A 144,179-nucleotide genomic window follows, 5' to 3' on the forward strand; every position below is an offset into this window, starting at 1 on the left:
TAGAACAGTAGGCCTACAGCACATTTTAAGCCACCACATCAACATCTCTAATCAGGGGGTTGGGGAAAATGCAAAAATTGTCCTCAGTCAAAACACCTGTGTCACTTGATAATTACAAGCTATAAGGTTGATGAGAGTGAATATGCTTCAGTCTGTCAGCCATGATTAATACACCCATTTGTATTGCATTTACTAGCCTGTACAACTCTGCCAAAACCCTGTGGATCGAGCCCAGACACATATAGCCTAATATCTCAGGTTTAGAAGTACACTGTAAAAAATGATATGTTCAATAAGTTATGACAACATATGTTTTTACATTGTTTTAACTCATCAAAATAAGTTAAGAAATGTTAAACTTTTTTTAAATTAGTTATACAAGATGTAACTTTAGGTAATAATAATCCATGACTAAATTTATTGCAAAGATTTATCACTAAATTTAGTGATTAAAACTAATGTAGTGAAAAAAATGACCATAATTCTGAAATGGTAACTAGGGATATTTTTCTATTTCAGTGGTCAAAATATCACTAAAATCTCATTTGTTGTTTGTATTTTAGTTAAAAAACGGGGACAATAATTTTATTGTTTTTGTTGTTGTGGAGTCCCAGTATTATTATTAACATTAATAATCATTATGATTTAGTTTGATTATTAGGATTTTTGGTCTGGATTTAAAACAATACAAAAAAAACCACATAAAAAACAAACAAACAATGAAAACCGTTAAGCTGTTAACCATTGTAAATAAGCAGTTTAAAACAATATTGTAACATGACTTAACAAAAACACATAAAATAAAACAAACATGATAAATAAAACTATTCAAAAATATTGTAATGTTGTATAATTTTATTTAAAGGGGATTGAAACACTCAGTTTCAGTCAGTGTCATGTCAATCTTGAGTACCTATAGAGTAGCATTGCATCCTGCATATCTCCGAAAAGTCTTTATTTTTTTAATAATTATATAAGAAAGATGCGCTGTTCCGAGTCTTTCCGAAAAAAGCAGAGTGGGTGGGGGCGTATCGTGTGAGCGGAGCTAAATAATGACGTGTGCGCGCCGCTGTTATTGTGTTGAGTCGAGTGCGTCGTAAAGCTGTGTAATCCCTAACAGCGGGAAAAACTTTATTCAAAATAAAAATATGGCTTTTAATCAGATACAGCCATACATCTATGATCCGGAATCAGACCCAGAGGCTGCAGTTGAACAGGAGCAGCAGCAAAAAACGACTAGAGCAGGACGTCTGTATGTGGTACAAGTTATACACTAACTATATAATATGCTTAGCGACTTGTGTTATTTACATATTTATACTTGAATTACATCGTTGTATTTTTGTCTTTGAAGGTGTACATGTGAGAAGTGCAGTTGTGCACGTGTGTGTGTGTGTGTTTACGCGTGGTTTGTGTAGACAATTGTAACGTTATTAAGCGGACTGGTTTTGCACGGCAGGCTAAGTTAGTGTTTTATTGAGCACTTATTGAGTTCAACATATTTCCCCCCTCTTTGTGTATTGTTGTTTGGAGTGCTTTTACAATACACAAACATAAAGTTACACATATAGTGGCCAGCTAAACAAATGTACACGCACTACACATCGCATGCTCCATTGATCAATTTCTATATATAGTAATATATATAGTAACTATACGTGATCATGTTTGGGCTACTTGATGAGCATAGGCAAAAACACAGACATTTGAAGCAGTCTAACTCACCGCCCGCGGTTCTAACGTTGGGACCTTTATCGTTGGGACTGCTCCATCATTCAGCATTAGGCGATTGGAAAATCCGGCGTCAAGCTGGGCCTTGTTTATGAAACAGTCGGCACCGAAATGCAGCGAACAGATATAAACATTCGCGCAACTCAGTTGCTGATCCGGAAAAGCGAATTCCATCCACTGTTGCCTTACCGCGGGGTTTTTGGGGAATCTGTGCAGGACTGTCTTGGTCTGGCAACCAAAAACGCACTTTTTGGTGACATTGTAATTGTGCACATCACCTGTGCAGCAGCCTACGAGCCAGCGCTTTGATGGGGGTAGCCTGTTGCTTTCGCTCTCTCCCTCTCTCTCTCTCACGCGCTTCCGGTAGAATTGTCCGTAAGGCCCATACAAGGAAATTCCGCCCCCATTAACGTCAAAGGGGACGCATGATCGCAAAAAACTTGCCAAAACTTATGACTAACCGGAAGTAGTATTTTTGACAAAGAAATACTCCCATCAAACGTCCACCTTAACTTTTGAAACTTTGTCCATGTTTAGTATGGGATTCCAAGTCTTTAACAGTGTAAAAAGATCAGTATGCATGAAACAGCATTTCACCCCCCCTTTAAGTTTAGGCTATACTATATAAATTACTGTTTTTACTTCAAAAGTTTTATGTTTATGCTTGAAAATAATTCTTAGTATCCTTAATTGGTCGCTATTTTGCATTTTAGGCTTATTTTAGGTAGAAAGTATATGTACTCTGCACATGTACTGTATTTATATTTCAGAGGTATGGTAATCACTGCGTTGTGACTAAGGAACTTTTCGGGCAAATCAATCCGTACCTTTTTGAGGCTCTGTTATAAAATACATACAAACAATATTACTTTACATTAAAAGCCAATAGTAAGTATGTTACTACCTTCAAAGCGATAACGAGGTTTCTTTTGATATTTGACGATAATGCTGTTCTGTCTGCTCTCGACGTTCTTCATGAAGTAGTCGCAGCTCGCGCGACCAAGTAGAGTCAGCGTAGCTCACAGCGCCATCTGCTGGTGAAAATAATCACTAAACTCTTGCTCCTAAAACCAGCGGCTGCTGTATGATGTTGGTTGCATGTTTTTTCCCAATATATCTGCGGGTTGTTTGGAATGAGCTGTAAAACGGGTACATTTCCGGGGACAGCTCCATTCGGGGACAAAACAATAAAAACTAGGGCTGTCCCCGGTAAACGGGATGTCTGGTCACACAATCGTTGATCCAAGTGATTGACATGTGATGCCAAGCGGAAAATGACAGGTTGGGTCAAACCATCCTGGTATGGGGGAGAGTCTAGGTTTTTAGGATAATGAAATTGAATAGCCTACTGAATATAAAATTAATTTTATGAACTTATACTTATATTTCACAGACATATTTATGAAATAATTATTTTTAAAGGATTTTTGCATGGATGCTACTTTTTAAATATATGTAGGCTATATTTTAAAATCTCACGTACCCCCTGGAGTGCCTTCACGTACCCCCAGGGGTACGCGTACCCCATTTGAGAACCACTGCTTTAAGTTGAAATAACTTAAACATCCAAGTCGATTGTACTGCAAAAGTTAAAAATGTGCCTTTTTTACAGTGTATACATACATGAAATCTACATCTATAGTGTAGATAATGCCAATTTTACACTTTTATCTGCATTGAATCTAGTCTTGGCCCTCATTAACAGTGACTATTAACTTTCAAATGCTAAAAATAATTGGGAACACTTTATAATAAGTAATAAAATATAGTTTATAAACTGTAGTTAAAGGTGCACCATGTAGTATTTTTGCAGTAAAATATCCAAAAGACACCAGGCCAGTGTTATATATTTTGTTCAGTTGAGTACTTACAATATCCCAAATGTTTCCAACTATTTGTAAATTGTGAGAAAATTGCTATTGTAACCAATGACCTGGGACGTTTCAGCATAGCGTTTGAGGGAGTCGCCTGTCAATTGTGTCATATGGACTGCATTTATTTATTTATATAGCGCTTTTAACAGACCTTTTAACAGCGCTTTACATCTTGCCTCACATTCACCCATTCACTCTCTCATTCATACACACATGTGTTACCCCTGGTTTCCGGTTATATTTGGCAGAAGCGCTTTACTCTTAGCAGTGTGAACAAGTGTCACCGGAGCCACTGAGCGATCACACAGAGTAACGTCATAACATAATTGTAAACACACACTTAAATGTATCTAATATGATAAAAAAAAAAAAAGAGCTGCGTCACCTCATACCAATGGCCGGAAAAGCGGATATACTGCGGGCGCCCGGCGACTGTGTCCCGTCCCGTCATAATAAAAGTCCCGGTGCTCGCGAGCCGTGTGTTGCTCCAGCGCCCGTGCTCAGCTCCACAACACTCAGCCCTGGTCTGCTCATACTAACGTAACGTTAATAACCGCATTCATGAACGTGATTTCTGTCCGAGTCCTATTTTCCACCGCTGTGAGGTGAAGACCACATGTCCCAAGATGCTGCGTTCAAACTTGGCGTCATCAAACAACGCCTTTGTTTTGAATAGGCGACCTCTTGCGGACGGAAAGTTGCATAGTGCACCTTTAATATATTAATATAATTAATATATTAATTAACAAATTATTGTTGTTTAATTAGCTCATAATATGAATAGTTTGATAATGATTTGTTAACAATTTATTAACCATAAATTGTTCTCATTTAAGATTCGATTGTGGAATATCAGAAAATGTCATTAATTGTGTCACATGGAGGTTTCTTGCCACTGGGGAGTGATGATTGTCTTTCTTACAATGTTACATTTTGCCTATGTGAAAAGGTTGACCATCAATTGGCAGAATTGGAATGGATCAATGAGAGGAATGCTTCACTATACATAGAAAAACCATAAAAATGCTCTAAAAATAAATACAAATAAAAATGCTAAAACTTGACCTAAAATAATTTTATAATGTCAATGTGTATCTATAGCCATGGACTATGATGTTTGCGGATGACAATGTGATCTGTAGTGAAAGCAGGGAGCAGGTGGAGGAAAGTGTACAGAGGTGGAGGTTTGCTCTGGAGAGAAGAGGAATGAAATTTAGTCGCAGAAAGACAGAATGAGAGTGAACCAAGTGGGACAGTGAGGTTAGAGGGAGAAGAGGTAAAGAAGGTGCAGGATTTTAAGTACTTAGAGTCAACAGTCCAGAGCAATGGGGAGTGTGGAAAAGAGGTGAAGAAGCGTGTGCAGGCAGGTTGGAATGGGTGGACAAAAGTGTCAGGTCTGTTGTGTGATAAAAGAGTACCAGAAAGAAGGAAAGGAAAGGTGTACAGGACAGTAGTAAGACCAGCGATGTTGTATGGTTTGGAGACAGTTGCACTGAGGAAAAGACAGAGGAAGAGCTAGAGGTAGCATAGCTGAAGATGTTGAGGTTCTCTTTCGGAGTGACGAGGATGGATAGGATCAGGAATGAGTACATCAGAGGGAATGAGGGACAGCACATGTGAGATGTTTTGGAGACAGTTAGAGAGGCCAGACTGAGATGGTTTGGACATGTTCAGAGGAGGGAGAGTGAATATATCGGTAAAAGGACGCTAAGGTTAGAGCTGCCAGGCAGGAGGTCGAGAGGAAGACCAAAGAGGAGGGTTATGGCTGTAGTGAAGGAGGACATGAAGGTAGTCGGTCTGAGAGAAGAGAGTGCAGGGGATAGGACTAGATGGAGGAGGGTGCAGGAGATAGGGCGCAATGAAGGCAGATGATTCGCTGTGGCGACCCCTGAAGGGAACAGCCAAAAGGAAAAGAAGACTGTCTATCTAAATGCATACTTAAGAGATAAACTCAAGAACTGACATTAGGACCCAGCGGAACAGCTCATTTGCTCCATATAGAGCTATAGGGCCTTCTAGTGGCAAGAGTCATGAAATATCATGTTATATTATTTGTTTTCCACAAAAGATCAGCAAAGATACTATATTTTGAGCTGAATTTAAAGGGTCATGCATTAAATTGTGAGCTATTTTGATTTTAAGTTTAGCTTAAATTATTTATAATAATTATTAATACAATCTAGTAAATAAAATAAAAAATAGCACAAAAAAAAAATCTCTCAACATTTTTTATTCTAAATATTATCAAAATGTAATAAGCTTTCTAGACAAAAAAAAAAAAAGTATAATTTTAGGGCTTTGGGTCATTTTGACCTAGGGTGATCAGATGTCCCGAAAAATTCAGGACAGTCCAGAAATCTAAACTGTTGTCCCGAATCCCAAATCTGGCCCAAATTGTCCCGAAAATTATACTAAAGCAGAATCTTGAGTAGGTTATTGTCTGATAAACATAAAAAACTGTCTGCGGAGGTTGGGTCGTCCTGCAACCGGCCCCCGCTTTTAAAAGTTCTAAAAAAATAAGGTAGGTGAATTTAGATATGCATTGATGAGCTCATTTTCATTTATTTCGTTGGCATGGCTGGTGTATCGGGACCCCAACACACTGCTAAAAAGCAAAAACGCCTCTGCAGGTAATGTAATTAATCTATGCACAAAGACAATACAACCTTTTTGTCCCCTTTTTGTTTTAAGCCTTGATGAAGAGAGCGCAAGCAGCCGTGAGGACAGTGCACGTGTAAAGGAGAGATTGATTGTTCGCAGCACTGTGTACAAAAAATGTTTATATATACTTCACTACACAATTATTTCGTTATTTTCGTTTAAGCTTATTAGTTTTAGGCTATATTGTTTTTTGTTTTTTTGTTTTTTCACAATGACATTTGAGCTCATGATTTGAATGTTTTTTTTTTTGTTGCAGACTAAAGACTAATGACAGACTGTTGATCTTTGAATAAAAATATGAAATTCATTGAAATTGAAATATTGAAATTCATTATCTTTTTATTATAGGCTATGCAGTCTCATAGAAGCCCCCCATCACCCTATTTTGACCCATGAGGGCAGGTTTTGTTACAAAGTGCGAGGGAAGGATGAGGGTTAAGATACCTAGAGGAACTTATTTGCATGCTGCGTTTGGCAGAAAAACAACATGCAACTTGTATTAAGGCCAATAGAAACAATCCATTATTTAAACATCCCCTGGAACCACATGTGTACCTTGATTCATCAGCGATGACTGTTCAGCGTCTATATAATGTCAGGAATGATATAACACAACAGGTGCCGTCTTGTTTGGAATGATAAGGTCTTCACTCAAAAAGGGAATTTTTATTTAATTTTGATTATTGACTATTTTACAAATAAATACAATGTTTTATTATTTTACGTTCAAGTCCGGACAAGAAAAAAAAAAGAAACACTTTTGAAAGTATTCTTTGGTATGCTAACATGCAAGCCTTCAGAAACTTTTAGTGCCAGCTGGTGAAGACAGAAAAGACTACACTTAACACGGACCATTCAACTGAGATCCATAGTTACATGCAACATACTCAGAAAGAAAGCAAAGATTTTTGCATATACTGGAAGTGTCCCATTAGTGCATGCATACAACTGCTTACATCTATATGGTTGTTTTAAGCTATGGTTACCAATGTAAAATCATGTGATGATGTTTGCAGTTCTTGGCAGACCGAGGTGTTGACAGCAGTGTGATATTGGCACCATATCCCACGCTGCATGTTTGTTTTATGATGCTCAGAGATGGAATGAACCAATAAACATCACTTGCTCTGGCACTGACTATGATCAGTGCTACTAAATAATACACCAATTTTTTTGTATTTTTCTTTTACATAATTAAATTTTACTTACTGCTTATTTATTTATCAAAGATGTGCATACCCTTAACATGTTTTACATACAACTGTATATTGTCTGTATATTTTATAGTTTCTTCTATTTACTTAATTTATGCCTTTCTTATCATTTTTTATTTCTGGTGGGCTAAACAGCTATTTTGTAAATATTAATATGCAATATTCCGTTGTGTTTTTTGTTGTTATTGTTTTTTAAGATTTGAAGAAAGATACAAGTGTCAAGAAAAGCTCAAGTATCAGGTCACATTTAGAAATGGCCTCGCGCTGACCCTAACAAGTGAGATGTGTGATGAGTTTTATGTTCATGTCTGATTTCATCCAGTTTCAGTGAAATTGTAGGCCTCTGGTCAGGGTTGGTGCTTTGCCTTAACTTGACTGTTTCTGTGAATTTTTCTACCCTGTGGCTAAGGGAAATTTTACTTGTCATTCCTTTACAGTAAATCAAGTACTGTACAGCAAGTTGGTAAAAAATAATGGGCAAGTGGCCGTTAAGCACTAAGAAGGGGAGGGGGGGCACTGCTGCTTTCACAATGCTGTCAGAAGAATTTTTGATTGAAGCTTCCAATAAAGTTTGCTTACTTAGACCTCTAGACTTTTTATGTCTAAGACATGTTCAAACACAGTGTTTATCCAGCACTTGCATGAAAAACAGCCATAAATTCAAAAACGTTTCATGAATTTGAATACATTCTTGTAATATTACACATGTATAATATATATTTATAAAATTTGTATTTCTGTTCATAGGTGACTGGACGAAACAATTAAATGCAGGGTCAATGGCTAAACTCTAAAAACACTGGGCTAAAAACAACCCAATTTGTTTGTTTTTTTAACACAAGGGCTGGGTAAATACAGAACAGAACACATGCTGTAATGTTTTGTCTTAAGTTCCTTGATTTCATTTAATGCTCTCAGCTGTGTTGAATCACACCTAATGAGAAACCTTAGAGAAGCCCTCACACCCTTTTGTTCTTGTTCAGTCCTGATGTTAGCCTCACCATTGTCATGCCTAATACTTTTTTTGTTTTTTCTGCTTTCTGGTTTGTTTTTGGATGCTGAAGTAAAGAGGCAAAGATTAAGACTCCGACTTTTTACTGTCTTTAATACCTCTGCACTTGGGGTCAACCTCCTTCTGTGGTTAAGTGGTTAGCGTCACAGACACACACACTGGAGACCCCGGTTTGATCCCCAGTTGGATCGTAACACATGCAGGGTTCATTTTCCCCATGCAGCGGGATTTATTGATTCATTTTCACTATAATACTAGCTTTTTTTGTGGATTTTTTTTAACTTTATATATATAAATTAATGTTTACAGATTAACTTAAATACTCTAAACTTCTTTTAAATACTAGACACAACCACTGGCTTGCATGATAATTCGGTATTTTCATATTTTTATCATTACCATATTTTACAGTATAGCATATATTATAATATATATATATATATATATAAATGAAATATTGTCAATTGGATCAACACAAAATGGAACAATGCATAATATGCTTTTACTTAAAGGCACAATATGTAATTTGAATGTGTAATTTTAATTTGCCTTGATTTTGTGGAATCGTGAATTGTTGTCTTCAGCTCTACAGCTGGTGCAAAAGAGTCAGACGGGAATCATATTCATGGATGAGCTGCGTTAAAGAAGTTACTGTAGTATGAAGCAGGGTGGGCCGAAAGCCTCTGGAGTGGTTGCTAATGAGAGACAAGCGGGAGACACAGCTCGAGAGCAGAGTTCCTTTTATTATGCCTCAGACGATGCTTTCTTCCGCTCATAGCATATTAAGTACATTTGTGTGTGTTGAAAGTTGTTATAATGCTACTCTGTGCGTTCCCTCGGTGGCTACTATGAAACACTTATTGCACACTGCAGTGATCTAGATAGATATTAGGCATGGTAAAACATGGTAAAACTCACAGTAAATCAAGAAAAAGAGATGTAAACAATAAGACTAACTGTATTGAGCTGTATAACAATGATTATAGTTTTCTGTCGAGGCATGTATTCAAACAGTTGCTCATCTGACTCATAAAATACACAATATATTAAAGTGTCTTTGGTGTTTCCATGGTTTCTACAAAAAAAAGAAAGAAATCGATTGTAACGCAGGTATAATGTCATTGATAGGCCACGCATGCATGGGCTGTGTCCTGGTTAAAATTGCTTGTTTCTCTGGATTTAAACATTCTTGGAAACATTTGGGATAATGTAAGTACACAAATCAATTGTTCTAGTGGTTTTATTACAAGAATCGTACAATTGTACCTTTAATTTACTAATTAAATCTATTTGAGTATTTAATCTGTAAATCAATAGCCATCTGTCACAAAGCATGTCAAGTATGTAATAATAATAATGCATTCGATTTATATAGCGCTTTTCAAGGCACTCAAAGAAATGTATCAAGAGGTAGATGCTGTAATGATAGATATGAGCGACTGATAAAATGACTCCATGGTGAATCACTGAGGTGTGTCGATTCATTCCTTCACACCTGTTCAAAAGAGAGCTAGAGACCCAAAAGGATGATCAAGATGATCTCAGTGTGTCACACTGGATGGCAGGTGTGTGTGATCCGAGATTCAATATAAAATAATACTAATAAAAATCCTCCTTCCTCCATTAATGAGTGTATACATTTGTCTCATCAGGGACAAGAAGAATACATCTGATGCGGAACAATCTTTCAAGCATCAACATCCAACTGACACCATATAATATCCAGTCAAAAATCATTTTTGCCACATCAATTTCCTATGGTTTGGTATTTCTATTCTAGTTTGCAATGACTTTTTACATTCCAGCTGCAGTACAAATGGTCATCATTACTGCCCAGCGGTTGGATGCTCAGTGAGGAATTTGAAGGGACTTCATGATTTTTCTAAGAGATAATTCCTATGACCCCTGCCAATATTGCATCTCATATTCAGTGAACTACTTATAGCTAAGGAATGAAAGCATTACTTATATAGAACATGCTCAAGCCATAACTTTACCATCAAAATTCCACTTAAAGAACTTTCTCCCAGGCGATTTACCTGGGCCATAATGAGTTTTATTACCCGTTTTCGCAAATAAAAGTGCCTCAGGGTTCTCATGATGTGACAGCCCCCCTCGGCTTGTCAAAACTTGCCTGTAAGTGACTGTAGGTCAGAAAAACTGATACAGTGTTTGTTAAGGGGTAAAAAGCATGCACGCCGGGTCCTGGATTACTCATCACATCTGAACGTGCCTGCTCTAAATATAATCTCTTTTTGGAGCACATCTTTACACAGAAGAACGGACACGACAAGAACATTACACTCATTTCTCCTAAACGAGAGTCAAGGTGAGTTTTAGCATGGTATTTTAAATGAAACGTTGTTGTTATGAAATACTGAGGGACTTCAGATCTGCATTGTATAGTTTTATAACTGAACCTGACCTCTTTTGTTCAAGTTCAAGTTTATGTGTTCACGGATGGGGAAAGTCTGTCAGGTCGGTGTTCTGGGTTCTTCAGCTGTTATAGGAACAGCCTAGCTGCTCATTCATTAATGAAAACCAGCGGCAATGAAAGGGTGACATTTTTTGGTACATTATCAGGTTTAAACCTGAAATATTCAAAGAAGAAAAATAAAAACTATTATATAGCCCAATCCATTATATATAAGAATCTATTTCTAAAATTGTATCTGTTTGTTTTGATATAAGATTGACTTTTTTCCAGCTCGATTGCTTCCTTGTTCCATGAATCAATCTGTAACATCCATGAAATCTTTCCATTCCACAAAAGGTTCTTTATATAAATTGTTCTTAAGATTATTAAAAAAGCCCTTTACACAAAAAAAGGTTATTTAAAAAAGAAAATTCACTGAAAGGTTCTTTCAGGAACCCAAAATCATTCTTCTATGGCACTGTTATACCTTTTAAGAGTGTAGATGACAGCATTTGGCACTTAAAGTGTCTTGTTATCTATGTTAAGAAAGATCTCTTGTAATTATTCATTTGTGGTCATGAGCCACCACAAATGCATTATAGAACACACACACACACACACACTTATACATAAACACAAATTTACATGACTTTATGTATGCAGCGGGGGTTTATTAGCTGTAATTTAGTTGTGTAACAGATTCATGACCGCACTCCCATTCATAAATGACTCATTATCCAAAGTAATTTCAGGATGTAGAGCAAATCATTATCGTTTTGCAGCTGTAATGATGACTATTACATAACAATGGTGGTGATAAACATTGCTTTATAAAGGCGCCATTAGCAGAAGTGCTAAAGGTCTAGACTGGTGAAAGATGAATGTGTGGATAGATGGATGAACATATCAATGGACAGAATGGAATATGCTGACGTCTGGAAAAATATAATTAATTTGTATTCTATTCAATAGTTTTCATTTTAATATGTATATATGTATAATTACAATATTGTACAAAATTTATTTATTTATACATACATACGTAATAAATCTTATTAGAATGTCTATCTTATTCTTATCTTATTTCATTCTTAAGTCTTATTTAACATGACCATGTTGTATACATTTATGTATGGGTGATAAAATTAAACAACAAAAGATGGGAAACTGCTTTATAAGAATAAAATGTGTAAACATGTTCATTTTTTAAACTTATTTAATATACATTGTGTGTGTGTGTGCGTGTGTGTGTGCGTGTGTGTGTGCGTGTGTGTGTGCGTGTGTGTGTGCGTGTGTGTGCGTGTGTGTGTGTGTGTGTGTGTGTGTGTGTGTGTGTGTGTGTGTGTGTTTGTGTGTGTGTGTGTGTGTTTGTGTGTGTGTGGCCTTGTTTATATTACATTGTGGGGACCAAATGTCCCCATAAGCATAGTAAAACATGAGATTACCTACATTGTGGGACCCAGCCAGGGGTCCCCACTTTTCAAAAGGCTTATAAATCACACAGGATGAGTTTTTTGAGAAAGTAAAAATGCAGAATGTTTCCTGTGATGGGTAGGTTTAGGGGCAGGGGCAGTGTAATGGGATAGAAAATACGGTTTGTACAGTATAAAAACCATTAGGTCTATGGAGAGTCCCAACAAAGATAGTGAACCAGACATGTGTTGTGTGTGTGTGTGTGTGTGTGTGTGTGTGTGTGTGTGTGTGTGTGTGTGTGTGTGTGTGTGTGTGTGTGTGTGTGTGTGTGTGTGTGTGTGTGTGTGTGTGTGTGTGTGTGTGTGTGTGTGTGTGTGTGTGTGTGAGCCTGTTTATGTGGTTTATGAGGACACAAATTTGTATAACTACATGGGTATTACACTGGTATTACTCTATAAATGTGGTTTATGAGGACATATCAAATGTCCTCATAATTCAAATGGCCTTAAAAACATACTAAATGATGTTTTTTTGAGAAAGTAAAAATGCAGAATGTTTCCTGTGATGGGTAGGTTTAGGGGCAGGGGCAGTGTAAGGGGATAGAAAATACGGTTTGTACAGTATAAAAACCATTAGGTCTATGGAGAGTCCCTGTAAACCACATAGACCAACAACACGTGTGTGTGTGTGTGTGTGTGTGTGTGTGTGTGTGTGTGTGTGTGTGTGTGTGTGTGTGTGTGTGTGTGTGTGTGTGTGTGTGTGTGTGTGTGTGTGTGTGTGTGTGTGTGTGTGTGTGTGTGTGTGTGTGTGTGTGTGTGTGTGTGTGTGTGTGTGTGTGTGTGTGTGTGTGTGTGTGTGTGTGTGTGTGTGTGTGTGTGCGCGTGCATGCGCTAAAATATGTTTAATATATATTTTTTGTTAATTCATTTATTAATTAATTCATTGAAACAATGAGTTTTGTGGCTTTTTATTTAATTTGGGTCCTTTACATTTTTTGCTGAGTTTATTTCAATTTGGTTCTCTAAACCTGTTGTCAACGAATGTTCTGAAATATATTTTAAAATAAAAAAATGTAAATTTAAACTCACTTTACTAACAAAAATTAATTGAAACTAACTTAAAAGTTGTTGGGATGCTCCGAAAGCTCTACGATAGAACCTAAAGACACTGATTTTGTAAAAAGTAGTTAAAATCAAGACTTCTAATGTATTTAAGAAATGAAAGCCCTGACATTGGCTGTGACCCTTTACAGTAAATGCAGAAATAATTGAATTCAAATCCTATACAGTGTGCTGTTATGTGTCAGGTGTGGACAGTATAGCTACTGCCTTCAGGAAAACTTCAGGTTTAAACTTGCTGGTTTCAGATGTGTTAAGAAGACTTGAAATCCAAGCTGAAAAATCTTTTTATGAGGGGTGCTGTGATTGAACTTGAACTGAAAAACATCAGTGTGTTGATACAGGATACACTATTTGACATGAGACGGTAAATTATAACTAGTGGTAAGTGTCAATTTGGTCTGAGCAAAAATAAGATAAAATCTGAAGTTTTCTGAAAATAATTTTGTTTTTGGGGAGGGGGTTCACAGATGTGCTTTTTGTACTATAAGTTATTTCAATACCAATTTGTGTATTTGTAGAGCACTTTTGGTTCAGCAAAATTATATATATATATTTTGGCTGTATAGGGTTGAGTTGAGTTGTTGTTTAGTTTTTATCTGGATACATTATAGGTTGCTAAGTCTGTAAGGTTTATAGCCGTCTAGGTTCTTTTTCCTTTATTACGCTTTGTGGTTCTGATTGTAATCTTTATTTTAAGCGAAGTGAAAGTGTTGCATATTGTAAAAAGCCGGAACAGAAGTTGAAAGGTTTAAAGAAAGATAAGATGTTAACTGGTAGCTAAAATGATACTTTACTGGGTTGTAAATCAGTTTCTCAAACACTAAAGACATGCTGAAATCTTGATGAGTTGCATTTGGAAAAAAACAGTCCTTCGTTGTTGATTTTCTCTTTTGCTTCTATTCTTTGAAAAGCATTTTGTGCTAATGATGTTTATCTATAGTACCAACATGCTTACATTTTTTTAAGGAAATTATAAAATAATAATAATAATAATAATAATAATAATAATAATAATATTGGATGTTTTTTTATTGATAAGAGTCACTTTGCTTTACAGTAGTTAACATGGAATGGACAAGCTAACCACAACCAAGATTGTAAAAGTAGAGGGGGGATCTGGAGGATCTGCAAAAGGTGAGTGTGGAAAACACTTTTATCCCTCATCGAATTAAAAGAGTTATATGTAGAATTTAGAAACTCTCCACTAAGTGAACTGTAGACAGCAACTTATTGCTTGTGATTGCACTCGTGCGCATGTACAAGAGACTGAACGTGATTTAAAGCCATGATATAATCAGGGCAAAGTTCTTTTTTGTTCTATACTTAAAATTAAATTAAATTAAATTAAAATTAAATTAAGGAAGTTAGAAATACGCGATCACAACGCAGCCCATGCTGCTTAGAGCCACGTTACCATGAATATGTAAATATGTAAATAATAAAATAAACTATACAAATGACAGCAGTAAGAAAGCACAGGGTAAGAAAGCATCTGATCGGATCATAGCGATGTGGATACGTTTGCACAAGCTCTGCAATTCACCGGCATCATGTGGACAGATGAGGCCATTCAAATGACACTGTTTTGATAGTTTGAAAGTATATTTGAAATGATGGATTATATACATGTAAGACTATAGTTTGAATGAATTGCTTTTCTTTACATGTCCCATTGATATTACAGAACGGCTCTTTCAGCATTATCCCGAACATTATATAAGCATTTGTTTCATGTGTCATTGAACAGAAGAGAGGCTCTTGTAGATGTCTCAAACTTTTCCCTGCAAAAACGTCCTTCATATAAAAAAGTCTACAGGCATTCATAGACAACTTAGGAAGGCAGTGAAGGTCTCGTTTTAAGTTTCGTACGCAGTTAACAAAATGTTTACTTATAGCATTCTTATATATAAGTAACTTGGCACAACCATCATAAAGATGGGTATATATATACTGTCTATAATTTAAATTCAATTGTACCTTGAATTATGTCAAAAACTACAGAAATCCAGAAACATACCGAAACTGTAACGACCACGAGACTGACATCATTACCCCCAAGTATGTTTAAACTGCAATTTAAAATTATATCATTTAAAAAATCATTGATAGCGTTGTTCTCCGTTTCCTGCCCTGCTGAATGTTATTTGGTGTCTCCCCACTAGAGGGAAACAGCAGCTCCGGGAGCAGCCAACAGGCACTGACCTCTGGAGGAGCTTTAGGAGGAGCTGTTCTGCTGGAGAAGAAGATCATCACCCAGAGCAGTGCTGAGGGGGGCGCTTCCAGAAGTTATGTCATATCCTGTGAGTCCAGAAATTATCCAGCTTCGACCATCTATGCATGAAATGTACAGGAAATTGATTAAATGAACACTTATTTTAAGAAATATTTACTTAAAATTTATGAAAGAAACTTTAAAGAATTAGATCACTTTAAAATGAAAATGACCCCATGATTTCATCATCGGAGTTATTAATAAATATCCTGACGCTTCCACCCTTTAAAATGGCAGTGACGGGTTCCTATGAGTTTGAAGCTCAAAAGAGTGCATTCATAAATCATAAAGTCCATACATCTCCAGGGGTTAATAAAGGACTTCTGAAGCGAATGGGTTTTTGCTAAGTAAAATACGAAGAAAGTGTAACTTCTCTCCCAGTACAAAACGCTTACACTTTGTCCATTGTCATTCGTCTTGCCAGTAACATTTTTTCTGTCACTTGAATACAGAAGGCGGTCCATGGGAGCTAGATATTTTACTTTATAAAAGTTTTAATATGGATATTTTTCTTAAACAAAAATAAAAAAAGAATAAAAATTTGCTGCAGAAGGCCTTTATCAACCTCCTGGAGCCGTGTGGAGTATGTTTATAATGGATGGATGAAGTTTTTTGAGCTTTAAACTTGATGGACCCCATATATTAATATTATTAATATAACTCTGAATGTGTACACACCTAGGTGGGCTTGGGGGTGAGTAAATCTTGAGGAACATTTTCATTTTAAAGTGAACTAATCGTTTAAAACAATATTTTTTTCTATATATAATATCTATCATCTGGATTTATTACCCACTGATTTATATATATTGTTCCTCTCTCCAGCCTCTTCATCTGGAAGTTCAGCGATTAGTAGTTCAGGAGCTGGATCTGTGATTGGTGGATTTGACGGATTATCTCGTGAAATCAGTGTAACCGGTCCGATTAGTAGCTCGACAGTTAAAAGCTCTAGTTCTGTCATTAAAAGCTCTAGCGGCGTCTCTACCTCCATCACAACAGTTGGCAGTTCCTCAGCAACAGGTGGAGCTCTGTCTTCTGGATTCGGGTCCATCTCATCCTCTGAGTTTGTGTCTGGTTCTTCAGGCGGCTCTGTTAGTGTTTCTGGAGGTAGTATGAACATATCCAGAGGTGGTGCTGGCTCCTCTGCAGTCATGTCTGCCGGAGGAGCTTCCAGCTCCATGACTGTCACCAAGTTCAGCTCCTCGTCCCCAAGTGGAACAAGAAAAGGTTTGAGTTACAGCACAGTTCCTACTGAGAGGAAGACCAGTCTGAAACTTCACACTGGAGGATATGAGGGTAAGCGAGAGATCATGACCTCTGACCTTTGCGGGATATATTGATTTAAAATGAAAAGAATCTCATTCACACAGTATTTCTAGTTGATATTAGTTTAACCACTTCAGCTCTGCAACCCACATCTCTGTCCAATTTTGCATACGTCACAATTATTCGAAATTTGCTGCAGAGCTCTAGTGGTTAAATATACATTATAGTCACCAGAACTAAAATACAGTACTGTATGTTATTTATGTTTACCCAGGGAGCTCCAGTGGAAATTCCTCCCCTGAATACACAAAGAAAGAGTACGGTATGTCCATTTAGTTTTTTGTTTTGGGGCTGGTGTGAATTTCTGATTAAAAACGAACAAAAAAAACATCATTTGTAACTTAACTATATGAAAGAAATTATTAATCAGCACAGTTAACAAAACAAAGCTATCAAAAAGACCCATGAATTCTTCTTACGAGTGCAGTTTTCTTACCTGAGTATAGACGTAGGCCTACTTTTCTAAAAAAAACTTTACGTTTGGGTGAGACATGACGAAGGGTTCTGTCGCAAATGGGCTTTAGTTACGTCACACCCATGAACCATGCTAACGCTTGAATTTTATATTAGGTGGGAGGGGCACGCTCATTACTGGGACCATTTTTTTGGACAGAAATGTGTCGTGCAAGATCAGTCATCAAATATGCAATTCTACAGTAAAGCAACGTGATTACAGGATTTTTGTTTTGTAAATACATTTTTGAATTAGAATTTAGAATTTTTTTTTCCAAATGTTTATCAAATGTTGATATTGTTAAATGTAATTTAAAGACCACGCTACATATTCGTTCTCTCTCTCTCTCTCTCTCTCTCTCTCTCTCTCTCTCTCTCTCTCTCTCTCTCTCTCTCTCTCTCTCTCTCTCTCTCTCTCTCTCTCTCTCATTGTGCAGTTTCGACAAGCGTTTCCTCCAGAGGGCGCACTCAGACACGAGGTATTTATGAAACAAAACGTAGTTTCACAAACTTTCCAACATTTCTTAAACTTGGACTTTTTTTTTTACAAGTGTAACAATATCGTATCTCTCCATTTAAGTCTCATATTTGAATCTCAATGTTATCGTTGTCTTTTCCAGAGAGCGAGATCAGGGCCCGATTGCAGAGTGCTTCCCCCTCCACTAGATGTCAGTCTTGATTTTTCAGTCAAAAGTGTTGTTTTTACTAATCTGCTTCATTATGCAAATTATTTGAAATTGAATAACAGTTTTTAGTTGCACCACATATGTAATTTTCATAATTTAAATTATAAATTGATTATAGGCTATATCAAGATATTAATTAATGACCAATAAGTTTGTGTTGCCTTTAGTTTGAGAAAATTATTTATAGTTTCATGTATTTAGGGACCGAGCTGGATGATGTTAAGAGATTATTGAAGGGAAGTCGTTCAGGGAGCATCAGTCCACCTCGCTCTCCCACCAACACTCTGCCTATCCCGAAAAAAGCCAGCGTTGACACGCGCCACGAGAGCCAGTCAGGTATAACACACACACACACACACACACACACACACACACACACACACACACACACACACACACACACACACACACACACACACACACACACACACACACACACACACACACACACACACACACACACGTTTGTTTTTGTGACATATGGGACATTCCATAGAAGTAATGGTTTTTATAAACCATTACTTCTGTACAAACCGTATTTTCTATCCCCTTACACAAGTGAGGACATCACCTTCCCCTTGTAATACCTATGTCATACCCTTGTCATTATACACATTTGTGTCCTCATATGTCACAAAAACATGCCCACACACACACACACACACACACACACACACACACACACACACACACACACACACACACACACACACAATCTCTCTCTCTCTCTCTCTCTCTCTCTCTCTCTCTCTTTCTCTCTCTCACACACACACTCATGCGCACAGATATGCCTATGATACACACAGCAAACACAGCCAGTACTTCGACACTAATACATGTCTTTCAGGTTATGACGGCTCGGTCCTGGATGCTGGATTCAGTGGATATTACACCAACCCAAACAATCTCAGTTACTCCACACTGCAACAGCCACCATCACCCACAGGTTAAACACAGAGAAACAATAGTGTCTGTGTGCATGTATTTCTGTGTCTTAAAGTTAAAAGGATCAGTTAAACTAAAGATAAATGAAAAAAATAATAGGAAGAAGAAAGAGAGAGATTGTTACTTATCAGGTGTTGTTTGTTTCAGGTGGCATGCAGAATAATCTGACCCTCAGCTCATCTGCCCTTGGTAGTGCAGGTCATTACATTCAGCAGTTCATACCACACTTTCATTAACAAACTCCAATTTTGAGCTCAAAATTGAGCTCAAAATGTCCAAAAGCCTCACGAAACTGAAAAAGTAACTGATGCCTCTGTGTTTCTCTGTGTGTTTCTTGGTCTCAGTGTATGGGATGCAGAATAACCTGTCAACATCTGGTGGTGCTCTCATGGCTAATGGAATGAGTGTTGGCCACGGTAACCCGAACCTTGTCTCTTATACACTGACGTAATGCATGCAACATGGCCACAATAAGAGATTTATTACACCTGTTTGTACTTTCAGTGTATGGGGCACTGAAGAATGTTGGAAGCGCTGGATTGGCCACCAATATTACTGGTAATATTTTAATTTCAATTTAAAATGTTCAAGAGTAAAACAATACAATATTACCAAATATAAATTCTTCTTTTTTATATCACATTTACAGCTGTTCCAAGCAGCCCTATCACCTCTGATGATGTGTTTGTGAAAGATGGCAAGTTTATTGCGATTGGGAAAGAAAATGTAGCAGCTAAGAAAGAGACTGAGAGACTGATCATGTCCAAAAATACTGGCAAACAGTTTGTGACTTCCACCACCAGTGCTGGAACAGGTAGACAGCTCAGACTTTAACTATTTTTGTAGTTATTAATTATATTAAATCAGTAATTTAATTAGTATAAAGTGTAACTGTAACAGTTGGATTGGGTACAACTGTTAAATAAACACTGCCTTTCAAACAGCAAAGAAATGAATACTTTTATTCAGCAAGGACACATTAAATTGATCAAAAGGTTATAAATGTATAGTTTTAAAATATAATATTTAAAATATTTAAAGACATATATAATGTTACAACATATTCTTTATTTATTTCAGATAAATTCTGTTCTTTTGACATTTCTATTCATCAATGACTGCTTAAAAATGTAACTGTTTCCACAAAAATATTAAGCAGCACAGCTGTTTTCATCATTTATAAGGATCAGAAATTTAATGCAATAATCAGAAAAGAATCAGCTCTGGAGTAATGATGCTGGAAATTCAGCTTCGATCACAGGAATGAATTACATTTTAAAATACAATCAAATTGATAAGTCATTTTTTAATTTGTAATATTATTTCACAATATTACTGTATTTTGATCAAATAAATGCAGCCTTGTTGAGCAGAAGATACTTCTTTTAAAAACCTTTACGTCTTACAGACCCCAAACTTTTTAATTGTAGTGTATATTTTTTTTAAATAAACATAAAATAAATACATAATCATAGAGATTTTTTTTTTCCTAGTAGTAGTACAATTTTATTTTGTGACATTAAATATTTTTCTTTTATTACAGATACATTTTCTGAAGATTCACTCAAGAGGGAGAAAAGGATGATCTCGAGCACAATGGAGACCACCACTGGTACATTACAGTTACTTACTCGATATTATTTTATTAATAAATGAATCCTCACTTAAATTACATCCAATTAAAACCACATTTATGTGCTTTCAGCTTCCAAAGCTTCAACAAAAGACAAGGCAACATATGCAGGTATACGTCTTATATAAATTTGAATTATTACAGAAAATCTATACTGTCACAAACATCAGTTCCTTCAGCAATGATGAAGCAGACATGGTTCTGGTTTTGCTCATAGTCTCATATTCTGATGTCACAACAGAGATCCGTAAAGATGAGTCTGACAGCACAGGACTAGGGTTTTGCTCCTGCTGCTCGTGGTGGAAATGGCTTCTGGCATTGATTATTGGTCTTCTCCTTCTGCTGGGACTCCTCTGTGGTCTCATCGCACTGGGTACATTATGTCGCAATGCTAGTCTAGGCCAACTGATTTTGCATGTACAATTTCCTCCATCATGAATGTTTCTCTCTGTGTAGGGGAGGAGGTCAGGAAGCTGAAGGCTCGTGTGGATGCTCTTGATGGTGGAGAAAGCGCAGCCTCTGCTCGAACCAGTCGTTTGTTCTCCTCCTCGGCTGTCAACATTGTGGATCCACTTGAATCTTCATACACAGAGCGCATCTCTGGGGTCCGTGCCGATAACACTATAAACCTGGGGTCAGCACCTGCTGAACCAGACCCTGTGGTCCTGCAGAAGACCATCCAACAGATCCTCAGATCTGAACTGCAGTCGGACACCGTTAGAGGTGTTTACCAGAGACATACATTCAAGCAGTTTACATTTATTAAAGGGTTAGTTCACCCAAAAATGAAATTGATGTCATTAATAACTCACCCTAATGTCGTTCCTCACCCGTAAGACCTCCGTTCATCTTCAGAACACAGTTTAAGATATTTTATATTTAGTCCGAGAGCGTATTCAAGTGTATGCACACTATACTGTCCATGTGCAGAAAGGGAATAAAAACATCATCAGAGTAGTCCATATGAGACAGTGGGTTAATTAGAATCTCTTGAAGCGTCGAAAATACATTTTAGTCCAAAAATAATAAAAACTACGACTTTATTCAGCATTGTCTTCTCTTCCACGTTTGTTTTCAATCCTCAAATAAAGATTCAAACGGTTGTGAATCAGCTTATTGATTCATGATTCGGATCGCCAATGTCATGTGATTTCAGCAGTTTGACACGCAATCCGAATCATGAATCAATACGCTGATTCACAACCGTTTGAATCTTTATTTGAGGATTGAAAACAAACTTGGAAGAGAAGACAATGCTGAATAAAGTCGTAGTTTTTGTTATTTTCATAACCGCTTTTATTCCCTTTCTGGACATGGACAGTATAGTGTGCATACACTTAGATACGCTGTCAGACTAAATATAAAATATCTTAAACTGTGTTCTGAAGATGAACGGAGGTCTTACGGGTGTGGAACGACATTAGTGTGAGTCATTAACGACATGAATTTAATCTTTGGGTGAACTAACCCTTTAATAATTTATTAGTTTGCTATTCATTTTTTAATGATTCCATTATAGCTTCACTGGCAACTTCACTTAGGGGTGAGAGAGGAGAACCTGGGCCTAAAGGTAATATTTACAGATTAGCACATAGATAATATATAGTGAAAAGTGTGATTTCAGATTTACTAATAGGTAAATTTAATGTACATTTAATTCTAGGAGACCAAGGACTTCCTGGAGTTAAAGGTATTCAAAAGATTATACCAAACTATTGTTGTGACATCCTGCAGTACAATTTCACAATTGGACATACACACTATCACAAATATATCACTATAATATCAGAAATGTATCACAGTTATATCACAGATGTATACTATCACAATAATGCCACACATGGTCATAACAGTATAAAGCAACATCACAAATATATTACAATGTTATCACGTAAAATCACAAATATATCATATCAAAACAATCTAAATATTTACAATAATGTCACACTTTATCACAATAGTTTCACATTACATCACAAATGTATCACAATTATATCACATTTCACGAATACATCACAAATATAGCAATGTCACCAAACAATATCACAAAAAAATTACAGATGTATCACATTTATATATCACGTATCACAACAGTGATATTTCACAAATATATCAATATTATCAAAAAAGTAATGTCACAATAATGTCATACAACATTGCAACCGTTTCACATAACATCACAAATGTGTATTAAAAAGTATTAAAACAAACAATATCACACATGTATCACAATTATATCACAATGTCAGTCATCAAAGTCTTACATAATATCACAAATAGATCCCAATATTATCACAACATGATCACAATAATGTCACACACTATCACAACAGTGTCACATAATATCACAAATGTATCACAATTATATCAAATATAAATTAGTGATATCACTTAATATTATGAATATTAATATTATTATCACAATAATATTAAATCATTTTACAGGTGAAGCAGGATTTCCTGGAATTCCAGGTAATATTTTTTATTTTATTTTGTATAAAATCTACAACTATGATATTAGATACATTTTAGGAAACATTTTATTTTTATTTTTTATAAATAAAATAAAATAAAAGCTAAGAAACTGACTGGCTGATTGTGGATGAGTCTCTCACATTTTACACATATTAAATAAATTAATAATGAAATATTGATTTGATATGTAAAAACAAAATAAAAAAACCTGAAAACCTGAAATAAATCAATGGTGTCTTTTCAGGTCCTCCTGGTGTCATTGGTCACCCTGGACAGGAAGGTCCTCGAGGACCCAAAGGAAGTTCAGGTGTGATGCAGAGCCAGACACAATGATAACGTCTACCAGTCAACTTAAGACTGATTTTGTGATGCTTACATGTGACAAATTTGATTCAGACCTAAAGCATGTCTTTATCCTGCTATTAGGTGAATCAGGAACTGATGGTTTACCTGGGCCAAGGGGGCGAGAGGGGCCAGCGGGTCCCAGAGGAGAACCGGGACCTCCAGGAGTTGGAGAGAAAGGAGAAAAAGGTGATAACACTGACTTTATTGCTACTGTTATATTGTAAACATTTACACACATTTTTCACAACAAGCTAGACAAAAAAAAAACAGACCCGCTAATTATTTAGCATTGTCCCCTCAGGCTCATCTGGCAATGTTGGTGGACCTGGGCTAGCAGGACCAATAGGTCCCATGGGACCCAAAGGTGAGAGATTTGTTTACAGACAGAGTGAGAAACAAGCCGAGAAATTTCAGTACATATGATGCCTTTGCTAGTAAATATGGACCTACATTTTTTTATTTTTAAACTTGTTTTGTCACTGCAGGTGATGCAGGTGCTCGAGGCATTCCAGGTCTTACAGGAGCGCCTGGACCCCAAGGCTTCCGTGGAGATTCTGGTGATCCTGGACCCAAGGGTAAATATAACTTCAACATTTAAGAACTTCTGTTTGAACAATTTGTTTTCATCATCCTTTATATTTTAGGTGATAAAGGACCTGCTGGGCCACCTGGGGTCAAAGGTTGGTAGAAGCCAGAGATGCATATTGCCATTTTAAATATAGTATTTAATATAGTTTTTATGCTGATAATTGTGTTTGAATTATTTGTATTAATAAATTAGGTGATCAAGGAGAGAGAGGCCCACGGGGTACCACTGGTGAGTTACAGTATCTTACATACAACTATATATATGTTCGAAGCTGTACAAAGTCTCTGCGCCGTTTGGCATTTAGTATCTGAAAACATGATCCTATTTTTGTCAGGTGAGCCAGGTCTGGTCGGACCAGCAGGGCCTCCTGGTGAGAAAGGTCTTAAAGGATCAGCAGGTGGGTTTTATCACTAAACGAGAAACAGATTCATTCTATTCTATAAGAAATATACACTACTGGTCAAAAGTTTGGGGTCAGTATTTATTTATTTTTTAAGTAAGGAAATACTCATATTCAAGGCCGCATTACATTTATCTAAAGCGACAGTATCAACATTTATAATGTGCAAAAGAATAAAAAAAATCTTCTTAGTTCTTTTGAACTTTCTATTCATTGAAGAATCCTGAAAATCCCATGGTTTACACAAAAATATTAAGCAACAATACTGTTTTTAACACTGATTATAATCAGAAATGTTTCAAGTCAGCATTTGCAGGATCGGCAGGATCATGTGATTCTAAAGAATGGAGTAATGATGCTAAAAATTCAGTTTTGATCACAGAAAGAAATTACATTTTACAATATATTAAGACAGATATCAGTTATTTTAAATGTTCACAATATTACTGTATTTTACTGTATTTTTTGATCAAATAAATGCAGTCTTTGTGAGCATGAGAGACTTCTTTCAAAAACATGAAAAATCTTACTGACCCAAACTTTTGAATGGTACTTTAACACATCTGCCTTGAAAATGATTGTATGTTATGTATATATTATATCATATATCTTATTTCATTTTCCACAGGTGCTCCTGGGCCAGATGGGGTTAAAGGAATTCGAGGTAAATTTGAAACCAAGCCTTGAGAAAACATTAGTCTGTGTCTCTCTCATCAAGCATTTCAATTCATTTTAAATTCAAGGGGATCAAGGTCCGATTGGATTGCCTGGAGCTCGGGGACCAACAGGGCCTCCTGGAGACGCAGGAATACCAGGTATAAAAGAAAAATCACACCACGGCTGACTAAAAAGATAATTCTTCTCATACCTTTTCAACACTTGTCAATAATGCAAACCATGTAAAGGAGGCGTTTTTCTGTTTTTCTTCACAGGTACACCAGGACTCCAAGGACCACCAGGTTTGATTTGACTCATTCTGAGCTGAATGTTAAACACAACATATCTAATAGTATTTCTAGAAAAAACTGTCAACAGTAATATGCTTACAGACCCATAACACACAACTATTTCTTAATGATTATTATTTTTTTTTATCTTATTTAACTAAAGGTTTGCCAGGTATCTCAGGCCAGCCAGGGCCCAAAGGTAATGTTTCTTGTTTTTCCATTCTAAAGGCCTATTTACACCAAGGACGATAACTATAATGATAAAGATATAGTTCTAAATTTGTTTTAAATCAGAGTCCACACCACAACTATAACAGAAAATAGAAATTATATAGTTAGAATCACTTTTAGAATTTTTTTTTTTTTCAGCTAATGAATGATAAAAACATATACAGCCGTTCAGAATCCATCTTGCTTTAAAGCGCTCAAACATTTAAAGTGGCAGGGTGTGCAAATACTGGAGGCTAATATAGTTAACGTTATAGTACATCTTTATAATATATACAGTATCTTTATAGTGATCGCTCTTGGTGTGAACGGGCCTTAATACCATAAAATTATTCACATTGTGACTTTTATATTTACATGATCATTCTAATCTCATTCATCTTTCTAATCATACATGCTATTCTCTATTTAGGTGAGCCCGGTGAACCCGGAAGAGTCATTTCTGCAGGTGAGGGAACACAAATGAAAATTAGTTAGCTAGCTTCTGTTCTGTTCATTTGGGACATCATCATCATCATCATCATCATCTGGTCACTCCTCACAGGCGCCAATACTAACACTCTGGGTGTACCTGGACCACCTGGACCTCCTGGAACCCCAGGTCCTGCTGGACCACCTGGACTATCAGGTACCATGAAGATCATTACAAATGATCTCAGATACATGTAATATGATATTAAAAGAGATTAACTGTGGTATGCTAATTTAAAGTTTTTTATTTATTTACCTAAGGTCCTATTGGTCCTGCTGGTCTTCCTGGTTCACCTGGTAAGATTACTTTTTTTCTATAAAACAAAAAAGATTAAAATCAGAACCTTTTAGTTCACTGTCGTTTTAATCTCCACAGGTTCAAAGGGAGATAGAGGAGAGAAAGGAGAGGATGGGAGGCCTGGAGTCTCTGAGAGTGCAGGGAGTAAGTGTGCTCACTTTGAAAATGTACATTGTAAGTGCTTTTATATCATTCATTTGCTCTTTATCTTAATTAAACAGAGAAATATGCTGCTGAACCTGGTCCTCCTGGCCCACCTGGTCCACCTGGACAACCTGGTAATGATGGGAAACCAGGTACATAGCCCCAAAATCATTTTTGTTACATTTCTAGTGTTACTATATTAATGGTTAATTTTGTTTTTTTACAGGTGTTGGTCAACCTGGTCTGCCTGGTCCTCCTGGAGAAAAAGGTGAACCAGGAAGTTTTGTACCCACTTCAGGTATGCTTTAGAGTTTATTTACACTTTGGGTCTCATTCAATAACCGTGCATACACGCAAATGTGTGATTTCAAAACTGCACACAAACATTTTTACGAACAAAATAGGATTCATCGATAACTTCCATACTAAATTGTATTATTTATGGAACAACTGATGTCATGCATACAAAAATCACATATTCTGGAGGGAGAGATTTCTCTTGTGCATATAAATACAAATAATTCACACAATTATTAGGATTATTAGTGAATGGACCCTATTAAATTATGTGTTTTTTAAATGATCTGATTGTGGTTTTTGTGGTCAATCAGAAACCTTCTTTGCTGGACCGCCTGGGCCTCCTGGACCAAAGGGATCACAAGGTAGATCCAATATACAACAGATCCAATATACAACATTGTTTTTTCCTTGGGACTATGCATTTTTATGTTTGTCTTCTGTTCAGGGGATATTGGCCCTCAAGGATTCCCTGGTAAGGTTGACACATTCCATCACACATACACTGTATAATTATGACATTATGATGTTACATGCGTTCTTTTGTGTCATCTTTTTCTTTTAAAGGCCAGCCAGGATTACCTGGAGAACCTGGAATAGGTTAGTGATTCAGATTTCTACTATACAGAACACACACGTTTCTGCATTCTACATTAGCTGCACAGTTCACATTATTTTACCCCGAATCCAGGTTTTCCAGGACAGCCAGGTTCACCAGGATCACGTGGAGAACAAGGTCCTGAGGGTCTGCAAGGACCACAGGGACCTCAGGGACCAATGGGTCCCATTGGGCCAGAAGGTCCAAAAGGTACAATGGAACACACAATATATAATTGTTAGGGCTTTTTAAAACAGTTTTTATGTAAATCTGTATAAAAAGATGTAAAAAGCTTCCAGTTACAGTAAAACAATTACAGTGGAAAGAAATATGGTTAGTTTTTCTATATCTGTGCACTGACATTTTTATTAAATATAGGTGACGCTGGAGTCCCAGGGGCCCCTGGCATTCCAGGTTATTCCTACGGTAGGTAAATAGGTGTATTGCTCTAATATCTGCTTTGAGATAAACCTTTTCAATCTAGATAATATTTCATTAGTGAAAGAAAGTGTTTCATGTGATTGTTTTTATAAGGCGGAGGATCCAGAAGCGCTCCAGGACCACCTGGTCCACCTGGACCCCCAGGGCCTCCTGGAGCACCTGGTTCCCCTAGTGACGGCTCACCAGATGTTTCTCATCAGATTTCGGACTACCTCAGAAGTATGTTTTAAAAAGATATGAAAAACCCGGAACAGCTAAAAGTGAAAGAAAGTCACACATGAGAGTTCATGTTGTTCCAAACCTGTATGACTTACTTTCTTCTGCAGAAAAAAGAAAATCTTTTAAAGAATGACCAATATTTTTCTTTCATTGCATTTTATGTCCATACAATAGATCTTAGTCGGTTTGACGCCATATTGTATTTAATGCAGATGATAATGAGGCTGTGAGGGATAAACTTACAGTCTTTACAATGCTCTGTGTAACTGTCCTAGATTACATCATTTTCAACTCACAACATTCAAACAGTTTTGCAAAGATGTTTTCTACTGAGTCGTTTCATCAGCTGAGCAATCGGTATGTTGTTGAACAACAGTTCAATCCGTTGAACACATTGTACTTCTATCACTTCTATCACTTTTCATTCTTGTCAAAAAATTAAATATGCAGCTACCCTGACTAATGTCTATGGAAGTCAATGGGAACCAAACGGTTTGGTTAACAACATTCTTTAAAATATCGCCTTTTGTGTTACACAGAAGTACAAAAGTGATAAAAGTTTGGAATTAAATGAGGGTGAATAAATGAACTACTGCAGGTACAAACATGCTAGCATTGTGGCAGCAACTTTTGGGTGGAAAAGCATCTTTAGGATTCCCAGTTCTCAACAAATTCCACCTTTACCTAGTCAAGATAAGTGGGCAAATAAGCTCCATGACAGTAATATTTCATGTGATTTTGTAGGCGAACCCATCAGAGAATACCTGGCTGGACCTCCAGGCCCACCTGGACCTCCAGGACCTTCCGGATCAGCCTCTGATGATATGCTGGCTAACCGTGTCATTGATTACCTTCAAAGTGAGTGTGAAATATTCAGTGACTCTATTTATTTTTTGTTGGTATCACTTTATTTTGATGATTCACTTTAATCATTTTACAAACTCTAAGTAACTTTGCAACTTCATGTCAACTAATTCTCATTAGAATATTAGTAGACTGTCATCTTAATATCTGCTAAAACTTTATTTTGATGCTGTCTAACATATTATATTGACTAGAAGTAACTTTGCAACTACATATTAAATTATTTTACTTACCCGAAACCTAACACCTAACTCTAACCTAACAGTCTACTAATTACTCAAATTACTTGTTGTGGACATGAAGTTTCAAAGTTACTTATAGGTAGTAGAATGTCTAATAATAAAAAAATAATGTGTAACCTTTTTGTTTTCTATGCGTTTTGCTTTCCATAAACATTTAACTCAAAACTAACATGCTTTTTGACACATTTTGATGGATTCACACATTCTTTGGTGTATAAATAGGAGATGAGGTGAGACGGTACCTGATTGGTCCTCCAGGGCCTCCAGGACCCCCAGGTGTGCCAGGTGGATATGGCTTTAACACCCAGGAAGTTGCTGGACGAGTGATGAGACTGATGAATGGTAGGAATGCTATGCTGGACATCCTGGATTATCAGCACCTGTGTGGGCCAAAAAGGGCCTAGCTCTAGAGTTACCTCAATTATCAAAAATCAATAATATTACAATTTAAGTGTTCAACTCTCCTTTAAAGTTATCATTTATTCCTGCGATGGCAAAGCTGAACTTTCAGAATCATTACTCCAGTCTTCAGTGTCACATGATCCTTCAGAGACCAGTCCAATATGATGATTTGTTGCTCAAGAAACATGTATTATTATAATGTTACGTGATGCTGGTGGCTGTAATAATTGCATGGCACAGGAAATAGAATAACAAAAGTCTTTACTTGGAAAATATGCGGGAGAATAGAGGTAATCAAACACATTGAACACAGCCACTTTCAACTTAAATGAGACTGAACAATGAACAGAGGAAACTAAGGGCTTAAATGCACAGGCTGCGTCCAAAATCGCATCCTTTCTTGAGTAGGTACTTATTTTGAATCGGTAAAAATTTACGATCTGTAAAGTATAAGTGTTAACTGGACGTACTGCATCCACCAAGTTGTCATTATCATGTGACCTACTGTGTCAGTTGAGTCACTTCACTGCCATTCACAAATCCTCTCCCATGGGATAGTAAAGTGTCCATCATTTGCACACTTTAGAATCACCCCAGAAGCAGTAGGTCATTCGGGTAATTTTGCCTACTCTTTTATGCAGAGTGAACAAGGTAACTAAATAAAAAAACAGGTGAATGTAATCCAATCAGAAACCATAGAAACTAACTAGCAAACAGTACTCTATTGATGACTTTATTTCCTTCTTTTAAAAAAAAAAATTGCACTGACCCCAAACTTTTGAACATAAGTGTATGAAATAGTTCAGATTTAAACTTTGGATTGTCAAAGTTCTCTTTCAGGATGTGGTGTACTAAATGTAATAGTTTAAGGACTGGCCATTGAAATTATTCCAGCTACTATTCACAGATCCATTTCCCAAAAGCATTGCTAGCCAAATATGGTCGCAAGTTCCATTGAACTCTATTGGTAACAACTAAACTTGTGACCATAGCAAGCTTTGAGAAACACACCCCTGAAGAATTGGTGACAACTGCTGCACACTTGAAATATTATCAAGGTTCATTTTATATAGGAGCTGCTAGCATTAAAATGATTTTCACATTTGTTTTAGACGCTGGTCTCAGTGGACTGCCAGGACCCCCGGGCCCCCCAGGACCTCAAGGACCACCAGGAAACTCTGGAGGAATCGTGTCTTACGCAGTGAATGAAAACCAACAGCAAATCCGTGCAGAGCGTCAGGAGTACATCAAGAGTAAGAACAGTGTTTTATTAACTGTATTTAACTTTATTAAAGTTTTTTCTTTAGCACTTTAATGGCAGTGTGTTTACTTCTGCAGGTCACCCAAGCTCTAACGAAAATTTGGATTACCCGGCCATCGCTAAACATGTTGCAGATTACATGAGGTGTAAGTTGCGCAACATTGGACGACCTAGAATGCACTTCCAAACATACGCATACCAAAAATCCTTATTCTCTGCATTTCTTCTCTTCTCTAGCTTGCTTCCTGATAGTATTTTAATAATTCTTGCATTGTATATTATGAATATTGTTGGCTCTTATTCACCTATAAGATTAAAGTCAGGCCACTCAATAGTAAAATGATCAAACCAAATTTATTTCTGAAAATCGAAATTCAGGGAGCTACAAAGTGAGCTCCAAGCAAACCAGATCATTTATTTAGTCAAATCATACATATTTCTTTTTTTAAGGAAACAAAGATATTCAAAGTTGATTGGGTAGATCAATTAGATCATTCTGGTTCATTAATATCCCATAATATTGAACGACATCCCATTAAATTCATCATCATCTCATAATATCTGACGTGTGTAAATATTTTTAATTGGAAGCATCTTATCTGACTCTCTAAACTTTCCTCAGGCCTACTGACCTTGACTGCAGAAAGTGTCGGGTTCTGTCACTTCGGTCTGGCTTACTCTTGGTTTTGTTTGTGAGGTGTGGTATTCGAAAACCAAACTAGACCAAAGTGTTGGGATCCGGTTTTGTGTTGGGATTCGGACAATCATGCTCCGCGTGTTCGTCTTCTGTCGTGAAACGCACAGAATGAGCATTCGTGTGAGCGTGCACTCCTCTGTCCGTGTGTTGCATTCTGTGTAGCACGCGGTTCGTGTTTTCATCGGCCATGTGCTTCCATGTTTTGTCTTGTGTTGTGTAGCACGCGGCTGGTGTTTTGCGAGTTCTCATTGGCTGCGTGTTCATGTCGTTTTGTTTGGGCACATGGCTGGTAATTTTTGTATTTGGGAGCACATGGCTGTCATGTGTTTCTTTGTGCCACGTGCTCTCATGTCTATTGTCTAACCCCGCCCACCTTGTTTCTTGATTGTTCCTTGTGTTTGCAGTCCTGTGCTGGATCGTAGTTGAACGTGCCTCTTGTTTGCCTGCTCATTGTGCCAAGTCAAGTCTTGTTTTTCGCCCTCGGGTAGTTTTTGTTTGTCTTGTTTTATTTTATTATTATTAAAACCCATATATCTGCATCTCTGAGTCCTCTCCCCTGACAGAAAGAGTCATTCTTCCCAAATTGCTTTGAAACTTCAGAAACATAAAGCATAAAATACAATTTATCCGAGTTTTCAGTACATCAAATGGTTGCACACATATCTATATGTCAAAAACAACTTTAGTAACTCATGTAAGATTAACAAAATTGATCATGTAAAAGAAGTAGCATTGATTGAAACCTTTTATAGATTTAGGAATTGTTGAGTCTAATGTGTTTGCATTTTTCTACAGCTAATGGCCTGTTACGGGACCTAGGTGTGGTAGGTCCACCAGGTCCACAAGGAAGTCGAGGAATAGCTGGTTTTCCAGGATCTCCAGGACCTTCTGGACCTCCAGGAATCAGCCTACATCTCACCAACATGAATGAGATCTTGGACTATATCAGAGGCAAGAAGGAACTTGTTTAAAAGAAAAATATGTATGCATTTAACATGGATGATTTTTATTACAACTATAAATAAAAATGCGCCATTTCTACAGAACACCATACGATTGGACCACCAGGGCAGAAAGGGGAGATGGGACTTCAAGGACAAAAAGGTACAAGTTCTGCTCATCACATACCTATATGAAATTGGCCAGCAAATCAAGTGAACCTAGTTATCTTCATTTGGTATCTGAGTGAAGATACTAAGAAGTAAATGAATCCTGTTCACACAAAAAAAAAAGCTATAAAAAAATAACAGCAATGCATAAAAAGGATGTTGAAAAGTTCCTCAATAAGATGATTTAGACTTACTTAATAACAAACTTTTGTTTTATCAAAAGTGTGAGCTGCACTTTTCTGCACCTGGTTGGTTTGAAATAGATTAAATTATTTTTTAAAAATGAAACCGTATTAAATTTTTAATTGAGAGCATTACAGCTGCCGTTAACAGACTATAAATTGTATTATCGTATATTATACGGACAATTTCTAAGGCATCTAAAATGATCAAAACTTAGAACAACCTACAGAACAACCTACAATGTGTCTTCTGTCGTCTGTTAGTTCATACTTTACAATTAAAAGCTCTTTTTGTACAATAATAAAAATGTCCACCTTCAGGTCGAGGTTCACATGTCTTTAAGCTGTGAAATCTTTAATGATTTTTATAAAGTAAACAAAAGAATAACTTTTATAGTGTTAGTAGTATTTCAAGATGAACACTTACTGGACAGAAGCAACTTTGCTTCATTATTATTTGCATTTACATTCATTTGCTTGATTATCCTTTTTAGAAAATGTGAGTATCAAATATGATATCATTGTATTCCATTACATTGTATGTTTTGCCCCCACAATAAAAAACACAGAGCTTTGATCATGTAAATATAATTTTAATAAGTCATATTAATGAAAGATATAAAGTGACTACTGATATACTGATATACTGCTATATATCATTGATAAACATTACAAGAATCAGAATCTCATCTTTTTTTAGGCCATATAAATATTAATAAATGCACCAAATCTCAACATTTTGCCAAGTTTGAAAAATCAGGTGTTTTTGTGATATATGATACTATGTGATACTATATGAGCCATAAAGGCTGATGTACAGTATCAAATATGATGTTCAACAAAACACAAATGCATTTTTCGATTTTGTTTGTTTGTTTGATTGTCAAAAAGGTTAATTTAACAGATATATACACTTATTTTTAATTTATTTATATTTGACTATTATTTAATTCAGTATTTCAGGCTTTACCGTGTTAATCCAGAGTATTCCTTTAAATTGCCTGTTTGAAAGTGTTCAAATATCACCATCTACACTACAGTATCTTGTTTTATGTTTCACTTGTAATTTTAATGTTGTACACAGGTGACAGAGGTTTTCCTGGTATAACTGGTCAACCTGGCTTTCCAGGCAACCCAGGCCGCCCAGGAATGCCTGGAGAAAAAGGAGAGAAGGGTATGAGCCAGATTAAAAAATATATAATTGCTCATAACAAATATTTCTTCATGATAATGTCATGACAAACCTTTTTGTCCCCACAGGTGATGCTTCATACGTCACTCGTCGGAGGAAGAGGAGGAGCACAGGGATTTAGACAGACAGCAGGGTTTGCTTTTAGCAGCTAATGCTTTAAAAATGACATGTACATATTTCAATTGAATCTTTTCTATTTTTTTGACAATGATTTGTTACCCAAGTATAAATATATTCACACTGAATAAACAAGCATTACAGACCAAATTCGGCAACACTTTAGTATGGGGAACACATTCACACTGTTAACTATGACTTTAGCCTCAAACTCAATAAAATATTCTGCTTATTAAGAGTTAGTTAGCTTAATTTTGTAGCGTTTCAATTTAGGTATTGGTAGGATGTAGAATAAGATCACGCAGAATAAGGAATTAATATGTGCCTTATAAGTACTAATAAACAGCCAATATCCTAGTTATATGCATGCTAATAAGCAACTAGTTAATAGTGAGAACTGAACCCTAAAATAAAGTGTTACCCCAAATTCAAATGTATTACTTCAGTTTTTAAAGACAAAACATTGTATTTTCTTCCTCATCATAAAAATGTGATTGCATGCCTGCAAAATGGGATTTAACATAATCTGGGGATGTGGTTGTTTAAATTGAGCTTTTGCTTTCATTTTTAGACTTTCCATAACATCAAAAGTGGTTTGACTTTTAAACTGAGAAATAAAGACTGATTTTTTTTTTTTTTTAGCTGTGACTTCTGAAGACTTCATAACAGAGTCCCTTTAAGGCAAGCAAATCATTTCACTCGGTGGCCATCTTTGAGACATGGCAAATATGAGCCAGATGCTGAATGTACTGGGAAATGAGCTCTGGCAAGGACAGTGAGGATGATGGTATAACACATCTGCTCAAACTGAACCCTTCTAAGCTCCAAAAAGGGAATTTATTCCTCTGTAATAGTTCATCTAATATCAGTTTTTTCTAATATGAGAATTTTGCATTATCACGGCAGGTAGAGATCCATCTGCTTAAGACCTGAATATGTAATAATGATTTGCAAACATGCATTTAAAGGTGCGGTGTACAATATTTAGTAGGATCTATAACAGAAATTCAATATAATATACAAACTATTTTTATTGGTGTATAAAGTAGTCCTGTCAATTGATTGAACATTAATCAATACAATTAATGGAGTAAAAACACTAAGTATATTTCATCACCTTTTTATGAATGAATTGCAGTGTCATTGATACTAAACCTGCTACTGATGTCTCTACGAAACTAATGATAGACATTCAACATTGCAGTATAATTGAAAGCTTTTTAACATTAATTAGGCTTCAACAAATATAACAACTTTTCATTTAAGTGAACTTAAAACAATGCTGCGCGTTGCACTTTCTCCCATTCATAGTAATTTGAGTGCACATATCTAAAGTCTTTGCCTCATATTCATAAACAGAGAGACCCACACAACTGAACTGTTCACCACCAATGTTTTAATTACAGTAGCTTCCTATAATCACAATGATTTGATCTTTGACACAAACACAATACATCTTACAATGGTTATGCTGTTAATTTTACCTAATGAGAAAACACAGTCATACAAAAGAAAAAGAAAATCAAGAAAAGTACTGATTAATTCCTGTATCAGAAGGCGCACAGCACTCTCTTTACAGTAAAACATGACCAATGCTCTCAGGGTTCATCAGTCTTTCCCACAGATTTCAGTCATTTTGTGCCGTTTTTATGGACACGCCACAAATGTAAATGCAGCTAACGCATTTAGAACTGCCTGTTGAAAGTGAACTTAAATGAAGAAAGAAATATTTTACTAAAAAAATGCTAAAATATTCAAGAATATATAAGAACATCTGATTCAATCGGTTTACAGGAAACATCCTCTATACAGTCTTACCAGAGAGTACACACATAGTGTAGAGATGTCTAGGTGAATCTGGGTATGAATGTAATCGTAAAAAAAATTATAATAATATTGGTGTTTTTGGGAGAATAAGCAGTATGCACAATATAAAAAGATTGAGCTCTTATGCTTTAAAGTTTATAGATAAATTGTAACGTAGAGATGATTTATGCGGCTACATGTTCACATTGCATAGCAGAGCAAGTGCAAAAACACTTCCTACCACAGTGATGTCAGAATATTTCAAATATTTCAGTGTGGCTGATATGCTTCAAAGAAATGAATACGGCTGCTACTTAAATATAAACCTTTTTATCATAATAAACAAAGCTCACAAAAGTGATGTGAGATAACAGAAATTCTAATATATTTATATCCTGTAATCCATACAGGAAATAACCAAGAAATCATGAATTAACATGAAACATTATGTCCTGAAAATGTATTTTTCTCTAAATAATGTGCCACTAACTTCATAAGAATTGTAAAAAAAATGTTTAGCTAGGCAGATTAAATTCTGACTGATTTTGATATTTAAATAATTAGCTTGGTTCTCATAACTAAATACATCAAGTATTGAATCTTTATCAAGCTTGATGTTGAACAGTCATTCCATGTTTGCAAATATAGTCCTAAAAATACCACAGTAAACCACATGATTAATACATTGAGACCAAAAAAGGGAAAATTATGACTTTAAAAAAAGAAGAAGGAAAAAAAAAAAGATTATTTTAGTGCAATATAGAATTAAATCACATTATCGTTCATAAACCGTCACTGAAATGTTTGGGGGAAACCACACTAAAATCCACATGTAAAGCTTAAATAATAAGAATAAAAAAGAATAAAATCAAAGCAACAGCTGTAGCTTACTGGAGAAATTCAGCCCTCCTTTGGTTCTGACTGACACCAGCGATCAGACTCAGAGGGAAGAAGGCAGCAGAGGTTCAGTCACAGCAGTTCAGAGCACCTGCGTGCAGTAGATTAAAACCCAGTGGAGTGGACGCTCGGGACGGGGTAGAACTTTGAGATTCGGCTCTGGGTGGAGGGGTTAAGGCATGCAGATTCCCCGGTCATTTTGAAGAACACTTCCTGCTCCTGAAGCTTACGGGCGAAATCTTCCTCAAGGGCCTGTAGAGAGATTTCACGTCCTTAGTAAACGCACTAATCAAATGTGATGGAAGTGTTCAATGTTAAAGGGCCACTCAGTAATGGTTTGCTGGACTTATACTGACACCTAGTGGTGTGGAGGAAGCATCTCACAAAAGCCTTTCATAGCCATGATCAATTCATTCTGTGAGAGAATACGGTGTTTACCAAAAATGTAAATTTAGCTAGCTGTGTGTTCTCAACAAAGCATCTTTAATAATAATAATAATGAGTGCAGCTTTAAAAGATCAGATTTATAATAATTCAGATTTCTTTCGTTTAATTAACATTACAATATATTGGTGTAATGAAGATTGAATATAACCTATGAAAGAAAAAAAAGGTGAATATTTAATACACTACTGTTCAAAGTTTTGAGTCAGTAAGATTTTTTTAAAGGAATACATAAATATTTTATTCAGCAAGGATGCATCAAATTGATCAAAAGTGACAGAAGACATTTATAATGTTGCAAAAGATTTCTATTTTTACACATAGCTGTGCTTTTGAACTTTCTTTTCATCAAAGATCTGCACAACTGTCAATGTTGATAATAATCAGAATTGTTTGTTGAGCATCAAATCATCATATTAGAATGATTTCTGGAGGATCATGTGACACTGAAGACTGGAGTAATGCAGAATTGGATTGCAGAAACAACATTTTAAAATATAATAAAATATATAACTGCTATAATTAAGTTTTTACTGTATTTTTGATTGATTGAATAAATGCAGCTTTAGTGAACATAAGAGACTTCTTTCAAAATAAAAAAAAATATTACCAACCCAAACTTCAGGTTTCTTATAGAAATGTGCATTTCGGGTTTCATGTGCACGTGAGTCCCTCCTTTAGAACTGTGTTTGAGTGTGGTACCTTCTTGCGGGGTCTGAGTTTCTCTCTCCAGTCCTTGAGCTCTGCGCTGTGCTCCTCGTCCAGCTCCTTTAGCTTCTCAGTCTCGTGCTCGATCAACAGATGACACTTCTCATTCTACAACACACACAAGGCACGTTAACGCTTTGCTTCTATGACGCGGTAATCTTTTTATGGGAGAATAAAACATGCTGTATTGTTCCTGTGGCAGTGAATGCTTCAGTGTACCTGCAGCTGCTGGAGTTCTCTGGCGTTGGCGTCGCACTGCGTCTGCAGGTCTCTCATCTGATTCTCATGTTTCTGGAGTTGATGGAGACGCTCGTTCTTTTGTCTCTTCTCCTCCTGTGCTGCAAACTGTGCATAGGACACGCAAACATACAAGGATTACTACACAAACTACAAAAAATGATCTGTGCATTAAGTTTAAAGGGGTGGTTCCGTGTTTTTTTTCTAGGCTTGGTTGTGCTTATGGGGCGCAGTTTAACAGTCATGTCTTAATACTTTCTTTTTTTTTTATGCCGTATTTTTCTTATATTTGACCTTTATTCCACACCGCTGTCTCCACTGTCCTTTGAGCGGCTTGTTCGCTTCCTGCTTCTATGAAGCCCATCCCTCCGAAAAACGCAATGGTCTTAGATTTGGTTAGATGGCCAAATGTAGTTTCATGTATTTCACCCTCGTGCGCACAAGCTGCCGCCCTCAACTTCCTCTTTATTCTCTTCTGCAGCTTGTACATGGAGGATTCACAAAATTCACGCATCATAAACACATTAACATAGCATGACATATTTCTTAATATTAATACTCTCTGTCTCTGCCTGTTATTGGACAGAAGCTTCCTCTTTTACAGTTTCTATGAACTACTCTATTCTTATTATATAGTTTCGGCGAAATCAAGTAGAACTATATAATTTCTGAAACTTATTTTAGTAATGCGTCAAACCAAGCAGAACCTAATGTTCTCTAAAGCTTTACTTGATAAGACATTGGCTACTGAAAAATAATGTCAATGCAGGCATTACAATTTCCATGACAATATACACAGTAGTAGTGAGTGACATTGGCTGATCTTTCAATGTTGGCTTATAGTACGTGTGCAATACAGATACCAATTAATTAAAATACCTAATATCAGCCAATAAACAATATGGCATGGATACATTGTGCATGTATGAGATTTTCATTATTTGGAATCCATCGATATTAGATCTAATATTTGGGTTTTTAATTGAGCATGTTAATTTCCCCAATTTTTTATATAGATTATATATAATTTAATGACACTGTTAAATTTTAACAAATCTCACATTTTAAATATATCTTTATACATACATTATATTGCCAAAAGTTTTGGGACGTATTTTTTACATGCACATGAACTTTAATAACATCCCATTCTTAATCCGTAGAGTTTAATATGGAGTTGGCCCACCCTTTGCAGTTATAACAGCTTCAACTCTTCTGGGAAGGCTTTCCACAAGGTTTAGGAGTGTGTTTATGGGATTTTTTGACCAATCTTCTAGAAGCGCATTTGTGAGATCAGACACTGATGTTGGACGAGAAGGCCTGGCTCGCAGGCTCCGCTCTAATTCATCCCAAAGGTGTTCTGTCGGGTTGAAATCCGGACTCTGTGCAGGCCAGTCAAGTTCCTCCACACAAAACAAACTTATTCCATGTCTTAATGGGCCGACGCTTTGTGCACTGGTGTGCAGTAATGTTGGAACAGGAAGGGGCCATCCCTAAACTGTTCCCAAAAACGTTGGGAGCATGAAATTGTCCAAAATGTCTTGGTATGCTGAAGCATTAAGAGTTCCTTTTACAAAACCCAACCCCTGAAAAACAACCATAACCCCCCTCCACCAAACTTTACACTTGGCACAATGCAGTCAAACCCAGACTCGTCTATCAGATTGCCAGACAGAGAAGTGTGATTGGTCACTCCAGAGAACACATCTCCACTGCTTTACGCCGCATTCACACAGGGCGTAGGCGTTAACGGTTGACGGAGGGCGTGGCTGAAGCTGGGGGTTGACGCAATCGTCATAGTGACAACAGCCAATCACATTAACTTGCTGCTTGGACCAAAACACAAAACAAAAAAGCGCCTTTTTATGACAGCTAGACTGTAAGACGAAATGGATGCCGATTTGGTTGTATGTGCGAGTGCGATTGCCCGTGTAGTTGTTGTCAGCGCACAGGTGCACGAAGCTGTTAAGTACATTAAATCCTGAAAAAGCGCCGACAGCGGGAAGAATATCACGTAGTGGTCCAGGAGCTGCATCTGGATTTTTAACGGTCTATGGTCTGGATGGTTCACGGAGCAGTTATGAACGCAATTGGCTAGTGTCTGCTGTAGAATATTTGCATACGGCGATCTGATTGGATGACGCCTGCGCTGACGCTTGAAAAGTTGAGAATTCTTCAACTTCTGCTGCTTGCAACGCGAGTGAAGCGCCGCGACGGAACCCACAATTCAGTTCGGCAACGGATGATGTCACCCATTCAAAGTAAATGGGAAGCGTTAACGCCTATGTGAATGCGGCGTTAGAGTCCAGTCGAGACGCGCTTTACTCCACTGCATCCCACGCTTTGCATTGCACTTGGTGATGTAGGATTTTGATGAGTTGCTCGGTGCTGTGCTGCTCCGCATGTGCTGACCCCGCTGATTTTACGTGGCCTACCACTTCGTGGCTGAGTTGCTGTTGTTCCTAATTGCTACCACTTTGTTATAATACCACTAACAGTTGGCCGTGGAATATTTAGTAGTGAGGACATTTCACAAATGGACTTATTGCAAAGGTCGCAACCTATCACGGTACTACACTTGAGTTCACTGAGCTCCTGAGAGCGACCCATTCTTCACAAACGTTTGTAGAAGTGTCTGTTTACCTAGGTGCTTGATTTGATTTTATACACCTGTGGCCATGGAAGTAATTGGAAAAACTAAATTCTATGGTGAAGAGTGTCCCGATACTTTTGGCAATATAGTGTACACACACACACACACACACACACATATACACACAGACGCACATTATATAATAAATCAATATATATATATATATATATAAAACATAATAAATAAAACATTAATAAGTTCAGTTTTTTTGTGTGTTTTAGACAAAACGTTCGGTCCAAACCACTTTCAACAGCCTTACTTAGAAATCGTTTCCTGCTAATTTAAGTCTGAAACTGAAATGACCTCTGACCTGTTTGACCCTTTCACGTTCCAGTTCCGGCGTGACCCCTGTGGTTGTGATGCGCAGACTCTTTTTGAACATGGCCATGCGGGTCTTGGCATCACTGCGCTGGATCTTAGGCAGTCTGGTTCTCTCTTGCGTCTGTTTGCTCTTCATCTCCTCCATCAGACGCTGGTTATACCTGTGCATCTGCTCCATTTCCTGTAGAAAAACACACTCGTAGTGAAAAATCACAACAACAGCAACCAGAAGAGCACTTTAGACTGAAGTGGGAACTGAAGTAACCTTCTCGTGTCTTTTGAGCAGCTGGTGTCTTTGCATGAAGTACTGGTCTTTCAGCTGCTGCTTGTGCAGTTGGTGCTTTTCCTGTAGGTGGCGCTCTTCCAGCTCCCACATCGCGGCTTCTCGGGCTGTGAGGATCATGGAAGAACCAAGTTACATCAAATTTGTTTTCTAATTTCAAACGGCACCCAGTGTGACAAAAGGTAGCACAGTACCAGAGCACATGGTAAGGTAACTATAGCTATGTTTCTATCCAAAGAAGTGGAATATCGCATAAAACATTTGCGTTTCATTCGTGGGAAATTGCTGCAAAATATCTGCAAGAAAAAAAAAGGAAGTCGTTGCTATAGGGAGAGAACCTGTGGCTCTTTTTTGCCCCATGATTGATTTGGATCTCTTTGGATGAAACGCAATAAACATCATGTTATCTTGTGTTTAGATGCTGGTGTTTGGGAATGCACACATTATAACAAAATCCTTCTGATGACAGACTTTGGCTCAGGCATTTAAGAATGACCAAAACAACATCTAAGATGCTGTGTGATGAAATTGGTCCGCTGGTTTGCCCAGTTATCCAATCACATCCTCTGTTAAGGAAGAGTCATGTGAGTTTTTTGTTGCACATCAAGGAATTGATTTGGTGTATGTAGTTTATGCTTATGTATTCTTATCAAATAAAAACATATACATCTCCCTCAACTGGACGGAAATATACATCTCCTTCAATAAGTGGATGGAAATATAGCTTTAGCCGAGTTGGCATGTGTCAATAATAAAACTGTTAAATATTGTATATGTTAAGGCTGCTACTAGTTTCATGTAAAAAGTTTTCTAGTTTTCATATTAAAATTCTCGGACTCTCTAAACAAGTTAAAAATGTAAAAACTACAGCATTTTTTTAAATGCTACAAGTGCATCACAACATTGGAATTAAGAGATTTATTAAAGATTATTTAGGTTTATAAGGTTATTAGTTGTGTGATATGTAGTGATATGATAACAAAAGTAAAAAAAATTCACCATTAAATACGCACAATATCGGATGATACCTATAAATTACAAGATAAATCTCTAATACTGTCTGATAACCAATATTGTGATTTACACTAACATTCAAAAGATTGGGGAACTTGAAAGAAGCTTCTTTCGCTCTCTTTGTCAGCATCATTACTCCAGTCTTCAGAGTCACATGACTCATCAGAAATCATTCCGATATGATGATTTGCTGCTCAAGAAACATTTCTGATTATTATAAATGTTGAAAACAGTTGTGCTTCTGAACATTCTTGTTGAAACGTAATAATTTTTTTTCTGAATATGTCGCTGAACGGAAACTTTAAAAGAACAGCATTTACTAGAAATAGTAACATCATAAATATCTTTACTGTTACTTTTAAACAAATTAATTCCTTGCTGAATAAGTGTTAATTTCTTTTAAAATGAATTAAAAAGAAAACACTGACCCTAAAACCTTTGAACGGTTGTTTGCAGTGCACTATATCTCTAATAATGTGGGATGTTGTTGTCGCTGACCACACAAACAGCTGACTAGAGCCTGTCTGAACTGCTAACACTGCAAAAGCTGTGAACGCTCTATTGGGGAGGACGAGGATGACCCTTTTAAAGCGAATAGTGAGCGGGAATGTCTGGTCTGACCTCTCAGGAGCTGCTGCTTGTTGTTGAGACAGTCTCTCTCAATCGTGGCCAGCTCATGTTTGTGCTGCTGAATGATCTTCTTCAGAGCGCTGTCCAGATCCTGCTGCTGTTTCTGAAGAAACTCCTGCTCCTTTAAAACACACACAAACACAACATTAACAACTAGAATTAAAAACAGTATACATTCATTTTGAAAAAAAGGAGAGGGCAGTTTTCACAGTGTGTCCTAAACAGAAAACCTCAAGACTCAAGTTCATTTGGATGAATAAAAGGCTCTTAAACTCTGCTAATCCCTACTCTTTCCTCTAAACACGCCTACATTTAAAGGGGTGATGAATTGAGAAATCAACTTTCCCTTGAGCCTTTGAAATATAAAAGGTCATGGTAATATAAGGATTTCACTGGAGAATAGAGCCTCAAAACCAGTGTAGAAAATAGCCGATTACTTATTAGTTATGATGTTTTTGCATGTAAAAACCATGCGAACGTCATTAGTTGACCTCAGACAACAGTATAAAAAATTAGCCAGTTCATAACCCCTTTAAAGTCAACATGAATAGAGCTCAGTCGGTCATTACATCAATTTATGGACCATCCCTGAGGGCTAATTCTGCATAGGAATTTTTAATGGGTTTTTAGAATGGCGTATTATTATTATTTATTAGGGGAAAAACGTGTGGTAAACATTACATAAAAAATCATCATGGAATCTAAATTGATCATTCTTGTCTTTATGGAGTATTGCAGTATTTTTATAAATAAATTATCCATCCACATTTTTTTTAAATTCATGTGCCCTTATAATCTTTCATCAAAATAACTTCCCCTCCCTCTTGCAGCTCTTCTCTTCTATGATTCTCTGGGCGGGGCAACCTCTCACTCACATGAGATCCACCAATAGCAAACCACAACCACCAAGGACAACATCAAGTCTCGCCCTACACTTTTTTCTTGTTCGAGAAGACGTTTCACTTTAATAAACGTCAAAATAGGGAAGAAAAGACTATCGTAACTTCCATTCCGAAATGACAGTACTGTATGGTTTAATACTGGCCAAACTCCTACAGTTGAGACCGAACACTGACAGTAAAAAAGAAAAAAGGAAAGGATAGCAGACTTCATGTTTTACAGCGGCATGTCTGTTGACTGTGCTTACGGCCTTGCAGGGCTGCTGAGATTGTCATCCTGTGAGGTACAGTCAATTAAATCACAAGTAAACTGACTTATATTTAAACCGTAAGAATACTTAAAGGGTTACTTCAGCGATTAGCATATGGCTTTGTATCAGTAGAAACCCTGGAGTATATTCAAATAAATGTGCTTTCCCCCCTCATATCCCCCTGAGACGAGATTTATACATTTTATTTCTGGAAAAATTCCTCCTATGACGCAAATTGACTATATTTGCATCATAGGAGTAATGTTTGGCCAGAGGCTAAAGACTACAGCCACCAGAGGAAGCCATTTCGGCATGTTTTGAACCCGCGCATGGGGGATGGAGATCACACTCAGAGCTCAGCTCGCAGCTGCAGGCACTCATTTAAGCGGAGCTATGGTGAGCAATGTAAGACTTTTAACTTCTCAAATTAATTTCTATGAAAGTTAAGCTTGCAAAGGCATGAACTGAAACGTGCCAGACTGAATTCGTGTTGTGAATGTATGCCGCGAGTGTAGTCGCGATTACCTCAGCTCTCATCATGAGAGCTCATCAGCTCATTTATCTGACTCCTGCAGTTAGTGCTCAGTGCTGTGATACTCACGCGGTGACTCACTCATTATATTGAACACACACGTTCAGTTTTTAATTGTAGTGTCTTCTCCAACTCAGTCACAGTAATCCAGTAGGTGGATTTGGGAGTGGCCTCACAGGGCAGCAAAGCATTCTAGGAATTGTAGTCTTTCATCCCCAAGAGACAAAAATACATTTTCTGTCTTTTCTCAGTCTAGAAGGCACCAAATTCAAAAATAATTTCACATTTCTACTACATTAATGACCCAGTCTAAATACAGATTCATCTTCCCAGTGCTGAAGTACCCCTTTAAGTAAGTGTGGGGGGGGACCCAGATGCCAAAATCTCCAGAAATCAAGTCACATAATCTTTTCTAGACAGACAGACAGATAGATAGACAGATATATAGACAGATAGACAGACAGACAGACAGACACAGATATAGACAGAAAGACAGACACAGATATAGACCGACAGACCGACCGACCGACCGACCGACCGACCGACCGACCGACCGACCGACCGACCGACCGACCGACCAGACAGACAGACAGACAGACAGACAGACAGACAGACAGACAGACAGACAGACAGATAGATAGATAGATAGATAGATAGATAGATAGATAGATAGATAGATAGATATAGATACTGCCCAACCAAAAATAGTCGCTGATTCTATCATTATTGCATTGATTACTATATGTACTAAAAAAGTATGCACCTATTGAATTAAATAAATGTTGTGATGTTTTTCCATCAAGAGGTGCATAATTTTTTGGTCAAGATCTTGTATTAACAATGCAGGAGTCCAGCACTCTGTAAAGTCTCCTCCAGCACACCCCAAAGCTCTGGACCATTCTTTCACAGTTTGAGTTGATTAATCTTGACATTGTCATCCTGAAATATGGTCATGATGTTTCTTCCTACATGGCTGTTTAAGAAATGAAAAGCTACACACTCCATCAATGAGGGTTGCCAAACATATAACATGCTAGAGACATTAAAATCACTGCAATAATAATCCAATCATAGACTTAAGATTTGCCTATTTAAATCCAAACCTTTTTTGGCATCCTAATCTCGCCCATACCTCTTTCTTGCGGTTCTTGAGAATGTTCTGAAACTTGGAGAGTTCTTTGTCCTGCTCAGCTTTAATGCGTTTGGCTTCGTCTCGGAGACGATCGGTGTGTTCCTGCTCCAGGCGCTCGATGGTCTGTTTCTGCTGCCGTTCCATATTCTCCACCTCCGTATCATACTGACGCTTCTTACTCTAGTGAGACAAGAAAACATGGACATCATGAAGGAGATCTACAAGAATCACCATTCAAAATACTGAGATATATAAAAATAGACATGCATCACAAAATATACTCCAAAATGTTGCACCAGAAATGAAAAGCATTTGAGCACAAGAGAATCTGGAGATCTTTGCCTGATGACAAACAAAGTTTAGTAAAAAGTGTACTTAGTTTTAATAGCTAGAATAAAAATAACGAAGAGGAAAAAATGAACGCTGACCAGGTTAACTGGCACAATCTCAGGTGGCTTAAAATACTGACCTCCCCTTAATAGGCAGACACAGATTACACACTCCAAAAATAATGAAGCTGTTAAGCATGTGATGTAATTCAGTGATTCCTGCCAATGTTTCTGGGACTGGTATCACCACTTGACTCAGGAGAGCAATCAACTAACTAAGGATATTAATGTAAAAACAAAACCCTTAAAAACAATAAATCACATCAGAAGAGGATCTTGGCAGGCTTTGGTTGACATAGTTTCAAGGTGCCGTTTTAAAGTGAAGAGTTGTCTTGGATTTATTTTGTCCTGGATATCAGGAACTATTTCAGTATGGAAGCAGGCACTTTTCTTCTGTATCCTTGATCTGCTTGATATTGTCTTTGTTCTGGCTCACCGTGACTTCCTGTTCGAAGCGTCTGTAGATCTGCTCTCTCTGCTGCTGGAGTTTGTTGCTGAGCTGAGTTTGCGCTCTCTGCTCCTCTTTCTGCAGAAATCTCAGTTCCCTCAGCTCCTGACGCCTGAAACACACACATTTAACAACCATTTCACACTGATCCAACAAAAGACCCACCCTATGGTGTTTAACCTAACTGTTTAACCCCTTTTGAACCCAGATCTGAAATTCGGTCTATATTTGCTTACTCTTAAGTTATGCTTATTCCATAAGTTGAATATCGAAGGTGTTCTGGCGGGAGATACTTTATAACATGTTAAATATGGATTTTTTTTAAATACAAAAAAACATCAATTTGCTTCAGAATGCCTTTATTAACCCTCAGGAGGCGTTTGGAGTACATTTATAATGGATGGATGCACTTTTTTGGGCTTTAAATTTTGGGCTGCCAGTCAGTACCTTTATAAAACTTGGATTAGCCAGGACATAAGGCCAATTGAATACACCTGAAAGAAGTAAGTTGTATACACATCGAATGGCTCTATGGTGAGTAAATAATGGGGTTATTTTCTTTTTTGGGTGAACTATCCCTTTAAGTAGGTAAATAGGATTGTTTTTTTATAAATTGACTTTAAAGACTATGACTGTATTCTTAATGTTTTCTTAGTCCCATACTTTTTTAGAATGAAAAACAATTTACAGATTACTATTTGGTTGAAAGCTGCTGAGCTTTTCTAGAATTGGCACTATCCAGTCCAACAGGAAACTCTCATAGGCAGCAACAGGACGTATCACTCAGCATGTTTTATGTAAAACATACTAATAAACACTGCACAGGAAAAAAAAAAAATGTCACTTTGCGGTATGCAAACAGCCCAACACCTCTTTTATAATCCCCCAGCCGTGAAAGACGACAGGAAACTTAAACCCACTACCAGACTGAGCGCATTTACCAACACAGGCGATGCTGATAGAAGAATGAGAAGAGCTTTACTAGAAACATTTCGGTCACAACAAGCAGAACTTAAGTTTCACCAATGAATGCAAATATGATGCAAACATCAGTGAAACATGCAAAGTGTCTCCGAGCAGTTAAACAGCTGATGGCTCACCGGAGGAATCTCATCTCCTCGCTTTTGGTGTCATTGTCTGTGATGATCTTTGATGTCGTCACGCTGACTTCCACACCGTCCACGATGAATTTGCGAGTCTTTTTTAGAGTTTTTTTCTGCCTCTTGTTGTCCTAGAACAACAAAAATACAGCTTAATATCGTTTAAAAATAAAATACTGAATTAAAAAAAAAAACTTTTCCTGATGTTTTACATTTTGAATATATATGATACTTTGTGGATTAAATGGCCTGTATTTGTTCTTCAGTAAAAATAAATCAACATATCATTTAGACCAAACAGCCTTGTAGCCTAAAGATTCAAAATGTTTAAATGTTAAAACTTAATCCCAGTAAATTAAGTAAAAAAAATAAATGGCATGTCATTTTTAACACACTTTTGCTAAAAAAAGAATTCACATCTTTATCATTTGAAGTTATTTTAATTTTAGCCTATATATTTACAATGTTTCCAATGTTAAAGCTCAAACTCAGTATAAATTAATTAATTAATAAACCCAAAATAATGAAGACTTGCCATTTTCACCAAATTTCCACTAATAAATAAACAAATATATATATATATACATATCTAACATTATTTTGGAATAAGCAACTGAGCCATGGAGGAGAGGTGTGAGAAATTAGTCCTACATGAGTGTTTTAGGGCGTGTTCACAATTGTTGAACAATTTTTTAGTTCTGGTCCACTTAGCGCTCAGCCATTCGCATTGGCATTTTAACACCAAACCTAATGGCATAGGGATATATGTTTACAACCTCATTGGTCGGTGTTTTATTGCATATATTTCTCGATGGAACTTGAATGTGAACATCCAAAATAACGATGTGTTCTGGGATAGATGCGCTCGTTGTATGTGTGTAGCTACATATTATCTGTGCACAGCTACACAGATCTGGTACACATGTGGAAAAAACTGACAAATGTCTTGAAAAACAACATGTCCTGAGGAGTGGAAATCGCAAAATAAATGACTCCGAGTCACTGAATTATTTGAAAAATGACACTTCACGTCGGGGCCGCATTACCACCTTGGTTATGCATTATTATTCTAATAATTCATTGGCATGTTGTTGATTATTTCTTACTTTAACAACTGACATTTAAATCATAGAGTATACTGACTCTACACATTCTGTGATTCATCATTGTCTGGTGAATAGCAAGTATTCAGAAGGTGTTTCTTACCTGCTGAGAGATGGATCCTGGCTCCTTGGACTTGCTAATAAAGCTGGAGATGGATAAGTTCAGGTCTATGCTGCTGTTGTCAGCTGTCGAGCTTATTCCCGAGTCAGAGTCTTGCTTCTTCACATACCTAGGCTTCACTGGGCTTTGATTCTCCACCAATGTAGGGTCCTCCTTTTCCTCAACCTTCTCCTCTTCTTTCACTGGAGATGTTGAGCTGGGCTCATCAGGCTGAGCTTGTTTAATGAGCTCTGTTGGAGTCTCTAGTGGAGCAATGTCTGAAGCAGGCACGTCCTTCATGAGCTCACCGTTGCCCACCAGCTCCTTTTTCTCTTCCAGTTTCTCCCCATCAGGTTTGGCTGGTTGCTCCACGGTTTGGACTACTGTGTCAGGCTCTGGAAGAACAACCTCTGCTTCTACAGCCTTTTCTTTAGCTTTAGGTTCTCCAGACATTTCCACAGCTTGTTCTTTGGATCCAGGTAGTGTTACATCCTGGATGTGGTTCTCATCCACCTTCAGAGGTTCTTCTTCCTTCTTTACTCCGGCTATAAGATTATCAACTGGTAGCTTGGGTGTAGCGACTTCCTCGATCTTCTCAGGAACAGACTCCAAGGTGGACGGTGACTGCGGAAGCTTCTCGTCTTCAGAGCTTCCGATGCTAGCGTCAGATGGTGCACGCTTGTGTCCGCGAAGCTGAGGGAAAGATCGGGATGAGTGGATGAGCAGAAAAGATGTACAACGAAGGCAAGCATCACTACTATTGTTGCTCATATGTATTGTTAGGAATCGAAACAAAGCCCAAACATTAAACTTTATCATGCAACTCTCATGCTTGCAATCAGGCTTAAAGTTTTAGTTGGAGTGAAATGTTCAAATGTGCAATATTGAAGGAAAGAAATTAAACGACAGCAATCATGCAAGGAATTCCAACTCTACCTCAGGATATTCAACTGGCCAACATTCATCCAGACTTTGTTTAATCTTTCTATGAAGTGTTCTAAATTTGTTGGCAGTCCTTCTAATCTCTTACCAGGTTTCCTTCATGATCTTCCTCCTCCTCTTCCTCCTTCATCTCCTCTAACTCCTCTGTGACCTCCGCCTTGGCCTCAGCGATGAGCTCGCGCAGGGGTCGGTTGTCAGTTACACTAGTCACAAACGGGTGCTGCACAGATGAAGCGCACTACTATTACTACAATATACATATTCAAATTACACATGCAAAAAATTATAAGATACTATTCATTTTAACATTCACAAAAAGTAGTCAGATTACTCTGTTACAGACACATTCTTGAAAATTATGGATTTTTATTTTTATTTTTCTGATGTTATTTGCAATTTTAGGAAAATAATAAATGTATTAGATAATTATAATTAGAAAAATATATATAAAATAAGTGTCTGCTTTATGTTAATGTCCATCTCCCTAATATATTTTGAATTAGGAATATTAAAATGATGTCTAATACCAATAAAGCGATAATAATTGTTATGTCATGGCCAATAATCCACATATGTCTGCTATTAAAATGGTACAAAAATGTATTGACTAAATATAAATTTTAAATAAAACAAATTATATCAACCTGTAAATGCCCCAAGTAAAATAACATTATATTGTGGAGTATGAAAAATTAATATAAGCAAATCTCAAATTTATAAGATAAAATATAACACTATTATTCGTTTTTTAAAGATCTTGAGAAACAAATTTAGTCAAGTGTGTAAAATAAGATACAATAATGAGAAATGCATATTTTTTGGAAGGAATTAAGAAAACGTTAATATAATAAAATATAATATGATATAACACCATATTTACACAGATTTATTTGACATAAATCATAACATTCTGAAGACTGCTAGAAAACAGATGGGTAAGCAAAATAAAATAAATACAAATAAATAACAGTGCTATTAAGTTATTAGTTTTCAATAATTAACTTTAAAGCGTAGGTAAAATCGAAATGTAAAAACAAGTGGAAATGTGCCTCCACAATTAGATAAAATAATTATAATAATAAAAAATTAAAACTCATATATTGACTGATAATCTGACATATTGTGCATCACTATTTGGCTTAGAGAAAATGAAGCCTAATGTAGTGCCTTTAAGATTTATTGCATTGTAAACAAGAATCGCTGCAACCCAACTATCCGACAGACAAGAGGAAACGTCCCATGAGGATCCGGGTCTCCAGTTCTTACCTTTCTTGGCTTTGACACCTCCTGCAGACAGTCAATAGCTGGTCTGAGAATGTGCAGCTTCTTTGATATTATCAACTTAATTGGAGGAAAACTTGAGTTCTGTATTTTCAAGCCCATGTTGCCTCTTCAGAGAGCAGAATCTCTGCTGAAGTGTTGAGCACTTGTGAACGAGCGTGCATGTGTGCGCAGTCGGTGCTAGGCTGACCTACTTAAAGCCTCGGAAACAAAATCTCCTTTGCTGACGTCAACTCTTAAGGATGACGGCTGGTGCAGAAAGTGCCTGACACAGACAAATAAATGACCAGCTGCTGATTCATGTGGCAAGAAAGGCACCTGGACCAGCAGGTGGCCGAGCAGCCGGGTGACTGCGAACGAGGGGCTGCTGCAATGCTGGCTCAGGTTAGGGCAAGCTTGAGTGGGTACGGCCTTCGATTATAAGTGCTGAAATTAAGGTGGGAAAAGTCAATTCACCTGAAGAAGTTGTGCTGTGTTCCACCTGTTGTCCACGTTCTTATCCAGCGCGTGTTTCAGGAAGTCACTGAACTCAGGAGACCTGCAGATGGATGAAGAGAAGGTCATTAAAGAGGTCATAAAATCATAAATTTGCTCCATATGCCTCCGGGGGTTAAAAATGCCTTCTGAAGTGAAGTGATGCGTTTGTGTAAGAAAAATATCCATATTTTAAACTTTATGAAGTAAAATATCTAGCTTCCGGCAGATCGGAAAAAGCGTTACTGGTGTGCAATGTCGTCAGATGTAGCGTAAAAATTAAAAATTAAAAATTAAAATGAATTATTATTAATTAATTAAGTTTGAACCATATCAGTAAAAAATACAATTAATTTAAAAAAAAAAAAAAAAAAATATATATATATATATATATATATATATATATATATATATATATATATATATTTTTTTTTTTATTAATTGTATATTTAATTGTGAATGCTTCGCCTATTTTTACATTTAGATTATTTTTGCCACAATTTAAAGCTCCCTTAAATTTACTCTTTGAAAAAACTAATAATTTAATATAAAATATTAATATCATTTCAAATGAGATTTTCTTTCCAATTGGTTATGGTTCAATATTAGGGGTTTATTAGATTAGTTAATAATAAATAAATAAATTAGATTTATTGTATACTTAATTGTGGAGGCTCATATCCCCTATATTTACATACAGATTATATTTGATCTTTTGCTGCTCAAGAAACATGCTTTATTATTATTATTACTATCAATGTTGAAATAAAAATAAATGTTCTATTCATAAAAGAATCTTTAAAAAAAAACAATTGTACACAACAGTTTTCAACATTAATAATAAATGTTTGTTGAGCATCAAATCATCATATCATAGAATGATTTCTGAAGGATCATGTGACACTGAAGACTGGAGTAATGACGCTGAAAATTCAGCTTTAAAAAAATCATCAAAGTAATAAATGACATTTTAAAATATAATACAATTAATAATATGAATAGTTTAAAATCAGTTATTTTTAATTATAAATATTTCACAATATTACTGTTTTTACTGTATTTGTAATCAAATAAATGCAGCCAAATAAATCCTACTGATCTAAACCTTTTGGATGGTAGTGTATATACACACACACACACACACACACACACACACACACACACACACACACAGACACACAGACACACAGACACAAATCACATTGTTTTGTACCATTTTGAAGGCTGCTGGAGAGTAGGAGGGTCAGCTTTGGCGATCTTGAGCAGAACTCTCATTGGGTTCATCTCGTGGTTGGGCGGTTCCACCTGGGCCAGCTCGATCAGAGTGACTCCTAGAGACCAAATGTCGGCCTTATAGTCATACGGCCTGTCCTTAGACGTCTCGCACATCACAACCTCTGGAGCCATCCTGAATGAAAGGGAGTGATATCAAAGCGTCAGCAATCCCAATGTGCGCAAGAATGAGTGGTTTCATTTGATGAAACTCTAACTTGCCAGTAAGGGGTTCCAATGAAAGAGTCTCGTCGCTGGATCGTCTTTGTGTTCTTGGCCGACACGCCAAAGTCCGCTGAAAGATACAGAAAATATTATTTTTGGGAAACGTTCTGCATAAAAAGATTGCTTGTGCCATCTTTCTTCATAATAAATGCTGCTTGCTTTGACATTTTGTGATCTAATGCCATGACATTCAGTGATTTAAAGCAGCACTTGGCTACTTTTGCTCTCGGGGTCCCCCTACAGTTTGGAAAAAATAATGTCCTCAACTACTGTCGTAAGCTCTGTCATCCTACAACAGGGGATGCCATCGCGTGTGCATTTGTTGACATGACAACCCTGATAGCCCTGAACTAGTGATGCGTGGGTCGTCTCATAACCCGCGGACCCCGTATGTCTATTTAATGGTCGCGGGTGCGGGGCGGGTTGTAAAAATATATACAGTGGTGCGGGGTGGGCCAAATAACTTCATAAAAGCGTCCCGCGGGTCGGTGCAGCACTAGCAGTTACCCTGAACACTGAGGAGTTCACATGCAGGTGTTCTTCTGGCGGCGCGTGTGAAATGTCTTCATCCCAGGTAACGTTACAGTCAGTGGCATATGTTTCAGCATGTCATATGAATATAATTTCATGGGTTTTATTTTTTTCAAACGGCAAATAATCATGATGCTCACGCTTACAATCCAGCGTCATTATAGTAGTCTATTGGTTGCCGTTTTACAGAATCTATATGATACTTCAGTTCAATGTTTGAGTGGTAGCTCACCGTAACAAGCATGACAGCATCGGTCGGGCACGCCTCCTTCAGCTCACGCCAACGAGCAAACGCTGGTCACATGTTGATCCTCGTCCTGCCTTTAATCCCATCACTTTTTTGTTTCCTCTTATTGCTTTCCTCCAACAAAACCTTTTCTTTCTTATTTGTCTCTGCTGCTTCGGACATGACTATATTATCCGACGAACAAAGTTGGGCTCGCACGTCCGAATTTAAGGAAGTGTGGGTGTTGGTGGAAGTGACGTATATGCCGTAAAGCAGTCGAATTTTGTAGTTCTTTTTGTTCTCGGGTTACTACCCGAAACCCGAAGTTTAAAAGTACGATTAAAAACGATACAGACCCCATCAGGCTATGGCAGACGTGTCATTCAACCTATTGTAAGTCGATTTATCATACACATTCACTTAAAAAATATATTATGAAGGTTGAAAAGTTACCTAGTGCTGATTTAAGTGTCCATTTAGGTTTATACACTAACACATCACAGAATAATTTACATCTGGGCAATGACGTAATGTTTATACAAGCTGCAGTGTAGCCTGACATGTAAATGACCCTCCTCAGCTCCTCTCTGTATCTTTTTGTGTCTCTTTACCATGTTATTTACCTAACTGTGAAGCTGCTCATCAGCACAGGGCGTCTGAAATCTCCTGCTACACTGGATTATATGCAGCTGCAACAAAAGCTAAAAACACTCCACCATTACTCTGATAAAGTTCAAGATCACACCTAACCTGTATATAGCACGGTCCCCACGGGTCCATTTAAGGCCATAAAAAGTCTTGTTATAGGAAATGTGTTAAACGTGTCGCTGTTGCGTGTTCTACAGGCTCGCAGTTTTAAAGCATTTCGCACTCAGTGAATGCCACACATTTATACCAAGCAATTACTTATGATCTACTGTCAATGAATTTATGACAATGTTTACCTTCTGGTGTGCACATAATGTCCTCATAATCCATCCACTTAGTATACAGGTGCTACTAGGTAACCGCTATATTTATGCTGTTCCATAAGCACCATACAGTGTCAGGGTGTTTTTATAAGTCTTCTTTAAAAGAAATTAACTGATTCATTTAAGTGAACCAAGTGAAAAAGGACCCAGTTCTCTTTACGTTCACACTGTCCCTGAAAAAAGGATTCAGATCCTTTTTTTGGTCAACTTAAGTAGGAATGTGGTCTCTTTGTGTTGCTTTTTGGATCTAGTCCAGTTCAGTGTTTGATAGCTGACCCCTATGGCCTTCGGAATTTGATCCCATTCACTTACATTGTAGGTGGCTCACTAACCAAGATACGTATATTTGAAAATATGATTATTATTTTGTAAAATGACATAGCTACAAATGCTGTTGAATGAACTAAACTGCTGTTGAATGAACTCACACAAATATACAAAAAAAATATTCCTGCACTACAGAGCTTTACATTTTCAACATTTTGTTATGTTTCAGCCTTATTCCAAATAAATTAAATTAATTACTTAAATTTTAAGGAAAATCCTCAAAACTTTTAACATTGTAATTATGGGGTATTGTTTGTAGGGTTAGGGTTTAGAAAAAAAATAATTTAATACATTTTGAAATAAGGCTGTAACAACAAAATGTGGAAAAAGTGAAAAGCTGTGAATACTTTTCGGATGCACTGTATAATATCACATCCACCTTTGTGAATAACATTTATTTAATTTACTTATTTGTAGTTTTCATGAATCATGTTTCATTTTGAATCATCATGAATAATTTTTTTTATTGCAGAAGGCAATGATTACGATATAGAAAAAAACAATAGGGCAAATATGATAAAAGAAAGATGCAAATTAAATACAATTTCCAAGTACAGTGGGTATACATAAAATCAGCATTCAAGTAAGAAATGGAATAATCAAATGCAAAAATAAAACTGCATGTTCTTCACTGTATGAATAAAATGTATACTGATTCTTATATTAGCACTGAGTTTTGTTTCATATAAAGTAAATTATTATTATTATATCAGGCTGCTGTCACTTTAAGAAATACAGTAATGAACGGATCCAATATATTGATACACATACATGATTTCTTCCAGATGTTTTCATTTACTTAAGACAAAAATAAAACTGTTTATGTGAACCTTGTATGTTTTTGACATTTTTACCACACAAGACACTACAAAGACTTTAGCTTAAAACACATGTGACAGCTGTTTCTGTGCATGTGCTTTAGATAAGTGCGCTAAACATTTTTAAACTAGCAAGGTGCGCAGCACACACACCATGCATACATGTTTAATATTTACAACATTTTAAATTAATGTTTATTTCATGTATAAATTTGACTCAGCGTTTTTCTTAAAAATTGTTTAAATACTAAATGAGAGGTTATTCATTTAAAAAAATATTATTTAAACTCCAAAGTTGTTTAAAATCATTGTTTTTACAGTCATTCTTCAATTTAGGATGTTACCATAAACATTGCTCTAGGCACGCTTTACTCGGGGAAACACAACTTAACCATGTTTTTGGTAATTACGAGCAAATACGCCTGCAAACTTAGTCTACCCTCTCCATATGGTATTCATTTTATTTGAGGAGGTCTTAAAAAAGGTCATAAAAAGCCCTCTAAACCCTCTAGCACACCTACTCACCCAGTTTGACGTCTCCGTCTAGTGTGAGCAGGATGTTTCCAGCCTTCAGGTCTCTGTGGATGACCTTGTTGTCATGCAGATACAGCAGAGCATCCAGAGTCTGTTTACAAACCACCCTGATCTGCGGCTCCGTCAGAGGCCTTTCCAACTCTACACACATATGAACATACACACACACACACACACACTCATATCATTTATAGATAACCAGCTAATATTACCCATTACAATAATATATCTCCTGTTTTCTAACATCTTATTTTTGAGTTGTGTAAATGAACTGAATGAATTCACTTCATCAGTGAGGGTGGTTTGTGAATCAACATATGACTGTTACTGAACTCAATTACTGAACTACAAGTTCATTTCAAGCTAATTTTCTGTGCTGGAGGTTCGTGAAAGTTGAATTAGTGCCATTATTGACTGGTTGTGTGATCCTCCGCTATCACATGTTCCTACCTGCACTAAACATGGCGCAAGAAGCAATGACAGTGAGTGAACTGCCGCAGGAATTACTATGCAATATCTGGATTAAACATACATTTACTGTATATTGAGTAATTTTATAAAATGACCAACAAGGTTTTTTGTTTACTTTCCTGAAATGCAACTAAAATGAGAAAAGCTTAATTATTTTGTACTGAAAATATCTGCTGGGGAGGAAATATAATCGAACCTGCATTATATTTTTTGTAGTTAAATTGTGTTTCAATAAAATGTTCATACTGTGATATACTGTACAAGCATTATCAACAAACATTATATGAATATTGATGTCAATTTCAGATTACATTACCTTACAAAACAATACTATTATTATTTTTGGCTTCCATTAAATTACATTAAAAAAAAAATTTAAACTTTTTTCATTGAAATATATTTTAAAATATTATTTATTTCTTGTGATCAAAGCTGTATTTTCAGCATCATTAATTCAGTCTCCATTTTAATGTGATGATTTGAAATATTTCGTATTGTTGAAGTTGAAAACAGTTGTGCAGCTTAATATTTTTTAAATATTAAACTGATTTCCCCCATACCCCCAACCCACCAAGGATTCTTCGATGAATATACAGTTCAAAACAAAATTCATTTCACATTATATGTATGTGAGTGTGTGTGTATTTATATATATACATATATATACATTATTAATGTTTTATATATATATATATATATATAAAACATTAATAATAATAAATATAAATAATACATATATAAACACGTCTTCCTGTGTATATTTTGCTGCATATTATGTCTCATTTATTTGTTTTGTATAACTGTTTTGTCATTCACACTTCTGTGTAGCCGACCAGTCTACCTTATTTCTTATTTTATAATAAATATAAGATGAGAAAATAACTATAAAAATTTGATTGCTGACCCTAAACTTTTGAACACGTCCACTGTGTTTAAGAGATATTGAATACATCTGTATATTGCTGCCCATGTTGTGAACAGAATTGATTGCCTGTGAGAATAATCAAAGCACAGTTAAAGTTCATCTTCGCCTTTAAGAATGAAATGTGTCGTTGATTAATGGAAAGCAACTGGCCGTCGTAAGCGACCTTTTCCTAATGCGGCCTTGCATGTCAAATGCTTTGTGTGAACTCACCGAGCATGACCGCATCGACGGCCCCACCGGCGCAGAACTCGATCAGGATCTGCACACAGAAACATGGTGAACGTGAAACCAGAAACTTTACAAAAACACAAATCACAGCGTTTTACAAAAGCAACCACATTACGTTTTATCCGACAAACAGAGATTGGCATTCTGTCTTTATTTCTCAATGTTCAGCCGGGCACAATGGCAGCATTGTGCCTTTTTGTAGACGAATCTGTTTATCCTATTGTCGTGAACACACCTACAGGAACCTGCAGGCACTAGTTTAAAAAACAGACAAAGTGCACTCGTTCATAAAGCCATTGTTCATTCAACTCATTGGAAAATCTAGAACACATTCAGTTTTAGTACAGAACTCCACAAACAGCAGAATCTGTTGCAGAATCCAACATCCAACAACAGGACAGTGCCCACATTATTAGCTTTACAAAACAATTGACGCAGGGCCGTGATTAGTCAACAGTGGTGCATTGCAGGGCCATGATCGGTCAAATAAGCTGCTGAGTCTTGAAGGCTTTTCTTGCTCCTCCTCAATATGGTGAATGACATAAGAGGATCGAGCGAGAGAGGCCTGTATGAGCACGAGGAAGGATGAAGGCTTTCTACACATTAGCACAGTGCAGGAATTGAGTGCTTTCTGTCCTAATAGGATTAGAGTTTCTGTGAACACCAGGCGGATGGAGGGGTCACGGCTGGGGCTGGTCATCTGGAGAGGGAGGACAGGTATTGGAAGAGACTGTTTACATGGTCAATACTGAGCGACAACTGTGTTTCCTGTATCGCATGTCAGGAGTGGCCCCACTTATACTATATTATATTTTAGGTGAGAGAACTTGAGAGACAAAAGAGGTGCTGAAATACACTGCCTGGCCAAAAAAAAAGTTGCTGTTTGGATTTAAATAGGCAAAGCATTGGAGTCCATGATTGGATCACTATTGCAGTGATTATTATGTTTATATACTTGGCATCAGTTCTCACCCTCATTGATGGAGTGTGTAGCTTTTTATTTCTTAAACATCCATGCAGGAAGATACATCATGACCACATTCCAGCTCCATCATCAAGCTACGCCTGTGTTTTGAATAAGCAACCTCTAGCAGCGAAAAATTACATAATGTGGCTTTAAATCCCCAAGCTCTTAAAGGCAGTATCAATTCTGGGGGAAAAAATAATTCTGAAAGTGATTCCAATAATATAGCTTTAGCTGTGGTGTGGACTCTGCTATTCTTTTATACCAGAATGATTTTGTGAACTTTATCATTATCGTCCTTGGTGTGAATAGTCCTCTGCTTCTGTGTGCATACAGATGCAGCGCTGAGAACAGCCACTGTTATTCACGCCGTTCTACTGTGGGTGAGATGTTGGTTTTGACCGGTGGCTACAATAACACAATAGCCCACACAGTGCTGTCATTCAGTCCGAGAACTACAATGGCCATACTCAACACACAAGATGAGGCTTCCTTTCCAACTCTAAAGCGTAGGATTCGTTTTATTTCCATTGATCCCACTGTCTGGATATCAGGATGCACTAATAATCATCTTACAGATATACCTCCCACATATAGAAGTCGCAATTAGCATTTTGGACAAACTTTAAAAATGTCTGAATAAAATATTGCAAAATATTAAACTGGCATCTGAAACTGATGTTATATTTTCTACTAATGCATATGAATAGGACACTACTTCACAGACTAGTGAATGATGTCACTGATACCAATGTGTTATTTATCCTGTACGAGCTGCAAATGGCTGATGAATAATCCAGTTCAAACATTCCCTGAATCACAGCCAAAACAAAGCCCTCCTACATCTACATAAGGAAATGGGTGAGGCCGACATCAGACCTTTTCCTGGTGTATGGCAGGATCAGAGTAAAATATGCACATCTCTTCCAGCACACAACGTTTAGTACCCATTGAGGCAGAAGAAAATAACAGGAGAGGTAAAATAACACTGACATTATTCTGACAAGTGGTGCTTCAACAGAACCTACCTCCAACTCAACCCTCCAGCTCACCTCACCAACTCAACCCTCCAGCTCACCTCACCAACTCAACCCTCCAGCTCACCTCACCAACTCAACCCTCCAGCTCACCTCACCAACTCAACCCTCCAGCTCACCTCACCAACTCAACCCTCCAGCTCACCTCACCTCACCAACTCAACCCTCCAACTCACCTCACCAACTCAACCCTCCAACTCACCTCACCAACTCAACCCTCCAGCTCACCTCACCAGCTCAACCCTCCAGCTCAACCCTCCAGCTCAACCCTCCAGCTCAACCCTCCAGCTCAACCCTCCAGCTCAACCCTCCAACTCACCTCACCAACTCACCTCACCAACTCAACCCTCCAACTCACCTCACCAACTCACCTCACCAACTCAACCCTCCAACTCACCTCACCAACTCAACCCTCCAACTCACCTCACCAACTCAACCCTCCAACTCACCTCACCAACTCAACCCTCCAACTCACCTCACCAACTCACCTCACCAACTCAACCCTCCAACTCAACCCTCCAACTCACCTCACCAACTCACCTCACCAGCTCAACCCTCCAGCTCAACCCTCCAGCTCAACCCTCCAGCTCAACCCTCCAGCTCAACCCTCCAGCTCAACCCTCCAGCTCAACCCTCCAGCTCAACCCTCCAGCTCAACCCTCCAGCTCAACCCTCCAGCTCACCTCACCAACTCAACCCTCCAACTCACCTCACCAACTCAACCCTCCAACTCACCTCACCAACTCAACCATCCAACTCACCTCACCAACTCAACCATCCAACTCACCTCACCAACTCAACCCTCCAACTCACCTCACCAACTCAACCCTCCAACTCACCTCACCAACTCACCTCACCAACTCAACCCTCCAACTCAACCCTCCAACTCAACCCTCCAACTCACCTCACCAACTCACCTCACCAGCTCAACCCTCCAGCTCAACCCTCCAGCTCAACCCTCCAGCTCAACCCTCCAGCTCAACCCTCCAGCTCAACCCTCCAACTCAACCCTCCAACTCAACCCTCCAACTCAACCCTCCAACTCAACCCTCCAACTCAACCCTCCAACTCAACCCTCCAACTCAACCCTCCAACTCAACCCTCCAGCTCAACCCTCCAGCTCAACCCTCCAGCTCAACCCTCCAACTCACCTCACCAACTCAACCCTCCAACTCAACCCTCCAACTCAACCCTCCAACTCACCTCACCAACTCACCCCTCCAACTCAACCCTCCAACTCAACCCTCCAACTCAACCCTCCAACTCAACCCTCCAACTCACCTCACCAACTCACCTCACCAACTCAACCCTCCAGCTCACCCCTCCAGCTCACCCCTCCAGCTCACCCCTCCAGCTCACCCCTCCAGCTCACCCCTCCAGCTCACCCCTCCAGCTCACCCCTCCAGCTCACCCCTCCAGCTCACCCCTCCAGCTCCACCCTCCAACTCCACCCTCCAACTCCACCCTTCAACTCACCCCTCCAGCTCACCCCTCCAACTCAACATTCCAATTCAACATTCCAACTCAACCCTCCAACTCAACCCTCCAACTCAACCCTTCAACTCAACCCTTCAACTCAACCCTTCAACTCAACCCTTCAACTCAACCCTCCAACTCAACCCTCCAACTCAACCCTTCAACTCAACCCTCCAACTCAACCCACCAACTCAACCCACCAACTCAACCCTCCAACTCAACCCTCCAACTCAACCCTCCAACTCAACCCTCCAAATCAAATTTCTAAAGCACTTTCAGCACCACAATGTTGAACCAAAGTGAGTTACAGGAAGAATAAATAAAACAGTGGAGTGGAGTGGTCTTTTAAAAAATGTTACCAACCCCAAACTTTTGAATGGAAGTGTATACATACTGTAGATTAAGGAAGCATTTTTGCTTAAATTTGAAATAAAATCATTGTATTATAGCATTTATAATAATATACTACAAATACAGCAATGATAACCAACACTTTTTTTAAATCATCAATATTTTTCATTCCAATTTCATGTGAAATATAAAAGAGCACATGTACTGTTTAAATTTCATAAAGCCTCTTGGATTTGAACCTCTCGTAGGTTTTTAATGTCCATACTGAAGTGAAGCTGGACTAAAGTGACCTGGAAGCCGAGTCCACCTCAACTTCCACAGCACAGGAAGGAAATGGAGTCAACGCAGTGAAAAATACATTGTGGAGTAAAGAGGACACTGACAAAGCGCCGACAGACAGGGCAAAGCAGGTTACTTTTGGAATCAAACAAAGTCTCAGCTTTCAAATGTTGTAATTTTTTTTATTTTTTATAAATCAAACAATAAATAGCATTTTGTGATTCTGATAGTGACAGATCGCTGTAGTGCATCAGTTAAAGCAGCACGTGAACCGATCATCCCTTCCTATTAGTTATAGCATGAAATAAACAAGAATGAACATCAGAAAGTATTTTTCAATGGAAAGACGTCAGTAGGCCCTACACACCATTTAACAATTGCACCACTGCAAATCTACTAACTCTCCTGTCTGGATTGTTGTCGGACAAAATGGATTAGTCAGATCGCCTGTAAATCAAACTCCTGGCGAAGGGTGAATTATGAGGCATAATAACATAACTAAACAAGATGGATCAAATCTTTTTTTTAAGTCAGATTCCAAACGTGTGCTGTGGAAAACAGAATGGAAATAAATAAAACAAATAAAAGCATGTAAAATAAACTAAATCCACTCACCCACAGTTTGCCCTCATAGTAAAATGCGTCAAGCAGCTTGACGATATTGTGATGATCACATGATGCCAAGATGTCGATCTCCACCATGTAGTCCTCCAGCTCATCTTCAGTTTTGGTGTCAATCACTTTTGCAGCAGCACAAATGCCAGTCTGCTTGTTTTGAGCCTGAATAAATAGGAAATTAATGTTAAAAAATGGCATTTACACATAATAAAATCAGTCTAAGTAAAGCAAGATTGGTTGGCAGACACTTTGGCTAATAAGTGACCAAAATAATGAAGTGATATAAATATTCTGATGTTAAACTACTTGTACAAATCAGACTATGTGCATATTTGCAGACTACGCATGATTCAACACAATATCTAACAACCAGTGTAAAGGTAAAAAGAGGTAAAAAGCTTTAATTAGACTTAAGTAGCCAGCGTGATCCAGTCCGGCATTCAACAGAAATCACATTCAGTGTCATTCATACTGAGTCTTTCCGCAGTGCAGAGCATTGAAGGTCACAGAACAAGTCCACCAACATGCAGCTTTTGTAAACGGGTGTAATTACGGCATTTAGACTCCAGCGTGTTTCAGCAGTGAAAAATTAACCAGGTCAAAGACTGCTGGTTTATTGCAGGACGATATGAAAAGATAAAATCTGCAGTGGTTTTATTGTGTTTGGTCTCTAAGTATGTTGCAGTTCCAGCTTTATTTAATATGTTAGAATTCAAACTTTCGGCAACACATCCGAAGGTTTGAATCCCCCCCCCCCCCCCCCCCCCCCCCCCGTAACTCAGGCCCTGTGTGCTCTAGGACCCTGCAGACACTTTGGGCTGCTTCCAGCATGTATAATTAATTTAATGACACTGGAATATTGCATTTATATCACTGTATATGGTGGTGGGAGGGGGTGGTGGAATGGGGTAGCAGGGTCGGGGGAGGGGCAAAAAGGGGTAAAAAAGGGGTAAAAAAAAGGGGGGTCTTCCCCTCAGACCCATTTGAGTAAATCTGGCATACAACATGACACAGACATTCTTTTCTGTAATTTAGTGGAAACAGCCCAAACTGTCTGCAGGTTCCTAGAGCACAAAGGGCCCGAGTTACAAACTTTCAAATCAAAAAGCGCCTACTTTTTGGGGGGGTTATTACAGCTTCGACAACATATACTTACATGTTTATCACTTTTAGCAGTGTTTTATGTAACTTCAAAGGGTTTCCTGTAAAATGACACCAACATTTTGAACCTAGACCACTGTATGTGTGAATGGGAAGCTTTTCAATTTGGGTAGGCCAAATCCAGGCGGAAATCCCAAAAAATGGCCCTGAGTGTAAGAGGCTAAATTCCTATAAAATCAAAGCCATGTGTCTAAAGTAGTGTTCCAAATTTGAAGTTGATTTCACAAAAATTTAAAAAAAACAAATAGACACTGTACTAAAAATAGCCATTTCACTTAAAATGTTTTGATGCGTTCTTCTGTAACAAATCTATACATTTCGATCCAAATTTCGCTTCTATCACAAAACAGTTACATATGGAAACTTGAGACTCACAGACCTTTCTGAAGATGTTTTTTTGACAAGATTAGAACAAGTAGTTAAAACAGATTTCGTAATATGAAAGATACAGATCATTTGGCCCTTTATGACACCTGTGAGGCTGAATTATTTTATAACTCATCTGTTTAAATTATATTAAGCCTTAAAGTTCTGCATAATTAAGGGCGTGGCCACTTTGAGTGACAGGTGGATAACCACTATGGTCGAGGTAAGCGGGCATGGTTTACTTTAGGCAACCAGGCACCTCAGCTCCACCCTCATCCTGCCTCTTTGCCCATTGTCAGTTATCTATGAGTGACGCGCTAATTTATGATGATTACTAAAATATGTGATATGAAAAAAAGACAATAACTAAAGAGAGCACCAAGTGTCCCGCTAGCGATTAATTACCTGTTTCTCCAAATTAATTAACTGTTAATTAGACAGTTAATGAGAAAATAAAATGAACCCAAATAAAACATTTTAATACAATTTTAATACAATTTTAATTAATACAGCAACACATAATAGCATAAAAAAAGTTTCTCTAATATTATGATGAAAAATAAATAATTTAAAAAAAGAGTCAGACAGCCTAGTTTTTTTTAGTTTTTACTAACAGTACTAAAAGGATTACAGCCACAGGGAATTACAGGGAAACATGCTTGAAAACAGTAAATATTTTTTGCAAATTTCTTAAATCTAATATCCAACTCACCCCATCCCACTAGCAAACTAAGCAACAACAAGCAGACTGGACACTACAGACTGAGGTCATGTGAATGACAGGGGTGCGTGCTTGATGTCATTCACATGCCACAGTGATGTCATAAATATCAAATCATTTTGACAGACAGACACAACGGATACAGACAGACAGACATGCACAGACAGATAGACAGACACAGACAGACAGACGAATAGACAGGTACAGACAGACAGACGGATAGAGAGACACAGACATAGACAGACAGACGAATAGACAGACAGAGACAGACAGACAGCTAGACAGACACAAATAGATAGACACAGACAGACGAACAGACAGATACAGACAGACAGATGGAGAGACAGACACAGATAAACGGATAGACAGACAGACACAGACAGACAGACAGACAGACGGATATACAGACGGATAGACAGATGGAGAGACAGACACAGACAAACTGGTAGAAAGACAGACAGATAGACAGGCGGATAACAGACAGACGGACGGACAGACGGACAGATAGACGGACAGACAGACAGACAGACAGACAGACAGACAGACGGACAGACAGACGGACAGACAGACGGACAGACAGACACAGACAAACTGATAGAAAGACACAGACAGACAGACAGACAGACAGACAGACAGGCAGACAGACAGACGGACAGACAAACTGATAGAAAGACACAGTCAGACTGATAAACAGACACAGACAGACAGATAGACAGACAGATGGCGAGACAGACACAGACAAACGGATAGATAGACAGACAGATAGACAGACGGATAGACAGACAGGCAGACAGACAGACAGACGGATAGATAGACAGACAGATGGATATACAGACACAGACAAACTGATAGAAAGACACAGACAGACAGATGGATAGACAGACAGAGACAGACACACAGACAAAACGGATAGACAGACACAGACAAACTGATAAACAGACACAGACAGACAGACAAACAGACAGACAGACAGATAGACAGACAGACAGACACACACATACACACATAGACAGACGGATAGACAGACAGACACACACAAACAGACAGACAGACAGACAGACAGAAGGATAGACAGACAGACTGACACACACAGACAGACAGACGGACACAGACAGACAGATAGACAAACACACAGACAGACAGAAGGATAGACAGACAGATAGTCAGACAGACAGACAGAGACAAAAAGACAGACAGACGGCCCATTATACTAGAAGTGCATACTAACCCTATATTCTATTCACAAGAAAATGACTAGGGTCCAAAATAATAAACTTGTGCAGCAAGATAAGATTAAACAATTGCAATGTGTTTATTTTACCTTGAACACCTTTCCAAAGGCTCCATCCCCGAGTTCTCCCACAATCTCCCATATTTCCTCCGGATTTGTGTCCCTGTGCACGTGATCATATTGTTTTTTCTTTTTCTCTGCGCCCAATTTAAAGATTTTTCGAAAATTAAAGAAGGACATAGCCAGATCCCCCACGCTCCTCTCTCTGGTTGGTTGACAAAGAAGGATTTATTTCAACAAACGTCTTAACAGGCGTAAAGCAATGCAATTGTTAGTGCATTCCCATTGTTCAATCTCTTGTCTAATCAGGAAATAGGCTTGAGTGTTGACATGTTTGTCTTTGCGCGGTATAATTGAGAACTTGATGTGTTAAACGAGCAGTTTATAATGTAATAATGTCAATGCAATAATGCTCAGACAAAGGAACTGATTATTGATTCTTCTAGCTATTAACGTTACTGACTCTGAAATCAGAGGTCAAGTGAATCATATTCTCTAAATAAAAATAAAGCAAAAGTGTGAATACGATCTTGAGTGATAAATCCGGCGTCTAGCTCTTTCAGGAGAAGTCATGAGGTTGTTGTTCTTCGGAGTTTCATCTAATCCGTAAAAAACATCTAGTTTTTCCTCTTTAAACAGACTCTGTCCGGAGGCTGACCAAATTTGTATATATCCGCTACTACAGATCGTACATCCTCCGGTCCTGGGTTAAAAGCGAAACTGCGCCGAACGCATGATAAAAAGGCACAATAGTTTTTGTTTGGAGAAACTATGCACCTCCTGCGTGTGCGTGATGCGCGCGGGTGCTCTAATCTAGCGGATTTGTTGTCGCTGTGCGCGTTCACGAGGAGCGACGGGTTCTTCGCTGGGGTTCGGTAACACGCGCCTGCGCTTTACTGTCGCCTGCCGTCGTGGATGTAAATACACGTTATAATATTCACGTTATATACAAAATGTATAATTTTTAACACAATTCACAGAAAACAAATGCAAAATAAATAAATAAACGTGTGTGTGTGTGTGTGTGTGTGTGTGTGTGTGTGTGTGTGTGTGTGTGTGTGTGTGTGTGTGTGTGTGTGTGTGTGTGTGTGTGTTGAATTAGTATTTTTTGCATATATATTGCATAAAGTTATAGGTTAGACCTGAACCATTTGAAACATCATATTTATATTTGTCCTCGATATATTCTTGTTTTATTTGATATTATATCTATTTTGCCTGGTTCCGCTTCATTGCTTCCTCCCAACTTCAAAACTACTAAACGTGAGCGTTCACAACTTGTAGTCAAGGCAACGGACGCAAACGGAGGCAGATCTAGTGTTCTTATTGGTTGTCGCCTCTCCGTTATCTTGACTGACAGTTTAATGCAGTGCCGTGATTGGTCAGAGTGGCTGTTTATCCCTCGGGGTAAAGAGCTTTAACGTGTTGAGATTTAATTTAACTCACTCGTTTTCATTTGCCCAGAACGACTACAAGAGGTAACACAAGCTAATTTACACAACCAATACGCTTTCTTCTGCATTGTCTGTATTAAAAGCAGAATCTATTTGAAGGTTTTATCGTGCGAGGTTCATACTTGCTGTTGATTTATGTGCCAGTTGGTGTCAAGGCAAAACATACTACTTTTGTTCCATTTTGTGGTTTGAAACTATTATCAGTAAATATTACAATGCTAAATTTCACCATATGTTATACCTCATGTTCTTGTTAAAAAAAATAAAGTGTGTATTATTGCACGAGACATTTTCAGTGACGTGCAGACGTAGTATCTCAGTTCCCATGCCAACAACCACGTTGTCGTTTCGTTTTATGAATTTTGCTTGAGAAAAATTGCTTTTAGTAAGTCAGAATAAGATTATTTGGTATAAACAAGTAAATTCAGATTTGCTCTAATAGCTCTCAATATCCACCGAAATGTTTGTTTTTCGTATGAAGTATGAAGTAAATTAAATGTCTTCATATAACTTACAGGAACTAAACTTGAGCATAAACGAATGACATTCAATTTACTCAAAATCCTTTGTGAGATATGGGATGCTCCATAGATGGCTATTTTAATTTGTTGCATTGATTTTTAATTTGTATAACTGGTAGTAACATGGTAGTTCCAGCAGGTGGCGTCAAATATCTATCAGAAAGACTGAACTAAGCACATGAGGTTGAGCTCTTGCTTTAGGCCAGAAATAATATTGCTCTCCAAACGTACCTCTCCTGTTCCTCACATTTACTTGTACAGCTGGAAGATTATTTCTTTATTCCTCAATATATTCTGATCCAGATAAGGAGGCCGAGGCACTGAGAAGGATGCTGAGGGCCCGTCGCTCTACGAGCCCTGTCAAAGGGCCATCTACCCATCGCAGTCCCACCAGACACTCACCTGTTAAAGTACTAATAAGGCATCATTGCAGTAATATTAGTGAGACCAGTTTCGTTTAATGCTAAAAGAAACTCTCTCTCTCTCTCTCTCTCTCTCTCTCTCTCTCTCTCTCTCTCTCTCTCTCTCTCTCTCTCTCTCTCTCTCTCTCTCTTTCTCTCTCTCTCTCTCTCTCTCTCTCTCTCTCTCTCTCTTTTAAAGGGTGGCACTTATGATTCAGAGCTAATGAGAGTGTTGCGGGAAAGAGATGAACTGCAAAACATGTTGGAGAAACACGAGCGGCATCTCTCAGAGATCCAGGCCAATGTTAAAGTGCTCACAGCTGAACGGGACAAGACCAGAATGCACTACCAGCAGGTAGACAGAACCAATTTTTGAATCAGGTTGATGTGTTCAGATTGGGCATGGCACACGCATAGTATAAAACACAAAAACCACATAGTTCATTCTTAGTGGCTGGTGTTTAACTTGCAGTTTTATATCACAGCGGTATAGACAATAAAGGATTTTACGGAATGTATTTTTTAATTATTTAAATATTATAATTTTATAATATTATTTTTACCACATGCATTACATTTGTTTTTGTCAAATTATGATATATATTTATATAGCTTAAAAATATGTATTTATTATATATACTATTATATATTATATAAGAAGTATACTATTTTAATAATTAATTTAGCCTCAACTACAATGAAAATATACAGCAATTATACAGATTAAAATATTAAATTAATTAATAAATCAAGTCATTTTTTTAGTCCAATACTTTTTAGCACATGCATAAAATTTGTTTTGACCAAACAATATAGAGCTTCACTACAGTGTACTGACAATGTATATCATTTACAGAGAAAACAATTATATAATTGTGTATTGATTAAAATAATACAATATTAATATAATTATAATTAATAGTATATACTTTTAATAGAATATACTTTTTTAGCACATGCATTAAATTTGTTATTTATTTTGATCAAATTTTATATATATATATATATATATATATATATATATATATATATATATATATATATATATATATATATATATATATATATATATTAATAAAACAATATTCATTTAATATTTTATTGCAAATATTTTTAGGACAGGCATCATTTTTGTGTATCATCAGTTTACATCAGTTTGATTAAATCAATACACATCATATACAGTAGTTGTAATATCAGTGATAATCATATTTTTAAGTATTTTTAAGATATATCATATTTTAATAATTTGTTTTGACTTCACCACAATGACAATATACAGTAAAAAGTAACATTTAATTTTGGAAACAACATAATTACACTCATAAAAAAACTTCAAAGAAAGAAGCACAGAAGTCACAGAAAGGCAGCATTCCCTAATTGGATCTAGTATTTCAATAACCAGTGTGCCCTGACTCCCTCTGCAGGCTCAGGAGGAGATTGCAGATCTGCGGCGGGAGGTGATGAGGTCAAAGGCAGCGCGAGGGCCCAAAAGCAGCGTGACCGCTCAGAGCATCCTGAAGCGAGTGGAGGGCGAACGGGACGAGGCCACAGCAGACCTCAACCGCATGACCACAGAGAGAGACAGCCTGAGAGAGAGACTCAAGGTACGATCTGCTGTATCACATTCATGTTCGCTTGTACATCCGTCTAATGAAGATGTTATTTAGGAGCACTAAAGGAAAATCACTTACGCACTAGAGTACAGTAATAAATTGAGTCATCTCACTGGGGATAATACCAGGAGAGAGGTGTGCTTTTTTTAGCCCGCTGAGTGTATGTGTGTTCCCTTTGAACTGCACGTCGCCTCAGATCTCTCAGGAGACAGCCATCAGCGAGAGAGCTCACCTGGAGCAGAGGGTGGAGGACCTGCAGGCTGCTGTGCTCACAGTAAGAGCTCTGTATTAATGGACCAGTGACGACAGCTGCACATTGAACATAATACACTTACTAGAGTTCAGAGGAAAGCCAAATCACACATGAGATCTCAATTGTTTCCTTTAGACAACAATAAGATTAAATTGAGAACAAATGGAAACCTGTTTAAGTCTAGTGAGACCTGTTTTCCAAATTCCAACTGAACTCAGATTTGAACTCAGCATTTTTATCAAATTCGACCAAAACCAAACTGAACTGCTATCCACATTTGTTTATGGCTCTTTATTTTTCTGTTTTAATGCTTGCAATAAGATAACTACATTAACTAACATGAACCAACAATGACAAATACTACTAATCTTAGTTCATGGTCATTTCTACATTTATTAATACATAATTAAAGTTGTATAATAGTATAATGTAATAGTAACACTTTACAATATGGTCTCATTAGGTGATGTTAAAAATGCATAAACTAACAATGAACAATACATTTGTTACAAAATAAATGTAAGTTAAAAAATAATACAACTAGTAATTGTTGGTTCTTGTTAGCTCAAGTCCATTAAATAATATTAACAGATACAACTTTTGTTGTATTAGTAAATTAAAGTATTAGTAAATTATGAAATTAACATTAAATAAAGTTCATATGCTTTACAAGTGTTTTCTTTGTTAGTTCATGTTAACTAGTGCAGTTAGCTAATGTTAACCAATTGATCCTTATTGTAAAGTGTTAGCATATTATTTAATGTATCTGAGCTAACATGAATTACCGATGAACAGTTGTATTTTTATTAACTATTTTTATTATAACATTAACAAAGATGAAGATTCTGTAACAAATGTATTCACTCTTTAGTTAAGACATTTTAGAAGTAATACCGAGTCAAAATGGATCCTTGAATTGAAATTTAAGTGTATTATGTGCATTATGAAAGCTCTTAAGCAATATAATTATCCTCTTGGCTGCACCATACGACAGCATATCAAGTACCATACTATACTACACTACACTACACTACACTACACTACACTACACTACACTACACTATACTATACTATACTATACTACACTACACTACACTACACTACACTACACTACACTACACTATACTATACTATACTATACTACACTACACTACACTACACTACACTACACTACACTATACTACACTACACTACACTACACTACACTACACTACACTACACTACACTATACTATACTATACTATACTACACTACACTACACTACACTACACTACACTACACTATACTACACTACACTACACTACACTACACTACACTACACTACACTACACTACACTACACTATACTATACTATACTATACTACACTACACTACACTACACTACACTACACTACACTATAAACTGTAGCTATTGTCACAGACAGTTATTGTTAAGGACACCTGTCATTGTTCTGTGTGTGTCCCAGCTGGAGCAGGAGCGAGGGGAACAGAGATGCAGGCAAGCTCAGATGAGAGAGACCATGATGGGTCTGGAGGAGGAAGTTCACACACTTGGTCGAAAACTCAGTGACAGTGAGGAAGAACTCAGCCACTTCAGAAATGAGTGCAGCAGCCTCAGGTACAATCAAAAACAACTACTGTAGATCTATTTTAGTGCTGAAAGTGTGTTTCAAGGATTTTTAGCTCAGTATTTCAATTATTGTGTGTGTGTGTGTGTGTGTGTGTGTGTGTGTGTGTGTGTGTGTGTGTGTGTGTGTGTGTGTGTGTGTGTGTGTGTGTGTGTGTGTGTGTGTGTGTGTGTGTGTGTGTGTGTGTGTGTGTGTGTGTGTGTGTGTGTGTGTGTGTGTGCCAGACTGGAAAATACTCGGATGGAAAGTTCTCTGAGTGAGAATCAACGGAGACTGACCAACAGGATTGGAGATCTACAAAACACTCAGGAGAGAAATAAAACACTGGACGAGAAGAACAGTAAGAAAACCAGATAATACATTTAATATGTGCTGTTCCTCACAACTATGTTCCTTTTAAGAAAGAAATGTGAGGATTTCCAGGCAGGATTTAGTCATGATTTAGACCGTATCATAGTACTGAGACTGCCCTCATTAGAGTCACAAATGATTTGCTCTTTTCATCCAATCACAGTTGTATCTCTCTAATAGTGTTACTCGATCTTAGAGCTGCATTTGATATTATCGACCACAACATTCTTCTGAATAGACTTGAAAAGGATGTTGGCATTAGTGGAATTGCATTGGCATGGTTTAAATCATACTTATCTGACCATTATCAGTTTGTAGCAGTAAACGAAGAGGTGTAATTTCAATCACAAGTTCAGTATGGAGTACCTCAATGCGAAGTAGTAGAACTGTTGCGTTTCACCCTGTGCATGCTACCACTGGGAGATATCATACATATACTGTATATATACTACTGTTCAAAAGTTTAGGGTCATTGCACTTTTTTTTTTAAACAAAATGAATACTTTTATTCAGCAAGGTTGAATTAAATTGACCAAAAGTGAGATTAAAAACATTTACTCTGAGAATACAGGTTTGACATCACAAGAATAAATTAATTTTTAAATGTATTCACATAGAAAACTGTTTTAATTAAATAAATGTATTTTTAATTAAATAAATGCAGCCTTGGTGGGCATGAGCGACTTCTTTCAAAAAATGAAGAAATCTTACTGACTCCAAACTTTTGAATGGTGGTGTTTTAGGTTTGGATAGTTGCAATATTGTTAGAGTTTAAAGAATGCATTTGTGTCACTGCGTCTTTTTCCTTTTCCTGTGTTTTTTAGACTCTCTCCTGAGGCAGGTGACCGTTCTGCGAGAGGAGGTGAGCACACTGAGAGGTACAATCTCAGAGCTGGACAAACACAGAGACACTCTGCAGGAACAGCTGGAGAGAAAGACAGATCTGCTCAGCACAGCAAATGACCGGCTTGATGAGAAGGTAGGTACCAACCTATAGTACTTACACATAATTCAACTCACATATTTTAGATTGTGTTTTATGTTACTTGCTCTACTGTTGGAAACTCAGAAGTGAAGACCAGGAGAACTTGGTTTATTTAGAAACACAAGTGCTGTCGGTGGCTGCAGTCTTCCAAGTCTAATTCTAAACAGTATACGTTGTAATTTATCCTTATTTCAGGGGCGGGATTTACACAGTAGAGGGGGAAACAATCTAAACAATGGAATGCAAATGTTGTATAGGTAAAGGGGACACACCCCATATTTCAGTGTCACCAGTCCTGATCCTATCAGCATAACAGTGCCAATCAACGCATAGATGCAAATCTAATCACTCTGACAATGTTGCTTATACCTTCACATTATCAGAGCCAAACTAATCACTCTGACAGTATTGCACATTATCAGAGACTAAAGCACAACTGTGCTCTGAGCTTGTTATGCTAAATGATCAGGAAGTCCATAAAGACAAAAGACTGATTAGCTTGATCTCGTTAGAATGTAGTCAATCTGTACCTCAAAAACATTATGTACTTAACAAACTGTTTGTATACTATTACAATGTAACCTTGATATAACAATTTCTAAATTTGTAATCCCACAGTTAGTACATTTGTTGATATCATAATTTATTTGCAGGAGAAAACCATTAAGAGTTTGAAGCTGAGAACCGAGGATCTTGAGACAACTCTAATGTAAGATACTTTTCACAGATTAGTAGACAGTCACGTGCATTGTATTTAAGACTGTGATGATTAAAATGATATCAGTTCTGTATCATGAATAGCTTTCTCTGTATTATTTTCTTTTCATTACACAGTGTGTTATGCTCACCATCCAGGTATAAGCTTAATGCTAATGTTGATGTATCATAATTAGGCTATAGTTTATAGTCATAGTTGTTCTTGACTGTAGCTCATGCTTGTTAGCTCTCTGGAAGACTTGATTGTTTTTGGTCAGTGTCAGCATTGAGCGGGTACTGGTGCTAAATATTTGACATGCCATTGTCTATGGCAACATATCAATGCTACTTTATGTAATTATTTAATGTCATTAAATCATAAATCCACACCAGCTGGCTCTACATTATCCCTTACATAGTCACCTGTGTACAAAAAGTATAATTTCCTAGAAGTTTTGTAGAATTTTACAAAACCTAGTAGAGTTTTGTGTAGTTTTTCCTTTATATACACTATTATTCAAATGTTTGGGGTTAGTAAGATTAAAAAAAGATCTTACCAAGCCTTTATTTGATGAAAAATACAATAAAAATGTATTTTATTACAATTTAAAAAAACTGTTTGCAATTGTATTATATTTTAAAATGTAATGCGATTTAAAGTAGAATTCTCATCCTATTTCCTTTCTTTTTATTATCAATGTTGAAAACAGTACTGCTTAATATTTTCAGGATTCAAAAGAACACTTTATTTTACTTTATTTGTGAAATTATAAATGTCTTTGTTTACAATTGAATGCATCCTATATAATTTATTATACATTTCTTCCTTTTAAAAATAAATAAATAAATAATACAAATAAAAATTCTTACCCCAAACTTTTGGACAGTAGTGATCCTCTGTGGAGATAAAACTATAAACCAGAATTTGAATATGTGAATATTAGTATTCATTAAGACTAATACACCCTAAAATGTAAATTGAATTTTCTCAAGAGATTTATAATTATGATGATATATGAATGACTATGAAAAATGAGGATAATGATGTGACTTACTATCCGCAGAGCTTTGAAGGAGACCATAGCTGGCAGAGAAAGAGAGATGGATATTCTGAGGAGGAAGTTGTCAGACTCTGGAAAAGAAATGGGTGTAGTGATGAAAGTCAAAGAGGCCACGTTGCAAGAGAACGATAAGCTAAAGGATGACCTTGACAAAACACGCCTGGAAAATCAGGTACCAACGTTTATTCAAGGGCATTCTAACAGATAAGGTAACAAGGCGTACAACTTTCTTTGTTTCTTTTTTTTAGACTCTACAGCTCAAGCTGGACGATGCTAATGAAGAATTAGGAGACTTGCAGAGAAAAGTACAAGATCAAGTTTCTGATATTTCACGTTTTGAAGATCTTTTGTCTACTAAGGTAAAGTCACTTAAACTAAAAATCTAAATGTTTCATGTTCTATGTCTAAAGGTGAATTACAGATCATGTTGTCATTGGCATAGTTATAATCTGTTTTGATTGTTCTTGTTTTCTGCCCTTTAGGAGCGTGAGTGCAGGGAACTGCAAGAGTCTCAAAGGAAAGCTTCCCTTCAGGTGGAAAGTTGGGAGGAACAGGCCAGGCATGCTGAAACCACTGTCATCCAACTCCGTCTTGAGCTTCACAACTCGAACTTAGAGATACTTCGTCTCAAAGAAAAAGCAGAAAGCCTGGAGTGCAGCTTGCAACAGGTCACTTCATCCTGTCATTCATCTCTTCAACCTCTCATCCTAAACTCACCTTCAAGTTGTTCCAACTTGAATTTCTATCTTCTGCTGAACACAAAACAAGATATTTTGGAGAATGACGGTAACAGAAAAATACTAAAATGTCGGTTGGGTTGTCGGCCCAACAACTTTTTGGTTACAGACATTCTTCAAAATATCTTCTTTTGTGTTTGGAACAACTTAAGGGTGAGTAAAGGAGGACAGAGTTTTCATTTTAGGGTGAACTGTTCCTTTAATATGCAGAAAATTGTCAACTCAAATGCTTACACATGCTGTAAACTGTGGTTTGTTGCTGTGTCCAGGCATTGAGTGCAGAGCGGAGCTGTAACAATCAGCTCTCTCAGCTGAACCGAAAGGTGATTCACGTGGAGGAAGATCTGCATCAGGCCCAGACTGAGCGCACACAGTTGCAGACTGACCTGGAAAAAACACGAGAGCTCTGCGTCAAACTGGATGCAGGCAAAGAGGCGGTGAGTGCTCAGATTGGTTTATATCTGTCTGCCAGTAAAACAGTACTACCTACTTGATGTCAGGCCAACAACTGTAACACAAGCAGGATTAGAAGAAACGTTATTCAGCATCTTAAGTTGCTTTTCCGATGTCATGCGGAACGGTTCTAAGAACGGTAAGGAAAGGTTACAGTTATATTTCTGCTTGAGCTGCGTTCGGCACTGCACCAATACAAGTCATTCAAACCGACGGTGGAAAAGCGGCTGTAGACTATCCTGGTTTCTATCCAGTTGAACTATCCACAGATCTATTGAGGTTCCATTTTTATATTAGCACTTACCTGAATTTCATTTTACTGAAATACAGAGTTATGTATTTAATTTTTTTACAGCACCAAGTTAAAGTTACCACTTTAAATATGACCCAGGTGGGACTCGAACCCACAATCCGCAGGCTGTGGAAGCCGATGCCTTATCCATTAGGCCACTGGGCATCTTTAAAGTGCAACAATATAATTGTTCTGTTTTTGTTACTATTTCCATGTACAATATAATTCTTTTGTTTTGTTAAGGCTACTTCCATGTTTCTGACTTGAATGTGTGAGATGCTATTCTAATAAATGCCTGAATCAGAGGCGCAAGTTTCCAAGGTGCACTTGAAGGCAGTGTTAGCTGTATTTGATGTAAGGTCTTCCTTCAAACAAATTAAAATTGAACCCACATTGGCCACCATCACAGACTGGAGCAGGTTTGGAAACCCTTTAGTTAAGCTTTTTGTAGAAACACTGAGCCATTCTGAGATGGTTTGGACAAATTACTTCAGAATCTTTGCAACACGGCAAACACAATCCAGATGGGACTCAACCCTACAATCCCCAATTCCATAGGTTGATGGCTTACCGAATGCCAGAATCAGTTACAAATTTCCCAGGTGCACTTGAAGGCAGCATTAAATATTGGGGCACTTGAACCATGCAGTGTAAATGGGGCTTTAGAGACCCTTTCCAGGCAGGTGTGTTGAGGTTGCAGTACATTGGCCCTCCAAGACGAGTTTGAACATCCCTGATTTACACAATCGCCCTACATATGCATCTATACCTATACTATTAATTGTGATTTGGCTAAAAGCATCTGCTTGATTATTAAATGCAAATAAATGTGAAGTTCTTAAATTCTGAGCGATTTCTATGAGGAACTTAAGTTATATATAAATGATGTGTAAATGCTGCAACCAAATTGCCTTGGGAAAAACTGTGAGAAACTGAAACTGAACTGAAATGTAAATGTTCTCGTACACACAGGTGCAGCGTGAGCTAGAATCATGCCGCTCTGAGGTGGAGCTGTTACAGAAGCAGCTGACCAGTGAACGTCTGTCTGTTCAGACTTTGGAGAGCCTGCTGGTGTCCTCACGAGAAAAGGAGCTACAGAGACAGCTCACCTCTCACGAAAGACAGACAGAAATACAGATTCTCAAGGACAAACTCTGCATGGCTGACAGCAAAGTGTGAGTGCACATATATGACATCTCAGAGAGATGTTTCTTGTCTTCATCTTCCACTTACTGTCTGTTTTGCTAACTCTAGGAGTTCTCAGAGTAGGGAGATGGCTCAGCTGAGGACACGATCAACCAAGCTGGAGGCAGATCTTGAGATGACTAAGAGACACCTCTCTACTGAGCGCTTTGAAAGGTGAGACACAGGGCTTATTCAACTTCTTTCAAATGTGGGCAATTGCTTTTTCATCTGGGTCGCCAGCTAGGGTCGCTGCTAGCTTAGCTTAGTATAATGAAACCGAAAAAGGCGATTTCCTAGGCTGATATTGACTTGGGACTATATTATGGGGAAGCACAGGCTACACACTGCTACTTACCACAAGAAGTAATTAGGTGGGGTTTTTCTTTTGGATCACTTTTACTCGGGACATGCTAGCTGGCAACGTATGATTTTATTCATTATGCTAAGCTAAGCTAGCGGCAACCCTGCCAAACTAAAACAATGCATGCACTGAGACAAAAATGCATTTGCCCACATTTCTAAATGTATTTCTATTTCTGAAAACGGTGGTGTTCCTTTAAAGAGGACCAATTATGCCCTTTTACAAAGTCTTGATTTCGTTTTTGGGCTTTATTTGAATAGGTTTTCATGTATTTTCCTCATATTTTACATTGTTGCAGCCCCTCTCTTCCCAGTCTGTCAGTAACGCTCTGTTAAGTTTCTGTCTGTATGAAGCCCCTCCTTTTGAAAAGCACAATGTGCTCTGATTGGTTGTCTTGACCAGTGTGTTGAGATTGGTCAAAAGTGCCACGCCCCTTACATCAGGCCTCACACCTTTCTTTGTATATGCCTTTGGTGGGAATTGTTTAAATGAGGAATTTTGTGATGTGTTCATTCCTGAAAGAAAAAACTCAAGACTAAAATGGAGGCATTTCAGGGAATTTAGAAACACTGATATAGAGTGACTTTATGCTTGCTAACTTTGCAGACCTTTTTCATTTTCAAACACATTAAAGCATAATAGGACCTTTAAAGGGATGGTGAAAAGTCTTTCATTATTTACGCACCCTCATGTTTTTCCAGTTCCAATATTAAATATATATATATTTATTTCTTTGTGGTTTGATCAATGAAGGGTTTAAAAAGGTTTGAATGTTTCTAGTTTATGTTTATCTCTCTTTCTATCAGGGAGCGGGCCGTACAGGAGCTGTGCAGGCAGGGTCTCTCGGCTGTTTCTCCCGTCCTCTCCTCCACTATGCGCTCCTCATCCCCTTCCCGCCATCGCTCCCCGAGTCCTCACAGATCATGGTCTCCAGAACACTCTCATCATAGCACACCTGACCCACTGCTTATGTCCCAGTACCCTGACAGGTGCACTCCACTGGCGGATTTGTCATTCTGGGTTTAAATAAGTACACAGTGGACATGCTGGTTGTTATATTCAGTTCATTTAGTTAATTATGTTATGTTTATGCCTTGACAGGAGACTGACTTTCAGGGACCTGTATGACTGAGAAGATCTGATCTGAAGACTCAAATCATCCATATTTCTGCTGGCATCATTAATTCATTTCTTCTGCTTGGATTCTCTCTGAAGACAATCAATAGACTCCGATTTTATAAGATTTACTGTGACGTCGTCTTTTTAATAAATCAGACTTGTCTTACCAAGATTACTGTTTTGCTGAAACTGACATTGATGCACACTATATTAAAGGGTTAATTCACCCCAAAATGAAAATTCTGTCATCATTTACTCTCCCTCATGTCGTTCCAACCCGTAAGAACAAAATTCTGTCATAACTCTGTCTTTAATGTTATAAATCATTTTGGAGTGGTTTGATGATAATGGATTTTCCATATGTTTAAGCTTATTTCTACAACAAACAAAAAAAAGTATTCTGCTTGATTGATTTTAAATAGATTTTCGTTATTTGTTCAGTGTAGTTTTTTTGTAAGTTATGGCACAACTTGCCAGAAGACCTCTAGAAAAAAACTATCTAAAAAAAACTCTATTGTCTCTATTTTTTGTTTTATTTCAATTGGTAGGATAGTGGTAATGCTATTCTCCGTCGTTATAATATAATCCCTGCAGTTAAAACATAAATAAATGACGAGCAAGAAAGAAAAGCTCATTAGAAGCAGCACCTGTAGCTGTGTCAGCTCATGTCATGTGTGTCGTCATCGTGTGGGTGTGGCCAATCAAGTGAGCCCACTAGTTTCGTTCAGTCTCGAGAGCTGCGCGAGTGTTTTTGATGATCAAAGCCCAGGTGCGCGCTTCTGCATCTTCATTCCGCAGAGGTAAGACAACCATTTATGAGGCTGCTATGGTTATTTTTTTTCTCTTATTATGCATACTCTTCACGGGTAATATAGGCGTGATAGTTTGGTTCGATGTTAAAGAAGAAAAAAAATCGACGCAGTCTTAAAAGGAACCACTTCTTGCGACGACTATTTCCACCCAAGAGATACTGAACTTGAAAAGTAACAGTCTGTCTATCTATCTATCTATCTATCTATCTATCTATCTATCTATCTATCTATCTATCTATCTATCTATCTATCTATCTATCTATCTATCTATCTATCTATCTATCTATCTATATATCTATCTATCTATCTATCTATCTATCTATCTATCTATCTATCTATCTATCTATCTATCTAACTTTCAAACCGACTTTAATTTTGTGCAAATGTTGCTCTCAATGTCTTTCTCTAAGCTAAAGGACAGGATAAGACCTTTTAGAGAATGTACGTTTATAATCAGAGGTTAAAAATAATATTTAGCTGCATATTTGCAATGAAATGAGGCTATCAGAGATTTCTAAAGCCTAAGAAAAAAAAGACACTGTTGCTATGATGTCATGCACTTGTTATTAGAGTAGTGTGTTCAGCTGAGCGTGGGTACATTAGATATTAGATCATTATACTGTAAGACGCATGGTTACTGTACATGACTTGTGAAGTGCACTTCAACTTTAGTGGTTGTACTTTCTAATCTAAATTAATATATGGTCCCTGCAGTATTTTATGTTATAACAATACATACGTTTCCTACAGAGGTATTAATTTATCATTTCAGATGCTTAGTACATAATTGTTCCCATACTGCTGTTTATCAAGGGATCTTGTTGTGATCGGCCTCCTATTGAAACAGGTGTGCGATGTTTAAAAGGAAGGCTGTGTCTATAGCTGACATTAAAGTAATTATAATCCAAAGGTCAGTTCGTTTAGGATGAAAGCATGCGTTTAGGAGGGGTCAGGTATATCTTCAAAACAGTTAATGTTCAAGCAGATTAGTCACTCTCTCTGTTGAGAAGTTAATGTTTGCAGAACGAAACTGTCCTGAAAAGAAAACAGATTCATGCTGAGCTTCAAGGATGAAAGCGAGGGAATAAATCGTACAAGTACTGCTGTTTATCCCTTTAGACTCGAAACGTGCTATATTGTACTACAATTAGTGCCTAACTTGTTACTTTTTTAAACTTCTACAGGCTAGGCAGCTAACAGGGAACATCCTCAGAACTTTGGCTGATATTCTGGCAAGGTGATATGAGCAAATGTTCTTCCAGTAACATTAATAGAGTTGTGAAGAACGGATAGTCTTTGTGATTGTGTTTTTTCACTAGGGTGGGACGTTTATCAAGTGTAGGGCTTGATTTTGTCCATGGGGATTTGATTGGATGGTTGTGGTTTGCTATTGGTGGATCTCATGTGAGTGACAGGTTGCCCCGCCCTCGTGCCAGTAATCACATCATCAGAGAGGGGAAGTTGTTTTGATTAAGGATTATGAGGGCACACTGATATAAAATTAATGATGTGCGCAAATAAATCATTGTAATACTGCAGTGTTCCACACTGTAAAAAAATGATTTAATAAATAAGTTACCTGGTTTCCTTAAAATTTTGAGTTCATTGAAATTAAAAAATTTAGTTAATACAATGAACAATTAAAAATCTTATTATTAAAAGATTTTGTATGCATATTGGATAACTGTGTGTTTTATTTATGCAGTGAAACATGCCAAATTGTGCTAGTTTCATGATTTATCAATTTTTTTATGTGGTTCAGATACAATAATATTTTGAGTTTCTATTTATTAAACCATTTCCTTTATTGTATCAACTCAAATGTTTAATTTCAATAAACTCAAAATTGAGGCAACCAGGTTATTTACTTTTTAAGTTAAACCAACAATATTTTTAACAGTGCATAAAAAATAAATGTTTATGGTTACTTTAAACATCATTACTCACTACTTGCTTCGAAATGTTCAGAAAAACATTCAAAAGTAATCCATATGTTTCAAAAATATCAAATGAAACATTCCCTTAACGTTTTATGTAATGGTTGCACAACCAATGTTTTTTTGTTTTGTTTTTTTGTTCAGGTTTTAAATGTTCAGAGAATGTTAGAAGAACGTGTTATTAGCTGGGTATATCCTATTATATTTCTCATAGCCAACCTAAAAAAAAAAAGCATAGCAAAAATGTATGAAGGGATTTTAGTGAATGAGCTGTGCCACATGCTGTACAGTGTACAAAGATGGGCTTGACTGCGCAGATCTCATTTCACCTGGGTAACGCAGTACTTGAAGTGATGCATTCATACCCAAAGAAAAGGGAAGGTCAAATCTGAAAAAACAATCCAGAGAAAGTGCACCAGAGTGAGAGAGATGACATTTCTGGTTGGGTCTCAGGGTGTTGGGTTACACTGGGTCAAAACAACCGGTTGCCAGCTACATAATGTTGTCTCATTCTTTGGTTGCTCTTAAAGGATTTATTTAGCATCTTTATGAGCAGGCTGAAAGGTCTATTAAAACTTGTTGACAGTCATAAATTGTGTCAGCTGTTGATTCAGAGCTTATTTTTGGAAAGGTCTTCTGGGAAACCCCTCCGGTGTCACCTGCACTGTTTGAACTTAAACTAACCACTGGGAGACAAACAAGATGGAAAGGAAATGATGTCACACAAAGCTATTTCTCTGTGTAAGCAATAAGACGCGGGAGGCAGTGCTGTGTGGTGAATAAGTCACGGCTGAAGGGTATTGTTGGCACAATTATAGCATAAAGTTCATCCCTGTGAAAAGGAAAATGTTGTCTGATATACAAAAAAACATGAACGTGTGTGTACTGGATAGACCGAGTGTACATGTATCCACGCATGCACAGGTCCTAGGCCTTTATCTTTGCAAGCACACTTTCATTTGTGAACATGATGAACACTAAATGTTTCTCTTATATTCGATCATCCCCATTTATTTTCAATGGATGGCTATTTTTGACCAATATAAACTCAGTCTAAAAAAACAAAACCTGTCCTAATGGAAAGAAAACAAGCTTACAAAATATTGAATACAATATTTGGCCATAATATAACATACACTCTAAAAAATGCTGGGTTGTTTTAACCCAATGTTGGGTCAAATATGGACTAACCCAGCAATTGGGTTGTTTAAACCCAATTATTGGGTTTTTTTTAACCTAAGGTTGGGCTAAATATTTGCTTAAGACACCCAATCGCTGTGTTAAAACAACCCAATTGCTGGGTTAGTCCATATTTGACCCAACATTGGGTTGTTTTTTACCCAGAATTTTTTAGAGTGTAAGCTATTTTTTGTAGGCGGGTCATTTTTGGCCAGGAACACCACAAGTTTAAACATTTTTGGGAAGTAGTTATCTTGCTGAAAGAGGCCACAGCCACCAGAATCCATGTCTCCACGTCCATTAAAGGGTGTACATGGTCTGCAACAATGCTTAGGTGGTGTCAAAGTTACTTTGTCCATTGCTCCATGGTCCAGTTCTGATGCTCACACGCACACTGTTGGTCCTTTCAGCGGGGGACAGGGGTCAGCGTGGGCACCCTGACTGGTCTGTCGTTATGCAGCACCATACGCAACAAACTGCGATGTGTATTCTGACACCTTTCTATCAGAACCAGCATTAACTTCTTGAGCAATTTGAGCTAGAGTAGCTTGTCTGTTTGATCGGACCACACGGGCCAGCCTTCGCTCCCCACGTGCATCAATGAGCCCATGACCCTGACGCCAGTTGCTACATCCCACTTCAGAAGTCGTAATTACGAGTTTCCTAGGGAAATCTTTTTACAGCCAAAATGTGTCAAACATATTTATTTAACACCCAACAGATGTTTAGTAAAACGTAACACCCATTTAAGCATTGCTTATGCTAGATCTCGATAGGATGCTGACAATTCTAGCGTTTCAGTCAAATAAATGCTATTTTTCAATGCCGAATTTTTCAATATACACCCAATGGTTATTTATATACATAAATATACATGACTAACAGATACAATGTATTGTGGGAAAACAAATAAAACTAAACTCTGTTCGTTCCTCCGCCATATTTAAAGTGTGTGACCTGCCCAACCCTGAAAATCGAGTAGCAAAATTATCTTTCCCAGTCATGATTACAATTTGACTAGGCCATTCATGTTCAATTTATATTATTAACTAGTATATTTGTTGAAAGCACTTTGTGGGACTTTAAACTCAAGCATCTCAGCCGGTAACACATTACAATAAGGTTTCACTAGTTAACTACGTTAGTTAACATGAACTACTTCTACAGCATTTATTAATTAATTACTAATTAACGCTTACTAATACATTATGGAAATGAAATGTTGTATTTTTTAACATTAGTTAATGCACTGTGAACTAACATGAACAAATAATAAACAACAATTTTTTTTATTAAAGAACATGAACAAAGATAGTAATAAATACTACAAATGAATTGCTTGTTATTAGTTCATGTTGAACTTACGTTAACAAATGAGACCTCTCAGCCTTATGCTTAGTTTTAAATCAGTTGTAGTGCACAAAACATAGTTCAAAGGGCCACAGAGATATGCAAATACAGAAAAACACACCTGGCATGCTTAAACCAGCAGTTTTCAATGTCAATGTTGATGTCAGAGCTAAATATGACAGGAAGCACAGCTCGGCTAATGCACTAAAGTACATTTTTAATCAAATTTATGCTGGCCAGGTCAGTGGTGAGAACGAGTCACTACACAAGGGATTGGGATGTTTATTTGCATGTATCTGAACTCTAAAAAAACATTGATTTCATTTGCTTTAACTTCATTCACTGCTGATAAATCTGTAGCTTGAACTTCTAGAAGTGAATGATAGAAGAGTTTTGGATCAGTCCGTTCACTTTATTGTCAAAACATTATGTGCATGAGTGTAAAAGTGAGTTAAAATCTTGTGTGTGTGGCGCAGCAACATTACAGTCACGTTTATAACACAATACACACAATTCTCAAATATTCACTGCAAAAAAAGGAAATAGAGAATACCAATATTATAGATTAATAAACATACAGTATACACAATATAAAGTAGCATTTAGCGTTGCATATATGTAAATGAGATTTGTCACGCAAAAGTCATTTAATATTTTATTCAGAAGAACAAATAAACAGTTTATCATGTAGTTAGCAGTAGTAAAAGATTCAGGTTTTTGTTGCTGGGTAAAAAGCAATGGCCTTTAATTTAACCTATTCAAATTCTAAACCACTGGATGCTCTACTTGTATGATATTCAGATTATTACTTATTTCAGAAAATAAACTGGAATTCCATTTTAATTATTACAGCCAATGTTCACTTTAATATTTTAGCCTACAGTAATTATTAACTCCCACCGAGGTAAAAGATGCTTTAGTAAGGGCTTTTACTAAATCGTTGAGGGACTTTCCTTGAGTTCATTACAGGGCAAGAGATGAGCAGGTCAGGAAGGTGTATGCAAATATAGAAGGAAATAATAATAATAAAAAAAGAAAATTCTGTCATAAATTACTTACTCTTAAGTCGGTCCAAAAGGAGAAATTTAGCAATACGCTGAAAAAACATAATGAGGATGGATGTCATCAGGCTCCAAAAATGAGGAAAAAAAGCACCATATCAACACTAACCAATGAGAAGATCTCCGGCAGATCCACAACATATCTAATTTACTGCCCTCACATCCTGTTACTACCCAAATCTTTGTTCTCTCTCTCTCTCTCTCTCTCTCTCTCTCTCTCTCTCTCTCTCTCTCTCTCTCTCTCTCTCTCTCTCTCTCTCTCTCTCTCTCTCTCTCTCTCTCTCTCTCTCTCTCTCTCTCTCTCTCTCTCTCATCTTGTCTGCCTCTCTCTCCCTAACCTGGTCTTTCTGCCACGCTATAATCACCTCTTCAACTTAATTTGCAGATGTCAGTGATTTAAAACTAAGGAGACCACAGAGGAAAAAGGCACCGAAGAAAACAAAGGAAGATCTCAGACGAGGGAGAGCATTCTGCCTCAACTTACAGCTGCTGGTAAGATTAGAAGAAGTTTCTATTTAATGTTTTTGATTGTTTTCATTTTACAACCAATTCAGGAAGGAAAAAAATAAAGAGGATCGAATCAACAACTCACGACAACTTTTCACTCTAATTGTTATATTGGTGATCTAATTTTTCAGCATCATTACTCAGCAGCAAATATACAGCCATATTGTTATGGCTTGATATGCAAAACACATTGATATTTATGAATACCTGTGGGAAGATGACCCAGAAAGCCGACCCTTGATATTCCAGCCTTCCTCTATTATTACATAATACGATTTTGATCTTTTGGTTAAACAAGAGACTATTATCTGCCATTGTGTTGATCCTAATCCTGACTACTATATTGCACAATGTGAATGTACAGCACTTTTATCTTCCTCTGCACGCTCAGAAGCATAGCATAATGATTCTATATTAGACCACAAGGACAACAGGGCTTATTGGTATTTCTGCCATTACTAGATTGTTTGGTTAAGGCCCGAGGACAGTAGTAGCAGGTGTGTGTGTGCGTATGCTGACACAGCCATTTGCATAAATTGATTGCTTAAGTTTTTTATAGAACCATCTCCTTCTACATTTTAGACACACACACACACACACACACACACACACACACACACACACACACACACACACACACACACACACACACACACACACACACACACACACACACACACACACACACACACACACACACACACACACACACAATGTTTTACATAAAACTTGGCCAATTTTCCAAATTTTACATTAAACTTGGTCAATTTTCCTTCAAATATGCCACCACCTCGGATGGGAATTTTCTCCAGACTGAGATGAATCTAAAAGAGTTTACTACACAACTTTGAGTGTAATTTAATGATGTGTAAATGTAACTGGTTGTATGTTTTATGTCTATATGTAACTTTGATGTATAACTGTATGCAAACTCAGCTGCCGCCTGCCTATCATGGGCAGGAAACTCGTGCAAAAGAGACTTTAAACAAATCTCTGTAATAAATCTCTGACTTAAATAAATATTTTCTTCTGGTTAAAGAAAGGTAATATAATATAAATATGCACATGCTTGTTGAGGAGTGATGTGCTAATATTTCTAATGATCAGATTTAAAATCTCCACCTGGTGGATAATAAAAAGGGGGTCAACGGGGTGTCCCATAGACTTAACTTATCTATATGTTTGAAATCACCCCCTATTCCCTACATTAGTCCACTAATATAGTTCATTTATATTTACTTAATATTCAAATAAAAAGGAATTTATACCTGTATGATATTACGCTGTTGCCACATTGGACCAGAAGTTAGAAAAATGGATGGAGGCGCCATCTTCTGGCAAGACACAGGAATTAATTCAGTGTGACCCTCACAGTGCATTATGGGTATTCTCTAGCTGTTAAAGGGATGGTTGATTATGATTTCACTTTTTTAACTTTAGTTATTGTGTAATGTTGCTGTTAGAGCATAAACAACATCTGCAAATTAACGACGCTCAAAGTTCAAAGAAAAGGGAGTTCTTTTCTTTTAGAGAAATTGCTTTTTAAGGACTACAACAAAATGAAGGTAGGGACTACACAAGCTTCCTCCTGTCCTGCTAACACCAGCTCTTGAAGCTCCGCCCGTGAGCAGCAGCTCATTTGCATTTAAAGAAACACTCTCAAAAGCTCACCCTCAAAAAGTGACAATTTTAACATGCTATTAAAAAATTATCTGTGGGGTTTTTTTGAGCTAAAACTTCACATACACACTCTGGGGACATTTACATTTTGTAAAAAGGGGCAACCTTTAATTGTACACCGGCTGTACACTTGTTATTGTGCTGCATTATTGGATTTAATGACTGCACTCGATAACGTCCACTATGGACACCACTACAGAGAAAAAAGGGTGTCAAAATTGTACCGTTAGGAGTACAACAGCTTGTCGCTGGGGCAGTACCCTTAGAAGGACATCTTTTGTACCTTTTTTACTCCTAAAAGGTGCATATAAGTACCTTTGAGTACAAATGCGTACCTTAAGGTACTACAATGTGGTAAAAATGGTACAAAGTTCTTTTAAAGGTACTGCCCCAGCGACATAGCCTAGAAATCTAGACGCACCCTAGTGGCAGCAAATCTAATCTGTCCGCGAGTGTCGTCTAGCAACTCTCAATACACTTCTGAGCTGTAAACACCAAACTCTTGTCGGGCCAATCACATTGTGTATAGAGTCGATGGGCGGGGCCATAATGACGACGGCCGAGTTGCGTTTGCGCGCTTCTAGTTAACACAGAAACTGCCCGAACGGCGGCGGTCTTTCGAATCAGCTTTGACCGCGACTCTGGAAGACTTGGAGTTAAGCTTTTCTCTGAGAAAAGAACAAAGAACGGCACTGAAGTCATTCTTAAAAAGGGAAGATGTGTTCATGTTTTAGCCGACCGGATACGGCGAATGTTTAATCAGTCAACAAGCTCTCCTTCGTTTCACCTTCGTTGCTCTGGTTGGTGTAGCGCTATCCTATCGCGTGCAGAGGGAGTTTGAAAGACAACCGTTTATCCCGCCCCTCGGACTGAGCCCTGTCAATGGTGAGTTTCCAGACCAAACATCTTGATGTGGGTCAGGCTTGTCAGGCTGGCCAGCGACAAGCTGTTGTACCCCTAAAGCTACAATTTTGGCACTTTTTTTTCTGTGTGTACAAATTGCTGTCCCCTCAAATAATGCACTATTTAAGAGGCAATTTCAAACACAGCCTCAGAATAGCAACACCCTAGTGAACAGTGAATGTTAATGTTATGTTGTTTTTCTACAGACACACCAAAGAATAAATCTGAGAACTGATGGCATGTGTGTGTGAGAGAGTGTTAATGAATTGTAAAACCTTGGACAAAGCCATGGTTTCCCAGGTCGCAGGCAGACACAATCTAGTATTCACTCAAAATTGCGTCACCCTTGTACATCACTAAGCAACTGTGACCTGGCCAAAGTGAACAACCCATTCTCTCTCCATAGAAGTCACTGTACTGCAAGTGGCCACTGATTATATCACAACACAAAGCCAATAAAAAGACACAGGAGATGTTTGCACAATCTGTGGTTAGCTAGTAAGACAAGCCAAAGAGGATGAAAGCAAATTATGTGCGTCATCATGTTTGCCAAAATAAAAGCAAAGAGAACAGCACGACTTTTCTCTTTACTTCTTCGTCATCAAACTTGTGAGCAATAATCTGTGTAATATGACATACAAGTGCACAATTACATTACATGTACCTTTTCTTTTAAAAGTAGTGTTATTCTGGATTCAGCTATTGTCTTAGAGACCTTGAAACTGAAAACAGGAGCAGCTCTTTTCTTAAGGGCATTGAGGATTCTAACAAATGCATGCAATTCCTTCACCTTTGACCACAGGAAACGATGTACTAAAGTGCAAACAGAAGCATCAGTTAACTGTGATCAGCTGATCTTTACTGCTATAAACACAAGACATGCAGCAGACACTCTTCCACAGGTCCTATATAAAGTCTGGTTTGTAATTCCATTACTCTAGTCTGAGCTGTATTTCACTTGTTCTTTTTCTTTTTTTAAGTGTCATTAAATTAATTTATCGTCTACTGTGGATCAGCAGATAAAAACATGGATTCCAGCCCTGGAGAAATGGACAAAACTGGAGAGGAACTCACAGGTTTGTGATCGTTCGAATTCCTGATTGGAGTACATTCACATGCTTTCTTTTTAAGGATTTTTTGATGAGAAAAACGAATGGAATAAGCCACAAAATTAGGCAAGGGTGTCTAAAACTCCCTTAACCATAGTTAAATCACTTAAAAATCTAGCCTTTACGATATAAGACCAATACTAAATAAATAATTAATAATACAAGTAACAATAAACACAACTCTGGTAAATAAAATCAGGTACAACCAAATCAAATCCATTAAAACTTATCCTTCTTATTCCTGGTCTCTTCAACAGGAAGGAAGAAGTCACGTTTTAAGCAGCTCAAGACACGTCTCTTTGGGAGACTGAAGAAAAAGGAAAGTGAAGGGCAGATTAAGCAAAGCCAGTCCGCTAGTGACATCACTGCTCCAGAGGGCCGAAGGGAGGGCTACGACTCTGAAGACGAGTTTTCGTAAGTCACTGATATGGCAATAAATTAAAGTGCCCCTATTATCCGTATTCTTTCATTATGTGTGTAATATTGCGGTTTGTAGAAATAAAAGGTCTGCGAAGTTCAGGGAAATGTTAATGTGTAAGTTACTGTCTCCCAAAAGAAAGAACCGATTCTTCGAACGGGCTGAAACAAGTCATCTTCCTGCACGAACCTACATAGGTTTGTAACAAATAGACCTGCCTATGGTCTTCATTGGCTGCCCGTGAACAATATCTACAATATCCCGCCCTCAAACACCGAGACTGGACAAGTTTTTGGACACTGGACACTTTTTTTCTACGCGGCCAAAGCAAATCCACTTTTCACGCACTTCCAAAAGATTAGAACTCTGGCTGATATTGATACAGTAAAACCAACGGCCTCGATACTGTTCATATCACTGTGTATTAAGTGCTGAGGAAGATCTGGAGCTGAAATTAATTCCTGACACGCTGTAAGCAATCACAACAGTCTAAGCCATTTGACCAATCAGAGCTGATCTCTCGGAAAGGAGGGGTTTAGAGAGACCGAATCTTTTATCAAGCAAAAGAGAGAGGTTGTAATGTGTATTGTGAGAAAAACCAAAGTGTTTTTTCCCCCTTGGATGCCTGTAAATATATTGAAGGAGACCTCCAAAACAAAATTAGGACCTTTAAAAATAGCATAATAGGGGCACTTTAAAATCAATGAGCCGTCCTGCTTGTTTACTAATCTGATGTCAAATTCATAAACTATATTTCATTGTGTTGTGTGTGTGTGTGTATACAGTATATTATACAACGCAACACTTTTGTTTTTGCCCCAATTTTTCATGAGCTAAACTCAAAGATCTAAGATTTTTTGATGTACACAGACCTATTTCTCTCAAATTGTTCACAAATCTGTGTTAGTGAACACTTCTCCTTTGCAGAGATAATCCATCTACTGAATTAATGCTGTCTAATCAGCATCTTGATATGCCCCACCTGTGAGGTGAATGGATTGTCTCAGCAAAGGAGTTCTCACTAACAAAGATTTTAGAGAAATAGGCCTTTTGTGTACATAGAAAGTCCTAGATCTTCGAATTCAGCTCATGAAAAATGGTGCAAAATCAAGTGTTGCATTTATAATTTTGTTCAGTGTGTATATACATATATACTATTTCATATAGCTACATAAAATATTTAGTCCAATATATTATACAGATATTGTACTGTTGTTTTAGCAGATATACAGAAACAAAAATAAAATGAACCTACCGAATCTGCTCCGCAGGTACCCACAGGGTCTGAGCTCCAGGGCGCTGTCTCACGATAGCATCTTCTTTAGCGATCAGACCCAGTCCACAGAGCCAACACGAGTTCTTTCTCAAGAGAATGTTCATGGCAAAATTAAGGCCTTGCAAGTAAGTGAATGTTCTTTGTGGACAAACCAACAGCTTGCAAATGTTTTAGTTCATAGTACAACATAGTATTTGAGCTACTCTTATTATGCTCCAGCAGTGTATTTTGTTCAACTTTATTTTAAGTAAGCGGTTCATTAAATAGCAAGAGGTTTATATTTTGTTTCGGCAGCTGAAACTACAGCAACAGAACTTACATCTAGGTCCTCCTCCAATGTTGATTCCTGGCAAACGCACAGAGGACTCAGGAACCACTTCAGAGGACGATGGTTTACCGTGCAGTCCACCTGAGACGTCCTTCCACGAGCGAGTGATGCATGGAGCCGTTTACAAGGTAACAGAACAATAGAGATGGAAAGTTTAGGTACACTAAAACATAGGCAAGACATTTGCTACTACTTTAATGTTGACCTTATTAATGGAATTCAAATGGCATTTTCTTACAGTATCCCGAATCTCAGAAACATCTGAGCTCTCTTAGTTTAGCAGGAACGGGAAGTGAGGAAGAGGAACAGGTAACATTTGTGTATTATAATAATAATACGTAATATAGATATGCCACATAATTCAAAACAATATCTTTGAGAATAAAACATTTACAAAGAAAAACTTGTCTTATATACAATTATGTGAGTAAATATTGTCTCACTCAGGGTGATCCATTCCAGCCATCATCAAGGCCTCTATCTCCAGTCTGCAAAGTGACCCCTCAGCCAATCATCTCCCTCAATTCAGCCTCGACCACACCCACTTCAGGAGTTGACTTCAGTAGCCCTGCATGTTACATGACCAGGTTGGATAACTCTGCTGCCCGTCATCGCATGTCAGTCAAACCAAGGAACCAACGAGCCAGCACGAGGGGAAACAGAGTGCCAACGGTAAGACCTGAAGGTGATCAAATGCATATTGCCTCAGCTACTTCACATCAAGCTGTATGTATAATTAGATTTTAACGGGACCTATTATGCAAAATTCCCTTTTATAAGGTGTTTGAACATAGATGCTTGTCCACAGTGTGTGTTAACAAGCCTATAATGGTAATATGGCTTTTTTAAAATCCCCATAAATCATAAAAAGTGTGACCCGCAGCAGTCCACTTTCTGCCTCCCCTCTGTAGTGACTGGAGATAAATTGTCTTCCTCAAAAGTTGTTTCTGTAAGTTTTTTAGATTAACATCACAGTACATGCTAGTCAATGAGTTGAATCAACTTAACTCCACAACAACTACATCCAATAACCTTTTTGGCTGTTCATATACATGACAAAATGGTTTTCAAAATGCAGGTTTTTTAAAACGGTCTCCATGCAAACAACAAAAATGCAAATCTGTGAAAATGTTGACATCCTGCACATGCGAATGACATCTTCAGTCTATAGTATTTAATCGCTATCTAATGGCCTGGCAGCAGAATACAGTTCTTTGCGTATCTGTGTGAATGGGGATTGTTTTGACAATGGTGTCGTATGTACGCAGAAAACATATCTGTTTTAACTAAGCATATCGTTGTTGTGTAAAGTACCCTAAAAGTTGTAACTTCTTCCCGAGTCTCTCCATCAGTGTCCGACATGTAGGGCTACTTACCGCTTCTGACAATTTCGGACCGGCTATGTGGCATTCTTCAGTCTTCTTGTTGCCAGATTATAAAGCAGGAGCTGTAAAGTATGGGGGTATTATTGTTGCTTTATTCCAAACAAATATATTGTTATCCACAAATAAACTTGCTTACACCTAAATTTTGAAATGCTATAATAAATTATCTGTGGGGTATTTTGAGCTGAAACTTCAGGACACATTCTGGGGACACCAGGAACTTACGTAACATCTTGTGAAAAAGGTCATAATAGGTACATTTTAAAGAGCATAAAGTAATTTAAATAGAATTGAGACAATATTAAACTGTGTATGAAAAATCTAGATCCCTCTCATTGTAATCAATAGCAGTGTGGACACTGAAAGTGCTTATTTTATTAATTTAGAATTATTTTAGTTACAAATAAAATATTTGTTCATTTTAATCTTTATATATTTAAAGGGGTACTTCAGCGCTGGAAAGATGAATCTGTATTTAAACAGAGTCATTAATGTAGTAGAAATGTGAAATTATTTTTGAATTTGGTGCTTTCTAGACTGAAAAAAGACAGAAAATGTATTTGTCTCATGGGGATGAAAGACTACAATTCCCAGAATGGTTCGCTGCCCTGTGAGGCCATTCCCAAAGCCACCGCTCCTGGAATACAGTGACTGAGTTGAAGACACTACAATTAAATACTGAACGTGTTCAATATAATGAGTGAGTCGCCGCGCGAGTATCACAGCACTGAGCACTAACTGCAGGAGTCAGATTACATTTACCGTCATGAGCTGATGAGCTCTTGTGATGAGAGCACAATCATTTGAATATACTCCAGGGTTTCTACTGATACAAAGAGACCATATGCTTATCGCGGAAGTAACCCTTCAAGTAAACTAAAGTTATACAATTATTTTGCCAAAGTAGGATTTTATTTTTAAAGGATGTTAAATAAAGCTTCATTAATTTAACCTGTTAAGCTGATTTCAAAATTTTGAAAAAATCCTAAGAAATGTATACTCAGACTAAAACAAATACAGTTTGTGAATCCTTTGCACTAAAAGCATAATTATGGTCTCATTTGAAAGCAGACACCTGGCAGTTTACTGTAAAGTCAAAATGATAATATTTTTTATAATAAAAAAAAGCTATAATAAGCTTCAAAGTTTTGTAAAGTTATTAGAAATTTATTTGTATGAAATATCTTTATGAAAATAAAATTGAAGTGGGCCTTGGAGAAATCTAGAAATGCACTACAGCTAAAGCCACAAGTCTGACCATGTTATATTTCAGATCTGAAGATGATCAGTCTAAAACTCTGAATTTTATTAAACGTTTTACAAGATCGTTTTATGTGATTTTATTTTGAGATATCTCTAAAATATCAACTGATGTTTATTGCCATGTCTTCTCAGCTTTCATTCTCTATTTTGCCTCTATTGTTTAGAGGTGCAAACTGCCCCATTCAGTTTGTCTCCCAGGCACACATTCACACTTCTGCGGACTGGTTATGGCTCTAATTATTATTCTTTTGTCTGCATTATAATTACTAACGATTCTCTATTCAAACTGTTCTATTCAAACCTCATTTCTAAATCAAACCTCTCACTTTACCCTCACTGAGACTCTATTGAATGCATTTCGTCCAAATAAGCATTTCAGTAGTTTTACATTTAGAAAATGTTCATAAAAATAAAGTATTTACTCAGTGGCAGGTGCATCTAGGGCAAGCTAGCATGTTAGCTTAGCACACTAGCAAAACAACAATTTATACGATTAAAATCATGTTTTATTCAAAACTTGCTTCATATCACTTTATAATTTATAAGTCGAGTGTTTTATATAAAAATATGTGATCTCATGTAGCTTCGGGTCAAAAAATCTGACAGAAAATATGCAATGCTAAAAGCTATGTGGAATAGCATTGCATTATAAATATCATCTATTATGAAACCACCCAACATGGCATAAAGAACACAGACCAACCATATATTGCCGCGATTGTGTGTTTATTGTCTTAAAACGTGTCTATCTGCATAAAATAGTGATCTAACGATCGCTAGAAAGTTGTTTTGGTCATGTCAGATACTTCCTGAATGTCACATGGTGTGTCTGTTCTTCATCTATGCATAGGGGAGTGAATTTTCAGTAGTACAGCTTTCCAGCGCCCTCCGGCTGCCAGAATGAATTGAAAACACAGCATATCACAGTATACTGCGCTCATAATCACACATCCGCGGATTTTGGATAAAGATTGAATAAATAATACTTCTCTGTATAGAAATTTGACTCAAACATGTGAGAATCTATCAATATTTCTCCACATCTGCACACATTTGAAGTAAAAACCCTGAGGGAAGTTGTTTTGTCGAGTGTCTTCATGACGACCAAAGAGGAGTATTTTATGAATGGGAGCAAATGACGTGCATATTACAATCAAAAGGTAGCGACGCCCAAGATCATATTCATAACTCCTGGCACATATTAACACATTACGGTCATTATAAGACTTTGAGAATAAAACAGAGGTAACAAAATTAAACTTTAGTCTTAGATCTTTTTAATGATGTATAGTTTGTCAAGGTAATTACTTACATCTGATAGTAATTTTGAGCTAATTTAAGCAAAGAGAGTTTCAGCACGTCCTCGTCCTCGTGACGGTTATCAGGTTTTAAATAAAAAAATATTTGATGAAAATCACTGATAACATCTGCAAAAAGTACTTAATCATTACTAATTTTAAACTGTTGGTTTAAAAAAAATGAAGGCATTTCAATCTCTCTTTTCCAGGTGTCTCTTTCTCCCAGGTATCGTTCAGAAAGTATCAGTGACTTGGACAACGTTCTGTCTGAGGAGGAGGATGATGAAGAAGAAACCATGACGTTCACTGAGACACTGCACCATTGCTCGTCTTCCTCTCCGACTTCGGACCTAAAAGAGAAGCCCGCCTCTCCAGAACCTATAGGGATATCTCCTGTAAAGTCAGTGCAGAACCAGGAAGAGAACCCCAACAGAACTGAAACTCATTTCCCATCTCTGGGTGTTGAAATTCAAAAGTCGGAAGAGTCTCCTGAATCTGAGGGTAGAGTCACCAACAATCCTCTTTATTTGCAGCCAATGTCCTTTGGCTTGACCTCAAGCTCCTCAGGTCCACCGTCACCGTCAGGACTTCCTGAATCGACACAACCATCAAGAGAAATAGAGTCATTAAGAGCCCATTCACCCATCCAAAGACATTATACAGACAATATCCAGATCCAGACAAGTGAGAATCTTGCGTGTGGAACAAATACAAAGGAAAGCCCCCAAGAGGAAGCATCATTTAGACTTTTTCCTGTACCTATACCTCGCATCAAAAAGCCAAAAATGGAAATGAGGAGCCCTCCATCTCCAAAAGGTGCCACAGATGCCTCAGCAAAACCTTGGGAAGCTGGAGTGGAAAGTGCACCTGAACAGATTTGCAGGACACTTACCCCTGGATCATTCCCGTTTACCATTGCATCTGCAAAGCATCACTCCAAAACAACAAGTGAGACTGTGACAAAGCAGAATGAGGGACATTTGAAAGCAACTCCAGGAATCAAGACCCAATCCAACAAACCCAACCTAGAGCAGCAGAAAGATGAAGCAAGAGAAACGAAACCAACAGAGAAACTAGAGGAACCTGAAGACAGGAAGAATATGTTTGGGGTGCAGCTCCGCACAACCTCTCTGTCGCTGAGGTATCGCTCTGAGGTTTCCAAAATTAAGGATGAAACCAAACGGTACAGTTTAGAGTCTAACACAACGCAGGCTGACTCCGAGGAGCATGCTGGGAAAGCAGAAACCTTTAGAAATATGTGTGATGGCAATTCCAAGAGTAAACACATTGTTCCCAAAAAAGAAAAAGATTCACAGAGCCTGGAGTTTCAGCTTGCTGCCCAAGACAGTGAGTGTCTTTCTTTTCTTCTTTCTGTTGTACTATATAATATATAGTATCGTATCTGTTTGTTGAATTGGTTCAATCGACATTTTTTGTTCAAATGACCATAAAATGAAACAAAAATGTTTAAGGAACTAGATCTTTGAATCAGAGTTATTATTTAAAGTGCTTTTTTTATTTTTACCATTCATGTTGTGTGTAGTACAGATGTTTAATGAGAATGTAAAATGTCTGTAAATTTTTAAAGATCAAAGCACACGCAAATAAAGTTGTCGTCTCCAGAGACAAATCACAACAGTCTAGGCTATGTGACTAATCAGAGCAGAGTAGACCAAATCACACCAGACTAGGCCATGAATCAGAACAGAATAGACCAATCTCAATGTAACCGACTGGGCCATCTGACCAATCAGAGCCGAGTAGTCCAATCACAGCAGACTGGGCCATCTGACCAATCAGAGCCGAGTAGACCAATCACAGCAGACTGGGTCATCTGACCAATCAGAGCTGAGTAGACCAGTCACAGCAGACTGGGTCATCTGACCAATCAGAGCTGAGTAGACCAATCACAGCAGACTGGGCCATCTGACCAATCTCAACAGATTGGGCCATCCCAGTATAGTATTCCCAGATAAATACCATTCTGACTTTTTGTTTGCTATTTGTAATCTAAAACCATAACATAAAACCATACAGAAGTGCACCTTTTGCTGAGCTTTTTTTTTTTTTTTTTTTTGAGAATAAAAGTTGCTTAGACTTAATTATTATTACTAATATTTGCGCTTTCCATTACATAGAAAACAAAGTTAAATGTACAATTCTTTCTAGTTGACTTGTCTGCCTCAATACAAATATATATATATATATATATATATATATATATATATATATATATATATATATATATATATATATATATATATATATTTTTTTTTTTTCTTCTTTTTTTTTCTTCCAGATATGAGGCCATCTATCCAAAATACAACAGGAGCAACTAAAGAGGCTGTGACTGAGCCAGGCTGGATGAATCCAGCCAGAGGGAAGACCAGGGCTTACCAGCCATTCTTGAGTAGATTGGCCACAAATCACTCACCAATCCCCCCTTCATCTCCAGCAGCCCCTCCTGCACAGCCTCTCAAACCAGCCTTACAGCCAAAAACACAGCCCCTGACCCCCACACTTCATCCTCTGAAAACACAGCACGCACTGAACACCCCAATTCAGCCGGCCTCGCAGAGACCTCCTTCTAAACCAGCACCCAGTGGAACAAAAGACAAGCAGGTAACAAGGCTAGAGAGCACAAAACACATTTCATATTTATTATATACAAAAAAAAACAACTAATCCACAAAAAAGTAAAAGGTACTGGTATTCTGCTAGGACATTTTGCATTGAGTTTACCTACATTTCCTTTAAACCTAAACCACAATGCATTTTTAATTTTAGTTTACTGACATTTCTTAGAAGCTAATCAGCATCTGTGAGGTGGATGGAGATTATCTCGGCAAAGGAGAAGTGCTCACTAACACAGATTTAGACAGATCTATGAACAATATTCAGTGTTGGGCAGTAGCGTCACTACTAGCTTAACTACATTTTTCAGTAGCGTGGTGGTAGCGTCGCTGTTTTCTCAATGAAATAGCTTTTCAGTAGCGAAGCTCTTCTGTTGATCAAGTAGTGCGGTAGCGTCCACACAAGCTAATGTTACATTTTCCCAAGCCTTTCTGAGGATCAAGCTCAAATTGGAAACACAACTGATAAGAACGCGGATATACTTCACTTTCTACGTTCCTTTCTGCCTCGCGCAGATGCGCACAGATGCGCGCGCGAGCCTTTCAAAGTACTCATTTGGCAGTAAGCGTGTAAATGACGGGATAGGCATCTAGTTGACATTTTTTTTCCTAGAGCTCAATTCGTTGTTGCACCCGCATCATCCGCACGGTGACAAAAGAGAAACTGCAAAGTTTTAAAATCTATTGTGTCTCTTGAATAAACACCTCTTGTTAAACGTATCGGGGTCCAGCCTGGCCACCTCTTGATATGAATGAATGAATGAAACTTGTTTCATGTGTGTGGGAGATAGATCACACACACACACACACGTTTTGTTTTTTGCCATGTTGGTACTGTTTGGAGCAGGTCTTAATTATTTTGCTACTGTACTTTCTGGACTGGACTTTTTTTGTACAAGTTGAGTTGTAAATTAACTTACAGTTTGTCCTGCAAAAGTACCCAAGTCTAAATCGAGCATAAATGCAAACACACAGTTGTGTATGCATATCATACACATACGAGACGGATCTCGCGAAAAAGCGTATAAATAGTACGAGTTTGCAATCTCGGGGAATTTATACGCCAAAATGATACGCACTTTATGGCGTATTATACATACGAACCCCCCACCCCACCACCCTAAACCTACCCAAGAGCGTGTCATATGCACGCCATAAAGTGCGTATCATATGCACGCGAAAAACCGCGTACCATACGCACGCCAAAACTCATTTTGCCGTATACATTCAACGAGATTGCAAACTCGTACTATTTATACGCATGACCATGAGATCCTGTTGACACATACAGATGAACATATACACACACACACACACACTCTCGACACCAGGGGCCTATTGCACAATACTAGGATAAGGGATTAAGCTGGGATATTTTGGTTATCCCGGCTCAATTTATCTGCTAATATATTGTAGCAAAGTTCGATAGGATGAGGAAGGAAGAGGACACGGGGGTCGGCTAGACGGTTGATGCTTGTTTATTAACTCAAAGTTTCAATAACACACGCTGCGGTGTGGATTCACATAAACACACGATCACTTCCGGGTCGGCACTTCCGGCTTCCGGTAACTCAGTCTCTGTGGGGGTTTGGCATCAACCGTCCGAACTCTCTCTCTCCCTGGTCTCTGGTTCCGCTGGTGTTTTATCCCGTCTCCGCGCTCATTACTGGAACAAGAGACAGGTGTTATTAATCTGCGTCCAACCCACTCACTTACCGCTCGTCCCGCGGCTCTCTCTCCCGCTGCAGACCTCGCTGAACCACGCCCCCCTTGCCACATACCCCCACCGCCCGACTCAGGCCGGGGAGCCGTCCGGCCTGCAGCCCCCCCCCCCCCCCCCCCCCCCCCCCCATTTCTGGAGAGGAAATCGGCCACAGCCATCTGAGCACCCGGCCTGTGGACCACCTTGAACTTAAACGGCTGAAGAGCTAGATACCAACGGGTGATCCGCGCGTTGGTATCCTTCATGCGGTGGAGCCATTGGAGAGGAGCGTGGTCCGAACAGAGAGTGAACTCCCGCCCCAGGAGGTAATAGCGGAGAGTGAGAACGGCCTATCTGATGGCCAAACACTCCTTCTCTATGGTGCTGTACTTAGCTTCCCTCTTGGAGAGCTTACGGCTAATGTACAGCACCGGCCGCTCTCCCCCCTCCACCTCCTGGGCCAGGACTGCGCCCAGCCCCCTGTCCGACGCGTCAGTCTGCAACAAGAAAGGGAGAGAAAAGTCAGGGGAGTGTAAAAGCGGCCCGCCACATAGAGCAGCCTTCACTTGGGTAAAAGCCTGTTGACACGGCTCCGTCCACTGGACCGTATCTGGTAGCCCCTTTCTAGTAAGATCAGTCAAAGGGCTGGTGAGGTCCGAATAATTTGGTATAAACCGTCTATAATATCCCGCCAGCCCCAAGAACTGTCTTACCTCCTTTTTGGTCTTGGGCCTCGGACAGGTTGCAATTGCGGCAGTCTTATCAATTTGGGGACGCACCTGCCCATGACCCAAGTGGAAGCCCAGATACCTTACTTCCACCCGCCCAATCGCACACTTCTTTGGATTGGCCGTGAGCCCCGCTCCCCTCAGCGACCTCAGGACCGCCCTCACATGCTGCATATGCCGCTGCCAATCGTGACTATAAATCACTATGTCATCCAGGTACGCAGCAGCATATGCCGCATGGGGACGCAAAATCCTATCCATGAGTCGCTGGAAGGTTGCGGGCGCCCCGAACAAGCCGAAAGGAAGCGTGACAAATTGGTGTAATCCAAACGGCGTGGTGAAAGCTGTTTTTTCTTTGGACAATGGAGACAAGGGGATCTGCCAATAGCCCTTTGTTAAGTCCAGTGTCGAATAAAATCGAGCCGTGCCTAACCGATCAAGCAACTCGTCAACCCGCGGCATTGGATACGCGTCGAATTTCGACACAGCGTTCACCTTGCGGTAGTCCACACAGAACCTGACCGAGCCGTCTGTTTTGGGGACCAAAACTATCGGGCTCGCCCAGTCACTGTTGGACTCCTCGATTACTCCCATGTCGAGCATTGCGCCTAATTCTTCCTGAACTACTTTTTTCTTGTGTTCAGGCAAGCGATACGGCCGGCTGCGAACTACCACGCCCGGCTCGGTCTCGATATGGTGCTGAATCAAGTCGGTACGTCCCGGTAGGGGCGAGAACACGTCAGCGAACTCCGCCTGCAATTTCGATAAATCAGTGAGTTGTAACGGTGAGAGGTGATCTCCCCCAGGGGCCAGCGCGACTGATTGCGCTTTAATGCTCGCCTCTGGCCCGAGATCATCCTCTCCCCCGATCACCGTTGCCAACAACACTGATTCCACCTCATTCCATTTTTTTAGCAGGTTGAGGTGGTATATTTGACGTGCCCCGTTCCTATCGGATCGTATCACTTCATAATCGAGCTCTCCTATCTGTCGTGCGACCTCAAACGGCCCCTGCCACTTTGACATTAATTTTGAGCTCGACGTCGGGAGTAGAACGAGCACTTTCTCTCCCAGTGTGAATTTGCGTAGTTTAGTACCCCTGTTATATGACCGGCTCTGGCGGTCCTGGGCTTGCAACAAATTCTCCCTAGATAGCCGCCCCAAGGTGTGGAGTTTTGTTCGCAAGTCCATGACGTACTGAATTTCGTTTTTGGCCAAAGAAGGCCCCTCCTCCCAAGTTTCTCGTAGGACGTCCAGCACCCCCCGTGGCTGCCGACCGTAGAGAAGCTCGAAGGGGGAAAACCCCGTGGAGGCTTGCGGGACCTCTCGCACAGCAAATAAGAGGGGTTCTAACCACCGATCCCAATTTTTGGCGTCTTCCTGTACGAATTTACGGATCATGGATTTAAGAGTGCGATTAAATCGTTCGACCAAGCCGTCTGTTTGTGGGTGATAGACGCTGGTTCGAATGGATTTAATGCCCAATAATCCGTACAATTCGCTTAACGTGCGTGACATAAACGCCGTGCCTTGATCAGTGAGGATTTCTTTCGGAATCCCCACCCGGGAGATTAAACGAAACAGGGCGTCCGCAACACTCTTCGCCGAGATGTTGCGGAGCGCCACTGCTTCCGGATATCGTGTTGCGTAGTCCACGATAACTAGCGCAAAACGATGTCCGCGTGCGGATCGCTCTAATGGCCCGATGAGGTCCATCGCAATTCTCTCGAAGGGGACCTGCATTAATGGAAGGGGGCGCAATGGCGCTTTTGGGGCGGCCAGTGGATTCACCAACTGACATTCCGGACAAGACGCGCACCACCTGCGCACATTGTCATGAATGCCTGGCCAAAAAAATCGGGTCATTAAGCGATTCAGTGTGGCCGCCTGTCCCAGGTGGCCCGCCATCGGGTTAGAGTGAGCCGCCTGGAAAAGCATTTCCCGGCGGCTCTTTGGTACTAACAGCTGGGTTGTATCTACCTTTGTCTGAGTGTCTTGGGTCACTCGATACAACCGATCCTTGATTATGGCAAAATATGGATACGAGACAGGCAGGGCAGGTTGGAGAGACTGACCGTCAATCGATCGGACCTGTTGGAAGGCATTTTTGAGGGTCTCATCTTGTGACTGCTCCAGCGGAAAGTCATCGCGGTCCGAGAGAATCAGTCTCTCGATCCCGCTCGGTTCCGCTGAAGCTGTCCCCAAGGGTCCCGTCTCAGTCTCCCCAAGCTGCACTCGCGCCGCCCCCCTCCTCGCCTTCTTCTCCCAAGCGGCATCCGCGCATAACGACCCCAATAACGCCGAAAAGGCGGGCCAATTTGTCCCCAGAATTAGCGGATGCCGGAGGTGTGGACTAACCGCCACCTCTACACTATGCTTTTTCCCCCGAAACTGTATCGTGACCGGGACAACCGGGTATTCCACCACATCCCCGTGCACACACCGCAACTTAACCACGCGGCTTGTATCCAATGCCCCAGGCTGCATCAGGCTTTGATGGATCGAGGTTTGGTTACATCCTGAATCCACCAAGGCCTGATATGTACCCCCCTTGATACTCACAGGAATTTGGTACTCTCCTGCCTGATCGGGGGTGGTCCGCTGGACGTTCGGGATCCGGATCATTGTTCCGATGTCCATCATCGGACATCGGTCCACAAAATGATCCGGATCGCCGCACCGCCAGCAGGCCAGCCCAGGCCTACCCGCCGCCCCGGCGGGACCTGGGGAGAGGGACAGGGCGAGAGAGAGAGAGAGAGGGGGGAGAGAGAGAGGGAGAAGTTAATGGGGGTTCGCCGACCCCCGGGCACGCCACCAGGTGGTCCTCCGCCAAGTTGATGGCCGTCTCCAGCGACGTGGGCCGGTGGCACTGGACCCACTCGGCGGTCTTCCTGGGGAGCCGAGTGATAAATTGCTCCAGCACCACCAGATCGACAACATGGTCCACGTCGCTGCCGCCGGCCAGAAGCCATCTGCGGCACTCGTCCCGGAGCTGTTGGGCCAATGCGAAGGGTCGACCGGACTCACCCCACTCCAGGGAACGGAAACGCTGTCGGTGTTGTTCCGGGGTCCGGCCGACCCGCTGAAGGATGGCCCTCTTCAGATCGTCGTAGTCCAGGAGGTTCGCGACCGGTAGTTGTTGCGCGGCCGCCTGGGCTTCTCCGGATAGTAGGGGGATGAGGCGCACCGGCCACTGTGCCCGGGGCCACCCGCAGGCCTCCGCGGCCTTCTGGAATAGATCCACGAAGGCCTCCGGGTCGTCTTCCGGCCCCATCTTCTGGAGGGGCACGTGAACCGGTGCGCTGGCCCGTGCGGCGGCCTCGGCGCGAACCTCCCGGTCCATCCAGCTCCGGAACCGCTCGCGGTCCTCTTGCTGGCCTTGGACGATCGCCTCGAAGCGGCGCTCCTGTTCGGTCCGAAGGTCCAGCAACGCCTGGTGGTGTTCTTGGTGGAGGACCGCGAGGGAGTTGATGACATCCGCAAATGGCGAGGCGGAGGGCGTTGTCATGGCGGCGGCGCTGTCCTACTTCCTTCCCGGGTTTCGGCACCAGTGTAGCAAAGTTCGATAGGATGAGGAAGGAAGAGGACACGGGGGTCGGCTAGACGGTTGATGCTTGTTTATTAACTCAAAGTTTCAATAACACACGCTGCGGTGTGGATTCACATAAACACACGATCACTTCCGGGTCGGCACTTCCGGCTTCCGGTAACTCAGTCTCTGTGGGGGTTTGGCATCAACCGTCCGAACTCTCTCTCTCCCTGGTCTCTGGTTCCGCTGGTGTTTTATCCCGTCTCCGCGCTCATTACTGGAACAAGAGACAGGTGTTATTAATCTGCGTCCAACCCACTCACTTACCGCTCGTCCCGCGGCTCTCTCTCCCGCTGCAGACCTCGCTGAACCACGCCCCCCTTGCCACATATATATATACAGTTTGCCTTCAGGGTATGTTTACATGACAGCTGTGTACTAAATTTTGCATAAAAATGATAAGATCACCAAGATATCCCGGCTTAATCCCTTATCCTAGTTTTGTGCAATAGGCCCCTGGTTTTGTTAATATTATGGATCACATGGTTTTGTTGCCGAATTGATTTCGGACAGTTTTATGAATAACAAAAAAAAAGTGTGTGTCTATATGCTTGACTTTTATTGATCACTGAGATAGCATTGATATGAATGAAGTTGGTTCAATATAAAAAAAAGAAAGAAAAAAAAAGTAGCTTAGATGTAGTAAACTACTTTTGTCAAGTTGCTGTAGCTTAGCTTGCTACATTTCTCAGGGGGTTAGCTTCAGTGTAGTGAAGCTTAATTTAATGTAGAGTAACTGGTAGCTTAGCTCACTACATTTTCCAAGTAGCTTGCCCAACACTGACAATATTTGAGAGGAATTTTTGTGTACATAGAAAAAGTCTTAGATCTTTGAGTTCAGCTCATGAAAAATGGGGACAAAATGATATACTGTTATTATATATATATATATATATATATATATATATATATATATATATATATATATATATATATATATATATATATACACACACACACACATATATATAATATTAAATATAGATCATATTATTCTGTGTAGTCACTCAATTAATTTATGTTAATTAAGATGCATCTAAAAAAATTTCTTTTAAAAATTATTTATTTACTCTTTGCAGGACAATGGTAGGAATTGTACATCAGAAGATGACACAACAAAGAGAGCAGCAGCCTCCAACAAGACTGACTGGAATGCAAAACCCATCCCACCAAACACAGAAAGTAAAGCACTGCTTTGACTGTCATTTTTAAATATTTGATATTTTTTGCTGTTCTTCAAAGCTTTATCATTTGAGATAGACATTGATGTGCATGTTCGTGCTTCTCTGCAATAGCTCTTACCGTCCCATCTGAGCTTCCAGCAACACCATCATCATCATCATCATCATCATCATCATCATTATCACCACTAGACATCTCTCAGCAGCAGCAGCAGCCACGGTCAGACGGAGCTCAGCCGTCCTGGATGGAGCTTGCCAAGAGAAAGTCTTTAGCTTGGAGTGACAAAACATTAGAATGAAGATGAGACAATCCGGAGACCAGAGACATTCTGTGATGGACTTATGAAGTGGTGCAATACCTAATGTTACAACGAATGAATGTAATAATGTGTGTGTGAGTGAGTGAGTGAGTGAGTGAGTGAGTGAGTGAGTGAGTGAGTGAGTGAGTGAGTGAGTGAGTGATAAATTGTTATCTCTTGTATTGCTAATGTTGTGGCAAGCTGTTTTTAAGTAATTTGCATTAGTAGATGTTACTCTACAGATTTACACAAATATTTTTAATTGATGAAGCATTTTTATTTACATAATTATGAATGAAGAACATGTATATCTATAGTTTGTTAGTATCTTTATAGTATGTTGCATTAAAACAGCTGATTTCTGATACAGTGATAATAAACCTAAACAGTGACTACTTGTGCTTATACAGTGGGTCAATGTTATTGCATTATATATTATTTAACAATAACAATTTTCAATCAACACAAACTTGCCTTACTCCATGAGAACGTTATGGTTACACTGCCCTCTGGTGGATACATTAATACCTGGACTAGAGAGGCAAAACAGTAATAATAAATCCATGGTGTTCATATTCCATTCAAATTAGGATGACACGTGGTAATGAGTTATAGTGATTATAGATAATTAGTGATTCTCACCAATTCTTATCCTGACATTTTTTGTAAGCAAAATATGCAAAAGGCAAGCATGCCACAAATACGTTTTTAAAAGGGGTAAACTGGAATTGCATGATGCATCCGAAATCATGTACATCCCCACTACATAGCAGTGATGGATGTAGTAACGAATCAAAAGACATTGGGTGCGTCTCAATCAGCTCCATAGTCTAGTTGTCAGGGCACTGATCAGGGAGTCAGCCCATTGACTTATGTCCTGATCAGCGCACTGACTAGTGAACTAGGGAGCTGATTGATCAAATTTTAATCAAAACATGATCAGACGGACAGTTTTATATTTATGTTATTTTCAGGGCCTTAAAATTAAAATCTTATTTTTTTTCCCCATAAGGGAATAATAAAATAACAATAAAAAATAAAAAACGTGAGTCACATACATGCATATTTCCCCTTGTTTTAATCTGTCCCTAAACTACTTTGAGTTATTATGACTTTTGGGTAACATAATTTCAAGTGTCTAGTTTAAAATAAGACTAAATTTATGGATATAGACCTAAAATCTTTGACGTAGGATGTAGGGTCATGTAGGCTAAGGGTTTAAGAGCTGCAGACATTTTTATTTGGGTAGGCTATGTCGTTTTTATTTTTAATTCTCAAAAAAGGGGCGCAGATTAAGAGGTTAAACGAAGTTTCAAAATCTACTAGTTTTTTGTTGTTTTTGTTGTTGTTGCGAAATTCAAATGATAAATACCGTTTTGGCGCTCAGTGTCGTCAGCTCCTCAGTTCAAGCAAAGCGGGAGTGCGCCTGAAGTATAGGCTACTATTTATTAATCGTGCAAATGTCTAATAATAATGCCTGGTGTGCCAGATCTACAATACTTTATAAACAACGCAAAACTGAAGAACGCCATAGATTTTTGCTGTTTTAGATACTGGACATTGTCAATATCATCATACATTTAATCCAGTAGGATTCAAGTAGCCTTCCTTCGAGTTTGACAGAGACGTGTAGGCTAATCAAACTAATGATTGAACACCAAAGAAAGCTCTCGAGCAGGGAGCCGACCTGGAAGAGAAAAACAACCTTGGCATAAAGACGGCAAAAATTATGAATATGGAAGCAAAAGAAGGTGAGTTGAAAATGACGAGTGGATCCGACCGCCAGACTGTTTGAAGTCGGGCATTGTATTGAGGCGTTATTGTGTCTGACGGCGAGCGATATAATGAAGATGAAGAAAGTGAGAGATGGCTGATGTTAATAATGCGTCGACCCCCCGTTGCTCTGACTCACCCTCTTCATCGCCTAATTGACCGGGCAGGGTCCCCGGAGTCCTCTGTTATTATTTATTAACAATTCAAAGATAAATAATTCACGACTTGGAAAAGAAGCTATGGCGGACAGAAGCTCTTAATTGAACTTTGGAAAGGAATGGTGAGCACTTTCTTTCTTTCTTTCTTTCTTTCTTTCTTTCTTTCTTTCTTTCTTTCTTTCTTTCTTTCTTTCTTTCTTTCTTTCTTTCTTTCCTTCTTTCCTTCCTTCCTTCCTTCCTTCCTTCCTTCCTTCCTTCCTTCCTTCCTTCCTTCCTTCCTTCCTTTTCTTTTACTTTATATCACACCAAATGCACATCAGACAATATACATGTCAAATTTAAAGAGTTAATTCACCCAAAAATGAAAATTATTTCATGAATTACTCACCCTCATGTCGTTGGACACCCGTAAGACCTTCGTTCATCTTCGGAACACAAATGAAGATGGCTGAACAGATGAAGAAGCTGATGGCTGAGAAAGGCTTCAGAAAGGCCTCCATTGGCATTCAGTACATTTCCCCTGACCCACTCACAAGACCCATAAAATTCACTAAAAACATCGATACAAATATAACTTGAACATTCTGGGAAAAAATTTTTTTAGATAAAAACTGAAAGAGTTGTTGACGTCACTTTATAGGCCAACCGGCAAATTAGCATTGCACTGGCTCCCTAGAGAAAAACCCAAAAGGATTTTTTGGATTATCGAAAGAAAAACAAATCTTGGTATCAAACTATGGTCCATCAAAAGATGAACACAACTTTTGATTTTCTTGAAGCCTAAACGCAGTCGCCAGAAGTAAAAAGCTATGGTCACTGGACTTCAGCGTCACCATCACTAAACTTCCAGCAACTCTTCTAGTTTTTATCTAAAAATTATACTAGTTTATAAGAGCACAATGATAAACATAATGAGGCTGTAAAAGCGGACTGAGTTTTTCAGCATGAAAACCAATAACAAACCACAACCAATCAATATCTGATGGACAAAATCAAGTCCCACCCTACATTTCTTTTTACATGGATATACGTCACGATAGGTTAGAAAAGACCATGGCCACTTTCGCTTCATGCCAACTTTAAGCTTTTCTTTCAAAGTTTTGAGATGAAGGCCTATCTTTCCGTGGCTATTCACACAAGTAGTGTTGTCACGATACAGGAATTTCCAACTTCAATACGAAAAATATTAATATTTGATACCACGGGGAAAACTGCCATTTATACCGCAATACAGATCGTTTATTATTATCTCATATTTTTTTCATAATTTGGGTTATTTTGTTAATAGCTTACACACAGCACAACTAAATTTACAACAAAAAAGACAAGTAAATAGTAATAAAATAAGATTAGATAAACAAATTGCAAATCATATCACAAATTAATACAACAGAATAAAGAGTCAAATGAAATAATGGCTGGATATTCAAAACTGTATAAAACTGTATATTCAAATATGAAATACTACAGGAATGAAACTAATAAAAAAAACTGGATAGTTCAAAAATAATGAAATGCAGATTAATTCTTACAATTAAAGTAACAAAAAGTTAAGTAAAGAGCTATTTTGTCTTTTGTTCTTTAAATAACATGACAGATAGCAGCTTATGCATGGATTTACATTTCCATACTGACTGTATTTACCTGAATACTCTGCATTTTTACAAAAAAAATAACATGTATTTGACCATTTAAGCACAACAAACCACGAAAAATAAGTAGGCCTACATTTTGCACCTGTAAGTTGTTTGAGAGGCGGTTTTATGGGAGTGCCACACGCACTTTTGGTGTGAGTGCGAAACCAATGACTAAAATGATGCACAATATAAGTAATATTCAACCAGAGCCAATGGGTGAGTGAGAGGAGGCGGTGTTTGTCAATTCGCCATTGGACAGGAGACAGAACGAGAACGTGCGACTGGTATCAATACTGCAGAAACGGAGTATTGGAACTGTTTCCGATATTTCAGTATCGATACATATCGATGTTTTTGACACCGTTTACAAGTAAGATAATAAAATAAAGTTACTCATAATTGACCGATTTTAAAATATTACAGCAATGCACTAAAACCACGTTGGACACCTTAGCAATCTTAGCATAAACTGAAAAACATTAGCATTGAGGCACCAAACATTTTGTTCAGAATATTTGATCAACTTTTAAAACATTTTGCACTTTACTTTTTTGGTTTATAAATCCTACATAGTCAGTATAGACTTTGAAAACTGTAAATTGCGTGTTTTAAATTATTAATGGCGTAATGTAATTTACAGTAAATAGGGATCTGGCAGGATTAGCCCTCCTTTTATATTGACAGAACAAGAAAAGCTTGAAAATTCTGCCACAGGATTTGGGAATGATCTTATTTTTTATTTTTTTTAAATGTCTCATGCTTATACAGCACGCTAAGTTTGATCAACATGGTTCTTTAGGGCTTTAGATCATTAATAAACCAATCTTGATTCAAAGCAGCTAATGCTTAAAGTTTGCTTTTCACTGAAGTACAGTTTCTGCTGGGATATAATAAGTCAGAGAAATATCCCTCTGAAGGTCTTCTTTAGCTTGCTTCTCATCGGGGAACGGTTCATCAGAAGTTTTCAACAAGGTCCATACAAATCTCCAGTTGCCACAGTACTACATACAGAGCCTTTAATGATCGCTGCTTTGGGGGAGAGTGCAGATGGGAAGATAGTTTAACTTTACTCCCTTTATATTTGTATTTTTGAAGACATCACTGTAGACTTCGCTTAATCTAAAAGTACATCAAAGCTTCTAATGCAGCTTGTGCTAAACATTTGTCTGGTCCTTATTACCAATGTATGAAATGCCCGTGGGACACTGAACAGTCTAAAAGGAAAAACAAACATGCGCCTTTAGCTCACAAATAACTGTTTATGCTGGTACAAATGAGCATTCTGGGTAAACAAATACTCTTGAATGCTAAAATTATAATGTTTGGTGCCTTGTGACTCTGTAAATGATCAATAACAATGGTTTATCGACGATCAAAAGATTTTAGTCAGGTGTAACGATGAACTACATATCAATAAAGGAATGGCCCCAGTTTCGTACTTATTAATGGCGCTCTGCTTTTATGAGCACAGAACTGCACTGCTTCGCAAGTGGGTCCCGGTCCAAGGTGGAAACACCTCTCCAGAGATGCTGCTTTTTGCTTGCTTGATCTATCCCAGTACATCCCGATCCGTCTCTCGCATGCTGTAAAAGCAGATCTCCAAACCCGCTGAGAACCGGGTGAGTTCTGAAGCCCGGGCTGGTGAATAATAGAACAAAGAGGAATGAGCCTTCTGAGGTTCCACTGCTCTTCAGTACCCCTCTGTTGAGCGCAGGGGGGAAGAGGGTGGAAAGAGATCTGCCTTATCATAATAGAATGCATTGACGGGTGGAAAACAAATGCAAAAAAGACATATTATTGTATTATGTTCGGGTTAGATAACTGATGCCCACACATACACCGCGGGGATGGTGGGTAAAACTTCATCTGAGAGGATATTGCACGTTTTTTTTGGAGTGTAGAAACAAAAGCCGTCTATGTTTGGGTGGGATGTTCAGTGTATATATTTGTGAACTTTTTGCTGTTGAGAATGTGCTTTTTATTTGGGCAAGTTTCCAAATGGTTTGTCATTAGTTTGGTGACTTAGGGCCCTATCATCCACCCGGCGCAATGCGACGCCAGGCATGACAAAACAAGTGTTTTTTGTTTTGTTCAGCGCCATGTTGTTTAAATAGCAAATGCACTCCCGCCTATCTGTTCACCCATGAGCGTGCTGGTCTGAAACAAGGTGGGATTAGACACATTGTTGGCGTGCTGCTATTTTTGAGGCAACTGAAAATGACTGCGCCCCTGACCAACAAAAACCTCTAAAGTGATAAAAAAAAAAACTGCTCTAAAGTCAATAGCATGGTATTTTTTGTGTTATTTATGATAATATGTGCGACTACACAAAGTGCATACACTCTGCTTGTTACACACACAGGTTTGCGCAGCAGCACACAAATATTTTTAAATATTAAAAATAAAAGAATTTCTCTCTGGAGAAGGGTTCAGTCTTTCTGCTTGCAAATTCTGCCATTTAAATAGTGAATCCGCCGTGGTGCGAGCGCAACTGGCTTTTAAAGTCCTCATGAAATCAAAATTGACCCTATTTACTTTGTTAGCACATATTACAGGTCTTAGGGTGAACAATTAGTCCGTGCAAGTTAATACACAGAAAAAACTAGATTGTCGCGGTAATCTTGAATTAAATCTGAGATGTAACTTCCGGTCTGAAAACGGCGTTCCTTCTCAGATGTCGGCAGTTTGATAGGTTTGAAAATACTTCACCGCTCCCCTCAAACCGTTTGCAATGAGCGTGAGATGGAGAGGAGGAGCGCTGAAGTAAAACCCTGCCCTCTATTCAATATCCCGTTTCACTTGGAAATACGTAGCAGCACTGAAGAAAACTCACTTACTACTTCTGGTTCACTGGGATTTTAAAGGGAAAGGGAGCTGAGACTCTGATTTATTTATTGCGTGTTATGTCCAACACACCCGTGACTCATTAAGAGACTAGGGACAATTCTTTTGGATTATGTGGTATGGTGATGTTGATGGTGTGCTGACTGTCAAACTAGAAAAAGTGGATTCAGGACTTGCCCTTAATGCACCTGCGCCATGCGCTTTTGACCATGTGCTCAGATTGTTAAAAAAAAGGCCATTAGTGTTAATGGAACAATAATACATTTTTTGCTGAAGGTCACTTCAAAAAAAAAAAAAAGGTGAAGCTTGATGCAGACTGATCTCATGAAATGGCGTATGTATGACACGCCAATTTGTATGCCATTTTGGCGTGCTATCAAGACGCATAATCGCTTTTTAGCGAGTTTATCGACGCTGTTTCATTCTATCCCCCTACACTGCCCCTACCCCTAAATGTACCCATCAAATAAAACACACACACACACACACACACACACACAGCCCCTAAACCTACCCATCACCAGAAACATTCAGCATTTTTACATTTTCAAAAAAACATACTTTAGTTTATAAATTCGTTTACCTTGTGGACACACATATTCAGACACATTTTGAACGCGAAACTCAAACTCTTCCCTAAACCTACCCATTTGTGTATTATAAAAAAAAGGAAAACAGGCAGATACGACTGCAGGCACAATTTATTCAGAAAGTACAAATATTCCAAGTGTTCCGAGGCCAAACGATTTATTTACATGAATTAAATCCCCAAAAGCGATCAGAACGTCGAGTCCATCCGCCAAAGATTAATAATGCATTTCAAATATTGCCACCGGAAGAAACGTCACGTCAGCTTTGACAGCATTGGCTGTCGTGTGTCTCGTGACCAATTGCGTCATTACGTCAGCTTTGATTGTAAAATGCCATTGGCTCTCGTGTGTCTCGTGACCGATCGCATCATTCTAAACTTGTCACATTTCGTGTGTATCATTTGAATCATAAATATTAACGAGTGCGTGTGTTCTGTTCACAAAGGGGCGCGATTATCATTACAACGATTAGAACATTAAGATCAACTGTTCTTCACATAAAGATATCGTATGACTTCAGAAGACTTGGAATGCAACGAGTTAATACTTTTATACTGTTTTTTGGTCCGTTTTTGCAATAAATACATGTGAATGTACATTTATTTGCCTGTTACGTGTTTAATATTGTTGAGAGTGGGTAGGTTTAGGGTAGGAGTGGAGGTAGTTGCTCCAAAATCTAAAATTAGGCTATAAATATTAATTCTCTGAGATCAGGTTGGAGGAATCACACCGCGAAACATACACGCGGAGATGATGGTTCGTTTAGGCGTAAGACATTCACGCAGAATCACACGGCGTAGACATACACGCGGAGATGATGGTTCGTTTAGGCGTAGACATACACGTGGAGATGATGGTTCGTTTAGGCGTAGACATACACGTGGAGATGATGGTTCGTTTAGGCGTAGACATACACGTGGAGATGATGGTTCGTTTAGGCGTAGACATACACGCGGAGATGATGGTTCGTTTAGGCGTAGACATTCACGCAGAATCACACGGCGTAGACATACACGCGGAGATGATGGTTCGTTTAGGCGTAGACATACACGTGGAGATGATGGTTCGTTTAGGCGTAGACATACACGTGGAGATGATGGTTCGTTTAGGCGTAGACATACACGCGGAGATGATGGTTCGTTTAGGCGTAGACATTCACGCAGAATCACACGGCGTAGACATACACGCGGAGATGATGGTTCGTTTAGGCGTAGACATACACGTGGAGATGATGGTTCGTTTAGGCGTAGACATACACGTGGAGATGATGGTTCGTTTAGGCGTAGACATACACGTGGAGATGATGGTTCGTTTAGGCGTAGACATACACGCGGAGATGATGGTTCGTTTAGGCGTAGACATACACGTGGAGATGATGGTTCGTTTAGGCGTAGACATACACGTGGAGATGATGGTTCGTTTAGGCGTAGACATACACGTGGAGATGATGGTTCGTTTAGGCGTAGACATACACGCGGAGATGATGGTTCGTTTAGGCGTAGACATTCACGCAGAATCACACGGCGTAGACATACACGCGGAGATGATGGTTCGTTTAGGCGTAGACATACACGCGGATAGCTCAAAATGCGTACAGACAACAGGCCAAACGTTTACGCAAAGTCATGATGTCATTTTGCTTGATGATACGTTGATTTTGCGGAATCATGGGAGTTGTTGTCTTCACCTCTACAGCCGTTGGAAAAGAATCCGACTGGACTCGGGGAAAAATCATATTCATGGATGAGCTAAAGATTAACATTAGGCTACTGTAGTACGAAACAGGGTGAGACTGAAAGCCGATGGAGTGGAACAAGGCCACTGGGGCTTCTTTCACTTGTATGTATATCTTACATATTGTGCCTTTAAAGGGATAGTTCACTTTAAAATGAAAATTGTCATCCTTTACTCACCCTCAAATTGTTTCAAACATGTATGAATTTCTTTCTTGGCTCCAGTTAACTCTTTGGTTACTGACATTCTTCAAAATATCTTCCCTTGTGTTCATCTGAAGAAAGAAATTCATACAGGTTTGAAACAATTTGAGGATGAGTAAAGGATGACAGAATTTCCATTTTAAAGTGAACTATCCCTTTAAGATAAAGATGCTTTTATAGCGTCTCTAATTTCAACCTCAAAATGCTGTTAGTTTCTGTGAATCTGTTCAAACTTTTTTTTTTACATTACAATGAATTGTATTTAAATGTGATTTATTCCTGTGATTCAAAGCTGAATTTTCAGCATCATTACCAGTCTTCAGTGTCAGATGATCCTTCAGAAATCATTCTGATATGATGGTTTCATGCTCAAGAAACATTTTTCTTATCGATGTTAAAAACAATTAGCCTAGAAATCTAGATGCACCCTAGCGGCAGCAAATTTAATCTGCCCGCAAGTGTCGTCTAGGAACTCTCAATACCCTTCTGAGCTGTATTCCCCTCACTCTGGACGGGCCAATCACATCGTGTATAGAGTCGGGCGGGGCCATAATGACGATGGCCGAGTTGCGTTTGCGTGCTTCTAGTAAACACAGAAACTGGCGAACGGCGGCGGTCTTTCGAATCAGCTTTGACCATGATTCTGGAAGACTTGGAGTTAAGCTTTTCTCTGAGAAAAGAACAAAGAACGGCACTGAAGTCATTCTTAAAAAGGGAAGATGTGTTCGGAGTTTTGCCGACCGGATACGGCGAATGTTTAATCTATCAACAAGCTCTGTTTCACCTTTGTTGCTCTGGTTGGTTGTAGCGCTATCCTATCACGTGCAGAGGGATTTTGAAAGACAACCGTTTATCCCGCCCCTCGGATTGAGCCGTCAATGGTGAGTTTCCAGACCAAACATCTTGATGTTGGTCTGGCTTGTCAGGCTAAAAAGCAATGGCATTTTTGTAAAAATCAAAATACATTGTGGTAAATATTGGGAATTATATCATTAAAAATATTTTATAAATTATCTTTTTTCTGCATTTTACTGATTGGGTTGTTTGGTTGAAACAATCATTCCTCACAATTTCGAGATGTTTTTGTGACCTTTTGTGACTAGGTTGAAAAAAATATTGAGATTTGATATATATTTTTTTTACTATATCACTGCCATCTGATCACAGGGTTTGCACCAAACGGCCGCATTAATAATGTTCCAAGATGGGACAGAGTCGTGTGGTCCCGCGGGGCACCCACTTACTTTTGAGCAGAAGAGCGAACAGACTCTTTGGTCATCACATCGAGCGATTGAAGTCTTGGCAGCTTTGACGCTTCTGCCCCGATGATTATACACTTCATTAGAGCTGTCAGTCATTTGGCTCCGGTGACGGAGCAGCACTACAGGGCCCCCTCAGGGCCTAATCAATGTAGCGTCCCAAGGAACATGCCATTGAACAGATAACAGGGAGAGACACGCTGTACGCCCTTCCCAAATGTGCCCAGATGGCTGTCATTGATCACAACACTTCTCTATCTTTGAGTATTTTATGGCAAACTATTGCTTAGTTTGATTTAATTAGAAAACAACAGTTCAACTCTAGGGCCTTAAATTACAGTTTGCCCAAACATTAAAAATCTGTCATTTAGTCACCCACAGCTTAGCAACTGTGGAACTGTTTTTTTTTTTTTTTTTGTACGAAGTCAATGGGGTCCAAAAAAATGTTTATGGACAAAAAAAAAAAAACAGTTGTTCAAAATGTCAACTATTGTGATTCAAGTCCAACAGATTTGGAAAGAGGTCATTTTCGGGTGAACTATCCCTTTAAAAAAGATTACCAAACCTTTAGCCAAGGTAGGAAACCTTCTCAGATGTTAATAATGCATTAAGAAGTAACAAATGCTTTGTTTCATGTTATTATTCACAGTTAGTTTAACCTAATCGTCTCCTTTTTTCGTCTCAGCATGTACAAATCATGAGACATGAAAAAAATGGACAGATGGCCACCAATCTCCAACCTGAGTCCCTGAAACAATGACATATCCTTCATATTGTGTTTCGCAATGCAAATACATCAGGAGAAAATAAAAGCTAAATATAACAAAACAAAATAGACTTTGAAGAAAAGTTCTGCAGACAGAGTTCCTTTCAACAATATACAGGCCGAGTGTTTCTCAGTACTTTGTGTTATTCAGAGCATTCCTCTAAATATTTTGAGAGAGTGAGTCGAGATGAAAAGGGCAGAAAACAATGAGGCCGCACCGTTGTTGTGGCGTCTGTAAGCCCTGGCTCGTCTTGCCTTTGTGTCTGCTCCAGGGGTCCTGAAGACACCCGCACTGGATCCAGCAAAAACCACGTGCTCCCAAGTGTTTCTCCGGGTGGGTAGTTTTAGTCCAACCTCAGGTGGCTTTTTTTTTTAAATAAAATGTTTAAGTAAAACTACAGTCATTCAAAATTATGGGTCTCTTATGTTCACCAAGGCTGCATTTATTTAAATATAATTTATTGCTGTGAGGCAAAGCTGTATTTTCAGCATCATTATTCCAGTCTTCAGTGTCACATGATCCTTCAGAAGTCATTCTGATATGATGATTTAATGTTTTAGAAACATTTTGGATTATTAATGTTGAAAACAGTTGGGCTGCTTAATAATCCTTTTTTCATAACTCTTCGATGAATAGATAAAGAAATCTTTTGCAACATTATAAATATTTACTTTTGACAATAGTGTAAATATTGCTGCTAAACAATAAAGTACTGTATAAGGTACCGAGAGGCTGTGCTGTATCGTGAATAAGTCACGGCTGAAGACGCTGTGCAACCCCTTCAGCCGTGACTTATTCGTGACTTAACACTAGCCTTGAGTCTTCTTTTTTGTAAAACAGTTACCACACAATACAAATATTAAAGCCAAAAAATATGCATCAATGCAATTTTCATGAAGTAAAATCTAGAGTCTTCCTCGTGCTAGGAAAATTAGTCCCTAACCGTTTCAAAAGTTACATAATTACGCCATCAGATGGTGGAAAAGACCGTCTTCATGAGTAAGACAGTCAGTCGCAAACACTTTTATATTTAAAGAACTGAAACGTGAACATGGAACTACGGCAACCAAAAAATGCTTTGATATTTTTTGTCAAAGCATTTAATAGTTAGCGCTGTCAGTGTCAGGGCATGGGAAAACTCCTCAACGGTTAAAAGGACAAGATATCGCAGTGGACATTTAAACAGATTTATTTTATTATGAACATAAGAGGAATTACCTGAAGAAAAAATGAATCTATCTCTCACAATAATACAGGCTCCAATTAAAGGTGCACTATGCAACTTTCCGTCCGCTAGAGGGCGCCTATCCAAAACAAAGGCGTAGTTTGATGATGCCAAGTTTGAGCGCAGCATCTTGGGACATGTGGTCTTCACCTCACAGCCGGTGGAAAAAAAGGACTCGGACAGAAATCACGTTCATGAATGCGGTTATTAACGTTACGGTAGTATGAGCAAACCAGGACTGAGTGTTGTGGAGCTGAGCTGAGCTTTGTTATACAAACACACGGCTCGCGAGCACCGGGACTTTTATTATGACGGGACGGGACACAGTCGCCGGGCGCCCGCACTATTTCCGCTTTTCCGGCCATTGGTATGAGGTGATGCAGCTCTTTTTTTTATCATATTAGATACATTTAAGTGTGTTTAAAATGATGTTAGGATGTTCCTCTGTGCGTTCGCTCGGCGCTGCTGTGACTTGTTCACACTGCTAAGAGGAAAGCGCTTCTGCCAAATATAACCAGAAACCGAGGAAAACGCAGATATGACGCGATTGACAGGCGACTCCCTCAAACTCTATGTTGACACGTCCAGGTCCTTAGTTAAAATAGCAATTTTCTCACAATTTACAAATAGTTGGAAACATTTGGGATATTGTAGGTACTCAACTGAACAAAATATATAACACTGGCCTGGTGGTTTTTGGATAATTTACTGCAAAAATACTACATAGTGCACCTTTAATAATATCAACGAGAACATTGCTAAGGGTGTTGCGCAGAGATACACAGAACCATTGGGTGAAACGGTCATAACCTTAATTGTGAAAAGATAAACAGCTAGTGTCCAATCAGAATCAAGGACTGGAACTAACCGTTATTGGTGCATATAATAAACATCATTCTTTGTGTTTATTTAGTGTTTAAAAAAAAAACATGCCTTGATTATTTTAACTAAAATATTGCTATTTTACTTTTTGCATCAAACAATGCACTCAATGACTGTTTTGTTGAAATTATGATTATTCTAATTGGGGAAAAGGCACCATTTTAAGCTATTTTAAAAGCAAATCCAAAAATATAAGTTGTTTACAAGTTCACAACATTGTTTCCTAGTATTTCAAACATTTTCACTAGATTGTTATGACCCAACCCAAGTAACGCTTCTTATAATATTGTTCCAAAGCAGTTTAATAATAAATAGAACCCACCAGTAAGCATGTGAGCCAGGCAAAAAAAATTTTTTTTTAAAAATGAAGATGTTTGAACCTTTGACCCGATATCTATATTCACAGATACAGGTTGAAAGTAATGCATCATCCCTTGGTTCCTGCTCAGTTATGTTTGAAGCTGATGCCGCAGTGGCTTCAGAGAGAGAGGTGGGGATCTGATAAGAGTTCATGGCTCTACCTGTGGGATGAGTTTCCATTCATCTCTTATTCATAGATGATAGATCATATAGACATTGAGATTGAGCTCAGGTGATTTGGTCAACCATGTGAGGAAAGAAATATTTATGCACCAACTTTCACAAGTCGTTTGGCCCAATATTTTGATCATGCTGAAACCATTTGGTGGTATCGACTGGCTAAAGTGTTGGGGTGAATATCAGATCATAGGCCTATCAATAACATGAACTTGTGTTTTATAAGGAGAGTTCACCCAAAAATGAAAATACTTTCATCAGTTACTCGCCCTCATGTCATTCCATCTCTGTATGGTTTTCTGTCGTATGTAGAGTATTAAAGCAGATATTTTGAAGAATGTTGTTTACAAAACAGTTCTGGTTCCCATTCACTATTTAAAAAAATAAAAAATAAAATAATGGGTTGAGCCTTTTAGGGTTTTCTGGGTTAACTTTTCAGTAGATAGTTGTGTTACCCAACTTCTGGGTCAGACCAGATGGAACAATTGTTAACACAGTGTAGATTTCTGGGCCGGACGTAAGAACAGGGTTTGAGTTATTTCGGGCTTTTTACGACTTCATAAGCAGTGCAGCTCCGTCAAATCGGTGCATTAGGTCAAATAACATTAGAATTTTGTTTACATTTTATTTTACCTATGAATTCGTTATTTAATTATGCTGTATATCGTTTAATTTTATGCAAAGCAACAGCCCAAGTCACCTAATCCTACGATCGCGTCGGTCTTTTCACGTGATGCATAAAATGATAATTGCATAAAATATTATGATTTTATTAAAAAAATATACGGAATATAAATGTTTAGGATGTTAAATATGTTATCAGAGCTGTACACTGATTGTTTATGGACAGGTTATGGAGGCAGTCAGCGTAAAATTTCAGCTACGAGAGAAACGCACAGCGGCGGTCTAAAGTTAAAAGTTCTCCCGCTGAAAATGATGCAAGCTCCGGCACGAGACCGAGCACTGTTTCCGGGGGAAACGAGAGACTGGTCGATTATGCTTGAATTACTTCAAAAAGTTTAATTTTTACTTCTAATATTTGTTAAACAAGCTTAACTGTTGGCAATATGCCCTATAAAATATGGAAATAATGGAATTATCAGTCCGTTATTGTGTCGATTTTTATTTTATTTTTTTAAGTTCAAGATTTTAGAGGAAGTTAATTCGCTATAGACATGAATGGAGTAATTAAAAAAGATCTAGTATTATTGTTAAAATGAATCAACTATGCTGGGTTAAATAAACAACCAAACCAATTTGCTTGGTAAAATGAATTAATTAAATTTAATTAATTAACCCAGCACGTGTCCTGAACTCCAGCCCTTGGGTTGAAAACAACTTAAACATGAGTGTTGCCTTCCATTATGTGTAAAAAACACAACTGGAATCAATGGGGACCAAAAGTGTGTTTGACTTCTTTTGTGTTTCACAGAATAAAGAGAGATAAAGGTTTTTGAACAAACCTGAGGGTGAGTAAATTATGACAGAATTCTCATTTTTAAATACTATCCCTTTAAAGCAATAACACATTAAAATGTCTTAAATATGTTGTGAGGTCAAAAAGTCATTTTATTTAATTAATTTAACTAAAACCTCGCAGTCAGTGTTTTTTTTTAAGGAAGATGCTTGTAATGAATTTAAACTCGGTGGAGCCTGAAAACATGACATTGTTCATAAAAATACAGTTCAAGTAGTTTATTTGCCATGTTACACAGGTAAATATAGCATTGAAGTGCTTAAGTCAAGTCACAAAACAAGTGCAGAATAATATTTATTATTATATCATGACTCATTTTATCTGTGTTAGGGTTACTCCACAGTCTTCCACTTGAGGGCACTGTGCATTGAAATGGAACAGGGAACAAAGGATGGTAAGTCAGACCTCTCTTGATTTTTATTGTATTTCAGGTCATATTTCCCTCAGAGAATTGTTTATTATGAAACTCTATAGATAATAAAATATCTTATTTAACAATAAATAAGTTACAATGTCAACTTTAGATGACAAAAAGCCTAAAACAACACAGAATATGACTTCCCAAACATCACATGCTCATCTCCAGACCTGGATTAGGAGGTAAAGACCTTAGTGGATGTTCACTGTGTGGCAGAGATTATACTCCCTCATAATGGAGTTAAATACTGCAGTCAGCAGATGACACCGCGTAGGGCTCAGTATGTTGTACACAGTGGCTTTGGAGCGGCTAGTGTGAATAGAGGGACAGATTTAATGCCCCAGCTCGGGGTGGATTAGCCCGCTAAACTGCAGCCTTCGTCCTGTAGTCTCAGCAAACTCTTGGGGGGTGATAACCACGGACGGCGCAGACGGTGAAAAAGGGTCTCACGTACATCCCATACGAAATAGGATTATCTCTCTTCTTCCACCACCAACCCTTCTCTCATTCTCATTCTATATTCCACGTGCCCCTTGCCTTTCTTTTGTCCTGTAGTTTGATGCAAGGGAGGAAGCGTCTCCGTTTGCCTTTTAAAAACCGCATACGTGTGCCGGATAGATAGAAAGTCGGCCTGGTTCATGGTCAGTGTTTGGGGGCTTGATGTGGTGAAGTAATCCAGGGTGATCAGGTCTAATCTGTCACAGATACACCACTGAATGACGGTGACCACCGAGTTCGAGTCTGAAAAAGGAAGAAGAGCTGAAAACTGGATTATGGCGGTACATTGGTGTAAACCGACTGGGCTTATCTCTTAAATGCTCCCGGTTTGGCTTCTGTGCAAGCAGGACTGTGTGTGTATGTGAAGGAAAAGTCACTTGGGAGCAAAATGGAAAGTTTCAGGCATCCAAGATAATCTTTGAGGCTGATATGACAACATTGCACTTCAATTTGTGCTATAAAAACTAATTATGGTACCATTCAGGGAGGGATAATTCTCCATGGTTAGTTTCCACTCGAGCAGTGAGTGACTACTAGAGTGTGGCTAGTAATGCGCTTTCCTGCACTTGCAGCCTAAACCCAATTATGGTGATTTTATACTTGATTAGCGAATAGTGAGCTAGACATGAAAATATGACTAATTGACGGTTATTTTGAGAATATGAATGTCTGTCTCTGGCTAATCCGAACACAGTCATATAAACCTGTAGCCACAGGCCCTCACATCTGCACGCATGTACACACATTGAACTGCATGAACGCCTCAAAAATATGAGCATTTTTGTCTAATTGTTAGGTTAAAATATCCCTCATGTCATTCCAAACCTTCGTGGTTTTTTTTTTTTTTTTTGTGGAACTTAAAAGCAGATATTTTGAAAAATGTTGGTAAAAAGACCAAAATATAGACCAAAATACAATTGGAATCAATGAGAACCAAAACTGTCGGGTTACCAACATGTTTCTTTTGTGTTCAACAGAAGAAAGAAAGAAAGAAAGAAAGAAAGAAAGAAAGAAAGAAAGAAAGAAAGAAAGAAAGAAAGAAAGAAAGATACAGGTTTGGTACAACATGAGGGTGAGTAAATGATGACAGAGTTTTCATTTTTGGGTGGACTATCTCTTTAACCCCTTAAAGGACAACTCGGGTGAAAAATGAATCTGGGGGTAATTAACAGATGGTTACCAAGTAGATTTTTCTCTGTGATGCGTTTTCATGAAAAATCGAATGTAAAGAGTTTTATCTCTGAAACAGATTTGCTTATAACACTAGTCTATGGGGCACAGAATAAGTGAAATTAAATCACTAGTTAAAACCACTAACAAGGCTCAAAATAGCCTCACACTAACACGGCAGCATAATGAGGGTCCCTACGTGCAAACCGACGCATTGAGAACTTTGTAAGTGTACAAACAGTTTAATAAGAAGATACTTTATAAAGAGAGTACATTACGCATTTACGGACAGCAGCCATCTTGGAAAACAGTCTCGACGAGTCGAGCCACGAACGCTGTGCTAAGTGAGCTGATCGATAGGAATTAAGTTTGTGAAATCTAATTACATGGATATTTTTATTTATTTACTTTCTCTGCTGCGTTCAGTGCTTTCTTCCGGAAATAACGGACCATATGAGATTCCAAGTCACAGTTCATCACTTAGCAATTTTGGCTGCTGTGCGTGTTGTCGCGTTGACTCGGACAAACAGTGCATGTTGACACGACCAGAATGTGCGTGTCTACACATACAAAAGAAACATGTAAAAAATTGCCGCGTCGACGCGGACAAACTGTGCGTGTTGACACGGTTAAAAGTCACGCGTTTCATTTAAAAATATTTGGGCCCAATCATGTTCCACAGCACACACACACACACATAATGGTTCGTTTCTGTGTAGACATTCACGCGGAATCACACGCCGTAGACATACACGCGGATTGCTCAAAATGCATACATAATACGCCACTTGGCTTTAGAAAGTGGCGAGTATGTTTACGCATTTGTTTGGTAAAGGCAATCAGCCAATAGTGTGAGTTTGGGGCTTGGCTAACTGTTTATGTGACCAATGGCAGATGAAGAAGCACTAAAAATACGGCCCTAGTGTATACTGGTAATATGAATTTTGCATATATACACACACACAGCTGGTTTACCTGAGTTTTAAATTGTGCATTGGATTATATTGTGTTTTAGAGTTAAAGGAAATATCTGCAAACTTCAGAGGCATTTAAATTAGTCTACAAGTCTTTCAATAATGATAATCATTCTTGAGATTTAACCAGCCTAATCCTTTTTCGTTTTTAAACAGATTTTTTTTCTTACTTTTTCACAGTAACTGAAATTATTTGGATACAGTTTTGCCATTTGTTGCTACCAATGGCACATCATTTATTCCCTTAATAACTTGATTATTTCACCTGATTGAATTCTGAGCAGTGAAATGTTTTTTTTCTGAGAACTCAAACACACCACATTTAGGAACATTCAGTGACAACTAGCGTTCTTTGCACTTTGTATTCAAGGACTCCCAAACTCCTGACAATTGCTCGCGTCTCCTCCAATTTGGCCTCGAGACCTTGCGGATTTCGATCTGTGCACTTACAATGACTTTGGCAAGCATAAACAAACAGTCGGAGCTACTCACGCACACTTACAAGCACGGGCTCCCACATCCCTAACCACAATCCACAGGGTGGAGGACCCGAAACACACAGAGAAAGATTCACAGACTGTGTGGATGCTCTAATGTTTATGTTTTGCAGATTAGCAATGATGAAAGAATTCCTTTTCATGTCTGGACTCGAAGAACCCTCGTACACACACCCCGCCCGAGCGCCACACACACACACACTCCCGACTCCCTTCGCCAAACGAGACCTCCCCGATGAACGGGGAATCGCTGAACCTCTTCTCTTGCCATGATGGACTATCGGTTCTGGTGGTGGTCATGATCTTTGATATGTCACCCTAATCTTTTGTGACATCATCTCATCAATGCTTATGCGAGTTCATGTGAAAGGCTTCTATTGTTCCCCATCAGCGTGACTGTGGTCTCTTGCGCTCTTTCTCTCTCTTTGAGCCATATGTTTGGCCTGATTTTCCCTTTCTCCATTTTTTTTCTTTGTGGTGATTGGGATTATGATGTGATTTATTCATGTCGGGGTTCCCATGCCAGGAGCCACCGCTATCTCCCCCACTTCCCTTATGAAAAAAAAAAAACAGCACCTGCATATGTTGTGTTTCGGATGCTGGCGTGCCCACCAAGCTTTTTAACTCACTTAACCAGCAAAACTTCCTCGGTCAACCGACTTCACCACAAACCCCATGCTGGTCAACCATATGAAAGTCTCTCAGATGAATAGCATAGCTATGACCAGCTAAACCAGCACTAAGTCATAGGTCTGCACAATTAATCAGAATTGTTAATGGTGTTGACAGTGGCAAGTCCGAGGCATTTGAAATAGTCTATAAGTCTAGCATTAATAACAATCATTCTTAAGAACTGAGATTTAACCAGCCTAATCCACAGATGTGTGTTTTATTTTTCATGCTGGGAATTGAAAAATTGAAAAGTTCACCTTAAAATGAACATCCTGTCATTATTTACTCGCCCTCATGTTTTTTTTCAGAGCTGTATGCGTTTTTTCTTCTTCTTTGGAACACAAAGGAAGATATTTTGAAGAATGTTTTTTTTTTTTAAATCCATATAATGAAAGTCAATGGGGTCCAAAAAAACATTAGTATTTATGAATAATAATAGAATTTTAACATGTTTGGTTTTCATTTACATTTTAGTTTAAGTAATTTTATGACATGCTTTTATCCGTTGTTTTGTTGTTTTCGTTATTCAAAATAGCTTAAATTATGAATTTTAGTTCATCAACTTTAATTGATTTATTTCAGCAGTTTTTTTCAAGGCAAAAGTTTTTAAAGTTTTAAGTTTCCATTTTATATTTTAAATTATATCAGCTTTATTTAAAGGTCATGTTCTTTGCGATTCCATCTTTCAAACTTTAGTTAGTGTGTAATGTTGCTGTTAGAGCATAAATAATACCTGTAAAATTATAAAGCTCAAAGTTCAATGCCAAGCGAGATATTTTATTTAACAGAAGTTCCCTTTCAAAGCCTACAGCGAACGGCTTGGACTACAGCAGGAAGTGCAAGGATGTAATGACGTCACTAGAACTGTTTGTTGACTAACCCTCCGCCCACAAGAACACGCAAAATAGGGGGCGTGATATCGCTGCTCTCGCGCTTGCATCTCCCCGTTATGGTAAGAGGCGGGACCTTTCAGGGCAAAGTGCGCTAAGCTGCTGTCCAATCACAACACGGGAAGCGCTGGCCCAATCAGAGCTTGTTACGTATTTCTGAAGGAGGGACTTCATAGAACAAGGAAATCATCAGGCCGTTTTTAGGACAGAGGAAACAGCGCTGTACAGATAAGTCAATTGTGTGAAAAATACTGTGTTTTTTTACATGCGAAACATGAACTCATGTTATATTGCACACTGTAAACATAATCAAAGCTTCAAAAACACGCGAAGAATGGGACCTTTAAATTGCCGAAAAGATAATAACAAAATAACTTCACTAACCCTTTACAACAGTCCTATTTGTTAACATTGGATAATCTATTAACGAACATAAACTAGGCTACACCCTTAAAATAAATGTGCCAGGAAGAACCAAAAAAATAGTTTTTACAGTGATGCCATAGAAGAACCATTTTTGGTTCCCCAAAGAACTGTTTTGTGAAAGGTTCTTTAAAGAACCATTTTTTCTAATCACTTTATAGTCTAAAGAACCTTTTTGCACTACAATGAACCGTTTGTGCAATGGAAAAGTTCTTCATGGAACCATACACCCTGCCAAAGAACTATTTAAGAACCTTTATTTTTAAGAGTGTTTGAGCAATATATTCTTACAGCATGTAATAACTCTTATAATTAAAAATGTTCATGTTAGTTGAAAAGATGTTGCAATTAGCATTAACTAAGATTAATAAATAAAGGCTGTAGAAGTATATTGTTCAATCTTAGTTCATGTTAACTAAAGTAGTTCAAATGTTATTGTAAATTGTTACCATATCTTTTGTGGTCTACAGAAGAAATAAAGTCATACAGGTTTGGAAAGACATGACGGTGAGTAAATGATGACAGATTTATTTATAAAAAAAAAATTGGGTGAACTATCCCTTTAAGAAACATCACCTGATATCGTTGGAATCAAAGTAAAAGAAATTGGCTGTAATTCAGAATTATGTCAGATTCATTAGATGTGGCGCCAATCATTTGCAATGTAGACAGCGTAACACTCAACATACACTGCAAGAGAGTGGTGCTGCAAAACTAGAACAAGGTGTAGATGCAGTGTAAATACAAGATTTATTGTGCGGACCGCTTTGTTGATTAAAATGGGATGGAAGTGGTTTAGTATTGTCGCATTGCTCGAATTCTGTGTGTAATTCATTCAAAATCTGAATAACAGTTTTGTTTTTCATGCTGCCAAGAGAACTAATGGGAAGTATGTCAGTGTCTTGATTTACGGATGCATAAAACCGTAATAAATAAATTCAGCGACACAGTTCCCAGCCTTTTTAGGGTGTGTAGCCCACATAAAGAATATGGCATGCAGTTTTCCCACAAAAAATTGTACAATTAATATTAATAATTATTAGTGCTGTCACATCGTTTCATCGGGACTAATCGGATCACAAATAAAAGTTTGTGTGTACATACATGTGTGCGTACTGTCTAATTATGTATATGCAAAGACTCATTCATGCACATTTTTAAGAAATATTTACATGTATATAATTTATATAATATATAAATACACATATAAATATTAAAAAAAAATCTTAAATATATACATGCACTTGTGTTTATATATACACATAATAATTACACACAGCATGGATATATTATGTAATTTATTATATTATGTTTCAGTCAATCTCATGTCAATCTTGAGTACCTATAGAGTAGTATTGCATCCTTCATATCTCCGAAAAGTCTTTAGTTTTATCATATTTATAAAAGAAATATGGGCTGTACCGAGTCTTTCCGGAAAAAAACGAGCGGCTGGAGGCGTATCGTGTGGGCGGAGCTAAAGAATGACGATTGCGAACAAAGCGGTGACGTCCTCAAGCGTGCAGAAACCCATGGCTATCTCAGCTAATACAGATAATGATCCACAATCAAATCTGAGGCAGAAATAAACTGAACAGGAGAAACAGCAACAGCAGGACGTCCGTCTCTGTGGTATGTACTGTATTTAGTGGCCTGTCAACATTTCTGTGTCTTTACTCGCAGTTTATGAGGACATGATTCGGTTTATGGACTATTGTAGTGTAACGTTATACAGAACAACAATAGAGTAACTGTTAGCGCATTTGAATGACGAAGCACGCGATCGTGTCGTTTACTGATGTTTACTCACGCGACGAGCCAACAGCACAGACATTTGAAGCAGTTTTACTCACCGGCTGCTTCCAAAGCAGGACCGAATCTTTATCGCTGGGACCGCTCCGTCAAAAACACACTTCTTTGGTATGATTTGGTGAAGTCCTGTGACAGCAGTGGCGTGGAAATCCACTTTGAGACGTGACTGAAGCGATGTTGTGAAGCTTCCCGTCATTTCTGCGTTCAAATCGGTTCAAATGTAGCGCTGCCTTCCCGGAATGCTGTGCTGAAGCGTTGAAATTGCTCGACGTCATCACGGACGACTGGATCTGCAGCTGAGAGCAGTGTTTACGGCGTGCATTTCCTCTCTTGCTCTAGTCACGCGCGCGCACCCTACCGGGAGAAGAGCCCGTACGGCCCATTCAAGGACCTTCCGTTCTATTAACATCAAGTAGACCCATACTCGAAAAAAACTCTCTGAAACTTGTGAGAAACCGGAAGGAGTATTTTTGACACAGAAATACTCCATCAAACGTCCAACATTAGTTTTTGAAACTTTGTCTGTTTAGGATGGGAATCCAAGTCTTTAACAGTGTAAAAAGCTCAGTATGGATGAAACAGCATTTACCCCCCCCCCCCCCCCCTTAATTTAGTGCTTTAGAATGAGAAGACAGAAAAAGTATTTTTGTCTCACGCACATAACATTATATTAATAATAAACATAAACAACTTAGAGATTTCTCACCTGTACCACCTGACTGCTGCAGATTTATTTCGCAGTTGATTTGTGTTGCCACTGAAATGCATACATTTGAGTCACAGACCGCTCTGAGTGTACGTCACGTTTCCATCTCTTCCAAATTACAGTAGTTATGGTGTGAAAGGAGCATCGTCCTCTTTCATACAGCTCTTTTATTCTTGCTGTGTACATTTGTTTAAATTCATTATACTTTTCAACCAAAATGTAATATTCTGCAGAAGAGAGAAATGAATCTTGCTGCTTCTATTGCGAGAAGTGATTCTCAGTTCTGCCAGAAAGACTCAGAAGAATTAATGTTGTAACAATAACATTTATTTAGGAGCTCAGCAAGCAATCAAGTTCTTTGGCGTAGGCCCCATTTGTAATTCGCATTCCGAGGGTACGGAATCTGCGTATCCTGCCTGATTACAGAGGCAGGGGCGCAGCTCACCCCCCGCGAAGAACGAAAGGGGGCCATCTGGTGGTGGTGGGGTGGATGGAGGGAGAGACATCCTGAAGTCTTCAGGGTAGAGGGGAGATCCCGTCTGGTGGTGTTGAGGATGATATGAAAGCCTGGCTGGTTGTGTTGGGGGGGGATGGAGGAAAGGTCCCATCTTAGTGGTGGTGGGGAGGATGGTGGTGCTGAAGCGGTAGTATCTGCGAACTCAAACATGAGTAAGTACAACCTTTATATGCTCCGGTAAAGGATGTGATTGGATAGATGAGAAGGCAATTAGTGACGTACGATTGAGTCTTCCTGGCAGAACTTGCGCTTAACTTCATTTCCATTGATCCACAGCATGTGATTGGCTGTTCACTGCTGATGTCACAGCTAAACTCCTGAACTCAGGATCAAAGCCTGTGTTTTGACAGAGAAAGCTGATGATCAGCATCATGGTACCAACAAAGCCTGAATAGATTGGTTTGGTTTTGTCAACTCGAAACTAATCCTGTACTCGGGGTTTGTTAAACTGCCATCATGGTACATGGTCCAGGAAGAACTGTAAAAGGTGTTTCTGTTTCGGTTGTGGTGCTGGGCTACTGACGTCTGTCTAACTGCATAGCATTAAACGCGCTGATGATGTGATGTCTGCGCGAGTATGCGTGCGGAGGTTTGGAAATTATGTTGACGCTGTCCAAATAACATTTTATGGTCCTTCACCTTCCTCATACGATATACATACTCTATTGCCAAAAGTATTGGGACACCCCTCTAAAAAAGGTTTAAAAGTAAATTTTAGTCTGGTTTGCCTCAGGTCTAACAGCGCTCGTCACTGTCAAAATGTTTGAGATAGCCAAGCAAATTAAAGTAGCGGGGTTTACGTTTTCTTCTGGCTCGGGCTCGTCTTCACACAGACAAGCGTCAATCTATTGCTTAATGCTGTTGCGGAGAGAGACTATTCTTTCCTGTGAAATCACAGAACAAAATGCACACAAAGTGTCCCTGCTCTTATTATACTATCATTGATGAACATGTTTAAATTTAATGAAGAAAAAAATAAATATATGAGGGCAGATTAGAACCTGGAAACTTTTCCACGGTTTTTCAAAAGCTATACCACTAAGGAATTCAAATATCAATAGCAGATCTATCTATATATCCACTAATGCGAAGTATCTCAGGACTAATAACATATGAGGGTTATTTCCCAAAAAGAATTAGACATATTATTTCATTCAATGTTCTGTTGCTTTATGCTTTATAAAATGATAAAAAAATAAATAAAATTGCCCCCCATTGTTCAAGACATGGTTACGGTCTTGGTGTATAGAGCTTCATGGAGTGTTTTCTCATGGCCGAGCTGCTCCACCCAAGCCTTACAGCCTGCATACGTCACTGGACTCTAGAGCAGCGGAGACGTGTTCTCTGGATGAATCACGCTTCTCTGTCTGGTAATCCGATGGACGAGTCTGGGTTTGGTGATTGCCAGGAGAATGGTGACTGCATTGTGCCGAGAGTACATTTTGGTGGAGGGGGATTATGGTGTGGGGTTGTTTTTCAGGGGTTGGGCTTGGCCCCTTAGTTCCAGTGAAAGGAACTCTTAATGCTTCAGCATAAGACATTTTAGATAATTTCATGCTCCCAACTTTGTGGGAACAGTTTGGGGATGGCCCCTTCCTGTTCCAACATGACTGCACACCAGCGCACAAAGCAAGGTCCATAAAGACATGGATGAGCAAGTTTTGTGTGGAGGAACTTGACTGGCCTGCACAGATTCCTGACCTTAACCCGACAGAACACCTTTGGGATGAGTTAAAGCGGAGATTGTGAGCCAGGCCTTCTCGTCCAACATCACTGACTGACCTCACAAATGTGTTTCTAGAAAAATGGTCAAAAATGTCCATAAACACACTCCTAAACCTTGTGAAAAGCCTTCCCAGAAGAGTCGAAGCTGTTATAGCTGTAAAGGGTGGGCCAACTCCATATTAAACTCTACGGATTAAGAATGGGATGTCATTAAAGTTCATGTGCATGTAAAGACAGGTGTCCCATAGCCTTTGGCAATTTAGTGTATATATATAAATACATTTAGATCACTAAGTAATTGCTGTCGGGATGAGAAGAGATTTTCAACAACATAACAAAAGCTGTTTCTGGAACAAAACGCCTACCCTGCCTTTAATTAATTGTATTCAAATTATTATAATATTAGTGAATGGTGAACGTTTTGATCCTTAGTTGAAGTTCTCTATTGCTTTATGGAGACTGAAGTCAGCTCGCCATGTGATTCACTTTTTCCCCCTCTCTCTCTCTCTCTCTCTCTCTCTCTCACCATGATGGTGGATTTGGATTAGGGAATCCCGTGGTTGAAAGGGGGACATGCTAAGGCAATTTGTTTCCCATTATTTTAATTTAAGGGCAACTTCTTCCAAACAAAACAGGATTGCTGGCAGCTCATATAGGCCCCTGGTCGGTGCCTGCACAGTGAAGATCTGAAAACTCTTCTCTCAAACTCTGAGTCATATTTAAAGGGCAAGATAAGTTGTGAAAGACACTGAGCATTAATCATTAAACGTTAGATCCGTAGGGCATCTATAAATCACTCAAAGCCCTTTCACCTCCCATTAAGTAGCATGTGCATCTAGCCAAGCCGTAATTTCTACATTCATCAGATGTTATTGTTTCTTTGAATGCAGTTTAATGGGCCAATAACAAAACGATTCAAGCTAAATCCAAAGACATATAGGGTTTGTTGTTGAATGAGCCTTTTCTTTTTTTGTGTGTTAATATTGTGAATTTATGAATGATAAGCAACTTCCTGAAGACAGTTGGGTGGCATGACCAAACTTATCACTGTAACAATATATACATTTTTAGTTATTTTTATATTTAATAGTAATAATGATACTAATACCTTTTGTATAACTTTCATACCTTTCAATAACCATCAGTGTATATTTTTGAATAATCCAGTGAATGAAAGACTTTACAAATTAAAATCTCATTATTGCCTCTTTTTATTTAGAATTTTGACATGAACCAAAAGAAACTTCAAATTCATGACCAGTGAGATACAATAGGCACTTTCTGTTCATCAAAGAATCCTGAAAGAAATGTATCATGGTTAACATGAAAATATGAAGCAGCGCAACTTTTTTCAACATTGGTAATTATATATGAAATGTTTGTTGAGCATCAAATCATCATATCAGAATGATTTCTGAAGGATCATGTGACACTGAAGACTGGAGTAATGATGCTGAAGATTCAGCTTTAATCACAGGAATACATTACATTAAACAATATATTCAAATAGAAACAAGTTATTTTAAATTGCAATAATATTTAAAAATGTTACAGTATTTTTGGTCCAATAAATGCTGTCTTGGTGAGCTTGAGAATTTCAAAAACAAACCAAAAAATTCTTACTGGCTCCAAACGTTTGCAAAAACAGCTTTAGATTGTATAACACGACTTTAAAAACGCAAAATAAAAAATATTATTAAATATGTATTATGACATCTAAACATCTCCTAAACTAAAGCTTTCCTCTATCGTCACATGGTGTTTATACATTCATACTGGCCAGTCCAGGGATCATATGTCTGTTTCAGCCAGACTCCATGTCATTTTCTTGAGTATTATCTGTCTGTGTTCATCTTTGTAATGGGCGCCTCGCGTCTTTGTCAGTCGGTGTATTGAGGCTTGTTTGCAGGGAAAATCATCTTACCATTTGCACTCTACCTGCCAGAAGCTTTCCTAGTAGGATGAGAAGTCCACCTCCCTCGGGCCTGTATTGGGAGTTCTTATCTGTTGGATAGGCTGTGATTGAAGCCGTATTCCAGCCAGCGTAGGAGGGATGATCTCCACACTCCAGGCCCAGAGGGTTGCGACCGTTCGGCGGTGGTGTGTGATATATGAGCTCCACCAGGTGCTGACACTCAGCCTGAAGCAGAAGTGCAGGGGTTATTTACACACAGAGCAACTTTTGAGCGCTGTGATTCACACCCATGGAATGACATCATTGGATTACTAAACTTCTATTAATCTCTGTCCGCTTGTGTAAAGACGAAAGACATCAGAAAATCTATCTATCTATCTATCTATCTATCTATCTATCTATCTATCTATCTATCTATCTATCTATCTATCTATCTATCTATCTATCTATCTATCTATCTATCTATCTATCTATCTATCTATCTATCTATCTATCTGTCTGTCTATCTGTCTGTCTGTCTGTCTGTCTGTCTGTCAGTCTAGCTTTCTATCACGTATCTGTCTGCCTATATGTCTATCTATCTATCTTTCTATCTATCTGTCTGTCTGTCTGTCTATCTTTCTATCACGTATCTGTCTGCCTATATTTCTGTCTGTCTTTCTGTCTGTTTATCACGTATCTGTCTGCCTATATGTCTATCTATCTGTCTGTCTATATGTCTGTCTGTCTGTCAATCACCTATCTGTCTGTCTATCTTTCTATCACGTATCTGTCTGCTTATATGTCTATCTATCTGTCTGTCTATATGTCTGTCTGTCAATCACCTATCTGTTTGTCTGTTTATCACCTATCTGTCTGTCTGCCTGTTTATCTATCGCCTGCCTATCTGTCTGTCTGTCTGTCTATATGTCTGCCTGGCTATATGTCTGTCTATCACCTGTCTATCTGTCTGTATGTTTGTCTATCACGTCTAAATGTTTGTCTATCACCTATCTGTCTGTCTGTCTGTCTGTCTATCGATCTGTCTATCTATCATGTATCTGTCTTTTTTCTGTCTGTCTATCTTTCTATCCTCTGTCTGTCTGTCTGTCTGTCTGTCTGTCTATCTATCACCTATCTCTCTTTCTATCTGTATGTATGTCTGTCTGTATATCTATCTGTGTCTACTCAATTAAATTCAGTTGTGGTTTATTGGCATGACAATTGTTACAATGTATTGCCAAAGCATTAATAATTTTACAGTGAATCAACACACATGTACATATACATACATTAAGTAAAATAATACTAATAAAAAAATAGTAAAATTCTAAATTTCTTCAAGAATTCATTTTTAATTAAATAACTTATTTATTGGAAGCTGACAAAAAGTCAGCTTTGGGATAAGTGTGAATATTTAGAAAAATATTTACATATAGGTATACACAAAGAAATGTTCCTATCTTATATTCTTGTGTCATTTAGTCTAGAAAAGTTTTCTACTTTCATCAGCAATTTAACTAAAATTTCTTGTCTCAATTTTTTGTATATTATGCACTTTGTCTTTCAGAAAAAGAAGAAAAGATGAATTCCACACGATCGGAGCTGAGGCTTGGGTCAGTAGAAAGAGACCCAGACTGCTCAAACATAGGCAAGCAAATGTGTTTTTCTTACAGTGTCATCCCTGATGTCTTCCTGTGCATAAGGGCACTCATGGTCTTGCCGTTGACCCCTCTGTGTGTTCCTGTCCAGGAGCTGAACCGTGGCCTGAGTGCCCTTATCTGGTCAAACTGGGCGGCGGGGGAGTCTTTGAAGCCACACTTATGTAGCAATGTAATCAGTCAGCTAGCTGTAGGGTCTCTGCCCCATCATCCACAGCAGCATCCTCTCGGAAGCCCTTTCCGACGGCCTCGCTGAACACGGTTTACTGTGGAAGAGGCCGGGAAATTGCACCGGACGATCACGGCAAGGTCACGTAACGCTTTTCTGCCTCTAGTTTTGAGAAATGTTTTGTTAATCTTTTCCTGATAACCTGGTCAACCAAACTCCAGGGATTCGATCATGAATTTTCTAGCCTTGACTGAAAAATAAATAAATAAACAAGTTCTCTCTTCTGGACTGCAGAAGTGAGAATAGAATATGAGAATGATAATGTACAGTCAGACGGCCATTAAAATGAACTCCAACAGGATGATGAAGGTCGATGCGAAGCGTTGGGGTCTTGTATCACACTGAAGGGTGTGATCAGCTCGATGCACTTTATCCTTCTTATTATATGACTACAAAATAAATAAAAACATGAAGATGAAATATTGATTTGAATTGATTGAATATTGTTTTTGAATTGCAATGTTTATATTGCAAAAATATATGATGGTGTGGTAGAAGAGAGACGATACCAACAGTTAAACATTTGTGTGATTTAAAAGTGTAATTCATGGAAATTAAAATGTGATTAGAATTATTATAGTATTTCTATTGTCAAAAGTCTAGTTATGCTCCATTTTAAAGTGTCAAAACTTAAAATACTTGTCTTAGACTATCGTTCAAATGTTCAAAACGTTTTTTTTTTTTTTTTTTTTTTTTTGCATTCAATATTCTGGGAGTTATGCAGCAAAGATGCATTAAATTGATCAATCCTATCAGTAAAGACATGTGTTAATGTTTTTTATTTTTTTATTTTTACTTTCTATTCATCAAAGAATCCTGAAAAAAACAGTTATTACAATAATATGAAGCAGCACTGCAAAACTGTTTTCATCATTGATAATCGGAAATGTCTTGCACATGAAATCATCATATTAGAATGATTTCTGAAAGATCATGTGACACTAAAGACTCTAGTAATGGTGCTGAAAATTCAGCTTTGCATCACAGAAAAAATTCTAAGCGGTATGTGTGGAGAAAACCAGGCACTGCTCATCACCTGTCCAATACAGTCCCAACAGTGAAGCATAGTGGTGGCAGCATCATGCTGTGGGGGTGTTTCTCAGCTGCAGGGGCAGGACGACTGGTTGCAATCGAGGGAAAGATGAAAGTGGCCAAGTACACGGATATCCTGGACGAAAACCTTCTCCAGAGTGCTCAAGACCTCAGACTGGGCCGAAGGTTCACCTTCCAAAAAAACAATGACCCTAAGCGCACAGCTAAAATAACGGAGTGGCTTCACAACAACTCTGTGACTGTTCTTGAATGTTTCAGCCAGAGCCCTGACTTAAACCCAATTGAGCATCTCTGAAGAGACCTGAAAATGGCTGTCCGCCAACGTTTACCATCCAACCTGACAGAACTGGAGAGGATCTGCAAGGAGGAATGGCAGAGGATCCCCAAATAATGGTGTGAAAAGTTGTTACATCTTTCCCAAAAAGAGATATTTCAGTTTTTCTCTTTTAATAAATCTGCAAAAATGTCAAAAATGCTGTGTTTTTCTGTCAATATGGGGTGCTGTGTGTACATTAATGAGAAAAAAACGTTCTGTACCCACGTACCCAAACGTTGCATAGCCCAAGCATAGAACACACACATATATTATGTAAACACAACTTTTTTTTTGGATGTGATTAATCGCAATTAATCGTTTGACAGAACTAACCAATTTTAAACCTTTAAATAAGACTGTACATTAAATTCAAACTACTGGTGTCAAATCAATTATTTGCTTCTAACATCTAAAATTGCAAATATACTATATACCTTGTGTGTGTGTGTGTGTGTGTGTGTGTGTGTGTGTGTGTGTGTGTGTGTGTGTGTGTGTGTGTGTGTGTGTGTGTGTGTGTGTGTGTGTGTGTGTGTGTTATTACACAGTTATTACAAGGAGATGGTAAATTATGAGGACATTGGCCATGTTTCAAAATGCTTATAAATCATACAAGATGAGTTTTTTTTAGAAAGTAAAAAAGCAGAATGTTTCCTGTGATGGGTAGGTTTAGGGGCAGTGTAAGGGGATAGAAAATACAGTTTGTACAATATACAAACGTGTGTGTGTGTGTGTGTGTGTGTGTGTGTGTGTGTGTGTGTGTGTGTGTGTGTGTGTGTGTGTGTGTGTGTGTGTGTGTGTGAGCCTGTTTATGTGGTTTATGAGGACAAAAATTTGTATAACTACATGGGTATTACACTGGTATTACACTATAAATGTGGTTTATGAGGACATATCAAATGTCCTCATAATTCAAATGGCCTTAAAAACATACTAAATGATGTTTTTTTGAGAAAGTAAAAATGCAGAATGTTTCCTGTGATGGGTAGGTTTAGGGGCAGGGGCAGTGTAAGGGGATAGAAAATACGGTTTGTACAGTATAAAAACCATTACGCCTATGGAGAGTCCCTGTAAACCACATAGACCAACATGTGTGTGTGTGTGTGTATTTATATACACAAACCTTTATGTTAGATGCAATTCATCGATTTGACAGCACTATTTTAAACCAGCCTGGATTGATGAATTTGATATTTGATAGTATATTTTGAATGGCTTTTGGTTCAATAATAATTTATATAATTCTGATAGTTCATAAATGTAGTAGCTTTAAAGTGCAGTTAAGGCACGTTTGTGTTCTGAATTGAGCTTCACACCATCTCTTTGCAAACATGATTTTTCCCCCTTGGTTACAGTGCCTTCGTTCTTCGCTCTTTGAAGTGCCTGTTTTAATTTGGAATCTAATGGAATCTGTGGTAGGATGTCTATCAGCTGTGTGATCAGAGATCCCATGGTGCAGTGCGGCATGCCCCCGCACTCTAGTGAGTGGGAGCACAGATAGCCGTGAAACAATAGCAGTGCCCACAGGGCCTTCTATACATTCATTTCCAATGCAGATTGCGCCAGCCTCAGCGCCATCAGGTTGTTTTAATATTAGCCCTACAAAAGCAGTTAACCTTTTCATTCTCCTCCACAGTGTTACAAGAGCTTTTACCATTACAGAATCATTTGAAATGTCCACTGGGAGGTCAGTTAGCCCTCTTATCCGACCGCAACATGCACTGCGTATTAGCGTCACAAGTAGCCAAACTCATTTTGGCTGAGTGTTGAGATGTTTGGGAAGATCAGACTTGATGGCCTGTTTCTGCTGTCAGTAAATCAAAGCAGGTGGTTTCCTCTCCTGTGAGACGTCTGCACCGGGAGCTGCGCTCGGGGGCTCGGAGGTTATGAGGGAGCGATGATAAAAGTCAAGTTGTAAATCAATTCTCCATTTCTATCAAAGGCATATTTCATGCGCGTGTCTAGCATTTAACTAGCAGTGAGGTCATAAATTTTTTTCCATCTGTATGGAAACTACACAGGATATGCGGTGTGTGCTCTTAGCCTTATATTAATACAGTATTCACAGACATAGGAAGTCATGTTCAGGCGCAGAAGGGTGGAGGGGAAACCCCATCGCTTCTCAAAAAGAGCTCACTAATTGTTTTCAGCAACACATTTGCGTGGAACAACTTAAGATTTTGTTATATTTACAGATTTCATCACTGCTAAAAAAAAAAAAGGTGTATTTTTGTCTTGTTTTTCCAATATGAATATCTAATAATCCTTCCTAAATCAAGATACATTGGACTCAAGATATTAAGTCTTGTTTTATGTATCTAAATTAGCTTTCGCTTAAAGAAAATAGCTGCAAACATGCAGGGTAAGAAAAATGATCAGCAACACTTTAATTTAGTCCAGTTCTTACTATTAACTACTGTAGTTGCTTATTAACATGCCTATTATTAGGATTTTGGCTGTTTATTACAGTTTTTCTGTCGCTTTGGTGCATTTCCCACATCACTATTTACATTGGCACAACAGTTAGTTCAACCTCCACAATATTTAGTAATTTGGGCACATCATACTAGCAGTTTCTCATTCCTTACAACAGATTGCAAATGCTTTTGGACATGCTTTCATTTGCTTCATACAACTCTCTGCTGTTTTATGGCATTATCCTTTGCTGATGTCATGTCAGTCAAAATGAACTATACTTGTGAATGCTGAATAGTCGTTCCATATGAAACTAATAGTCCTTATTTTGTTGCTTTAGTCATTACATACAAAAATGCTGAACTAGTTGTCAAAATCTGTCAAGCTAATTTTACACATTACTAGATACTTTCCTCTCTGCATTGCAAGAGATGATATTCGCTGTGATGTAGATGAAATGATGTGGCCAGACAGAGAGGAACGTCTGGATGTGAATGAATGATTACAGTACTACGTATGTTTTATGTTCAGTTCCAATATGAACTGCAATATTGTTTACAGTTTTGCACGGCTCTACCCAAAGGGAGTTTGTTTGTTGTAAATAAGGGTGTTTTTTTTTTTTTTTGCACAATACTGTGAACAAATTAGAATTGGTAAAAATGTGAAACATACATATTCAGTGTCTTGTACTGTAACCTCACTCAATACAGTAATGTGTAAAGTTACTGTATTTTTCAAATGACTGTGCAAAATAGTATATAGTGCTGTCTTGGGCATTTTCAGGGTGGGTCACCAAGACTTTTTTTGCATTTGAAAACATTTACAGAGTAAACTGTCATAATGAAAACATGACACAGCCATTTGACTGTCCTGTTCATAAACATTGGTTTCAGGACTTTTGATCTTGATGACACAGACACTTTCATTGACATGAATACTTGCTTTTAAAAAATAAGCTATCCATTTTGAGCAAGTGACACGCTTTTGCAGGTTATCAACTAGTTTTTGATAACTTTCTGTTTTTTACTAATTGTTTTAAGAATTGCATTAACTGTTGCGCAAATGTAAATAGTGATGTGAGAAATGGCCAAAGCGACTGAGAAAAACTGTTCTTATAAAGCCATTAATGACTTATTCGGCATGATCTTATTCTACATCCCTTACCTAAACTTAATAACTACAACAAATACCCTACTTACTATTAATAAGCAGTAATAAGGAGTTTATTGTGGCAAAAGTCCTAGTCGTAGTGAAAATTGATCCCTAATCTAAAGTATGACCAAATAATCTTGCTTTAATGAAAGTTTGTTTCCTCCACAGAATTAGAAAAGACGTTATTTCTTGACTTTTCTCTGAATTTTGAGTTGTACTCATAATTGCAAGAAAAAAAAGTAATCATTGGAAAATATAAACCTGCAATTAAAAAATGGTTATTGCTGCTTATCTCACAATTCATACTTATTCTTGCATTTGCGAGTTTTCATAATTTGTTACTTTTTCTCAGAATTGTGAGCTATAAACTTGGAAATCGTACTTTTTTTGAATCGCAATTGCAGTTATAACTAACAATTCTTTGACAGATCCGAATTGTGAGAAAAAAGTCAAAATTGTACGAATAAAAAGTCGCAATTTACTAACAAGCTTCTATATGTTTTTCCTTTGAATTTAGCTTATTTTTCTTGCCTCGTTGCCAGATATTTTTTCTTGATTTAATAACTTTGTTTTTTAATTGTTTAGAATATTTTTGGTGTAAAACAAGACAAGTAAGAAGATAATTAAAAAAAAAATCAAATCAATGATGTAAAGGTATTCAAATGGCTTAGAAATCATTTGAATATACATCAATTAGAAAAGTATACATTTATTTATTTATTTATTTATTTATTTATTTTAAAAAACCCAGCTGGTTATTAGTTTATAGGGTTGGGAACAGAGAATTAGTTCATATTCAGTTCATATAAAAGAAGAAAAAACATAATCGTGTACAAAAATACTCTGAAAAAACTTCAGCAGCGACACAACACCGCTAGTAACTCTACAGCGTAAAATATACAGTTCAATCAGTGTAGTCCGAATCCAGAACAAATGACTGACTATAAATCGGTTCTTTTTAGTGAATCAGAAATACACTCTGCTTGCTCAGTTCCCAAATTAATGATTGTTACTGTCAATAAAATTGCATTTATTTCTTCAAAATGTTTATTAAAATAATAATCAATTTAGGCATTAAGGGATTGTTAAAGGTCCCGTTCTTTGCGCGTTTTCGAAGCTTTGATTATGTTTACAGTGTGCAATATAACATGAGTTCATGTTTCGCGTGAAAAAAACACAGTATTTTTCACACAATTGACTTATCTGTACAGCGCTGTTTCCTCTGTCCTAAAAACGGCCTGATGATTTCCTTGTTCTATGAAGTCCCTCCTTCAGAAATACGTAACAAGTTCTGATTGGGCCAGCGCTTCCCGTGTTGTGATTGGACAGCAATTTAGCACACTTTGCCAAGAAAGGTCCCGCCTCTTACCATAACGGGGAGATGCAAGCGCTGAATGCACGCTCTTCTCCACGTGGGAGAGCAACAAGGCCACGCCCCCTATTTTGCGTGTTCTTGTGGGCGGAGGGTTAGTCAACAAACGGTTCTAGTGACGTCATTACATCCCTTCACTTCCTGCTGTAGTCCAAACCGGCCGTTCGCTGTAGACTTTGAAAGGGAACTTCTGTTAAATAAAATATCTCGCTTGGCATTGAACTTTGAGCTTTATAATTTTACAGGTATTATTTATGCTCTAACAGCAACATTACACACTAACTAAAGTTTGAAAGATGGAATCGCGAAGAATGGGACATTTAAGAGGAAACCATTGTTTAGAATCAGTGGCAATAAAAGTGTGAAATAACTGCAGAATGCAAAATTAATTTAAAATGTAAATTTAACACCCTACCTCTAACACCAGGGAGGAAAACTGAAGCTAATGAAAATGTTACATTTGGTGACAGTGTTCAATCTCAGGCTAGAAAATTATTATCAGTGGGATAAATCCATTGCGGGCAAACAACCAGGCCAGATTCAAGAGACATGCCCAGATTTGGCGGTAATGATTTTTAAAAAAGGCCGCTCCTCTGTGACTCAGAGGAGAAGTGCTAGTGCAAAGCTTAAAACCCATGAAGATAAATAACATGGAGTTAGACTGGGATCTTTAATAACGAAGAGTAGTTTACCGGCCTTATCCGACGGCAAGACCAGGCTTCACCGCCGCTTTGATGTGCGCACAAGCGTTTCTCTCCATCACAAACACAAGCGCATACACATAAATGAACATTGATCTTGATATGAATTGATATGCCGAGATGTGTCTCTCGTATGTGCAGGCGAATTGTTTTGAGCAAAGTAAATATGTGTGCAGCATTTTAATTGCATCACAGCAATTATGATCCAGCTTTACAGTGAAAGTTTATTTGTCGGAGGAAATTTGCCCTCGCTCCCGTTGCCGTAAAAGTGTGCAGACGTGTTTGTTACTTTTCTCTTAATAGGCTTGCCTTTCAAGGTTGTCGACCTTGGCTCTGATGTAAGACCCAGACACCCTCACATCAAAGCACATAGACTTTCTTTAGATAGATTTCTATCTCCGAGGAGGCTAGTGACTAGGCAGCAATCAATGAAGCATTTCTCTTTGATCTTTCTGCAATGATGCCAAATTTCATTGAGGCCAGTCACTTGCTAAATTTCATTATGTACCATTACATTCATCTACTTTTATGATTGCAAAAATTTAGAGGCCATATGCAATAAAGCAAGATGGCATATCTGATGAGAGCTTTTTTTTTTCTTTTTCTTTTTTTTGAGGGCACTTGAGAAGTACACCTGTGTGGCCAGCCCACCACTTTCAGACACACACACACAGTCCACTTTAATATGGAGCCGAAGACACACGGACATGTTTGTGGTGGATGTTCCTAATATAATGCAGGTGCACCCGGGGAGAATGAGGGCGTTTCCCCCAAGCAAGACATCAACATCCCAGAGCAGTTTGTTTGCGCTATAGGGGCCACCTGTGGCCCTTGACTTGCCTATTTTACCTCAGACCACACAAACCTACTGCGCTGATGGAAGCATGGTGGAGCTTGCAGGTGTAGATCCATCTGATTGGCTCTTTATAGTTTCTGGTAAACCTGTGAAAGCCACCATGGTAAAAAATAAAATAAAGAAAAAGGTTTAGTATGCTTGCCACATCAATCCAAAATGTGTTTATTTAGTGTATGTGTAAATGGCAACAATATACTAAAAATTGAAGCGTTTTTGTTTTTCGCGTAAAGGCGACAACGTTGTGAAAACGATCCAGTTCTTTTTTTTAAAAAAACGGTTTGCACAGATTTGCGAAAACAATTAAAAACGCAGTATTTTCATGCCAGGCCAGTAGATGGCGAGGTCGCTTTGGAAAGAAACCTAAACACGTAATACGTATGCGCACTGAAACGCGTTTCAATTTCAATGAAACCCATTGTCAGGTTATATATATATATATATATATATATATATATATATATATATATATATATATATAACATTATGACCACTGACTGGTGAAATAAATAACACTGATTATCTCTTCATCACTGCACCTGTTAGTGAGTGGGATATATTAGGCAGTAAGTGAACATTTTATCCTCAAAGTTGATGTGTTAGAAATAGGAAAAGTGGGCAAGAGTAGAGATTTGTGCGAGTTTGACAAGGGCCAAATTGTGATGGCTAGACGACTGGGTCAGCATCTC

At 38.3% G+C, this 144,179-nt stretch overlaps 4 protein-coding genes across 7 annotated transcripts; 3 read left to right on the top strand and 1 right to left on the bottom strand.

Annotated features, from left to right (window-relative positions):
- The first annotated feature begins 15,310 nt into the window (after positions 1–15,310).
- col17a1a (collagen, type XVII, alpha 1a) lies at positions 15,311–34,893 on the top strand. The gene is made up of 49 exons (XM_067442621.1): positions 15,311–15,742; positions 16,540–17,010; positions 17,255–17,302; positions 17,931–17,972; positions 18,114–18,161; positions 18,381–18,515; positions 19,027–19,125; positions 19,272–19,322; positions 19,469–19,540; positions 19,629–19,682; positions 19,774–19,938; positions 20,668–20,736; positions 20,830–20,868; positions 20,999–21,130; positions 21,214–21,480; positions 22,277–22,327; positions 22,421–22,447; positions 23,203–23,229; positions 23,477–23,539; positions 23,659–23,763; positions 23,879–23,941; positions 24,063–24,152; positions 24,222–24,257; positions 24,359–24,394; positions 24,501–24,563; positions 25,195–25,230; positions 25,310–25,381; positions 25,499–25,525; positions 25,677–25,712; positions 26,154–26,189; positions 26,286–26,369; positions 26,474–26,509; positions 26,589–26,654; positions 26,732–26,806; positions 26,881–26,952; positions 27,266–27,316; positions 27,400–27,426; positions 27,519–27,551; positions 27,643–27,759; positions 27,928–27,975; positions 28,084–28,209; positions 28,954–29,067; positions 29,538–29,657; positions 30,830–30,970; positions 31,056–31,124; positions 32,471–32,626; positions 32,720–32,779; positions 34,051–34,140; positions 34,227–34,893. Exons 1-49 carry the CDS (start codon positions 15,580–15,582, stop codon positions 34,277–34,279), a joined length of 4,161 nt encoding a protein of 1,386 aa, XP_067298722.1. The 5' UTR covers positions 15,311–15,579; the 3' UTR covers positions 34,280–34,893.
- Positions 34,894–35,651: 758 nt separating this feature from the next.
- Positions 35,652–67,571, bottom strand: slkb (STE20-like kinase b). The gene is made up of 18 exons (XM_067440958.1): positions 66,742–67,571; positions 63,170–63,334; positions 58,430–58,478; positions 56,815–56,964; positions 53,414–53,486; positions 53,133–53,327; positions 51,902–51,983; positions 50,253–50,384; positions 49,226–49,915; positions 48,020–48,150; positions 46,908–47,031; positions 46,083–46,262; positions 43,260–43,389; positions 41,607–41,731; positions 41,331–41,522; positions 38,350–38,475; positions 38,125–38,238; positions 35,652–37,230 (listed from the first exon to the last, which is right to left on the bottom strand). Exons 1-18 carry the CDS (start codon positions 66,889–66,891, stop codon positions 37,084–37,086), a joined length of 2,955 nt encoding a protein of 984 aa, XP_067297059.1. The 5' UTR covers positions 66,892–67,571; the 3' UTR covers positions 35,652–37,083.
- Positions 67,572–68,098: 527 nt separating this feature from the next.
- Positions 68,099–80,044, top strand: tsga10 (testis specific, 10). The gene is made up of 17 exons (XM_067440961.1): positions 68,099–68,189; positions 68,990–69,096; positions 69,287–69,442; positions 70,515–70,694; positions 70,900–70,977; positions 72,423–72,574; positions 72,809–72,924; positions 73,760–73,914; positions 74,574–74,629; positions 75,681–75,849; positions 75,926–76,036; positions 76,160–76,345; positions 76,684–76,851; positions 78,132–78,334; positions 78,414–78,518; positions 79,512–79,694; positions 79,807–80,044. The coding sequence occupies exons 2-17, from the start codon at positions 69,016–69,018 to the stop codon at positions 79,835–79,837; spliced, it is 2,130 nt and encodes a 709-aa protein (XP_067297062.1). The 5' UTR covers positions 68,099–68,189; positions 68,990–69,015; the 3' UTR covers positions 79,838–80,044.
- A 494-nt stretch (positions 80,045–80,538) lies between these two features.
- cracdlb (cracd like b) lies at positions 80,539–106,850 on the top strand. 4 transcript variants are annotated; one of them, XM_067440963.1, is made up of 13 exons: positions 80,539–80,624; positions 86,549–86,655; positions 90,056–90,172; positions 90,270–90,329; positions 90,620–90,776; positions 92,052–92,181; positions 92,351–92,512; positions 92,625–92,693; positions 92,832–93,056; positions 96,540–97,677; positions 98,630–98,952; positions 106,062–106,164; positions 106,278–106,850. In XM_067440963.1, the coding sequence occupies exons 3-13, from the start codon at positions 90,133–90,135 to the stop codon at positions 106,460–106,462; spliced, it is 2,592 nt and encodes an 863-aa protein (XP_067297064.1). In that variant the 5' UTR covers positions 80,539–80,624; positions 86,549–86,655; positions 90,056–90,132; the 3' UTR covers positions 106,463–106,850. The 4 variants fall into 4 exon arrangements, with proteins under 4 accessions (XP_067297064.1, XP_067297066.1, XP_067297067.1 ...); XM_067440965.1 differs by having other exon boundaries at positions 90,273–90,329; XM_067440966.1 differs by lacking the exon at positions 90,056–90,172.
- Positions 106,851–144,179: the final 37,329 nt, after the last annotated feature.

This window comes from Pseudorasbora parva, chromosome 4, assembly GCF_024679245.1.
Source record: "Pseudorasbora parva isolate DD20220531a chromosome 4, ASM2467924v1, whole genome shotgun sequence".
NCBI lineage: Eukaryota > Metazoa > Chordata > Actinopteri > Cypriniformes > Gobionidae > Pseudorasbora > Pseudorasbora parva.

Bases quoted from the DNA above. Each gene is read 5' to 3' on its own strand.
- cracdlb (XM_067440963.1), top strand. From the start codon at position 90,133: ATGCAGCAGACACTCTTCCACAGGTCCTATATAAAGTCTG. The intron at 92,694-92,831 runs GTAACATTTGTG...TGTCTCACTCAG, and splicing joins GAAGTGAGGAAGAGGAACAG to GGTGATCCATTCCAGCCATC. The intron at 98,953-106,061 runs GTAACAAGGCTA...TACTCTTTGCAG, and splicing joins GTGGAACAAAAGACAAGCAG to GACAATGGTAGGAATTGTAC.
- slkb (XM_067440958.1), bottom strand. From the start codon at position 66,891: ATGTCCTTCTTTAATTTTCGAAAAATCTTTAAATTGGGCGCAGAGAAA. The intron at 63,335-66,741 runs GTAAAATAAACA...CTATTTATTCAG, and splicing joins CCTTTGGAAAGGTGTTCAAG to GCTCAAAACAAGCAGACTGG. The intron at 41,523-41,606 runs GTTACTTCAGTT...GTTTTTCTACAG, and splicing joins TGCTCAAAAGACACGAGAAG to GAAATGGAGCAGATGCACAG.
- tsga10 (XM_067440961.1), top strand. From the start codon at position 69,016: ATGCTGAGGGCCCGTCGCTCTACGAGCCCTGTCAAAGGGCCATCTACC. The intron at 70,978-72,422 runs GTAAGAGCTCTG...TGTGTGTCCCAG, and splicing joins TGCAGGCTGCTGTGCTCACA to CTGGAGCAGGAGCGAGGGGA. The intron at 79,695-79,806 runs GTGCACTCCACT...ATGCCTTGACAG, and splicing joins ATGTCCCAGTACCCTGACAG to GAGACTGACTTTCAGGGACC.
- col17a1a (XM_067442621.1), top strand. From the start codon at position 15,580: ATGTTATTTGGTGTCTCCCCACTAGAGGGAAACAGCAGCTCCGGGAGC. The intron at 22,328-22,420 runs GTAATATTTACA...ATTTAATTCTAG, and splicing joins AGGAGAACCTGGGCCTAAAG to GAGACCAAGGACTTCCTGGA. The intron at 26,510-26,588 runs GTAAGATTACTT...TAATCTCCACAG, and splicing joins TGGTCTTCCTGGTTCACCTG to GTTCAAAGGGAGATAGAGGA.